We start from the raw sequence: 144,179 nt of genomic DNA on the forward strand, positions 1-144,179 counted from the left end.
TAATATTTAACATCAGCCTGTAAAAACTGGGAAGTCAGAGTCGGGACAGCTGGTACAAGTTTAATTCACATCATCATTTCAAAATGAAAATGCAGAATGGGACAGAATATCACATCTTTGTGTTAGGAATCTGTTTTCTTTAATATCCAGTTTTGTTATTTCTGTGCCTACACCTGCTAACTAGCCATGAAAAATATTTTGCATTTATACAATTTTCTGTTTGCTTTTCCTATCCAGTAGTACTGGTCATGTTTAAAGAAATCAAAATTGGGAAAAAAAAAAAAAAAAAAAAAGGTCAGAGAAAAAAAAAAAAGACAGAATAGTCTAGTTAAAAGAAAAACAAATACAAATACTGTGCTTGTGGACTGTATTTGGGGTTGGCCAGAAGTCTAAGGTCTTGATAGATGGTTCTCAGCGCACAGAGTTTTATTGCTGGTACACAGCACACTTTGTTCCTTTTGTTTCACCGAACCTGCCAACTTTTGAAATTAGTGACACGGGCATTCAAAATGGGTGACAAGCGGTCAGCCTCGGGTATACATATTCATACCCCAGCAGTAAGCGATGGCAGGAGGTTTGAGACGCAGTAAAAATTCAGTCATTGCTCCAGCCCAACTTTAACGTGATGCTGGTTTCGTAAGCACTTCTGCTGTGAAAGCAGGAGCGCCTCTTGGATAGCACACAAGGGACGCATCATTTAGAGAAATGTTTCTCTGCCTGAACCAGAAATCCAGATCTGCTCAGTTCATTTAAAATATATTATTTTTCCCCTAGAATAAATGAATAAGCAGTTCCTTTTGTGGTTTTCCCGGTGCTTGGTGACTTGCCGTTACTCCTCCAGCCGAAAAGGATCAGACGATCCTACGAACAGATGCGTCCCTCCTCCCTTGCCCCACACTCTCCCTCTCCGTCTGCAAAAGAAAGGTGACAGGCCTAGAAGAGGCCGTAAATCTCACGCGGGTACGCGTTTGCACTGAAAAATCATCGAGGAAACGAGTTAAAAAGCGGAGAGTCCTAGCAATAAATAATATCTTTGGCTTGTGAATTTTCTTTCCAAACGAGCTTTCAGCGATGTTTAACGCGCTCCTGGTGCGGCCGGCCCCGCGTTTGGGCGCTGCGGGGGGCGCAGCGTGGGGCCAGCCCCCGCGGCCGCCCCGTCGGGGCTCGCCGCCGCCGCCGCCCGGCCCCGCAGCCCCGGAGCTGCTCGGGGAGGGGGGGGGGGCACGGAGCGGCCCGGGCCCGACGGCAGCACCCGGGGCGGGGGCAGCAGAGGGGAAAGCCGGGCTGCGGGCGGCGGGCGGCAGGTGAGTGCGGGGCTGGGGCAGCTCGGGGGGCGGCTCCGCCCGCGGGGCGGCGGCGGGGTCGGCACGGAGGGGGGCTGCCCCCCTTCCCGGCCGGGGCTCGGCTCCGCACCCGGGGCCGCCCCCTGCCTGCCCCGGCGGCGGCGGCGGCGGCGGTGGGGCGATGGCGGGGCGGCGGCGGCGGCTGCTGGTGCTGCTGCCGCTGCGCTGCCTCCTGCTGGGGCTGCTGGGCGGCGGCGGCGGCGGGCAGCCCGGCGGCGGGGAGTACTGCCACGGCTGGGTGGACGGGCAGGGCGGCTACCACGAGGGTTTCCAGTGCCCCGAGGGCTTCGACACGGCGGCCGCCACCATCTGCTGCGGCTCCTGCGCGCTGCGCTACTGCTGCGCCGCCGCCGAGGCGCGCCTGGAGCAGGGCGGCTGCACCAACGACCGGCAGACCCCGGACCCGGGAGTCACCGCCCGTGAGTGCCCGCACCGAGGGGCTCGGGGCGGACAGGGGATGGACCCCCCGGGGCAACCTGGCCCGGCCCGGCCCGGTCCGGAGGCTCCAGGTGCGGTGGGGCCGGGGGGGCTCCGGGAGCGGCCCCCTCCGGGTGCCCGAGGCTGTGCCTCGACGGGTCCAGCGTGGGACCACGCCTGTGGCCACCTCACGGCGTGTAACAGCACCAGGGGCACCCGAGCCTGGTTAGCACAGGCAGCTACACCGCCAGCCCCAATTTTGGGGTCTGAGGGGGTGGGAGAGGGGTGGGAGTCTGTGAAACCTTAATAGCCGTGTGGCAAACGGAGTCTACTGTCGGTAACTGCTAACACCGTCAACAGAGAGAACTTCTGACTCGTGGCCCTAGGGTATAGACTTTAATTTAGTTCTAATGAGAGTGGTCAGGAGCTCTGCGAGGCTCGGTGTCTAGCGGGACTGAGCCAATGATGTGGGGCTCCATAAGCTCTTATTTCCAAGTAAGAGCATGGTTATTTCCACAGGCTAACACACATGGCTTTTCCTCTTCTTTCTTCTCCCAGAGCCCATCTACGTGCCGTTCCTCATAGTCGGATCAATATTTATCGCCTTCATTATCGTGGGCTCTCTGGTGGCAGTTTATTGCTGCACCTGTTTAAGACCTAAGCAGCCTTCACAGCCAATACGCTTCTCTCTCCGGAGCTACCAGACCGAGACGCTTCCCATGATCCTGGCCTCAACCAGCTTCAGGACGCCGTCGAGGCAGTCGAGCACAGCCACCAGTTCCAGTTCGGCCAGCGGGTCGGTTCGCAGGTTCTCCTTCGCCCGGGCAGAGCCGGGCTGCCTCGTGGCATCGCCACCACCGCCTTACACATCTGGCTGCTTCCAGCCAGCCCACACCACCCACCTGAACCAGCCGCCGGGATTTCTGGTGTCGCCACCATACTTTGGGTACCCGCTGCAGCCAGAGCCTGCCCTAGCTGGGAAGAGCTGCTCTGATTTCGGCCAGAGCTGAAAGGAGTTGCCACGGGGTAACGCAGCCCTAGGGAGCGCAAGGACTGCTGCCATGGGTGTCATATGCTGACGTGCTCTGCGATGCCAGCAGTTAAAACCATTCCCATGGGTGAGTTGCCCTTGAAAAGTGCAAGATTTCAGAAACCCAACCTTCGGTACTTTCCTGAGCTTGGATCGCAGTGACAAATGAATTATAAAATGTTCCAGCCTTAGTTCGACTGCTCTGATAGTTCAGTCTAATGCGTGCAGAATATATTCAGAGACATGGAAAAAAAAATCGGGATAAAGTTACTCATTTCATGGAACTATAAATGATGCTTTAACCCTAAATGATATTAACCTAGTTAACAAACTGGCTGTATTCCACGGACCCAATAATCAGAATAGTGCTATAAAGCAGCAGTCAGGCTGAGAAGTAACAGAGAAGTAACATGTACTAAACCGAAGAGTTTGTGGATCCTGAAACAGCTGACTGCTTCCACTTCCACGAGCAATGAAAGTAAGAGGAGGTATTTTACTATAGATACGGAAGCGCGTGGGATTTTTTAAATACAGATAATATACCTGAACTTACACTGCATATTTGTATTAGTTAACTTTAACTAAGATAAAAATAGTATGAATTAGGCTAGTTGAAAACATGCCAATCCCAAGCAGCCGAATAATTATGTATGAGAAAGGCAGAATGTATTCAATAATATTGCTAATAACTTCTCAGCATAAAATTCTAAAATTGGCATTGTATTGAAGCCTTCTTCAGAAGGAAGTATTTATTGTTGGCCTCTTGCTCAGCAACACATCTAAGCTGGACAAACTGATCTTAAAGTCCTATTTGTAAAATTAGCCATGTATAAAATGTAAAGACAGGCTTGTAATTTAAAATGGATTTACGACATTGACAACACTAATTATTTAGTAGTCACATCAAAAAAATGTATCAATAAACTGTGGTTGGAATCGAGTGTCACCTGTATGTCTTTGTGGAGATGCTGTTCAATGAGCAAATTTTCACTTTTCTGGTGTAACTATACTGCATTGTTTCCTGTTAAAAACAGTAAATTTTGCTTTTGTAAATGATTTACATCTTTAACTGTGCACCTGCTGTGCGGATTTAATATAATGTAAATTTCTCTATATAGCTAGCTAATAAATTAATTAATATCTTTTTATATGTAACTTGAAACTTAATGTGGTTAAAACCACACTAATTAGTTGGGAATTTTAATCTAAAACATCCTGCCGTAGGAACAAATTTTGTTTGCCCTTCTACATTCCTTCATCCAAATAAGCCAACAGACCAAATGGAAGAAGAAAAAAGGCATCTAAAACAAACACATGCAGCAAGCAAATGGAAAATACACAAGAAAAACATGCAGTCATTAAAGGGCTTCCCTTTAGACTTATTGTTGTGAATAAATGCAGTCATTTTGTGTGGCAGATTCTGTGATATCAGAGGATCAATTTTCCTATTTTATGAGCCCCAAACACCCTGCGTATAGGATTTATTGAAGTATGTTATAGCTGGCCTATTTTACAAGTATTAGCATATCAATGAGTATTAAAATTATAGCACTTCTAGTCTGAATTATGACGTATTTCACTTTGTATTTTAGAAAAAATTAGTTCTTAAGAGTAATTTCTTTTTTTCGTAGCAAATATGTAGCAATCTGTATCTTACCATTTATGGAAAAACATTTTGAAAAAAATGATTGTGTTTTTTATTGCATAATTAATGTTACAATCCAATAGACATTATTGCTGGAGATGCTAAGGAAAAGACAACTTAATTTCCATATAATGATGCTTTAAGTAATAGGTTTTGACTTGTTTATTGTAACTGCTAATTGTAAACTAAAACAACAATACACAATAGTGTATATGTTTTATGACATATAACAACAACAACATAATAATCTGTAAGTAGCTGTCAGATACTTGACAAACTACTTGAAAAGTGCTTGCCATTCTTTTTAGAAGCAATCTTCAAGAAAGGGAGCAGGTAAAGTTTTGCCCATCTTTTTAGATGTTTTGTAGGGATCTGTTCTGGTTCCACTGTGCATTTGAAGTACTATGAGTCTGTTCAAGAAATACCTTTCTGGAAAACTTACCCCTGGAATCCAATATTGCAGTAGGTGTCATCTCTGTTGTTTGGAATCATCCTGCGTGATATACTGGTCATTCACATACACAGCAGAAATAGATATTAAACTATGCTAATTAAAGTATAGTTTACAAATGTATAATAAATCCTTAGTGGAAATATTTTTCAAGGCAAAACAGACACTACAGCTGGAAGCATAAACTTGATCGATTTTGGCTAGGAAGGAACAATTTTATTTCCCTTTAAGCACTAATTTGTCATCAGTACCATTGACATGGGTAATGGATAGCTGAAATTCAGTGTTTTCCTCAAAGATGCACTGTACACACTGAGAAATGATGAGTTTGACAGTCATTGACTACTACAGTTTATTAGCGTACACTAAAGATGCAAGGTTTCATAATAGTTGCAGCAGGCTCTAAAAAAGTCAAATTTCTTAATGTATTAACATAGGGAATGATTTTTGCTGCACTTGAATTCAGTCTTACAAATTTTAGGGATTATTCAGCCCAAGTAAAGGCTGTAAAGTTTGCTGTGTGTTGTGGAATTCAACCTAGCAGCAAAGACCTGTCTGAGCTACTTACCTCCCTTCCTCCTCTCATGCCGCATAATGTCTTTGACCTCATAAAAACGCTTGAAAAACTTGACACACAGGAATAATTCCTCCAAACCAGACTTAAAAGTTTATGGAGTGCTAAGGACTTTACAGATTGGTGGCCAGAGTGCAACAAATCTTGTAGACAGGGGGTTGAGACTGTGGGAGCGATCAGCTGAAGTTGAAATAGCTGTACTGGATCACCTGTATGCCAGGTGAGGTGGGGATTGTGCTGTGCAAATAGATTGGCCTTGAAGAATTGTAAATTACTGTTAATGGAGCTAGTGACAGTGACTTATAGCTGAAGGGACAGGAAAGGAATTGGCAAGAATACAGACCCAAGACTGAAATGGTCGTTGCCCAGGCTCATCGTTTCCAGCACGGATTTAGGCTCCAGCTTAAAGTCTGAACTTCTTTCCTAATAAAAAGGACCTTATGGCATGGATGCTCCTATGATTTACAGAAAAAAATAAACATTTTTAAAAAACTTTCAGACAGAACACAGATGACATTCTGATACACAATTTTAATGACTAATGAAACAGTTTGAAGGGTTCATATATGCTTGAACTGGAAAGAACATTTATACAGTACTCGCTGAACTGCTATGCCTTTTTTTTTTTTTTAAACAGAGCAGGTTTAATTATTTCATTTGTAATCGTGGAGCTATTTCATATTCTACTAGAGTGACAGCAATCTAAGATATATCAAAATGAAAGAAGAATCACACTCAGGAAACTGATTATTGTCATTCACACACATTATGCACAAAGTGCTTTGATTGCGATTAGCTGGTAATTGCATGTATAAAAACCACACCTTCTATGGGCAAAGAATAATGAATAGTGACATGAATTAGATCAGCCCTTCATTTTGTTTTCCTATACTAAGGGTTTCTTAACCACATATCTCCAAAATGTATCAAAACCCTTTGGTGCCAAGGAAAACATGACGTGTGCTGGCAGGAATTTCTGAAGGATTTATCTGAAGCTAGGTAAGCAGTATAGCAAAAATGGCTAGGTAAACTAACAGACTGTTTGTAACACTAGTCCCCCAGGAATTTAATAAGATGATATGACAATTTAAAAATGATTTCATTGCTGCTATTAAAGCTTGACAGTAAAGATACGGAATCAATCCTTGGCACTGTTTTGCCGTGTATTGTGATGTGTTGTGCAGGCTAAACAGAATGACGCAGAACAGACACACTTTTGAGCGGGCTGCAACGTTCATACAAAGTTTTTGATTTGCAATTACATTGAGGCTGCAATTCCACAATACGCTGTCTTCACTCATGGAGCTAGAAAGAAATGCCTTTCTCTTTTCATTCTCTCCAACTTGTGAATTCAGGGGACTGTAGTGCAAGTCAGGTTGGTGAAATGATTTTGCTTACAACTAACATTTTCCATAAGAAAAGAGAGTAGGGATTTGAAAGGATAGCTGTATCATTATAAGGATTATAACCTGATTAATTTTAATGGCTTTATGACTGTCAGCATAGTAGAGAAGTTGACATACCGTGAGGTGGAATCTCCTTAAGCCAGCTCCAGCATTTAAGACTGGCATCATGAAACAGCTTAAAAGATGCATCCTTTATTGAGCCTCGGAACACAAAATCTACAAGAAATTAATTGCCTAGTGTATAAAAAGAATCAGTCATCTATCTACAACCAAAACACAATTTAGGGTTGGCTATATTGGTATTTATTGAGTGGGTAGGCACTGTTAGGGAAAAGAAGTATCTGCTACTATTGTAGCCATGGGATACAGTGTCCATCACTGTCATCTGAAAAATGAGATGACGTTCCCTTATTCCCACTCTACCACTTTTGTACTGCATAATTCTCTTTCAAAATACAGCATCACCACCAGAAGTATCTTAGGGCTCTGCTGCAAATCACTAAATTGCAGGCTCCCATACTCCTTTTTTGCTTGTTTGCTTTAACGCCTCTCTGGACTTCACGAGAACTGAACAAGACATTTGAAAATAACTATAAAAAAATCAAAACATTTTTCTATTTTACTTTTTGGCTTACCAAAGTAACATAAGTAGTCTCTGATACATAATGCTATTTCTGAAATGTCCTATTTTAGAAAAATTAAAAACAAGAATAATGGCATATGTGTTTTCTTCTTTGAAAGCAATCCCTAGCATTTGCAACCAATCACTTCAGCTACCAGTTTTCATTTAATGGCAAAGTTTATTCATTTTTTTTTTTACAATTAAAAGACAAAACATTTAAAATTTGCAGTTCAAAACATGCACATTCACCAAATGCCAAGTGACATGTAACACTGCATAGAACTGAATGTGTTACTAAAAGAGAATAACTATTTATAAAACACAGTGCATTTAACATCCAGTTAAAACTAAACCTGAGAAACTACCATAAACACCGACTCAAAAAGTCTTCATTCATGCAGCTTCATAAGTTCCACAACAGTTTCAGCAGTAATGGCTTAGTGGGGCTGTAAAACCTCACTTTACCTTGAATGCAAATTTTGCTTGTACATAGTGACTGCTTTCTGCAGCGGTTCATACATATCAAACACTGAAAATCTTAATGAAAAATTAAGTTGAAGTAGAAAAACAACATTAGTGCATTTATGGCTTCTATTCTACAATAAAGAAACACCATAAAATATGATTAAAAAAAAATTATTCTGGTTGCAGCTTTGCAGTTACAAATCACTCAATATACGGAAATGCTTTTATTTAAGCAACCTTCCAAAAGTCCCAGCCCTCCAAAGTGCCCGGCTTTGCACATCGTTACTCAGCTGAGCAGTCCTTATACTTACAAACAGTCCAATTGAAGCCTATGTGAGTAACGGTTTGCATAAGCAGGAACCAGGTTTGGAATGCTAAAATATTCCTTTGTTTAATGAAGATCTATTGGTTAACAGCGAACAAACTGGGGGAGCGAGGGCAGAGGGGGGAAGGAGAAACTCATTTGTTGAGTTTTGCTACCAATGAAAACATCCAGTACCAAGAAAGTTGAATTGACAAAAACTCATTTGCTTACAGAGCGCTAGCTTCTGGCTATATTATGAGGAGACTTTTAACAAAGGCATTAAAAAACAGGAAGAGCAACAACCATGCATTGCCTCCGAACACTGAAAAATATCACCTCATGCAGACAGAATGATAAATTCATCAGAACTACAAGTGCTTTTACGCAACATGGAAGAAAAAAGGGAAACAACATCTCTCCTTAAATTTAACACATACTCCAAGTTACTAATCATTCAAGATGGAGTTAAACATAATGAAAATGTCCTAAGACACTTTATACGCATCCTTGTAACATAGGGAATTTTATGGATGTATGTTGACATATAGGAATCTTCAGCTATCTCTCAGTGTTTCAAAATACTTTATTTATTTTATACAAATAGAATGATGTTCAAGTATAAATCTGTTGAAACTGCCTTGCAAAAATAAGTGTAAAATTAGGAATTGGCAAGAAAATTTTCCAAATACAAATTATCAATAGGTTTGTTAAAATTGTTTCCTGTTACTCTTTTGAATCACTCATACACACACATATATATATATATTTAAAAATAATTAAGCAACAGTATTTATAGAAGATATCTGATTTCTAAGTGGCACTGCTTCAACTTTTTGATGTTTAATTTTTAATACTAACTTGTAATTACACAGTGCACATGAAACAGATGGAAAATTCCATGTGAATTCTGTATTTAATACAAATTTGAATTTTTAAACAATAAGAACAAATGCATTCTTATAAGTATTTTTGCCTAAACTGTTTTTTCTTTCAATAAACATCTGCACAATCCCCTTACTTTAACAAAGATATGATGTATGAACCAGATGATAATAGATTATATTACTGTGTACTTAACAAGAAAATAAAGTGCATATTGTATACCTGAACTGATTTTAAAAATGTGCACACATAGCTAGGATGATCTTATATTTTAAAATTAAGTTGCTTACAAAAATAAAAAAATTAAGTTGTTTACAAAATCAAAAAACACGGTTAGAATTGCCACATTGTCTTTTTACTATTTCCATGAAGCGGTATCTTCCTATCACTAATCACCAGACAATAAATAACATATGGCTTGTGGAAAAAGTATAGAGACAAGGGGAAAAAAAAATAAATGAAAAATGTACTTTGTGAAATACTACTTTCAGTTCTATAAAGACGTAAGGATGAAACATTGTGATAAATTTACACTACCTTAAAAAAATAATCACCATCTAAATTAGAACTGTTTTCATTTTTAATATATATAGCGTCATTTTCAACAAACTTTTACAACTGGGAGATGCTTTTTTTTTTTTAAATAATGTGCGTTCCTGTAATTTTAACACAATACATTACAATGGATTTCTAGTCCTCATGTAATTTTTGTAAAATCAGTAAATAAATCATTTAGAACAGAAAAATAATATAAAAAATAGCCAGAAAGAGTATGTATGGATTGGACCATTTTATGAGTTAAGTACACTGAAGGATTACAAAAGAACAACAGTGTCATGGTTAATTTCAGAAATGTTTTGAAGTTGGTCATTGTCCCTTCGATGACAGAAAATAGGGAACCCCATTTTAGGAAAGGGCCATGCCCCCAAATTTTTTCTTGCCTTAGGTCAAGTGATTTGCCCCTCCCATATTGATCCATCTATTTATCTATGCCTGAAATGGCTTTTCTGAAGGCAGTTCTTGTCTGCATGACTGACTGGCAGTACTGTTTCTAGTGGGATACGTCCCCTTTGTCCCTATGTCTTCTGTTTTCTCTTCTGTTTAGAGATCACTCCGGGAAAGCGAGAGGAAGACATTGCATAACATGCATATGAAATGCAGACTGCCTTCCCATTGATACGCCTTCCTAAATATGTACTTTCATATAGTGTCTTTTGTTGGGGTTTTCATGTATATTTGTAAGTTTCTCCAAGAATGGAGCACAAGAAAGTTGGACGGTGCACTAAAATTACATGTCAAGTGTTTAGTTTGTGGAAAGGCAAAGAGCTAAAATCACCTTTAGTAAATGGTTTTATAAAAATTAGTAAGACTGATCAAGGAAGGTTTAAAAAAGATGTGAATGTATGACCTGTTACTTTTAAGTTGAAACTGGATGAGTTGGAGAGCAAAGAGGAAACTCTTAATCTAGCAGATCACTAAGGATGTCATTGTTCTGCTTTTCCATCTAGCTGATCTCCATTCAACGAAAAAACTGTCATTTCCACATAATACACTGAAATTTAATTAAAAATAAAAACATCTGTTACTACAGAATAATGTATTCTGGATGCAATTAGGTGGCTTTTAAAATCAGAATTGAACATGGACTAAAAAGCTAAAAGATTTAACTAACTTCTTAAATTAAAACGTAGCTTTCTCTTATTTGAAACCTGGTCATTGGGTGGTAAGCTGAGAAATACCAACTTTTACTACTTAAGAACATTATCATCACCATTTTCCTAGTAATAGACTTTTAATTTACCCCCCCCCCCCTTTTTAAATAAAAAAACATAAGTATTTTTTTCTGCAGTCACTATCCTTCTCTTTTTAATTAAAGGTGAGTATATAGGTATTCTGCTTGACCATTAAGTCCCAAAGAGGCTGCTGCAATGTAATTCACATCTTTATAGGAAGTGACTTCAGTGCAAATAAAACAGTACATATCACACTACTGAAGGGCATGGTTTGCTCTGTTTCAATGTAAGCATTACTTTAGTATAAAAATGTTGAAAATGTAATTAAACTTAAAAAGTAAATTAAAACAAACTTTCTTTTTAACTTACAGTATAAGCAGATACAATTATCAAATTAAGCATTGCAAAAATAATTCAAGTTTGACGAAGGGAAGTAAGGCAGAGCAATTCTTTAAAATTTGAACAAAAATAACGTGCACTCAATTTTACAAGGTGGTATCCATTTTCAACATATGCACTATTGAATGAAAATAAGGGAAAAGATTCTATAAGGCCAAGGGTGCAATACTTGCAGTTTTGAAAGCAAATGCCATCAAGGCCACACAAATTAGACTCACTGCACAGTAAATCTTTCTTCTTGAGTACAGAGACTCAAGGCATGCAGTTCTGAAATCAGGACTGGAGTTCGTTTCCTTTCAAATTATTTCTGACAACAGAAAACATTTATGGAACTTCTTTGGCAAACGTTTGTAGGCTAGTTTGACACAAATATCTATAAACATCTTGACTCAAAATCTTTCGTAAAGAAGGTGAGTGAACACCATTAAGATATATTTTTTCAGCACTTGTTGAAATCAAAGGCTTGTTATCAACTGTATTTAAATGTATCACCACTTGAAAACCTCCACAGATTATAATGGTCTGTCAATGTAAAGCATGTTTAGCAATCTGACCATTACCTTCCAAGTATATGACCAGTATTGATTCAACTTCATTGTAAAATAAGCAAGCTGGCAAGATACAAGGTAAATTCCAATCTGCTTACAAAGGCTAAGCAAATACTTGTTAAAAAATTTAGAGATGGTGTGTTACAGTATAGTTGCACAGTGCTTATGTCTACTGAATACACAAATCCAAACTTTATGGAATAAGATCATCATAGATCTTAAAATCTCTGATAACTGGGCCATGGTTGTAGCTCCCAGCAAAGATCTAGTAGTCTGTCTCACAAAAGTAACTTATGAGGCCTAAATCTTGAGCTGTGTTCCTTCACCATTCCTCAGGCCTTTGTTTTGTGGTATCATATGCTCTTATTACTTCGGACTGGGAAACTATTCCATTTTCATCTTGAGAGAAAGCGTAGCCATCTGCAGATACAAACCAAAATAAAAGTTTTAATTGGATTTCACATAATCTTCAATATTTTGAAGCTTTAACGAAAGGAACTTAACAAAGTTCAATATAGATGAGTAAGTCTCTTTTTAGTTTTCAGTAGGTAGAAAACCTACACTCTTTCTTACATAATTTTGCAATTGTAAAATAGCAAAGTATCTTAGGAATTAATAGAATCCTAACCACAGGCAAAGAACATAGTCTATCTGGGTTTACATTCAAATACGAACATGATCACACACAATGTCACTTTCACAAACACAGTATCTAATACTTACACTCCAAACACATCTTCCTTTTTTTCAAGGCAGACTGAATTAAAACAACTTAAAGATGCTTAAAGTTTGAAAAATTAACTGAAAAAAACTATAAAATTTAACAAAAATTATTGACTTATATCATTTGTGAAAGATAATGCTAAGATATTAAAAAAGTCCTATCCAAAGCTGTGATACAAAATAAAAAGAGAAATTTTAAAAGGTGCATTCCAGAAAGATGTACTGAAAGCCACTGTGACAAATATTAGGATACTGAATCTTTACTATACACAAATGCAGTGAAAGGTAGTGTTTTACCTCCATACTATTAAAATATACTACTTTTTCTTTGTAAGTGAACACTTACGAAGCAAATTTTGCTGCAGAGAATCAGAGCGATACAAGTTCACATGGTTCTTCTTAAAAACATTCTTCAGTAGTTGGGCTCTTTCAGTTAAGCTAGAAAGAAAGCAGATACATGTGAAAAAATTACTAATTACAGTATTCCTTTACCTTTGAGTCCGTTAAACAAGAATTAGTTATTAAAAGAGAAATGATCTTTTAAAAATTATTTTTACCTGTGCCTGAATTAATTACTAAATGGATGATTAAAAGCTTGTGCAAGGGGCAGAATAGGATGTCCAGATCCCTTGTATTGTTTTTATTTGTTAAAGTAAATGCAAAACATCTGTCAGAAGTACTGTCGTGCACTGACAAAACAAATAAGTGAATAATATTGTAAATATTTGAGCGTGACTCCTTTGGAAACATGTGGTGTAAAGGGAAGGCATTGGGCTCTTAGCTTCTACTGAAACAGTACCCCAGAGTGTGATAGGAAAGGAAGATGGAGGGAAAGTCACACCTGTTGCTATCAGCTCTGTGTACAGAAACATATTTCATATCAAAACATTTAATATTTTCCATGAAAAGTTATTTAACAAGGTATAGTTTCCATTAAACTCTGGAGTTTGTTTTTCTGGAGGTCATACCTAAATAATGGGCTACTATTACCACTGGAAGTGGGTCACTTCAGCCCATCTCCTTTCTAGAGCAGTACCGACTCTACCAACTCTGCTATTTTATGTGTTTATTATGCTCTGATATGATCCAAAAGGATTTCCATTTCAGCCTACATAGAAAACACAAGAAGTATTACACTGGTTTTAGACCAACTGAGGCTCAAGGGACAGCTGAATCCTGTGAACTGTAGTGAATGTGTCAGGTTTCATTGCAGTTCATCTCTCTTACATTTAAAGTTCTTTCAAATAGGATTCTACATTACTAAAGAAGTAACAGATGGACTAGCCATAGCAAAGAAAGTTCACAATTTTGGTAATGTATGGAAGATGCATAGGGACTATATTAAAAAAAACAACAAACAACAATACAAAAAAAAACCAACAAAACAACACAACAACAAAAGCACTTTAATTTCTTGCTCTAAATTTGATATTCAATGTGAATTAGAGCTTGTGTTTCAGAAAAACACAAACCTGTCATTTAACCATTTCCAATGCTGGAAAATCCAGTCACTCCCTATGTAAACTGGTCTAAAACTGATTTAATTTACTTATTCATTCTGAGTGTATAGTGATTTGATTTTGTGAGTTCTGCTAGATTATCCAAGTTGTCTTTGTGTAAGGACGTGGCATGTATAATGGATTTCACATGCCTAACTTCAGTGAGTTATGACCAGTCAAATTAATCCTTTAATATTACCGCCAATTAGCTAAATAGACGATCTTCCCTAACTACCTGCCAGACTAAATGGTAGGAATGGAACTTGATTCCTTCCCTTCCTAGAGTAGCATTCAAACCATTATATTAGAAATGCTTGTTTTTCGTTCATTGAACACTTAATTTTTCTAGATAAAATTGAACCATTGGCTTAAACTGGAGAGACTGGTGGTCTGTTTCCCCTTTCTGTTTCCCTCCAATCTGATGTTTAAAGAATATGCCAGAAGGTCAGAGCCTGGCTCTTCTATGTTGGAAGAGGGAAATAAACTTACATCCCCACAAGAATAGAGGAAGGCTAACTGTAAAATCTACAGGGTAAGAGGATGTGTGTGGTAAACTGTTTCTTTGGCCATGTTTTGAATAGAATGGGACTTGTAAAAAGGAATTAGGTACCAATTGCAGGAAAGCAGTCAGCATCTGCTGAGCCAAAGTCCCAAGAATGGAGAGGTCAGAGTATTGAGATACATCTTACTCTCCATGTTTTCATAAGCTTTTTTTTTTTTTTTTTTAAAGTAATGTTTTCCTCTTCACTGCTCCACTAAGTAGTGTAGGTTTTTAGTTCACTGCTACAACTACTAAAGTGACTAGATTACTAAAAAACAAATTAAGGACTGAAGTTTAAACCAAAAGGACTCACAAGGTAAATAAATAAATAAATAAATACCTTTACGTAAATGGGAGGGCAAAGAGGTGAAAGACCATATGAAAACATTGATAAAGGTGTCAACTGTATCTCCTTTGCAACACATCTGAGAAACCTTTCTTAAAATTAACTGAAAACAGATTTTTTTTTCGTTTCACAAATTCTGTTTTCTAATACAAAGCTATTTTTTGTAGGAACAAAAGCACAGCAGACCTACTGCAGCATTTTGGTATCATCACCACATAACCCTGATTTCAGACTGAAATATTCAGATTGCCTAAATGCTAAGCACTGAAAATACTGCCTTAAGTTTTACATGAATATAAAGTATGCACATTTGTTAGTTTATGTATAATGAAGTTTCCATTGCATAGATCCAATTGCTGGTACAGAAAATACAAATAAAGTAGGAAATATATTTTGGAAAACAAAAGTGCTCCCAGCTATTCAGGCGTCAAATTCTGATCTGTTTTTATACTTGAGGAAATAGTGAAAGCCCTTTATTATGAATCGCCTTGTTGCTATCCTAAACTTTTAAAAATCTTCATGTGAAGTCAAGAAAACGTTTTCATAATTAACCAATGATAAATCAGCAACTAAATGACTATGTTCATTATGTGTACCTATAAGGAAAATCTGAATATTAATTATATTTGAACATGCCATATACACTTACAGGAAAAAAAAATTACTACTTCATATATTCCTGATCAACCATTTGGCTGGTTTAAAAAAAAAAATTCAAAGTGGCTTGAATGAAAAACAATTACTGTATGAAGCAGCATTTGTGGTATCTCCAAAGACACAAGTTAGGGCCGTTACTTGTGTTATTTTTAGTCTATTATGTTACTTTTAGTCTATAAAATATAAAAATATTTCTATAAGTATTAATATTGTTGTTTCTACTTGGACATTATATACTAGGTATCAGAAAAGCTTTTTTTTTTGAACTATGGTTTGTACACAAAAAATATGCTCTTATTTTAGTCATTTCAATTTAAAGTCTAAATAGCTTTGTCACATCTGTTACTATGTCTTTAATTATAGAAATCATACTTTTTGTAACATAAATTTGCTACTTCACTGAAGCAGGTCTGTTCTTTAAGCTCAAGTAAATGTTATTCCTACATAAAGTTTACTTTCTATTAGAAAAGCTAGTGTCCTGGCTTTGGCTGTGATAGTGTTAATTTTCTTCCTACTAGCTGTTACGTTGCCATGTTCTCGATTTAGGATGAGAATAATGTTGATAACACACTGATGCTTAGTTGCTGCAGAACGGTGTTTACACAGAGCCAAGGGCTTTTCAGCTTCTCATGCTGCCCTGCCACCCAGGAGTCTGGGGATGCACAAGGAGCTGGGACAGGACAGAAGCAGAAGAGCTGACTCAGACCAGCCAAAGGGATATTTTATGCCACATGGAGTGATGCTGGACAATAAAGCTGGTGGGGGCTGGCCAGGGGTGGGGTGCTGCTGCTCAGGGACTGGCTGGTCATCAGTCATCAGGTGGTAAGAAATTGCATTATGCATCACTTGTTTCGTATATTCTTTTATCAGCATTTTATTATTATTAGTTTCCCTTCCTTTTCTGTCCTATTATTTTTTTTTTTTATCCTAACCCATGAGTTTTACCTTTTTCTAATTCTTTCCCCCATCCTTCTGGCAGGGGAGTGAGCAAATGTGTGGTACTTTAGTCTGCCAGGCTAAACTACAACATCATGTAAAACCTACACCTTCTTACTCAAGATATGTTCTTACATAATGGCTAAATATATGTGACAAAAAACATTTCAATGTGTTACCTACATAAGGATAGAATAAATTATTTGTGGCTATTTATTGGGAAAAAATCTGATCACATGTTCTTTACCAAACAGGAAACAACAGGGATGCTCTTACTGAGTCTTCAGTGGTAATGGCTAAAATACCTTTTCAAATCAGCACTGGTAAAATATGAAGGATGACAGATCTTAAGATTGCATCAGCCTGTCCTACTTATAAAACATATGCTAAAATACAATCAGGATCCTTAAAGAACAATACTTTAAACTATTTCAATCTAAATGACATTTTTATTCTAGTTTTAAGAAAACAGATGAAGGTGCAAATTTGGAATTTAAATAGAAAATTCCCATCCCAAGACTGGCAGGAAAACATCAAAAGGTTAAAGCTTTACCATCTTAGTTATAGAATCACACAATCATAGAATATCCTGAGTTGGAAGGGACCCACAAGAATCATTGAGTGTAATCCCACTGGCTCCACGTATTTAAATGTGTGCCATATCAGGTCAACAGAGTTCTAAAAATTTTGAAACAAAAATATTCTAGCTGAAAAAAAAGCAATTAAAATTAACACTTATATATTTCACTAATAACATGAAAATTAACACTAATATTCAAATGCCATCTAATTGTAGCATCTAGCCAATGAAAGAATCCTGGCCAGTTCTTTGTGGAAGCTGACCCTCTAATTTTGTGTTGTAGTATTTTTAAGATGGGAATGGACAAGGTGAAACATTTCCTGAATTATCTTTCTCACTATTTCAGTTTTGTCTTAATCAAAGTGTTTCGTATCTTCTGAGAGCCTGCATTTTAGGCTACTTGGCATTTCATGAAAACAAATCTTTTTCTATTACAATATAGAATGGTATTTCCAGAATTATGCACACTAGAAAAATATTAGTTGGTGTGGAAGAATATACAATAAGATTGTCAAAGATGATTAACTGGACTCACACAACAAGTGCTACCACTCAAGAATATAAAGTCCAATGTGCATATTTAGAACTGAAGCTGAGGACATTCCTTGCCAATTTAGTTAATTACTCTGCATTGTTAACTAATTAACCCAGGTTTCTGCAACGTAGATGCTAAAACAAAAAAGTTAGAATAGTTCAATCAAGTTTCTGAAGGTATTTCAGTCCATGAGACCATTGCCTTAACAAAGGAAACATTCTCCTTAAAGAAGGAAATTTTGGCTCTATTACCTGAATTCCTGAATTAATAAGAATAATAGAAAACATTGATGAAATAAATCCCTAGCAGATACTAAGATGTTTAACATCCATTGATTTTGCACGAGAGGTAGATGCTTATATACTTCAAAGAATACAGGTTCAGAAAATGACTTAGTGGAGAATGAATGGATCTAAGGAAGATATTCGGGCAGGTAGCTAAAGCAATCTTCATGAAGCCCTCCTAGCTATTTAATTGTGAGATTAAGAAATAATTACAAAACCATTGGTGAAAACACCAAGTTCCTATGGCCTAAATAACAAAGATGTGGAAGGAATTCTGTGGGATGAAGGAATAGCATACTGCCTACACAATAGAAATAGCTGAGTTTGAGAACATGGGAGAAGTCTTGGGAATGCAAGTTCAGAACATTGAAAAGGTACAATACCCTAGTTTCTTTTACATCTATAAGATGGTCCCCTTTCAGTACTTTCTAGTACTAATATCTGCTTTCTTTTTTTGTTATTCTTTTACAACTTTTCTCTTTGCAAAAGAGAACAAAGCATATATTGCTTTCTGGCTCGGAGCTCAATAAGAGAATTCTTGTGGGGTGTCAAGTTGAAGTTATTTCTTACCTCGTATAAATTAGTCAAACTAGTTTGCTCTTGATTGGCATTAGATACAATGCCAGCTTGTTCTATTTAATTTCAGCAGATTCTGGACGGATTTTGCTGGTTTTCAATATGCTACCAGGCAGGTAGTTTTTATCTATTTATTTAATTATTTATATATATATATATATATATTTATATGCTTAGGCCCGATTTATAACTGTATTAGTAAATGATGCAGGTTTAAACTCCCTTTGCCTTGGCTGTTAATACAAAGTGACAGAATTAAAATTTTATCATCTAAGCATATGAAAAATCACGTAGGCTGAGTAGACCTGAAACCTTTTTACAGATACCTACACTGAATTTGTTTATCTCTATTTACTTGAAAATTCTACTTGATTTTGGAAAATAACCTTTTGCCATTGATACGTGTATGAGCCTGATGATATTTAGCATTATTATTATTATTTTTAAATGAAAGACAATGACCTACAGATTTTTACAGTACCTCTTGCCATGCACAACTGCCCCAGGGTCCTCAGACTTCGCTTCCAACTCCTGAACTTCATCTACCAGTGTCTTAAAAGTAGCTCTTTTTACCCTGTAATACAAAATACTGCCAGATTTACTTTTTGAAAGTAAAAGATCACATTGTTTTAGCACTTATCTAAGCATTCAGTATAAAAATCCTTTTTTCCAGGTAACTGAATTACACTTTAAAAGAAGAAATATAATAAAGCAAGTCTAAATAATATATTTATCAGCTGCTCTTGCAAAGCAGACACAAATATTTTATTTTTAAAACACATTACAATTACTGAAGGATTTAAAATTAATAGCATTTGTAACCAGGTTTGTCTAAAACAAGGTGAAAAACAGTTTTATATAATTACCAGAGCTGATCTTTATTTGCTTTTGTTATAGTAGTAATTAGAACACACGCTTAAAGTCAGTATTTTTTCCCATAAACATCAGCATTTCTGTACTCACACTTTGTATACTACATCAAAAAGTAAAGCTGTCATAGGAATACATAAAAGTCCCATCCAAAATACTCCAGAGCTGAACATCATAGCTGCCTGGAAAGAAAAAGCACAAAATGTGTTGAGGTGATGATGAGAACTAGAAAAAAATAACAACACACAAATAACCATAGAAATATTAATGACTTGATTGAGGGCATCAAAATCAAGTTTAAATGAACCTCTGATGTAAAATACAGCTTTAACACCTTTCTAAAATCCCTTGACATGATACAGAAATCCAGCAGACTGTAAGAACTAATTCATGTTAAGAAGCTGGTAGAAAGATCATGCTGCTTAGCAATTTGAGAGAGGGAGAACCTACCCCTCCACAACACTGTTCTATACCACTATGCTGATTGTAGACATTTCAGATTTATTGACCCCCTTGCTCCCGTTCCCCAATCTTTGTCAATACATCATGAGTACCATCTCTCATTTGCAATCAGCCCTAGCAGGTATAATGAATACTGAACCTTGCTATGGATACTGGACACTGTTACAATCATTTCACATTATAATTCAGATTGAAGTTGAGCTATCTCCATTGTTCCAACACTGCTACAGGTTCCTGTGCAACAAACTACTTAATAATGAGATGTAACAACTAATTATAAATTAAGGCAGTATGCAACTTCTTAACTTAGTGTTAAATGAAGATCTAACATGCTAATGCATGGTGAAATACTTGCAAAACATGTTACTGTTCTATGTAGTTGTATGCTTCCACTTTTATACCCTGTCCTACATGTATATTACTACATAAATATTTCTTTTTATAACTTGTCTGTTAACATACTAAAAACTAAAAACAAAACAAATATCGTAACACATGTACATTAAAAGAAAAAAGCATTAATCGACCCTTGTAATACAAGTATGGCTGCAAGGAATTAACAAAGCATATTAATGACAGATTGTTCTGTAGACAATATTCAAAATAATTTTGTAATGGAATTAATGCACAGAGATTGGAAGTAACATTGCTACAACAGTGATACCCTTTGAAATCTTTGTTTCATTACTGTGCGACTAACTCCTTTTAAGGAAATTTAAACCTTAGTACCTGAGTAAACAATCTGAAATTTTACTAATATCAATGAGCAGAAAAATGAAGGTAGCTTGTGGCAGCTGAAGTCTGACTTCTGAATGCACATCCCTGAATATTTTAGAATTATACTTGGTACGTTATGTGTGTAAAAACAAAAATGAATTATTTTCAGAATAAAAATCTCTTTCGCATACAGGCAAAAACTCTTATTCGTTTTGTTTTTGTATTCAAACTCCTAGTGATTCTTTGTATTGTATCTGTAAAGTATTAGTATGTATTTGAACTTAAAGTCTGGTAAACTTCTGACAGCTATAGGACATAGATACTGCCCTGAGATTTTAGCAATTATTTTTGCCAACAGCTGTCAGCAAAGGTATAAATACTGAGCAGTGACAGGTTCAAAAAAACCCAATTCACAGCTTCAAGGCAAAGGGGGGGGCGGAGAGAGAAGGATATTTTTCTGTCAGGATGTGAAGAAAATGTATTTACACAGTCCTTTTATAAGCAAAACAAGACTTATGACATACATGATTAAATACTAATTTCCTAAAACAACAGCTAAACAGCTAATAGGAAATGTCTATCACAACTACGTTTTGCAATATCTTTTCTAATTAAGTAATAATTCAGAGAGACTAACAGTTTCCGAAACAAAACCAAAATGCAAAAAAAAAATGCAACTTGAATGAATTAGAACTGTTACTTCCTATTATTAATAACATTTTGGTAATTTCTAGGAACACAGCTAAGAGCTGTTCTAGCATTAGCCTCCCTGTATTAAATGTTTGCTGGTGAAACAGCAAAAGTGATAATGTAGGTCTTAGGATGTTAATTCTGACCATTGTAATGCTAACTATGAATGAAGGAACAACTGGCGCCTACTATTCAGTCCATCCAGCCTTTGGCTTTACAAATGAACAACATGAATTGAGGAAAAAAAAAGTTTTTCTGTGTCATATTTGAAAGCCTGTCAGATTTTTTTTCTTTTACAGAGTTAATCCAAACCTAAAAGATTTAAAGCCGACATTCGCATTAAAGACAGAGGGCCTCTTTGTATTTTTTGGACGAAGAGGGGAAAAATAAAATCCCACAGAGGTATTTCCTTCCTTTCTGTACAAGAAAGCTCCCCCCTCACTCTGTAGAAAACATTTTTGTCTCTAACTTTTCACATCTCTCTACACATAGGCAGGTCATCTGGGAAATGGCAAACCAATCCTTTTCAGACAATGGCACTAACAGGAGCAGCCTGTTCTGGGGCCGGACTCTGGCTGCCTCTGTTCGTGGTTTACAAATTGTTCCTAATGTGAGAGATTTGTGGTCTATGCCAAGTTTTAGGCCTTGTGAAACCAAATGGAATCTGCCACAAAAGTGGCTCCCAGGGGAATTCAGAAGTAATCCAAAATGAGAGCTGGAAAGCCTAGGTTATTGTAGGACTAACAAATCCTGCAGGGAGGATAAATAATTTGTTGTCTGCATAGCTCATATTCAATATTAGGACTTTCTAAAAATGAAAGAAATTTGCCTGTTCAGATTTTTATACTGGTTCTCTCTCTCTCTCTCTCTTTTTTTTTTTTTTTTTTTTTTTTTTTAAGTACTGAAAATTATCCACTTTCGTGATTTAGCGGCAGATTAGAAATCGTGGATGTAAAATATTTTTAATTCACAGATGTATATGTACTATTAGAAAATTACATGCCAAAACGAACAGAAAATATTTCCTTTCTCTTCACTATGAAATGTTGTGCTGAAATAGCTATCTCAGATTTTAGAAACGATAGTCTTCTAAAAGCAAAGAGAGAGATGAAAAGAACAGTTGCAGTTTATTTCAGGTACCATCTAAGTACATACCCTCTCCCTATAAACCAGAGACTATTAAAATAATACCTCCTCAACATCATCAGACCAACTGTTTCTGTCCTCAACAACCTACAGAGACTACTTCACTAGTTTTAGTTATCTGCACGTGTTTGTCTTCATACATGTCAAAATACTTACTGTTGTAATACTAAAACAGATTTGCATTTAACTCCCAGGGCAGTGAACTCCCTACAAGGAGTTATAGTCATGCCTGTAGTGTTTCTTTGCTCTTTAGAGTTTAAAAAACATCTCACAGGTCCCATTCAGTAGAAACTTTGCTCATTAGGTATATTAAAAAGGCAGTCATCCCATATTCTGAAAATGCATTCAAAGGCAAAACAGAAAGTAGCACACAGTTAAGAAGCGGGTAACTGGATATTTGCAGGCAGAATCTCTAAGTTTTTACTTAAACAAATCCCCTGTGAAACAACAACAACAACAAAAGTACAGTACATGCCTTCATTTTTTCCCTAGCTCCTCGTATTTTCTTCAGCTACGGATACAACTAGCCCATTAGCGAGACCACTGATTTTCCTCACTGCAGATGGGTAATAAAGGGTGAAATGTATCCCTCAGAGGGATGAATTATGGTCCCAATTACATAAACACAAATAACATTATGAATAATAAGTACATATATAATAAAGCTCAAGGACACATGCTATAACTCCTGAAGCTTAAAGAAGCATCACTGTGGTGACACAGAGTGTATAAACATAAATGAAAACAGACAGAGCAATACAGAGACTAAACTGAGACTTAGGTCTGTCATCTACAGAAGTGTCCTTAGTGCAGCCACTTTCAATTAATATTTTAATATTCTAAGTATCTCTTGGAACACATCCTGCCTTTTCCTAGAGAGTACCTTCGTCACTCAGAGCAAAAGCCAGCATCGTTTCTTCTAGTCCAAAAAATATTGGATTACTCCACAGAAAGTGGAACAGCAGAAGACATCTATTTCAGTTTTCTATTCTATCATCCTTTCAGCAAAAATAAACATTACCCTGAAAGCACAGAGAAACTTAAACCTGGCTCTTGGGTAACGTTTATTTTGAGTGAGTGTTCTTGTCATTTAACTGTTATATAAATGGATGCTTTAAAAAAAAAAAAAGTGATATAAGGGTCTAACTGTATGAGGTAGTTGAGGTTTGTGGATCATCAGATTTGCATTCATCTCTAACCCCAGTAAAGCACTTGAGTCCAGAAAGAGATTAAATAAAAGACTGAACCATTTTAGATGTTCTTGTGACTAGCTTCGGAGTGTTTGTTCTTTTTTTTCCTTTGTGAATTCATTGATACTTAATTCTGTCCTTGCATTTTATGAAAGCCTAGGTTATATGAAAAAGTATTTATCCTTTGAGAAAGGATCTCAAACCCATAATGGTAAATTTTGGTGCCAGGAATAACTGTTATGAAGAGACGTTATCAGTTATTATTTCTGTTGACTTCAGACAGAAATTGGGATGAAAGTGCTTTCAAATGCAGAAAGCAAGAAAAGAATAAAGAAAAAAAAAGCCTTATAAGAAATATTAATACTTGGAAATTTTTCCCAAAAATCTAAGAGAAAAAAGAAGTTTCCCAGAATTTAGGAAGAGAAGCAAGTTTTTTTTTAGCAAAAGTTTGACAAAGAAGGTTGTGCTGCAGTGTGAACTAAAAGCTCTGAAAAAAAAAATCAGAAAATTAAAGAAAATTAGCCACCTGGTTTTGATGCTAGACATGGTAGAAAATTTTTGCAAGTTGCGATTTGTTACATTACTTTTAATGGTGCTTGTAAGCAGAGAGTGTAAATTATTTGCAAAGAAAAGGCTAGATTTTCCTTTCGCCTCAGTTGAAAAGTTTCTATAGGGGACCCATCTGAGTTGCTTGAAAGACAACATATAATATCTAGCAAGGGGGATGTAGAGCAACAATGAACAGATGAATTCTGGTGGTTCTACAGCTTTGTTACCAGGATGTGGGCTATCCAAATTGTAACAGGAATAAGGAGTAGGGAAAAAAACAAACAACTGGCTAACTCAATATAACTACACCAGGTATTAGACATTTTTCATAAATCTGGAAATAAATTTTCCAGAGATCTGAGAATGAAGTGACTTCAGTATTTGTTTACCTTATGGGGTTCAAGACAACTTTTAGAAATACAGATTGTCAACTGAATTATCTCCAAAGACACCTTAAAAGCAAGGCAGAGTGCTTCTCTTTTTTCATTAAATAATTTCAAGGGAATCATTACTTTCTGAATGCTGGGGTCATTATTTATAGTTCCCCCTGTTAACACTGAGGAAAAAGCACTATCAAAATTTCCTTAAAAAAGTCATTCCAGCTTATTTACTATGCTGAATTCCACAGAAGTTATTAAACTAATACTCATCTGTTTTTAAAGATGCAAGTGACAAGAAATATCCATTAATAGCATCTCTGACTGCTGAAGCAAGAACACAGCAAAGCACAATCACTAGGTTCCTGGAGCTCATCAGCGACAATGTCCTGACCCAAGAGAAACAGAAGCCAATGAACAGAAGTGGACTGTCCAGCCTAGAGAACACAAGACTCAGGAGGTATTTACTAAAGTAGACAAATGTCCGAAAGGAGGGTGCAAAGAGGACTGCACCAGGCTATTTCCAGTGCTGCCCAGTGACAGGACAAGAGATAAAGGGCACAAACTGGAATACAAGAGGATTCACCCAAACATCAGGAAGCACTTCTTTACTGAGCACATGAGGGAGCACTGGCACAGATTGCCCAGAGAGGCTGTGCAATCTCCGTCCTTTGAGATCTCCAGAAGCCACCTGGACATGGCGCTGGGCACCCTGCTGTGGGTGTCCCTGCTGGAGCAGGTGCCTCCAGAGGGCCCTGCCAGCCTCTGATTCAAAGATACTAGAATACTAGCTTGAATACTGACTTTGCTCTCCATTAGACTAAAATAAATTCCTCTGTCAAATCAGATTTTAGACAAACTTCTCCTTTGAATACCTGAACGAAGAGCTGTTCATGAGAGTTTGAAATATTTAGAGTTACATTTATTTTTTTAACATACAAACACACACACACAAACCAACAAAACTTCTGTAAGGGATTAAAAGCTGAATATTTAATATTTTAACAAGTATAAATCCATGTAAGTTTGCCATGTTCAATAATAAAGACAGAAGCAAAATTTAAAGAACTAATACTGTTAAAGTAGTATATTCTAATTTATCTTTTCTACAGCTAAATCACCCAACAAGGGGTTTTATTGTTTTTCACAAAGATTCTGCAAGACTCAATCAAATAAGCTGAAATTCTGTACAATACATGTTTTGTTCCTTAACTTCGATTTCTGTTAATTTTATATAATCCCCTGGGTCAGACAGAGCAGAAAAAGATGGGGCTCTGGAGAATTTTAAAGTGCACTTCTACAGTATCACAATAAAATTAAGAAGTTCTGCAGATACTGAACTTTTGATTTTAATCTCAGTGTCATACTTCTTCTTTCAATATATAATTTTAAGCTATTGTATTAATCAGACAGGTGTATAAAAAAGGCACATGTTATCAAACCCAAAAGAGTCAGGAGTTACTAGTGTGAATCTCACAAGTTGTTTTTTTCTCCCCTCCGCAATTAAAAGTTTTCAACTCAAAACACACCCACATTTGTTTAAGCAAGATAACTTCACCACCTTATAAACTTATCATTTTTAATGCAATTAGTTATTGCAAGAGGACGACACAGACAAAAATACAAATCCACTGGATCATAGATTTGAAATGCATGTTGTTCAGCATCACAGATCAGTTTTCTGTGTATTGGAGAGTCTCAAAGGAAAATACCTCATAAAATATGAAGAGATTTCCATTTACTTTTACATATTTATGCAAACTATGTGTGGTTTCAAAGTGAGAAAATACTGCAAATGTGTTTAAAATACTGAACATACAATCCACTTCTTCTCCTTGCTAATATTATATGTGAAAGAAAATTATATCATCATAGAAGAGATTCATATAGTTACTTATTTGGGTCTACAATGAAAATGTTCTTTTTGTAGTCTGTAGTGGCAATTTTTTCCAACTTAAATGGCATTCCAATTTCAGACCAGGTAAATCACAGTACTGTGAAATTAAAGAATGAATTTGAACCCATGTCATTGTCAACAGTTTGCACCACTAAGTTAGTATTACATGAAATAAGCAGTTTCTATGTATAATGCTACAATTTGTAGAAAACAAACAAACAACACAGAAATTCCCTTCAGCATGTTTTATCTGATCAGGCCAAAGCAAAATACACAAAAAGCTACAGAAATACAGGTGAGCTTGTTATCTTAAGTTCTACCAGATGTACTTGGATAGTTCACTTCAAGTGTGAGTCATAACTTGAAGAAATTTGACAAACAGCATTTCAGTTTGAATACTTATGAGAGGCATGGATTTGCTTCAGTGAAACACAGTGAATTCTGCCCTGCCTGTGAGGAAGCTTTCAGGATAGCACAAAAAAATCAAAAAAAGGGGTTCCTTCCTGAGCCACAGTATTTGTCAACAGGACTGTCTTTGGCCACACAGAATACAGCTCAAAAAGACAGATAAGATTTTAAAATGAGTGCTTAGGAGACATCATTCTGATGTTAAAGACTTCTTTCTTAGAAAGAAAAAAACACAACCAGAAAGCGACACCTCAAACAACTGTGTGCATGTACACGCATCTAAAGCTACTATATATGCATATATGCATAACCAAGCACACAAACTCTTACTAACTAAATAATTAGATCCATTTCAAGTATGGATACAGTTTTATCACAGCAAATAAAGGAATTTGGATAGATCAGATTACTTTGGTGTTACATTGAATCCAAAATGTAAGAGTATTTATTTTTTGTTGGTAGAAAACTCACTTTAAGAGCAACAATTTTTCAAAGTTTGTAGGAAAGGCATTCCTTTCAACACCATCTTTTATTCGCAATTCCAGAGATGGCACCCGTTAAGTAAAATATTCACCTATTTGAACAATGAAGTAGCCACATTTATGTCCTACCAAGCATAACACATTCTGTTGTTCCCACTGTGCTACAAAGGTTATTCTGTCTTAAAGAACAACCAGACAACACACAAACAGTTTTGACAAATATCTCTTAAAAACAACAACAAAAAAAAACACAAACTCCAGAAACATTCTAAGATACTTCTTCTAAAAAATACAGTTTATAAATACGAAGAAAAATGCTTAAGTATGATAACTTTAATTACTTTAATTTAGAATAATGTACATAATTTTTTTTGGAGTAATGGAGGCAACAAGATAACATAAAATTCACCTTTACATAGAGGGGTAGAGGTTATAATAGACAGGAAAACCAGCATGAAATTATATAATTTCAAATTCATTTTTTCCATAGGTGTCCTAGTACTTAAGTCAGTTCCTTGTGTTTTCCATTATAATGTAGCAGTCACGTAAATGACTACATGTTATTTTTCCAATAACTACTTATGTGGGAGGTGAGAATAGTGGCTCTGATTTACATCCAAGCAAGGAAAGGATATTCATTTAAGTTTCCCACATCCTGCACGTTATTTTGAATTGCTGAGTTAAAGGCATCCACTCTTCTACTTGGTGTATGGCTTAATTTACTTGATAAGCTTTGAGAAGAGAACCCCTGAGAAGAGTATTGTTCTGAAACAAGCAGGTATTCTCAATTTCTGATTCCCAATAAGACTGCACACCTAACTTTTCAGCTCAGGAAATACTGGCCATTCCCAGAAGCAGACATGAGTGTCTGGGAAATTTATACTAAGTGTCAGATGATTCTGGAACTGAATGGATTTGAGAATTTTAAAGTTCCATTGGATTCTGACAGGAAATTGTGCATCTTTTGTGGATTCAGTCCTATTTGCAATAGTCAGAGTATTTTACTCTGTATTTTACAGAGTATTTTACAGACTATCGCAAATAGTCAGTCAGTATTTTACATAAATAGGATAATAAATGAAAGAGAAACCAATAATTACTGTCAAAAGATTAAAGATACATTACAATAATAATGCAGTGAAAGAAGCACATTAATTGAAAAGTAAACATATGCATGATGATCAGCTGCTCATGCAACGTTGTGGCAACTCAAATTTCTGAGATATTCTAGTTTCAAAAAGTTAACAAATTTGCAAAACTGAAGATGTAAGGACAGCCTTAACTGATGTACTACCAATGTACTAACCAATTAACTACATGTACTACCTCATAAAAAATCTCCCACCGACTACGTGCTGTAATTCTGAATTTGGATTCTCTATAGAAAATTAAAACTTACTAAAAATATGTAAAGCAGCTTACTTGTCTAGTCTTCCTTGCTAGACCACATAAACCCAACCTGTTACAGAAGAGTAAAAACTTACTGTACTTTAAATAAACATGACAACCACACTGAAGGTATATAAAAAGCAAACATCTTATATAGCGCTTAGCTAGGAGAAGGATCCAATAAAGATGAGGCCTGTACTAAAAACTGAGACAATATTCTATGCACACATTCGGAGATTAGTTAAAATATACTTTACCTCTCCTGACATATCAGGTGCCATAGGAATGACTGGCCACAAAGAAGAGTAGATTCCAAAAAACACTATCCAAAGTGCTATGCTGCCCCAGATAGCTATATGGCTAAACTGTTAAAAGAAACAAGGAAAGAAAGAAAACAACAAAATCATCACAGATATATCATGATACAAAGATCTTTGCTACTTGGTACTTACAATGTGTTTCTGATATACTGGGTGAAATTTCCATGCCTAGTATTTTAATTCTGTTACTTCAGTTCAGTACTTCAGCTGTTTCTTAAAGCAAGATGATACCTTCAGCAGTAACGTCACTGAATTTTAAACCAATTTAAGCTCAATTACAACCAGTTTATAGTCACTTAATTTTTCTAGTTTAAGGATTATTTTAAGCCTTATCCCAAAGTCCTCATTTTCAGTAGTCAGCATTATTATTTGTATATGTATATTCTGTCTTTCCATGCAGTCACCACAATTTAATTTGATAATGTGGGGAAGACCAGCAAATTATAAGGACATAATATAATAAGTTAGAAGAAAACACAATTATTCATCCATCATGTTTTATTGCACATTTGAGAATATGATAAAGACATTTGCTTACCAAAGTCCAATATGAGGTCTCTAATCCCGCCTTCAAACACACAGTGAGAACCACAAACTTTAAAAAAAAAAAAAAAAAGGAAAGAGAAAGAGAAGAGGGATTCTTACTTAATGGCAATCTTACATAACACATACAAAATTGATTTGTTTGGTCATCTTTCAGGAGAACACAGAATAAAAGGTTTCATTATTTTCGTACTTTATGCGCATTTACTTGCATAAATGAAATAAGAGAAAGAATGATCAATGTCTTCAATTTAAATGGGATTTCCTTAATAATATTCAACAAAGTACTGTGTGTGTCAATGCACCTATGCAATAGGTTTGAATGCACCAATGCATTAGGATCCAAACCCAGGTTAGTAAAGCCAAGTGAAATCATTTCTATGGACCTGCAGAAATTATGGAATGGCCCCTCTGATTTAATAGAACCTGCTCCAAAAATGTAGAACTCTCAGCAGCCTGAATGCAAAATTTTTTTAGACCATAGATAACTGTTTTTTTGCTCTTTTTGGTACACATGTTAAGTTTAGATCTGAGGTTTAAATACCCATTTGAAATTACCACAGTAAAATGCCAGTATAAGATTTAAAAGTACATCCAAGTAATGAGCTAGTAATACAGTACTGACAATTAGCTTCCACTAATAAACTTCATTCATTTTATTTGGAAAACTCTTCATTTATATTAAGAATTTTAAATATTTCCCTTGCCTCCTAGAACTCTGGGAGTCTGCCTTTAACTGAGTTGATAATTGCTGATTCTATGTTATTTTGGTTACACAGAAAGGTTTGTGAAAGCTGTAGTCCACTTAATCAGAGATGACAGCTACACTATAGCTATTGAGGAGATGACTACAACTGTCTACACAAAGACAGGTTTGGAAGATCTAGATGCAGATTCCCTTGAATCTTGCAGAATCACTCTATACAGTTAATTCCTTATGGTTTTCTTGCTCCCTACTCCCCTTGATGCAAACTAACAATAGCTCACTGAATCCTACCAGGAAACAATATATTAAATTGGTATTTTGTACAAAACATTGAGTTACAAAGACCTCTCAAGCATATTTGTGCATGTATTTTCATGTTACACTACTCCTATTTGAAATTTATGTTTTAAGAAGTAGTTCCAAGACAAGATATGAATCTGTGTGTGTTCTGGACTTTGTTTGTGGATCCAAAGAACCTGTATTAATTGCTGAATCCCTTTCCTACTGATTTTTGCACAAGTGATGAATGTAGACTTCTTAAAAATCTATTAAAAGCAGTAAGAAGAATGAAGGGTAACTTAGCCTTATTATTTTGATTTCCCAAAACAATGAGTGACAACTATCAGTGTACATACAACTTCACATTGCAAATTTTTTTCCCCCCTCAAAATTTGAAAGTCTCTCAAATCTTCATGTGTGCTCCAGACCTCCTTGAATTCCGTCCTGTGCAAGGACAGGAATATGTCAATTGCAGTGATCATCCCTCCCAGAACTTTCAATGTGAAGGGAAGGAAAGTGCAGAACCTAGAAAGCAATTGAAAAAGAAGGTTGTTCTGGACTTATAACGGTGAAATAATGGTTTCTTGGGAATTCTTGGCCATTCTGTAGGTAAATAACAAGCCATTAGATTCTTAAGATGGTGAAATTTCAGCTCTCCAGGTTGAAAACCAGTTATAGAAAGCGACAGAAGAATTGCACTGCCAGTTGTGATCTCTGATTCAGCATTTATGGATACAGCTTGACAAAGAGTACTGTGCAGGTCCATGTTACTATATTGAAACTATTGGAAGTTAACTGATTTCCAAGGCAGTGGAAATGTTACTATAAATCTGAAAAAGAAAGCTTTACTGTTTATGAGTCACCCAACATCACAGATGACACTCAGATGTTCTCCACTACCCTAAGATTTCAAGACTCAGCCATTAGTTGATGGGCAACAGTCCAAATGACAGCACTTTTTGGATGTTCAGTTCCATAGCATCTAGTGTAATCCACTAAACTCTCAGTACAGCATACGCAACTTGTTTTCTCCTGGTGCCAAGCCTTGCTTTCAGAAGGAAAAACAGCAGAATTACTATTTAGGATAAATTTCTGAGATCATTTCAGGACATAACTTCACCTGTGGTTGCAGCGCTATGTTGAGTAATTGGGTTTAACAACAAGTGTACAGTGTTAATCCACTACATATGAAGGCCACTATAAAGGATGCTTTAAGGGTGAAAGTGGATGCCGGCTGTCAGAAAACTTGGCTCAGGTCCTAGGATAGGTGTAATTATGCAAGTCATGTATACATACGTAAAACTCACAAAATAAACTAGCTGAACTGAGCCAGGTTGCAGCTATTAGGTAAAGTAAACAATGAAACATCCATAGGGTCCAAACCTGGTGCAGAGAATCTCTCTCCCCAAGAAAAAAACATTTCACTTTGAATAATAGGTTGTTCTGGTAGATACTCTTTTGAAGTATTTCCCAATATTGGAGAAAGCAGTGGCAGACAAATAGATAAATGACTGACTTGTAAACTCTCTGGTGTTACAAGATCATAATACAAATAGGTGATTTACATCAGTTGAGCTACAACTGCCTGGACTGAGCTATGACAATGACTGTGACCTTACATCTTAATAAAATAAGACTTGCACAGGAAACACACAGGATATTCAATCCATCCCTAATGGAGATCAGTTCATCATATGATAGACTACATGATCAAACATGACTACCGCTGACAAAATGTGCTATGCTTGCCTTTTGGGACAGGAAAAGTATAGAGTGGGTGAACTTCTAGCAGAATGTGTTAACAAAGAGTTCTTCAATGTGGCCTGAAACAAACAGTTTAAAGTCCTTGTACAGCCTGACAGAAGAAACATTTTATTTTAACTGCCACACCAGTACAGAATACACAGATTGGGCTCTGGTTATTTTCTTTATGTTCTCACATGGAAGTAAAAGGAACAGGATTGCATGTGCCCTTGCTAAGAAGGATGATGGTACTCTTGGATGTATTACACAAAGTATTGCCAACAGTTCAAGAGAGGTGATCCTTCTCTACTCAGCATCGGTGAGGCTGCACCTGGAGTACTATGTTCAGTTCTGGCCTGCTTGGTGTAAGAGAGACCTGGACATATGGAAAAAAAGTCCATGGAGGGCCACCAAGATGTCCAAAGGACTGGAGCGCCTCTCCTAGGATAAGAGGCTGAGAGAGCTGGGGCTGTTCAGGCTGGAGAAGAGGAGGTTCAGAAGAGTGGGGGGACCTTATCAATGTGTATAAAAACCTGAAGGGAGAGTGCAAAGAAGATGGAGTCAGGTCATTTTCAGTGGTGCCCAGTGACAGGATAAGAGGCAATGGGCACAAACTGGAGCACAGGACGTTCTGTCTAAACATCAGGAAGCACTTCTTTACTGGGAGGATGAAGAGCCCTGGCACAGGCTTCCCAGAGAGGCTGTGGAGTTTCCTCCTTGGAGATGTTCAAAAGCCACCTGGACATGGTCCTGGGCACCCTGTTGTGGGCGTCCCTGCTTGAGCAGAGGGGTTGGACCAGATACCCTCCAGAGGTCCCTGCCAATCTCAACCAGTCTGCACTTCTGTGAAAAATTAATTACATTCAACTTTGAAGAACAGAGGAGAGTGAGCACAAGTTTAATTCTGCTTCTCAGAGAGTTTATGGAAAACCCTCACCTGTTGGTTAAGACTGATATCTAATAACTGAGAAACAGGTATTTAGCTTCACCAATTTATTCAATGATATATAAAGATTAAAAGAAAAAGCAATAATGACTAATAAGTACAAGTGTAAAAGAGGATTGCTGTTAGGTGTGAGTCAAGTGTAATTAACTTTGGTACTTTGGTTGCCTTGAAAGAAAGATCCTATGTCCTAGTTTATTTCCATGCAGCTATACCTTTCTTTCAAGTTCCTATTATTAATAACAGAAGAAATACAGAACTTCATCTTCTTAAGTCCACAAACCAGCTCCACATCCAGTAAACCAGGATTTCTCCAATGAGGAAACTTACCTTAAATTAAGCAGTGTATTAATTGGGGAATTACAGTTCCTGCTATTTCAAAAATAGACAGTTTCCAGTAACAGATAGACACATGTTCTGCATCTTTATTTTATTAAACTACTCTGTTTTGGAATCCGGAATTAGAATGCAAAAGACACTTCAAGGTTTTTCAAAAAGTCACCCAAGTATTATTTCTTATTCTTAAGGTACTACAGTGATTCAAGTCTTCCATAGAGAGGATTACAAAAACAAAAACAAAACAAAACACCACAAACACAACAAAACATCTCAGTAAGAGTTAAAGATAGAGCCAATAAAGATAGTCAGCTGATAGAGCATTGTATAACTGTAGCAATACTTACAGTATAAACAGTTTATACTTACAGTATAAACAGTGTTTCCCAAAAGCAGATAATCTGAAGTTTTACCATTGCCAAATACAGTACCTGGGAAAATGAAACAGACACTTAGGTATCCACAACAGCATTAAATATATATGAACTCTTAGGTATCCACAACAGCATTAAATATATATTAACTCTTATTTTTGGTACAAAAGAGGCAGCAGCAGCTTCCACGGGGTAATAGCAGGGGATGTCTCTTTGAACTGTAGTAAACAGTAGGGGATATACAAGTTTTACAATTTTTAGTACTTTAAAACTTTCAGTGATTTCTGGAATTACCCTAGAAATGGGAGCTTTTCATAACATAATATACCAGTATGAGTGATATCATACCCAGTAATAATTTGAGTGAATTTTAAGTTTAGAGATACAGTATTTTACCTTCAGAAAGGTATGAAATGCAACAGCGTACTTTGTACCATATGAATAAACAGAAGATTTAAAGAATTGGATTTTCACTGGTTCTGGATATTTTGGTATAGAAACTCATCTTTGCTCTTTCTGCAAATCAGGATTTCTGAAATTAAGACTAAAACCAAATATATATTTGGTTTAATATATAATATATATAATATATATTTTAATATATATATTTAAAACAAATATATATTTGGTTTTAATTTTTGAGGTGCTTGTTGTTTGGAACATTTTCAAAATCTACCTTTAAGCTTCAAACAGAACTTATAATGACTGATAAGAGCGTGAGCTGTTCTGATCTCAGTTCAGTGACAGTTCCTAATAGATATGGGACACTATATTACTAAACTATCTACTGGGAATTCCTCTTTCTGATTTAAAAGTATTAGTCTTGCTAAACTTGTGTGTTCAGTTCAGAAATGCTTTTAGCACTCAAGATTGCTCCTATACTGCAACCAAACCAGAACATTTTCTCTGCTGTAGAGGTCCTAATCACGTAGATATTGCTTTTTTACTTCCATCGTATAAAAATATAACAAATACTCTTTATGCAGGAAGGAACAAATGTTGTGATAATGCTGAGAGAAAAAGGAGGGATGTTTTTAATACATCTGTTTCGTGCAAAAGATGAATAAAGTGGTGTTTTTTTTTTTAAATCACTGGATTGGATAGGCCAGAGGAAGGCGCCAAGCTGATAAAAGTGGTCTATAGCTGAAAACATTTGTTTTTCCCCACCATCCTTACCCTGCATATGGTGTATTAAAGGTTGCTAATTAAGTGTGTTTTCATATTTGTGTTGTGTATTTTGTCAGCCTTGATATCATCTTAGCAGATGCTTGAAATGAAATTTACTTTAGTTATGTATGAAGAAAGCTCCTTTCTAATAGCATTTCTGTGATGCTAGTTTACCACAAAAGAAAGTTCTCCGATTTATTGAAGAATAAATTAAAATAAACTCAACTCTGGTGGTACTCATTGCCTTCCTGGCACTTTACCTATTTAACACCTCTCTTTGTATAGACCTGCACACCATGAGGAACAAAAGGAGTTCTGGAAGCCTGAAAACAAGGCTGAAAACATGGCTAATATTACAGCAGTTAGAGGGGCTACTTTTACGTATAAATTTGGCTTCTACCATTTACTGCTATGTTGACAAAATTGCATCAGAATTTTCCGTTAAGATTTATGTCCTTGTTGCTTTTCATATCCAGCTGATACTACATGGAGTCCAAAGACTCTAGTTTTATGTAGTGTCCAGTGCCTAGGTCCAATGGAGCAAATCATGACAAACAATTCTTACAAATCCATAGCTATTCTCTGATCATGTATTTCTTTGTAGATGTTACCACAATGCACACAGTTTGAAATTTTCCACTTAGTCTCACTTGTCCCTATCCTTCTTGTCTCTAAAGAGTAAACAGAAGAAAACACAAGAAGGAAAAGGCTGTGAGCTCTGGAGGATTTTCGTGATCTTCTAGATTTTCAATGTTCTAACAATATCTGCTCAAATTTGTCCTCTGTTGCTTAGCAATATATACCTAGCAGTAAAGAGCAGAATGAAATAAAGCAGAGAAATAGGCAGGCAGCTGAGTCTGTTTCCATAGGTGGGACTACTAGAGCTCAGCACTCATGGACTCAACACACGAAGCTGTGCTATTCCCCATTCTTCCTCCATTTCTTCCTTTTCTCTCAGAATTGTCCTGCACTTCACTAAAAAAAGGTAGAAGCTAATTAACTGTTGGCAGTAATCCCCTTCCCTGGTGAATCTCTGATGCTTGTAAACTCTTCCTTTGAGAACTAACAGTATTCTTTGTTTCTTCTTTATATACGCAGTTCTGTCTCTGATGACTATCAGCAGCTTCTACCCTGTGTTCCTCTCTCTGCCATGCAGAACTTGTGCACCAGCTGGTCCCACAGTGTACACTTATAGCACACACCACGTACACAATCCAAGGTCTCATTTCTGCTCCTCTTGCTCACCCAGCCCTTCCCTAGGAAGGGAAGAGGAAGGCAAGGCATTTTTTTCAGACTTTAGGAGAGCCAGTTGTTGACTGTCAGCAGGTCATGGGCTGCAAGCCTGAGGGGCCTGCATGGGAGTGCTCTCAGGAACCCCACAGCCTTATCCAAATATCGCAGCTTTGCTGTTCACATATCAACTCCATTCTGCATCACTGCATACACTGAAACATTTCTGCATTATGTAATGCATCAATCTCTAATGAGGGTTGGCTACAGCTTTGAATTTGGATTGTAGTTTGGATTTGAGGCTGTGGTTTTAGCATATAAATTAACATTTTGGGACCTCCTTTTTCTTGGGCTGTCTATGACCCTCTTCATGGCAATCAGCTGCCACTAAACATGCATCCAAATGGCTTTTTAGAGAAAACAGGCTGCTACCTACTTTCTGGTACCTATCAGAAGTCATTATAGAATACTGAAAGAAGTTTTTCCTTTAACATTTTTGGGCATAAGCAGCTGTGACCGTCTCATTCTTTAAGGTCAACCACGTACAGTCCCTACAGTTCCTAATGCCATTCCTACAGTTCCAAAATGTCCATGAAAACATTTCTGTCACCTGTACCAGAGCAGACTGCCTGGTGGTTATCAGGGAAACTGAGACAACTACTAGATGTACAGAAAAGTTGCTGCATACACACTATTGTTATTATTTAAATTGAAATTTTTCTACAGTGTGGAAGCAAAACCAGCCCACCCCTATTGGAGCTCCCATACCGACAAGTATTCCCAGAAACTGGAAAGAGTGCTTTCAGTCAGCTCTAACAAATATGATACATCTCCCAACTGTCCCATTTCCTTCTGCATTTCAGGTGCACGTATGGCAGCTGAGTGACAGCACCGAGCCATCATAGATGTCCCCCTTGCACCTGTCACAATCCTACTGATACAGATGTTAACTAATGGGTTGTTATGCCCCTGAAGTAGCAGGAGAGATGGTTTACATAGGCAATAAAGGCTTAGAAAATACAAGAGACAATGCAAAGGACTGTAGTATTTTATGATTTTTTAAGTACTTAACACAGATTATTACATAAAAATCACAGAATCACAGAATTGTCTAGGTTGGAAGAGTCCAACCTCTTACATAATTAAATAACACAACAATAACATAATTAAAACATAATTTTCTCCATATTGTTTCAATTTACTTCAAACATATTCATATAGTTTTATGTACATGATTACATGTACGTAATATTACTCCTACTTTTAAACTTATTTTAAGTAAAACATTTTAAATAGACCACATCTGCTTGAGTTCTAGAAATGGTATCTTGACACTTGACCATACAAAACTGTTAGTATTAATAAAGCATTACTAAGAAAAAAGGTATTTAGAAATGTAGTACCTTTGAAGATTTATATTTTTATTTTTTCATAACACTTACCATGCTGGAGGGCTTTTAGTGGAAACCAAAATAGAATGAATGAGTGGAAGAGGCCATTTAAACAATGAACCCAGAAAACCTAAGGGAAAAGAGAAATCCATGAGAACCATTTGCAATAAACTAGCTCTGTGAACCCTGACCTTTCTTTTTATCTGTGTGTTAGATTCACAAAATGTGTTTCTGTCAGGCCACCACTGTGAAGTAATATAACTGACAGGCACTTTCTGCCTCTTAGCTCTTCATGGGTCATTTGTTTATTTTTTATGTTTTGAAAAAAAGTGTGTATTATCTCCTCCTTTTAATTTCAAATCAGAAGGGAAATTAAAATGTATGCATATGGGAATACCATCAGAAAAAATAAGCTAAACCAGACAACTGGAACTATTGCTGCATTCTAATTAGGGAACTAAAATTACTTCAGTTTTTATAATTTACATCTTGTGTAATAAGAAATAACAGAACAATAACCCCAAGTTCTGTGTCTACCTGTCTACATATTTCCACATGCAAAGAAATCAGAAAAGGACAAATAATTATATCTTCCTAGGATTTCTCCTTACAAGCTCCATTCTTGAAGTGCATAGCTTCATCATATTGAATTCTGTTTAATGTGTTTGCTAAATAATTTGAATTTCACTTTCAAGCATATTTTATGTTTTATAAAAAGATCTTTCAATAAGAACTGTATTAAGTTTAAGCAGAAACAATCTACTGATGCTTTCTACAATATATATCGTACAAAGATATAAAAAGACTCAAAAATATGTAACCTGTGTTCTTCAGGATAGCAATCGTTTTTTCATTAGCAATGCATTTGACAGTCATAGGCTTTGTTGTAACTAACTAATGTGTATTATGAGTTAAGGTGTTCAAACAATTGAAATTAAGTTGCCTGCCTCACAACATTTTCCACAACATCTCAGCCCTTTGTTAGACTATACAACTACACTAGGCTGAATGATCCAATTTACACTCCAACACTTTGCACATTTGAACTTGTGCTACTCATTAACCTTTGTCTCTCCCTCTTGCTATGTCATTACCAGAAGTTTTTATTTGACAGAAAGCACAGGTGGATGCAAGAAAAATTAGTTCTACTTTTCCATTTTCCTGACCAATTCTTATTGTCACATGCTAATCCTTTAACCTCTGTCATGACCTCGTAACCTTTGATCCCTTTTACCATAACAAACATCTGCATCAACATTCAAGGCAGTCATGTTTCCAAATCTTTAACACCAACTATTCAACTTATATAGCTGGGAATTTTGTAGACATTTACTCCTAATGAGCATTGTATGGGAACAGCCTCAGAATTTCCAATGAAGTCAACAATACATCTGTGCAATAATAAAAATTGTATTAGAGTTATAATTTAAAAACAGAAAATCCAACAACTGTATCTCATGACATACATTATTGTATTTAAACTATCACAACACAGAAGTGGCTGTAGCAATGGACTATGAAAAGTCTTATATTTGTAAGTCTTATGTCACTGTGAAGTGACAGAAACTATTCCCTGGTTTCCTTACAATTTTCAGGTTTGGTTTTGTGGGAGAAAGGAAAGAGGAAGCGAGGAAGAAGAAGAATCTAACATGCTTCTGTGAGTGGGGATAGTTTAGATTAATAATTCTCTCCAATTTCATAATACGTTTGGCACAGACATGAATCTCAGAACGCTGCATCAGCTCTCCACATCTACTACAAATCATCACTTATAGGCATTCAGTTTAATAAGTTTAATTCAGTGACAAACTAAAAATGTCTCCCAAGTACATTATATAATGACATTACTTCGAATGTCCTAATTATATGTAGAAAAATCAAATTAAATCAAATTAGAATGAGCTCATACAAACATCACAGTATTCATGAAATTGCAGATTCAGGAAAAAGTTTAATTCTTTTAATACAGATTATTTATGGAAAGGTCTAGAGAAACTATGCATATTTTATATATAACTCCTACATTCTTGTCCAATTTCATATCCAAGATGAATGTTGACTATTTTCCACCCAAAGTGGCCTGATTTTTTTTGATCCACGGTGATGCATTTTTAACTGCCCCAAGTTTTTTTTCCAAATCTCAAAATTAAACCGTAAAATCACAACTCCAAATTGACAAAGAATAGTACGAAGTCCCTCCCTTTACAAATCTAATGACAGTTTTTATTGTCCTCTGCAACACTTCTCCACAGGCTTCAGCAATCCATTTCCATATAACAGTACAAATACATACACACCAATGACAGAGAGGTCTAATCACTTCTGCCTGTAGAAGACAGCTTTATTGCCAGCAGAGGAAAAAAAAATCAGAGCTGAAAAAAATGCTTGCTGTCTCTTTCTAAAATTGGATAAATACAATTTGTATTATTTATAGACAAGTCTACATCTGGAAACAGTAGCAATAAAAATCCTCTCAATTTTTAGACTATGAGAAATAAAACAGATAATTATACTGAATTGCCATTAACTTCTGCTTTAATTACATTTGATTTTTTTTTATCTACCTTGGTATTAAAGTCCAGTGCATTTTGGGAAGTCTTATATAACTCGGGATATTTCAGCATGTTTTCTTTCCGGCAGGATCTCTCAAATATTCCAAGAGTTAGCGGTGGCATTGCTGTAAACATCTAGAATACAGATTAAAAAAACAAACAAACAAACATATAAAACTTTAGAGGTGAGGACTTGCTTAAGGATCACTTGATAGTTGCTTACTCAAGAAACTTTTTTCATAATTATGGTCCAAAATGAAAACACAAAAATTATCTTACCACATTGTAAAGACCTATACACCATCTTTCAAAAAGAATTTGTCCAGAAAAGCCATTGACAAAAGCAAACCAGATCTGAAAAAGAGGAGAACCGTATTACTCAAATGTCTTACAAGGTCTGATAAGCAGATTTTTCTTTAGCTTCACAAAAAGGGGTATTTCTAGAACACATTTACAACACAGTTGAGAATGTTTTGGTTTAAACCTATATGAAAAAAGTAGTACAAAAATGACTTGCTTTCAGAACAGATGATGGGCAATCTAGTCCAGATGAGCAATTCTAAATTTCTAAATATGAAAACATTTCATGGAGGTAGCTATTTTCAGATGGAATTTTCTATACTTTAAGCAGTTAACAGTAATTTAGCTCACTGCATTTGTATTATATTATAAGTCTTAATGAGTTCTGAGAAACACAGAGAAAATAAAAGAGAGGAAACACCTACAGAAGCACTCATCTTCTAATCATTAACAAACCTCCTAACTTACAGAATTCTTAGCAAGCTGTAGTTTGGAAATGAAAACTATTACCAATACTCCTTTTTCATAGAAGCAACTCATGAGATCATGAGGCTTTACCAGAGCACTAAATCAACTAAAATGTAACAAGCACTGACTCAGTTACAGAATATTGTAGAAGCAGTTGGAAATCTCTTCTGTTTCATAAGCTTTATCACTTTTTGCTTAATGAATAAAAAATTTAATTTGAAAAGAATGCTGACACACTTTCTCATGTTTTTCAGCACCAGCATACAGCATGACTGCCTTCTTATACTTCTTACTTCATATTTATATTAGTTCAATGACAGAGTGGAGAAGAAGCATGTCACTGTGCAGAGACTGTGCTACACTGCACATTTCAATTGACTTCATTATGAAAGTATGAATTACTAAAAATTAACTGTTTATCAATATATACACAGGCTGGCATCCAGATAACCAGATCCTATGAACAAACTCATATTCTCTTATCACACGGAGGAATGTCTGGACATTTTTGTAAATACTTTGAGATAGAAAAAGTATGGAAGTTAGCAACTATTAGCACTAAAAAGGAGAATAATAATCCAGTTAAAACTGCTGTTTGTATAACCAATAAAAAGTATATATATTTATGTCCAATTATTGGAACATGACATTGTACAAAATTACAATCATTAGAGCCTACAATACAAATATATAAAATACAGTTAAGTTTTAGAAGTCTTCTTAATGCTAAGTAACTTCTGTTGCAACAAGCATTCTTCTTTATTATGTTACAGTGTATTCATGGAAAAAGCAATATTATTTTACAGAATTGCTTTATAGCAGTTGATGAATCAGATTTTTATTAAACCCTGTGTATTTTGATTTTGGATTTTTGAAACAGGAGTTATGATTCCACTGTGGTAAATGTAGAAGACATTTACTAGCAGCATTTTCTCAGCAGTTGAGTAGGAGGGAATGAGTGTTCCTTACTAAACATCAGCAGAAGTTTTTTGGTATTTTACATTAAGCTAAAAGCTTGAATCTAATCCAGAACCTCATCACTACTGTTAGATACAAGTTGTGTTCCTCAATTGCCTTCTCTCTTTTCAACCTTCTGATTACAAGTAGTTCCTACATTATTTTACTCCCAATAGGAAGATGGCTCTTGAGAGGGGAATAAAGGACAGACACCATTACACGATTTACTCCTTTTTAAGATTCTTAATTTGAAAGGGTTTAGAGTGATGGAAAAAGACTGTATTAATAAAGAATACATGACTCAGTAACCAGGCATAAACATATACGCCTCTTTGCTGGTAATTTCTGACAGTTTAACAGAAGTACAACACTAGAAATAAAATAAAATACAACAAGTTGACATATATTTGAGCTGTCATAACCAAGGAGTATCTGTAAAACAAAAACAAAGACAAAAACCACCATGAACTTTCTGTTGTGATTTCGCTATGCCTAAATACATATAGTGAATCTATTCCACATACTCTCTATTACTAAATGTAAGTGATGCTAAGTGACAGTTTTAAAGAAAGACAAGTATTTTAATTCACCACAAAATGCCATATATTAAGTTGCTAACAAGGCTCTTTGAAATGTTATATAGCACTTCATTCCTCAAATACCCTGTTGCTTTCAGTTTTATTTTGTACATAATTTAAATTAAAATGTTCAAGCTATTAGAACTCTGAAAACTGCAGTTTTACTGTAGAGTTGTAAAGAAATCCTGTAACGAATAACATTAGCTTCCTGAAAGCTTAGCATTTACTTTCTTCCAAAGAAAGCACATAAGTTACAGGCATTTCAGTTAAAACTTTCAGTGTAAGGAACTGGCACAACTCTTGGTCAGAATTCCAGATACAGTCCAGGAAGAAATGAAGTTTGGGTTCTAAAGTTCATGTTGAATCTATCAACAAAACGTTCAAATGTAGCTAAAAATCGATTAGTGCCCTCCAGTAGAAATCCTACTATTTAGTGGAATACCAGATAGGCTACTATAAGAGTGAGTATTTTTAATATCTAAGAAGAAACATGGGTTTACTTCTGCTCCAAAATAATTAGCAGCTCCATACAGGGTAGAGGTTAAGGGGAAGTAGGAGCAAGGGTAACTACAGCCCTCATCTCAACCTGCAAGAGGGGAGGAAAGTAAGTCAGATACTTACCCTAACTTCTGAACCTTTGACCCTAGCAAATGACACCCTTAACCTTACATGGCAAACAAACTCTACAGAGATGAGTACAGTATTAATAGTGACAAAAAACAGTTCCTTGGTTCCCAGTTGGAAATTTAATTATGGACAAGTGTATTTCATCCTGATTATGATGGAGAACGAAGGCAGCTGTATCAGAAAAATATGAGTTTTTATGACATATTGTACATCATGGTAATTTGGGGGCAGATGCAGATACTTAGGGCATATCAAATTACTAATCAAGCACCCCTATAACAGAAGGAAAGGAGACATGTGTCTGAGAAGCAATTCAGACTGTATGTTGGGAAGAAGTAGAGGTTCAGATCATTTTGTAGTTCAATGGTACAGACCTTCTTTGGATAGGAAAGACTTAGCTTTGCAGCATATGCAAAATGAGATGGACCTCAATGCAGGTCTTTACATTGCTAAGTTTTCAATGCATGTAATTCATGAAAGTGGGCACAAACACTACAGGTTGCATGCATATATAACTTCTGCATTCAGTATATAACTTCTAATGTTATGTGGACTACTTCCATACTAAAGATAAGGTACATATTTAAATATCTATTGAGTTGTAAGGGAGTGGAAGGAAAGTTATTACTGACCACTTCTAATTTCTTATCAATAGGAGTTTAAATGTTGATGTTGCACATGAAGTACTACTTCAGACCCTTAGCATTTTCTAAACCAAGAAACTAATGGCACTCAGTTCATATAACCCCATAATTGCTTAGGAAAAAGGTTGTATTTTAGACTACATGGAATCTATTATATCACTCCTTTGATTAGTACTGTGCAGATGTTTAAAAATATAACACATATATTAAGTAAAGGTAGATAGTATGAATTATTGTTAGCTAACAAAAAGAAACCTTAAACAAACAAAAACTTCCAGACATGTCTTTCATAGTACTATTTTCTAAATTCCAAGACAGAAGAGGCGTGGTCACAAAAGCTTCACAGACGTTTTCCTGATGTAGCATTTCTGCATATTAAGCAGAAGCTTACAAATACTCATTGAGCTCTCTGCTCCCACGCCTGATCTGTACAAAAAACTGAAAAGAGAGATTCAAGACTGGCAGTTGTCCCTTCCAGAGACATTCAATGATGAATTTCTGCCCATTCACTCACGGTATTGACATGAGCTATTAACATCTGTGAAAGATTTTGAACTGACAAATGTTGGGTACATAGGAATTGAAGTAGAAGTCTTCTCGTCTTCCAGAAAAGGAGTATATGATAAAATGTTTGTATGCATTATATATAAAGGGTCATAATCCACATTAAAATGATCTCTTTGCCTTTCCATCTGTTCAGCAAGTAGAGATTACTTTTTCTAGTATTTTGTATTTTTACTCTGTGATGCCTGTACCTTGCATTTAAGTTTATCAGAAAGAATACAAGTGGTGAGATATTTAAATTTATAACTTAAATAAGATATAAATGTTTGTGGGTGACAATGACATTTAGACAAATTAAGAAAAATAAGGAATATTTTCTAAAGCCCAGTTTAGTAAGTTTTTCTATAAACGCAAAATATACATTAATAGCACTTTGACTAAAAAGTTGAACAATTTGAAAAAAATAAATATTGATATAAGAACTACTGCTTACTTTTAGAAGTAAGATCATTTAATTAGATATTTGTAAGTTTTTCTAAAGAGTCTATAAACTTGTTGCTACTTGCATTTAAATTTATTTACATTAATAACATGATAAAGAAGAAAGGGAAATTTAGAAAAATTTAAAAACATGTTAAGAAAAATGCATACTTTTTGGTTACACTTACACAGAATATATTTATTATAAGCATAATAAAATACCAAATTTTAAGTATTTTCAGATATTGCAACAGTATAAGATCACCTGCATAAATATCAAAATCAATAGTATTAACCTAATGTTTAGATCGTGTCTAACAAATATTTTTGCATTTTTAACCCATAGCATCATTGTTAATTTAAACTTTCAATCAAATATAAATATTGTTATTAGACATATTTGGTTATAAGAAAGCAAGGAAGAAGAAAGGAAGAGACTGTTGAAAGAACAGTAAATGAAGGGGGAAAAACATTTTAATAAAACTGTTAAATGGTATATTGAAAATTGTAAGGTTGCAATGTGGTCATGAAAACTACAGCTGTACATGCTGTCTTAACTATACAAACCAATAGGCATACGTTTATCACAGTACAGTCCTCTCGTACTACAGGATTTTTCAGAAGATCCCATTCTGCTTAAAATCTCAGGTGAGAAAACTAGGCCAGCTACCTTAAGTAAAGTATTCAATTCATAAAATAGAGTCTAAAGAGGCATGGTTACCACAACAACAAGTAAAAAGTATGCCTCTGTGTAATTAAGCATGTATATAAGAACCCTAAGGATTGTTCCGAACAGCATCGTGAAGTTCAATGGTGACCTGAAAAAGGTCTTCAGTTTGCAAATTAGACTGTTAATGACACCTGCTCTATAAAGAGCTTAAGAGTACAAACCTCTTGGTAAATTTAAGGCTACTTAGGTACTGAAATGATGTGAAAGGCACAGAATTTTAATAAGTATGTTGCAGCACAAATATTCAGTACTAATACTATATATTTAGTACTTAGTAATAAGACTACTGTTGGGATTTTTTAAAATTAAAAAAAATAATTCTAATATTCATCAGTTTATTGAAGATTCAGTATTAGTGTTTTACTGATATTTAAATGCTTCTTAAAAATCATATAAAATAACCAGAAGCTCAAAATAAGATTTTAATTTTATAAAGTAAAATTTACTTTACTGTAAAATTACCTCGATAATATAAAGGACTATGTTCTTGTAGAAACAATACAAGATGCATTTAGCTACTCTGTTATAATTCCAGGCACCATGAACCAACAACAAGTTCTTCAAATACTTGAACTGCAAAAAATGGGAAACAAACATACATTTAGAACACACATAGATTGATATTAATCCAATATTAAACTTTATTGTAGTATTTTACAGTGTAATGACTTACCTGAGCAATTGAGTAGTCTGAAGAATTAGCAGCCTGTAGACCCTCATTTCCACTAATACCAACACCAACATGTGCTGTTTGTATCATACTAACATCATTTGCTCCATCACCAATTGCAAGAGTTACTACCTTAACTTGTTTTTTGACCATTTCTACAACTTCAGATTTTTGAAGTGGAGATACCCTAAAGTATAACAGGGGAAAAAAATAACATAGAACTTTCAAATGAATGCACTTGCTAAACATACATATTTCTCAAAAAGGCAATAAAAACAGGTTAACTAACATCGCAGTCAGTGACATCATCTTGTTGTTGGCCTTTAGGCTATATGCTAAAAGCACATTTCCTAAAAAATTCACAGAAATCTTGGATTTGTGGCAGCAAGCTATTAATAGGACTAGAGAAACACAAATCAAACAGCAATAGGCCCCTAAAATGCAGTACTGGAAGAAACCCCAACACTGCCACTAACAGTATTAACTTTGCATAACTGTAGATTGTTTCATATTTAACTTTTATGCTTTTTATTTCCCTCTGTTAGAATATTTATTTTATAAATAAACAATCAGATTTTTAAGAAAGAGATGTCAGAACAAACAGGAACAAATGACAAGTGTGTCTATGCTTGCCTTTGCTCACACACAGTATTCTAATCCCCATTGGGTTTCAGTAATGTCCTTGTAGTAATTCTAGTTCTCCTCTCCATCTACCAGAGAACACCTCCTCAAAAATCAATGTGGGTTATGCCCCATCAGCTGAAAAGAAACCCAATTCCTATTCTGTGCTAATTAAATAAAATTTCTTAATCTTTAAGTGCAGTAAGTCAGAAAGAGGTTTCATAAAATTTAATTGTAAAAAAAATAAAATAAAATAAAATAAGTGAAAAATAATACTGACTTTGTATAGAAGGTAGCTATTTAGTTACTTTATTCATCAGCTTATGTAACACATGCTATTAGATTTTTGAGAAGGGTACTTGGGATGAGTACAACCTTGTGGTGAGCTTGGGATGAAAGCTTCTGGACAACAATCCTTCAAAAGAATTTTCATGGTCTAACCATATCAAGAGGTATTTCTAAGATTTTTTTTAAATTTTATTTGAACACTGCTGATGAGTCTCAAGACCAGCCCTAGCCAGCTTCTGCAGAAGAGTCTTTAACTGAGAACTTTTTAATCTTTTCAACTTTCCAGGAACAGTGGCTTATTTCCCTTTCAGAAAACACTACAGAGGCAGCTGGAGGATGGCACTTTCATTGCCAGGTGAAAGCAAAAGTGTTCACTGGATACACCTGAATTTATGAAACCAATAAAAAATACCTTCTGTTCAATTTGTTTACTCTTAGCTGTACATTTTTTTACTACAGAATAATCAATTCAACATTCTTGTTGCACACATTAGTTAGAAGCCAATACAGAGTTGGAATTTAGTTTGTCTAAGTCTTTAAGCCAAACATCTGCTTGGAATTAATAACATACGCAGTTTTTTGAAGTGAAATGTCTACTGAGTATTTGTCAGCTTCATCTATGTTATGGCTACTCTTATTAAGAATTCATTGGTAATAAATGCCTCTGAACAAGTGAACACAGTCTGAAAACTTCAAAGAAAGTGATGTAATTTGTACTTTTAAAACCGACTGCTTAAAATTTTCAGTGCTTTTACATGGATGGAAAAGAGGCCTATGCTTTAATTTAGTCAGGATGCCATATTTAGGTGATTTAGATTAACTTAAAATGTTTTTTAACATTTAACATTTAAAAATCAGTATTTTTAATACTGATTTGTTTTCATGCTCAGAAACAAGGAGAGGCAATTTTATTTATGGAAGAGCATGAACAAAAAAAAAATGATAGAATTTTGATTTTTCTGAAACATGTGATATTAAAAATGCACATACTGGAACAGTGAGTGCTACAAGCAAATATTTTAGTTTGAAACCTGCAGCCAATTTTTAAACAACCACAAAGTATGTCAGAGCATATACCTAGACATGCATTGAAACCAGATGATCTAAATGTATTATGGAAATACAGAAGTGGTAAGGAAAATGCTACTAGAACAGAAACCTTCCTTTTGTTGTTTTATCACAGAAAAGTTAGCAGTGAAAGGCAACAATACGTACAAAATACCCTACAATGGTTTCATAGTTCGATAAAAACAACAATAATGTCTCTTCAAACAGCACAAAAGGTAGTTTCAAATCGAGGAAAGAAAAAGAAGGAACAGTGTTGAAATAGCAGTTCTACACCCATCTACTGCTTGTTATTTGTTATAATGAGCAAAACTGGAAACAACAAAACAAGCACAAAACTCCAACTTTCCCTCATTGCCATGACAAGCATGTTTATACACAGGATAAACTGTGATCAGTGTAAGACCTTAGTTTGAAGAAGTGCTTGAATCTTGGAGCTTGACTACAAAGCTAAGGCTTAAAAAAACAAACAAACAAAACAAAAAAAAAACCACTAAAAAATCACAAGCAGAACACACTACTTGACAGAAAGGTTAGGAAGATCGTATGATCCAGGTATTTATTTGGATGCTACAAACCCATTTACTTTTCCTTTTTGCAAGGCAGAAAAATAGGTCTACTTTGAACACAGCAATTTTGAGATGAATGTTTTATTTTAATGAATATCATTAAACTCTGTACCTGAACACAAGCACCTTCTACTTACTTATTAATCAAAAGACAGCCTACTAAGGTGTATTTACAACAGTTTTTACTTTTATGCACTCCTTCCTTTATTATCTTTCTTTAGATAGATAATAAATAGGTAGATAATAGGCAAGAAACTTAATTTATTGAAGGAAGATCTGAATTTTGGAAGAAATGATGCTGAATTCCAAGAATTACTTTATTCTTGTACAAAATCCAGGCTTTCTTTTCCATAGATTCTTTTTCTAAAGCAATTATTATCAGAGTACCCTACATAAAACAAAATGGAACTGCATGTAACAAACACACAGACATCTCTAAAACTTTCAGAAGTACATGGACTCTAAGAACCCACATTTATGGTACTTTTATATTGAGAAACAGCAGAATATTGGGCTTGTAGATGAGCCTGAATACTTTGTTTCTGAATTCACTGCTCCTGTTTTAATATACCCACCAGCTTTTTCCATACTACTACAGAGGTTAAAACAGTGAAAAATGTTCTGAGAGCATTAACTGGTTATCCTTCTAATAGTTACCTCAGACACTGATGAAAATAACAGCTATTTCCACAGTTCTGGATTTTTTTTAATTGCATTTCTAATAAAAATATCCTATCTGTGTTGCCAATGATCTTGTAAATAAAAGTCCTCGCTTCTGCTTTCTGATAGATAAATCACTTGGGCTAAGCCAAGTTCTTTGAAAGTCAACAGGAGCAGTTCGTATTTATCTAGCTACTAATCACCCAACTTCCCTTTTAGTTCAGTCATTTGAATGTAGAAGAGGTGATGTACTGCTCAGGAGATGTTTGTGGTTTTTGTGTTTAAAGCCATAAAAATGCAAGTAGGTCCCAAAACGCACAAGCTATCAATTATACAGTCCTTAATCTAAATACAAGAATGTTAAAAGGCAAGCCAAACTGCTTTTATATTGTTTATGTTTGAAAAATGTATATATTTCTCTTTAATCACAAAAAACTTCCCTTGTTAAGGTAAGCGTAGAGCTCCAATAGTAGATGTTTACAGGAAAAGATTAAATGCTTGATTGCATTACAAGAACTCCAAAACAATCAGGAATAATAATGATAATAATAAAAAGGTGTTTCCATCAACTTCAGGAAATACAAATCACTCAACATAGTACCTTTAACATTTTTGTGCACTTTCTGTGCAGTGTAATCTGTGGCTTAGAGAAAAGGCAGGGTTATAAAATCTTGCCTATGGAGAAAACTCTACAAAAGAAACCAGATGTATTGAAACCTGCAGTTAACTGCAGTAACAATTTAAGGTTAAGATCAGTGTCTTAATCTTGCTGAGACTATTCTTTATGGATAACATGATTTTCCTGCATATATGCAACCTCAGTAACTTGGTTTGGCAGGTATACTCCTGTTTCAGGCTTCACTGCAGAAGTACTTTGCTTGAATGATTGTATTTGAGAATGTTAGCAACTACATTTTTTTTTTTTTTATTCCATGGTTAGAAGACCTGGATATAGATATTTGCTCTGACACAGAAACAGTGTTTTAATTATTATTTTTCAATAAATATATTGTAGTGAAAGAATAATGTAAACCTTACCTGCAACAAATAACAGCTTTGCATGACAAAGCCAAATCCAGGAAATACTGTCGCACTCCAAATGTCAAAGCATATTTCAGGGATTTACCGTCAATGATGAGAGCAAAATCATTTTCCTTCCTTAAAGCATCTCCAAGAGTACTGCAATGATGGCTAAGCGTCTCTCTTGTTCCCTATTGCACAAAAAATGTGTTGATTATTTTTAATTCCTACTATTTGTAGGTCTAATAATTCCTTCAGCAATCAGAAATACTGGCATACACTTGAGGAAATTTTCTTTTGATTATGCTATCAAATAGATGGTATCCATTAAAAAACAATTTGCAAATTTGCAACAGTCGTGCCATTAGAAACCACAGTACAAAAGGTATGTAGGATTGTTCTCACACTGCCAGAAATATCTAAATTGCTGTGGAACCTTTAATGCTCTTTGAATGGCAATAACAGTTGCATAAATGACTGCGAAAAGATATTACTAAAATGCGTTTTCTTTATACCTATGGGAAGGAAAACTCACATACATAGATAGATACTGCAAGAAAAAAAAAAGTTCACAAATACAAAAAAAACAGTCCTAAACATATAGAAAAAAAGTAAAAGAAATTTCAAAGATAGTTCACAATACAAGTACATGCATTATAACCAAAAGCTCTACCCATCAGATTAAATTTCCGTTTTAAGGTAAGGCAGCGTCAACTACATGTCATATTTTGCATTTTTTCAATTGCTAAAGGAAGGTTTGACTCGCACCTGCTCACGTCACTGTTGTGTGAGCCAGTACAAAGAACTTCAGATTATATTCAGTATTCATCTGTATTCATACAGCAGTATTTTGTATTTAGCCTTTGGGTAGGTCTAGATAGTTACAATACAGTTCTATATTGATTGTCATGAAGAAAAAATAAATAAAGTTGCTTGTTTTATGTTTTTCAATGTATGGCCATCATAGAGATACAACATATGCTTCAAGAACAATGAAAATTTGTGCTTATAAAAAATTCAATCTGACAAATTGTCACATCCTATGACAACAACATAACAACCAAACAATTGTGCTACTCCTGTGATATCAGGCATATGTAAATAGAATTTGGTGTAACCATCTAAAAAGAAAACATCAAGGAGAATTACAAATCTCAAGCATTCTGCATGATACTGCTTTCCCACCCAACTCACTCCCATAATCTCGACATGCTGTTGTCTATGGTCTTGACCTAATTAGCTTCTACTGGCCTTCTAAAGATTCATTGGTTTATCTAAAAGAAGATAAGACTGATGGGAAATTCTACACTTCAAGTTCCCTTGATAATAATAAAAACTTCAAGTTTTTAATAAAATCAAGTTTTTTTTTTTTAATAAAAACTTGAAGTTTTTATTATTATCAAGTTTCTGTAGAAACTTCAAGGGAAAGGAGGTGCCACTGTGACACTTTTTTTTTTTTTAGTAACACATTAACATGTGTTAAAAATGGACAGCTTCTGTAACTGTTTTGCAGAGTGCCTTCTTAAATTAAGAAATATTGCAATGTACAAAAAAGTATCAATTTTTCTTTATCTTCAGGGCTTACTTAGCTTCTGACAACGCTTAAACAATGCAATGGCCTGTACCTTCATATTCTTATCTATTGTTTCTCCATCATACATGCACTATAAACTCTCCTGTTTAAATTGCTTTTATTTTATTTTTTCTTTTTTAATCACAAACAGACGAGATGTCAGGCAGCTCCTGGCATGCTACAAGTTAAAAAAACAGCCACCTCCAAACAATACAAATCACTTACCCCAACTGTAAAATTCCTTTGTGGGCTCTATGCTCTCTGTCAGATCTATGCTGAAATTTAATTCCTTCAATTAAAAGCATTACCAAAACCTCCATTCATTTACTTCTACACCACTCCCATGAAGTGTTTCTCAGTGAAACTGAAGGGTAATCAAACTATTTTCTAGTTTCAGTTTGAAGCTCACAATTAAAAGAATAAAACTGTTTTCTGTCCATGACTAACAGTAGTATACTGACATTTAGCAGCAAATGAAGTTAATGTGCAAAAATCAATTCCAGTGTTCTTTTCTATAAGAACTGACTACCGAAACCACATTTTGTTTGTGAAGCTAAGATGATGTTCCTGGGAGCAGAGTCTCAAAACAAATGTTGCAAAAAAATAGAAATATTTAAATGTTTTCTGGAAGTGATTCCAGTTCTAATTCACCTAAGGGATGATAAAATGGGTGGATGAACTTATTTTTCTTTTAATTCCATAAATGAGGCTGTTTCTTCATATAAAAAAATTTCTCCTGTTGGAAGAGATCTTTGTTTTTTTTTTTTATTTTTTTTTTATTTTATTTTTGGAGACAGCTCATGAAGCTGGGACAAAAATAAACAAACTTTTTTTTTAAAACTCTGATTTCCTGTGTTTTGCACGTTAGGTTGGAATAATGACCAAATTGAGGATACATTTGTTCTGTTAACTGTTTTACATGTCTTAGGGACAGGGGACTCTGCCTGTCCCTGAAGGATCAGCATTGAGCTAGTTCATTTTTAGAAGACACCACTGGTACATAACAGCAAAGGCAAGAAGAATCCACTATCACTGCAATGCCATAAAACAGTTCTCTAAGGCTGTAACCACACAGGTTACACTGTGGGGCAGGGAAGTTCTGGGCAGTCCATGATTCTTACAACATGATACCATTTGTTCTCCAAGGTTTCATGGCTGCTCGGTTCCCCCTGTTCTGAGGGAGCTGGGATGTCCAGCAGTCATATGGAATTACAGGTCCACTGCACAGTAGGGCAGAGTCTCAGTATTAAGGGTGGTTCTATGCTGCTAAAAAGACAAAGTTTTGGCCAATATCCCTTAACACACAATATTACAACTAATCATTATTGTCTCTTGACAGCTGTTTTGGCATGCAGAAAAGAAATAGAAATTGTATCCACCCTTTCAGCTGCATTGACTGAAGGCTCTGTGATCACAGCACCTCTCTCACCATCTTCTGAAGCCCACTTTGCTCCCACAGAGATTTCAAGGCAAATTTTGACTCAACTAGTCACACTAAAAATAGAGACTGACATCCAATCCCAACCATACCAGCAAGGGAAAACCCACAGGTAGGACACAAGTTATATATTAACCAAATGGTAAAACAAACACCATCAAACAAGGAAGAAAACTTTTAACACAGTTACTTCCTAAAATATTGGCACAAAAGTACTTTATTATTATTATTATTTTAAATAAACCTCACCTCTTGCCCTGAAACTGATTACCACATTTACTTATTCCTGAAAAAACATGACATATATCTTCAGCACAGATGGATTTGCAAGTGAGCAGTTTGCAAATGCAATTTCAGTTGCCATGACATCTCCATTTCCATGTAATGGGAACTTACTTCATGCATGTAGAGAAAGATCTCTACACAATCTAGATACTTCAGTTTGAATACAATTATTCAGTATTCAAATTCAGTTTGAGTACCATTATCATATTAGATAATTCAGTTTAAGGATAAAAAAAAGTAATACATTGCTTAAAATATATTCATTTGATTTTTTTAGTCATCACACTACAAATAGTTAACATGCAATGCTTGGTTTCTGAGTTTTTATTGGACTCCTTTTAACAGTTAAATAAAACTACTTCACTTTATTTCATGCCATATGAAGACGCATACAAAATAGTCAATTCTTTGTATTTCAAATCCATTGATTAAGTATTGCAGTAGTTCTGAAATCCATTCGTCAATGTATTATTAATTCTTATAGATTGGCTGAGGAGTGAAAAACTCAAAAATTAAGGGTTTGAATCAAAAATATAATATATTTTTCATACCAACAAACAGTGATCACAATCCTTCATAAGATATTCAAATAAGTAAACTAAGAAAAGAAGAAAATCACCTCTCACAAGCTATTAGTGTCAAAAGTTACTTACTGTATCAGACTGGTTCCAAACATTAATCAATAGCTGCTGCCTGTTCTATGTTAGGGGGTTTATTTTCAATTTTTTTTCAGGAAAAATATATTGCTTAACATAAGTTGTATTTAAAATAAAGTCACTGTGATTAAGTTCACACTTCAAAGTTGAAAACATGTTATTTTAAGTTGCTCAAAATATTTAAATAAATACTTATTAATTAAAAAAAAAAGTACAAAGTATTTTTAATTCACTTTATAGTCTACTTTTACATGCCAGCACTGAATGGTACAGTTAAGGCATTCCCCTCTTGCTGATTCCCATACTTCCCTTTCACTTTTCTCTCCCTTTCTTTCCCTAAGTCCAGTCTTAAGCAACCCAAATAACATAGAGTAAGGCAAGCTTAGTATAATGGTTTCTCCTGAAGCCTTTTCAACAGTAAGTTTTCCTGATGAGGGAATTCTTCCACTTTTAGACTCATTTAATGCTCCCTTAGAGGTAGCAACAAGAGTTATATTTCCCCCTCCCACTCATGGGATTTTTCACTTAATCTTGCATTCTTACCTTATCGAAAGAATCTCTTCTCTATGAAGCACTGTTGGTGGTTTTAACCCTTACCTGTACTTCAAGATCTGATTACAATTCCAGCTGTTAAACCACACAAGTACTTTTGCCAGATACTAGGTATGTAAGGACCAGGAAACAAACTCAGGATTAGTTTGTTTGAGTACTACTACAAGCACCTAGCTTTGTGCCTGGATGGATAAAGTCATTACACTGTATGGAATTAGCTCGGTAATCATTCTGAAGTCCATTTGTTTATTAGCTACACTTTGTTTCTGTCAGCCATAGCAAAGTTTTGCAGTTATTCATCAACATTTTGTAACAGAGAACATGGTGTCTTCCAGTTGAGCAATCCAAAACAGAGAAGTTTAAAAAACACCCCCTCCCCACCCTGAACAAACAAATAAAAGTCCTCCTTCCCCCCTCCCACCCCGACTGGTTTAGCAGAATTTTCTGTATTTGTCCAGATAAATGAATGCTCCAAGTTATTTTTCAAACCACTTCAAACATGGTATCTTGATATTTTAAGCAGTAAAAAACCCACAGTGTTTCATTAACTGAAAATTTCATGTTTTACTTACGTCAAGAGAGCCTTCATTTATAACAATTAGTCCCATGTTCTTTCTCAAGAGTTTACAGGAGTGACCTGTTAAAAACATTTTGTTTTTAACAATTTGTTTAACTAAGTCCATTAAAATGTAACAAAGCATTTTTTTTTTATTTATTTTTCCTCTGTGGGGGACAGAATGCGGCCCCATCTGAAATGACTGGTAAAAAAAATACTTTGCATTCTATAAGAACTAGACATGCAGGTAGTATACCAGAATGGTCAGAACTTTCCTTGTTGCAGTTTGTGACTGTTGTTTCTTGTCTTTGTGCTGAGCACATCTGACTAAGGCACATATTTTCTGTAAATTCCTTTCAGGTAGTTGAAAACAGCAAATAGATCTCCCTTAACTTTGGAAATCTCTGGAATGCAAACAGCATTCCCATTCTTTTCTGTTATCTTTGATGCTTTAAGCAGAATTTGTACTATGAGCTAGTGATGCAGGCTGCCCAGACAAATAAATATATGCTATTATTCATAAAAAAATGACAATATCGGTATGACATGTATTTCCTCAAACCTCAAAGTACTAATGAAAATAACCACAGAGTAACTGTATCATGGGCACATAAAAAGTTATTTAAGTTTAAAGATAATTATACTAATAAAAAGAAACCATATAATCAAAATTACATTTTAGGGCACGCTTAGGCTACTTATTACTGAAATACTGATATGCTCACATGCAAAAAGTATTAGCTCTTAAATGCAGCTTTCATGTATTACTATATAAAAACAAAGCTTTATCACTGTTTGACTTAGTTAATTCATTATTTCCTTCTCCCCCTCCCCCCCCCCATTTAAAATAAAAAGAAACTACAAAAGGAAACCTCTGATTGATGGTAAAGATTATAGTATTTCGGTGAACTAACTATATCCTTTAACTTAGTTAAGATCGTGGTCATCACTAGCTTTCCTTGAAAGAACAAGAAATATAGGAAGGAAACTACATTTTCTTAACATTATTCCCCTTTCATTGGCAAAAAAACCCAAACCATATATTCTTCATCATTTTAGATGCTACAAAAAGCACAAATGCCCATTTTTTCCTCCTCTTTAGGATAACATGAGTTTTTCTTGTTGTTACTGTTGTAATGGAGGAAGAATCTACCGTTCCCCACTCTCTCCCTACTGGAAGACTGAAAAATAAAATAGTATTTAAATTCTGGAAAGCCATATAATAGCATTATTTTTACAAGATACCTTTCCATTCTGAAAGCAGTTTCACTCCAGCAACTTCTAAAATTTCTAAATCTATCAACAAAGTCATTAAGTAAAAGCGTATATAATACCTATGTTAATGGCAGTCTCTTGTTTGTCCCCAGTAAGTATCCAAATTTTTATGTCAGCTTTCATGAGTGTCTCTATGGTCTCAGGCACTTTGTCTTGTAGTTTATCTTCAATTGCTGTTGCTCCGAGTAGCTGAAGATTCTGTGGATAAAAAATATTCGGTACATGAAGTTTTTCCAGTTTAAATTCAGTTTAAATCTTTCAGTTTCCTTTGTTTAGCTTTTTATGTTTATGAAATGATTAATGTTCTTAAAATTCATGAATCAGATTAGGTAACCACTAATAAAGTTCTTCAAGTATATTCTTATGAACTTTATGTTAAATATCTATGTGTTGTGATAAACTGTGAACTATATAGCATGAACACTACAAATTCACCCAATTATAGGTGAATACCTTGTTCAGCAAAAGCTGTCCCAGTGCAGGGACACAAAAGTAAAGCTAACAGGGTGATTCAAATTCTGTCTTCTGCTAACTGAAGAGGGCTTACAGAAAAGCCATTTTTTTCCCATGATGTAAACAGTGAAAGAACAAGTGTAAATAGTCCCTTTCTGCAACAAAAGAAAAATAAATTCCTGAAAAGGGGAAGAAAAACAGTTCAGCACTAAAAATAAAAATTGTCTACTGTAGCTGGGAAGACACCCTCCTTGGAGACACTCAGAATTTCATTAAAGTGCTGGACAGCTTTAGAATTAGCCCTCTTTTAAGCAGTGGGTTATGACTTGATGATCTAACCTTAACTTTTCTCATTCACTATACTTTACATTATACAACATTATACAACAAAGCAGATGTTATTTCTCTGTTAACCATTTTATTCAACAAAACAGCAACCTTTAAAAAAATAATTAACAGTAGCTCAAAATCAGTACTTTCTGGGAAGCAAGCTACTTGCTGCAAAAACTTTATTAAATTAATCTTTCCTTCATTTCAACCATCTCAACTGCTAGGACTACATGATGTATCTGTCAGTATACTGCTAAAGCTTTTTCTGTCAAAGCGTTTTTTCTCAATGACTTGGATTTCATGGTACATGTAAGGACAAATTCAGAAAAAAAACATCAAACACAAAAAACATAACAAGCTACTCCCCCTGAAAACAAAAACCCAGAGAAATGCACGTACTTTTTCAATTAGTTCATAGCTCTCCTCAAGTTTGAGTGCTCTGTTCTGTATAGCTGTAGAAGCCCGGTGATAGACATCTAACCATTCTTGATAATCACTTTCTGAAATCTCAGCTACAGCAAAACACAGGGTTCTTAAGCCTAAAGAGAGAGCAGATAGTATGATTCAATATTTTTTAGTTCCTTCCCTGATATGCCTATGAGTAACTATTAGAACTATTAGTTTTTTTCTCCTGTATTTGATGTTTGTTTGTGTCTGATTTTCAACATATTGCTGCACATCTTGAAGAAGTTTATTTCATGTACCTAAAATACAAAATGTGATAGAAAGAGAAATTTATGCAGGAGAGTAACTCTTCCAAAGAAGCTGAATTTAATACAGGTGTTACTCTTCAGGAAAAGATGAAAATTTTGCAAAACGTTCAACTTATCTTAAACTGTAGAAGAAACATGAGGCCAATTACACTTGCTGAACAGATAATATACATTAGATGTTTAGGAACATCATAACTGTAAGATTGAATTATACTTCTGAGCAAAAATATTATAAACTTTAATTTTGCTATGATGGGAAGTAATAACTCTATAATGAGTGTTAAAATATATCACCACAATGTTACAAATTCCCCCTCCTTCACCTCTTCCCTAATGTCCTTATGAAATTATCCGTTGAAGTCAGAAATTTGCCATCTAGAAACCAATTGTGAATCCCATCACATTTATTTTCCCATATCACATATTATTCCAGCTTTCCAAATTCTTAAAATAAAATCTTTGTATATGGGCAACGTTTAATCTAGTAAATACTACATACATGTAAATATATATACATATATATACACAGACACATATATGTACTACTTATACTTCGTAACAGATTTTTTCCTTCACCATAAACCTATTATTGAACACTACAGTGATAATCTGAGACTCTAAAATAAAAATAAATAAATCTCTTTTCTGACAATACAGACTTAAATTCCATTTAAAGAGACAGGTGTCAAAGTCCTAATTTTGTTTTCATGTATCATGAGATTCTTATGTTTCTAGCACATGAAGTTGTATTAACTCTTTATATATGGAGAAGAGCATTGCTCCAGCCAAATGAAATCTCTTGAAGCCACAATTTGCAGGCAGAGAGATTGAGGAGGGGGATTGGCAGGACTATTGGAGTGTCCTTGGTTATTTACCCACTATTCCCAGGAGATGAAGAGCATCTTAACTAGGGATGGCTAAACACAATCTTTATTTGTTCACAGGCTTCTGCTGTGCACAGATCAGCATCAGCAGCAATTCTGAAATAATCCAAGAGGCTGGGCATTACATAATACATGTCTGAAATTTAAGATAATAACATAATATTGTCAGGACATAAATCACTTGTAATTCTAATATGTTAATAACTGAGCAGTATTAGGAACACTGCTTTTTACCAGATAGACCTACAGAACAAAAAAATCAACTGATTTTTTATTTTTTTGTTTAATATGAATATGTTAGCAAGATTCAAAGAAATGAATATGAAGTGAGAGATGATGTGAGGGAGAATTATGACTAATAGCAATTTGGTTTCCACGATTCTTTCAAAATATTTTAGGCAGGTGATAAAACAAAGAGAAGAAATCATCATGTATACAATATCAGCAAACATGTCACTCAACACATTTTTCCTTTTAAATCAGAGCCTTTTTTTCTATTTTAATTAAAAAAAAAAAGTTTATTTTCATTTTAATTTAAAGGAATCTTTCAAATAAAAATTGGAAAACAGAATATCATTAAGTCTGCTTCTTAACAGACTGGAACAACAACACAGAAAAATTATACACTTTCTCTATTTATCCAAGCAGGCATTAACACTCAAGCCTAATAAATGCTTAAATATAAATGCCAGCCATGCTAACCACTTCATTTTTGAACAACACACCAAGAGTATGCAGCAAATGCCAAGGACATACTGTACTGCCACATGAAAGGATACACATGAGAAACTTTGCAACGTCATTGGCTGTAATTTAAATCTGATGCAAAAATAAATACCAATTTCATTAATCAATTCCAGAGAGAGGTGTACTTTTTTTTTTTTTAAATATTAAGTTTAGTGTTTTTGAAAGGTTAGCAATTCACTTCTGAACAGTAAATCTTTTCATCTCTTTAAAAGAAGTGTAAAAAAGCATTTGAACAAATCTCTTAACACTAATAGATATGAGCACTGGTTTTAAAGAAGGGCAGAATTTTTCACTTTTTATTTTTATTTCATTCAGTCCAATCTGACTGCCAAAGAAAAATGGTATCATTTGTATCACTGATTTAATGAAAACAGTAGTTAAGAATTGCATTTAAATTCTCATATCAGTTCACACATGATAACAGTTCCTGATATATTTTTATTTTTTCTGTAACCAAACATACAGTCTTATGACCCAAACTAACTGATTGTGGTTTGACTGTTAAGAAACTGTCCCAAATTTGACACTTAGCTTACATAACTAGATTCATAAGGTCAAAGTATACATCTGAGGCTTCATGTTGTATTATCAGTCAAATTTATTTGGTTTTAGTTGTGTTTTCAACTTTCTTGCAAAGAAGGAAATTTATTCTTCTAAAGAAATAAATTTATTTTAAGTTTGAAACTCTCTAAGATTGTTTAAGGTTAACCAAGTGTTTCCTGTAGAGATCTTGACACAGAAAACAAGCAAAAGAAAGATCTCTGGCTTGTTTTTGCTGTCACCAACAAACTCAAGAGCCTGAAGATGGTGACTACAACACTAAAAAGGCGTAATTCCACAATAAACCACAAGAGAAAAAAATCAGAAAAGCCATATACATAACAAACAGAAAAAGGATCTCTCCTGATATAACAACATTTGTTCAGACATCAGTTATGAAAAGGTAAGGAAAATATTTTAAGTAAAGAAAATATTTTAAAGTTTGTTTTCAACTATCAACTTATTTCTTAAAACACAATAAAACACTTTTAATGTTCCATTAACGGTGTATTAGAAAAAAAATGAGATAAAAAAAAAATTGAATTTCAGATTACCATAACTCTCTCCCAACTCATAAATAAATGAAAACATTATGATACTTCACAGCACAACTCTATAATTCATGCCCTCCCTCTTCTCCTCCCCTTTCTGCTATCTTTGTAAAAAGGAAGAACTAGGAGCATTGATGGAAAAACTAATACCAAAACAGAAAATTTTCCACAGTCTGCTTTCCTTCTCATCTATACCATGGAATTCACTTTTATTTAATAATTGGCTGTTTGTATCAATAGTCCTAATTTCATAGTCTTTTACATTTTACTTACTACTCCTACTTCACGAGCCCTAATGGAGCAAGTGCTTTGAAAGACTGGTTGCTAAAAAGTAGCATATGGAAAACTAGTGATTACAATTCCTCTTACCATGACAGAAAAAATATATTGTAAAGCTGCCTTAGAAACACTGTGCTAGTCATATGCAAGTATATTCAATTTGGCTGCTGTTTCATATGCTACAGCATTCATTGTGTGAGGGAGACTAAAATGATCATGGAAGATGAAACATTCACTAAGACAAAATAATTGTACAATATGTTTTCTGCTCTTTGGAAAAATATATTTTGTTTAAAAGCCTCTGAAGTGTTGTTTTCTTTCTTTTAAAGTTACTACTGAAGCTTTTTCAGAAGAAGATTATCTTTTAAGGAGGTATTAGTAAAATTTAATTTTCTAACTTCATGTGAAGAAAACATTACAGCATCAGAAAATTGAAAAACTGAATAGTTGAACAGTAACCACAGTTGCATTTAGTTTTAAATTGAATAGTATCACCCACCTTCTGTAGCAAACTGCTCTAGATGTTTTAAGGTGATTTCTTTGTATTTTGAACTTTCAGCAAGGCGGTCATAAATTACAGTATCCTACAACATAAATAAAATGAACACAAAACAATTTAATAGAAAAATGTGTTTTGTAGACAATAAAAACACATAGGAAGAAGTGGCAGAAAAATATGCAGAATTAGATTACTTCAGTACAAATATATAAATTAATAAATTTATTTCAGTGGGAGAAAAAAAGGACACTCTAAACCCTCTGAATCTCTAAAATTAAAAATTATATCACAGCAGAATTTGTCTCTCCTACACGTTTTGCTATTATTTCCCTTCATTTTGAAAGGTACAGTATCTTCTTTTGTCTTGCCACGTGGATGATTTTGATCTTTTAAAATACCGTCTTTGTTTCAATATTAAGCTCAAAATGTAAAATTAGTTTTGCATAACTGTCATTCATAGCCTTTTGTAACCGTCTTGATATACAGAATGCTAACGAAAGCTTTTTGTCTTCTCTTGAGAAGATGCAGAATGGACATTTATATTCCATCAACTTTAGCTTTTTAAACCATTCAGGAATTAGATTTGCATCACCATCCCTCCTCCCGCTATCAAACATGAATTTAGATATGGTCCAAGAACTAATGAGAAACCCCACCATTCCTATATGTAAGTGTGATTAGGCTATCTTCTGATCTTCAGGAGTTACTTCTGGCATAACACTGATGATAGGATAAAATTCCTATCTAGTTATTTATACTGGATTACTATTCCCACCTACTGATTCATGCTCAACAACCCCAGCAAGTAAATGATATGAAACCATACCTTTACCTATTTTCTTGGAGTACAGAAAGAAACAATTAATAGGAAGTATAAAGGCATTAGTCAAAGTACAAAGAACACATAAGTACAGAATGAACAGGTCTCTTACCTTCTTACGCAGTTAGTAAGGAAAAAAATAAACTAGTTCATCACATTAAACAACTACATAACAAAAGCATGTAAACTGAAAAAGGCATCATCCTCTCCCACCCCTCACCATTTTCAATGTTTTGAAATTCTACCATTCTAACAACTTTTTGCTTTTTTACGTGTAAGTGCGTGTTCTTTGATAAAGTGAAAATACAGTAAAACTCACAGCTCCTTTGCAGTAGAGTCTTAACTTTCCTGTTGGCGTGCGAACTATCACTGACATTCTCTTCCTAGAGCTGAAAGAGAAATAGATGCCCAGTAAGTGGGTAGTTCATAAATATATTTAACAACATTTTACCTACGAATATTAATATATGTCACATAAGTTACATTTTCGCGAGGGAGGTAAACGAGGTGAGAAGGACGTGGAGGAGGAGCCAGCAGCGCCCCACCCTGGGCCGTTCAAAAGCTGCCCCTAGGGAGCGCAAGAGACCAGGAGTGCGGCGAACAGGGCGGGCAAACAGGGTGTGGCGCGTAAGAAGGGCATGGCACAGCAGTTAACAGGATGGGGAAACAGGGCGCGGCAGTTAGCACGGCAGTTCACACAGGCAGAGTGAGCAGGAAGGGCTGAATGTTCCCTCCTGCCCATACGAACACCTCCTCTAACAGTGGTCTACTGCTAGCTAAACTGCAATGGTCTCCACCAGGCACGGTGCACTCTCCAGGAAGTCTGTACACACACAGACCGACTGCCCGCTCAGAACTGCGGCAGTTCAGCTCTCTGGGTGCAGGGAGTGCCTGAGCCTGTTGCTACCACCTGCAGGGGCAAAGAGACTGTGTGTGAGGTGCGAGCAGGTGGACGACCTGGTCGGTCTCGTGGCAGAACTCAAGGAGGAGGTCGAGAGATTGAGGGATATCAGGGAGTGTGAGCGGGAGATAGACTTGTGGAGCAACTCCCTGAGCGGCCTGAAGGACAGGTGCTGGGATGAGACACACCAAATGGGGGTGGACCCCCTGCACCGTTGCTGTCGGGCAGAGGCAGGGGACCTAGGAGTTGAGGAGGAATGGAGACAGGTCCCTGCTCGACATCACAGGCGATGCCCTTCCCCACTGGCCCCACCTTCCCAGGTGCCCTTACACAACAGGTTTGAGGCCCTGCAGCTTGAGAGACCGGTAGCTGAGGAAGAGGTAGAAATTCTACCCAGGAGGATGCCAAGGGTGAGGAAGTCGACTCCACGCCTCAGGACTGCCTCCACCAGGACAGAAAGAAGGGTGATTGTTGTGGGGGACTCCCTTCTCAGGGGAACAGAGGGACCTATTTGTCTGCCTGACCCCACCTGTAGGGAAGTCTGCTGCCTCCCTGGGGCCAGGGTCAAAGACATTGCCAGAAAGCTTCCCAACCTGGTTCGCCCCTCTGACTATTATCCTCTTTTAATAGTTCAGGCTGGCAGTGATGACACTGAAGAGAGAAGCCTGAAGACCATCAAACGGGACTTTAGGGGACTGGGACGGTTAGTGGATGGAGCAGGAGGGGAGTACAGGTGGTGTTTTCGTCCATCCCTATGGTGGCAGGGAGGGGAAGGCCAACAAGTCAAGCATCCTGGTGGGGGTCTGTTATAGACCACCGAACCAGAATGAGGAGACTGATGAGGAGTTCTACAGGCAGCTGACAAAAGTTGTGAAATTGTCAGCGCTTGTTCTTGTGGGGGACTTCAACTTCTCAGATATATCCTGGAAGCACAACACAGCCCAGAGAAAGCAGTCTAGGAGGTTTCTGGAGAGCGTGGAAGATAGCTTCCTGACGCAGCTGGTTAGTGAGCCTACCAGGGGGGGTGCCCCGCTAGACCTTCTCTTCACAAACAGAGAAGGACTGGTGGGAGATGTGGTGGTTGGAAACTGTCTTGGGCAGAGTGACCATGAAATGGTAGAGTTCTCCATTCTTGGAGAAGCCAGGAACGGGACCAGTAAAACCGCTGTATTGGACTTCTGGAGGGCTGACTTTGAACTGCTCAGGACACTGGTTGGTAGAGTCCCTTGGGAGGCGGTTCTGAAGGGCAGAGGAGTCCAGGAAGGCTGGGAGCTCTTCAAGAAGGAAATCTTAATGGCACAGGAGCAGTCTGTCCCCATGTGCCCAAATACAAGCCGGTGGGGAAGAAGACCGGCCTGGCTGAACAGAGAACTGTGGCTTGAGCTTAGCAGGAAAAAGAGGGTTTATAATCTTTGGAAAAGAGGGCGAGCCACTTGGGAGGACTATAAGGATGTTGCGAGGCAGTGCAGGGACAAAATTAGAAAGGCCAAAGCTCATCTGGAGCTCAATCTGGCTACTGCCATCAAAGACAACAAAAAATGTTTTTACAAATACATTAATGCAAAATGGAGGACTAAGGAGAATCTCCAGCCTTTACGGGATGCAGGGGGCAACTTAGTCATGAGAGATGAGGAAAAGGCGGAGGTGCTTAATGCCTTCTTTGCCTCAGTCTTTAGCGGCAAAACCAGTTGCTCTCTGGATACCCAGTACACTGAACTGGTGGAAGGGGATGGGGAGCAGAATGTGGCCCTCACTATTCATTAGGAAATGGCTGGCAACCTGCTATAGCACTTGGATGTACGCAAGTCGATGGGGCCAGATGGGATCCACCCGAGGATACTGAGAGAACTGGCAGAGGAGCTGGCCAAGCTGCTTACCATCATTTATCAGCAGTCCTGGCTATGGGGGGAGGTCCCAGTCAACTGGCGGCTAGCAAACATGACGCCCATCTACAAGAAGGGCCGGAGGTCAGACCCAGGAAACTATAGGCCTGTCAGTTTGACCTCAGTGCCAGGGAAGCTCATGGAGCAGATTATCTCGAGTGTCATCACACGGCACTTATGGGGCAACCAGGTGATCAGGCCCAGTCAGCATGGGTTTATGAAAGGCAGGTCCTACTTGAGGAACCTGATCTCCTTCTATGACAAAGTGATACGCTTGGTGGATGAGAGAAAGGCTGTGGATGTAGTCTACCTTGACTTCAGAAAGGCTTTTGACACCGTTTCCCACAGCATTCTCCTCAAGAAACTGTCTGCTTGTGGCTTGGACTGGCGTATACTTTGTTGGGTTAAAAACTGGCTGGATAGCCAGTCCCAAAGAGTCATTGTGAATGGAATCAAATCCAGCTGGAGGCCGGTCACTAATGGCATTCCCCAGGGCTTGGTACTGGGGCTGGCCCTCTTTAATATCTTTATTGATGATCTGGATGAGGGGATCGAGAGCACCCTCAGTAAGTTTGCAGATGACACCAAGTTAGGTGTGTGTGTCGATCTGCTCGAGGGTAGGAAGGCTCTGCAGGAGGATCTGGATAGGCTGGACCAATGGGCTGAGGTCAACTGTATGAAGCTCAACACGCCAAGTGCTGGGTCCTGCACCTGGGGCGCAGTAACCCCAAGCAGAGCTACAGGCTGGGAGATGAGTGGTTGGAGAGCTGCCAGGCAGAGAAGGACCTGGGAGTGATGGTGGACAGTCGGCTGAATATGAGCCAGCAGTGTGCTCAGGTGGCCAAGAACGCCAGCGCCATCCTGGCTTGTATCAGAAACAGTGTGACCAGCAGGGCTAGGGAGGTGATCGTCCCCCTGTACTCGGCTCTGGTGAGGCCGCACCTCGAGTACTGTGTTCAATTTTGGGCCCCTCGCTACAAGAAGGACATCGAGGTGCTTGAGCAGGTCCAGAGGAGGGCGACGAAGCTGGTGAGGGGACTGGAGAACAAGTCCTACGAGGAGCGGCTGAGGGAGCTGGGCTTGTTCAGCCTGGAGAAGAGGAGGCTCAGGGGTGACCTTATCGCTCTCTACAGATACCTTAAAGGAGGCTGTAGTGAGGTGGGGGTTGGCCTGTTCTCCCACGTGCCTGGTGACAGGACGAGGGGGAATGGGCTTAAGTTGCGCCAGGGGAGTTTTAGGTTAGATGTTAGGAAGAACTTCTTTACTGAAAGGGTTGTTAGGCACTGGAACAGGCTGCCCAGGGAGGTGGTGGAGTCACCATCCCTGGAAGTCTTCAAAAGACGTTTAGATGTAGAGCTTAGGGATATGGTTTAGTGGGGACTGTTAGCGTTAGGTTAGAGGTTGGACTCGATGATCTTGAGGTCTCTTCCAACCTAGAAATTCTGTGATTCTGTGATTCTGTGATCTCATGGCATAAAGCATATGTGACGAAGATAATAAAGACCACTTCAGCATTTTCTTCCTTCCCAGCCAAACAGAAAGCGTCCCAGGTATACTGTGCCACATTACTGTCATCAAATACTTCAGAGTTCTACTCCTCACACATTATTTTAAGTATGATGAGATTTAGAAGGTGCCTTGCCTCATGTTAACTACTCTCTGACTCTCAGTTGTTAATGAGATCTATGTTTTTTTTCTTTCAGTCCTAATGACTGAAGTCAAGGTTGGAATGGGAAGAAAAGATGGATAAGATGGTCACGTTTGCTTTGTCTTCCCTTTGAGGGCCTCCAACAAACCTACTTTAGATTCAATATCATATCCAGTCAAAATGTGTACTTATACCATAATTCTTTCAAACTTGTTTTTTTTTTTTAATATCTCCACAGGAACTATTTAGGGAACAAAAATAATTTGTCATGCACAGAGCTCACAGTAAAATACACAAAAGAGATTGAAGTAAATGGTCCTTTTATAAGTTCAGTTCCTGTTGGGAACTGGATCCCATTTATAGATCATCAAATAGCATTGTATGAATGGTTTCTGAAGTTCAGACTGCCAAGGAAAACATCCCATAAGTGGAATATATGGAGATAGGTTAAGGAAAGAATTTTAAAATTACTCGTGAAGTAACTGCCTGAATATTATCTTCACGAAAATATTTTCCTATTCCACCTATGTGTGCACTTTACTTCAAGCAGCGATCTGAGCAGCAATATTTAATTACATTTCTACTGTGACTATTGCATAAGACAGCATAAAAAGACAGCTGCTGCAACTCTTTCTCTACTTGATCTCTAATCTAAAAAATCTCAGATAAAACCCTTAGACAGTGTCCAGTTAGGGATTCACTAAGATAACCATTGAGAAATTCAGATAATCTAAACTGCAATTATGTTGCTTAAACTTTCTTTAAAATCCTGAGATTCAATTGATTCCTGGTATAATTGTTTAGCTTATAGCTATCTTAATTCATTACATCAGCCTGAATGTTCAGCTAAGGAACAGAGGAGGAACCTGCTATTTATTTATTTATTTATTTCTAAACATATGTGCATATATATGTATATATATATATATATTTACTGTTTATACAGACACAAACACACATGCACACTTCACAACTAAAAACTAAGCAGTTTTTTACTTGACTTGTAATACAAGAAAATTGCAATCCTGAAGTTCTGCATCCAGCTGCATGCCTATCAATCTACTGAAGATGCACCAGAGAATAATCAATGCTTTCCTGTAGCTTTCCAAAACTTGAGCTGTGAAGACAGACATTGAATCTTGACTGACATACACTCTTCTTAACAAAACTGCAATAAAGCTTATCAGTGGGACTTACTGTCAAGGACTTCTTTTTATGAGCCTTTTCACTGCAGTGATAGTCTTATGTCTGGTTTGTGGTAAAATAAGAAATCATAAAATTGCGCTATTACATGAAACTCAATGCAATACCATTTTTTTGTTTTACTTTCTTCACATAGGAGAGACAATAGCTGGTAATTCCCATGGAATTGTCATGGGACTACAGCTCAGCTGAATCATTGTGAGGGGACAAAAACAGTCTTGCAGTCTTGATGGGCCCTTTGTTATTTTGCAAGACCTATCTACAGCTTAAGATGAAATTTTCATCAGAGTTTATCCACACAAACACAAAAAACAAATATTGCTACCAAGGTTTTGGTACCTCTTCTGTCAGCCACTTTTTTTGTGTTTGTTTGCTTTTCCTTACATTTACAAGTATCAGTCTTCAGTCAGAAGTCAGAACAGGATCAGTACATTCTGTCCCTCTTTCAATGATGGAGAGGAGATAAGATCTGAAATGCTTTGGAAGGTGGCCTTCTGTCTGCACAGTACAACGGCCAAGGCAATATACATTATTCATAAAACTGATTGGGTCTAAGACTTGTCAAGCTATTGATGCATTTCAGACAAATTACAGTGTTATTCTACATCAAAAATGTTTTTCTCTAGACAAGGAGCTTTACCCTATAGCTACCACAGAAGACTTATGCTAGAATATGGAGATGTGCTTCTGGGATGCAGAGGAAGATCAGTCATTAAATCAATACATGATGCATACTCCAGATATTGAAATACAATTACTAGGTCTATAGTCATCAGTGAAATTAATTCTGGTGCTAAAAATTCAATTCATTCATCTAACAAAACAGATACAATCAAAACCTCCATCAGTAGAACTGTGTGCATAATGACACATTCCTGCACTGATGTGCAATTTCTACATTGTTAATGGACATAGCTTATGCTTGCTGAAACAAGGAATCACATACTGAAATTCACACTACCTAGCCCAGGTGAAAAGACAGTGCATGTACTCAGCACAGGAATGACAGTAAGCATAAGATTTTCTCTGCTTTTGGATCCTTAACTGACACGACAGACTTGATTTTGACTTGTTTTTGGCTCCCAAGAGATAGCTGCAGTTTTTCTATTTTTATAATTTCAGGTGACAGAATATGAGAATGCGCACAGCGTTTCCTTTTACAATTCCTTCTCCTGACAGCATGGGGAGCCCTGAACAGCACAAGGTTAGAAGGGTTTTGAAAAACTCTTCGCTTCCTTAAACTTGGAGTACCACAGCAGTTGTGGCATCTGAGCAAAGTATCTGTTGGAGACAAGCGAAACTGAATATAACTCATAAGGACACTGATTACTCCAAAGACATTAGCACTACATTTCGGGAATAATTGCCAGTTGCTTTAGAATTATCAGCTGTTTTCAGTATGCTCACAAGCCTGACTAAAAGCTACTGCCTTACGAAGGATAATTAGCATTTTGTATACTTCTGTTTTCACAGGTACACCTATGATCACTGCAAAGACGGAGTACCATAAAACAAATCTATCAAGCATTCCTGCAAGTTTTACTTCTGTAACTTACTTCTCTGAAGGACTACTCTATCAAATATCGACACTGTTGCACTCTTGCTGAAGAGTCTTATCTGGTTTGTACTGGAAGGCAATAAGAAATTAGTTTGCATTTCTTGGGGAAAAAAACACCTTAGAACACCTGAAAACTCTTAACTCAGGAGGAGACTTAATTGTCAGATTACTACTCTGAAGGTAGATGCTGCTACCCATACATATGATTGGTTTTTTAGTCAAAATTTCTCCTGCTATGGAGCAAGGGTGACCTCTAGTGCTTCCAACAAGTTAGTTCCAAACAAAGCTAAATCTGGAATAAACAGAAACAGCTATAAAAACAGAATGCATGGTAAAGTTTTGGTGATTGGTATCCACTGAAAAGCTCAGTCCTCCAGAGGCTAAGCTTCAAAAGCAATTCTCCATTATCCATGAAGTATCACTGTTTAAAATATGGTTTTAGACTGACACAGAATTTTAAGATCTATGAAATCAAGATAAAGAGCAAAAGTAGGAACAAAATAGGAATCATTTACTGCTACCCCATGAATAAAGTATGAACTTACACAAATGTCAAACTACCAATAAACAAGCAGATGTGCAACATGCTTGCTAAATTTCCAGAACAGAAAGTGAAAAAAGTGCCTACAGGAAAATGAAACAATGGCGGAAGTCTGAAAAATGTCAAGTATGTCCTCTATAATATAGAAATTGTTAATGTTAATTGCAAGAAGTCATTAAAATACATTCAGAACTAAAAGCAAGTCTGTTGCTTTTTTTTTCCCCACTCTGCTGTTTCTTCTGTTATGCTATGCATTATTATTACTATTATAATTATTACATTATTATTACAACTATAGGCAACTACTTCTCTCATTTCACACAACCTATCCATCTACTGCTCCTTTTCTATTGCTTTGGATTTTTATTTATTATTTGATCTTTTAGAATCTTCAACGTAAACTCAAGGGAAATGTAAGGGGACAAGGAAAGGCAAACAATGATCACTTTCTGCAAGCAAAATTAGAAGGAAGTATTCTAATAAAAGAAGAGCTTCCTCTACGTACAATTCTCTTCCTCATCCTGTGCCAAAGTAAGCAATAGAACTACGTGAATACTTAAAACACAGACTGCATTCATAGATATAATTTAGAAAGATTTATACAACAAATGAAATGGCATCTTATGCAGGCCTTTATAATTCCAGTAGCTTGGACAGGAAATTTTTACTGAGAGTAAAATATATGTTAATCTCATTTCCCAAGAGAATCCACTAGCCAGTGCTCTAGTGGTGCTGCTCAGAAAGGACTGGTCTTTAGTCTAGATTATTTAAAGAAGTAATAAACAAGTACATTCAAGGTCAAATGCAAAATTACACTCTATCAGTCAAGTCAAACACAAGTTCTCTCTAACATTTTAAGCTTTCCCCTGCTCGCAAATATAAATTATTTTTCTATTTCAGATGGTGCTAGAGCTTTCAAAAATATATTTAAAAGTTCAAATATTTTACTATACTGCCTTTTCACATCAGTTTTTGAGGTTTTGAGAGCAAATGTTTTTGAAACTGAGCAAACGCAAAAGTGGAAAATACTAGACAGAAAGGAGATGACGAAAAATATATGACTCTGGAAATATCTTGGAAGAAAACCAGAAGCGCGATCTTAATCAAGTGCACTATTTTGCCTATGGTATGATCACATGCTGTATGTTTCATTACAGAAATAAAAGCCAAGCCTGCACACATTGCTTGTACAAGTATCAAAAATGCAAATGTTTACCCATAAGGTAAATTCATAACGAATTTTCACAAAAAGACATTAAGTGCTCAACAAGCTGCTTACCTTGTAAATTCTAGCACGTTTAGCAGTTCATATCTCTCTTCTTGTCCCAGCTGAAAAATAAAAAAGGTGAAAATTAATGCAAAAAAACCTAAAGCAGAACAAACAAAAAGAAGCAAAGAACTTCTCAATAGATACGTACTATGATGCAGTTATTCAGAAATTATTTAATATGGCAATAGTAAATACAGCAAATTATAATGGTACCCCAAAATACTTACAGACTCTATGATTACTGAGTCAGGAGTCCTTCCAGTGAATACAAAATGAAGATGCCTGGCTGCTCTGACCAATGCTCCTTCATCTGCAACAAGTCAATCAGTAGTACTTATTTTACAAGATGTACAAGAAAACTGTTAGCTTACCCCATGATTTAATGGATTAATTTAATGGATGTTTTCAATTTCTTTTTTCCTTTAAAGATTTGTAAGACTAGACTTGATGCTGGTAAGTACTCTGTTTCTCTTGTTAAAACTGTGATGAAATTAATTTACAGTTCACAGAAAATAAGCCCCCAAAAGAACACATCTCTGTGCTCAAAAAGAGCACGCTCTCCAAAATTTTAACTTGCAAACTAATAAATTATGCATTCCAGTAGATGCAATGACACTGCTTCACTGCAAAACAAGATGGAGACAGCCTTCTTTCTACCCCTAAGCATACCTTCAGGGACTCAGTTGTTTGGATGCTGACTAAACATTGCTTAGAGAACAAACCTCACAATTTCTAAGTGCCGTATTCACTAGGGAGCTGCACAAGGTACTTTCCCTTTTATGTAAGTCGTGATTTAGAAGAAAAGAGTGATAAATCATTCCGGTAAATAATAATAACTTCAGTACCTTCAGGAACCCAGTCTCCAATAGGCATTGGTTCTCTCCAAATGGTTTATGACATCGGAACAGAACTAGTTCAATGTTGCTAAAAAAAATGCTGCCATGGCCCAGTTAGTTTTATTTATGGCCCTACCACTGTTCATGTCTTTCAATTTTTGAAGGATAGAATTTCCAGATGGATGGCCATCTAGGAGTCGGGGCAGACAGGGATGACGAAGACTGAAGAATATTTACTTCAAGTCATATATTTCAAAGATTTTGCCTTGCTGCGTTGTGTCCCAAATTCAAAAGCTGTCTATAAACCAAGGTAGCCTTCAACTACATCTTTGTGCTGTAATCTTTTCTCAGTCTCTAGTAGACTTGATCACTACTTTTATCCTATTAAAACCATTTCTTGTTCATTTTTGATTACAAACAGTCTTTGTGATAATTACCATGGTTACAGCATAGGTTCACAAGCAAGGACAGTTTATCTCCTGGTTTGCATTTGAGCACTTCCTTTGGACTTCCCCACCAACCTGATGACAGCACATGAATGCTATATTGTTAATTACCCTTTGTCCTCATATAATTCACAGGACATCTGTATATATATTCTAAAGCAAATCAGAAAAATCTACATTCATATTTTTAGACAAAACTGATTCTAGCTGACACTTTTTTTTTGAGGGATATGTTTTCTTTTTTAATTTCAGATGATGAATCAAAATAAACAATACATTTTAAATAAAATTTGCTTGTTGAATAAATAGTTTTTATTATTTTTAAAACTTTACTATATGTTCACTCTGTTATTTGACTCTCACCTGGAGATGCTGCTTGATATACAATTTTATCACCTTCTCTTTCTGGAACTGCTGTATGACACACTGCCATCATTGTCAAAAACTCACATATTATAGGTGCAGTTGGCTAAAAGAAGAAGTCAGGAAATGATTAATAATTTAACAAATAAGTAATTAAAATGTAATAATATGGATAAACAGTAACCAAGAGAATGTTAATGAAAGATATCTCTCCCCTTTAAACTATCAACAATTAAATAAAACAGACATTATCTATCTGTACACCAATTTCAACATGCAAAATAATTTCTTGCTTCTGTACTTCAATACAGGCAATGTAGATAGAGTTTAGTGGCATTCACTATCATACAATCAAAAGCAAATAACCAGAAACAGAATAATTTAAATAAGCATTTTATAGGGAAGGTAAATCTGAATGCTGTATTGAAAATGTAAAGTGATTCCATAGATAATTTTTATTATTTACTGAAGTCTCTTTGAATGTTGTTCTTATTCAAAACTATTCCTTCTAACATTACTTTTGCCTAACACCTTATTTCTTAACATACTTTCTTAACAAAGGTTCTTAAAACCTTTGGAAAGATGTAGCAACCAAACCTGAAAGCCATTTGGAAAATACCACAAGGTCAGGCAGACAGTTTTTAAAGGAAGATAATAAGATGACTATCTCAGGCACTTCAAAATCTACAAAGTTGAAAGAATTTCACATGATTTAACCAAGAGAAGGGAAAAGAATGTATCTAAGCAGAAATAGTTGACTGTTTTTGACAAAAAAGAACTAATACCCCTTATTAGTACAGCTAAGTTTGCAAAATGAAATAAACTGACCCCTGAACGATTGCTGAAAAGAAACAACAGCATTCTACCACAACCAAGATTTCTCATAGTGTATTAGCATATTTGTAGTGTGTCTTTATATTACTTTATAAAATATAATAATCTCTGAAAACCTAACCTAATTCTACAGTACAAAAAAACTAATGGGTGACTTGTAATACTCAGATGAATCCAAAGATTTTCATAATCAAACATGGGAGTTGATTTCCTGTCCTCATCCACTGAGGGCCCTCAGATGCTCTGAAGATGCATGTAAAAGGCTGAACTACAGATTCTTTTCCAAAACACTTACAAACACATTCGACATATATTGGTGAAACCTCTTTGAATTCTTTTAATTTGTGCCTGAATTTTAAAGATATACATTTTTTCTCTTATTAAAAAAAAGGCAAATAGCTCATTAGATCTTGCTCAATATTATACAGACCTAATACTATATATCTACCAGAAAACTCTAAAGATTCAATAACCTGTGCATCAAGGACTTTCTGGACAACAGCACCAAAAGGATGATGTGTCTTCAACACAGTCCACATAACTAGCACTGAAACTGGCCTCTGCAGGTAAATAAAAGAACCCCCTCTGCTTTGGATACGCTTGAGAGTTGCACTAGCGTACCAGGCATTTAAGGCTGCCCCATTTGTACGAATACAATGCTTGATTGCCTACCAGTTACCCTGAAATTACCCTCAGGGAAAGATAAAACTTAAGGAAAAAATAGTAATTTATTTACACTCTTCAAATATAGTACAAGAACACCTACATTAATAGTGTAAATGTAAAGTGTGAAAAAAAAACATCTCTTGTACAAATGAAAAAATAAATAGTAATGGTGGTACTGCTTCTTATACTTTTGAACTTAAAGTTCATAAGTTATTAGTTTATAAGTTATGAACTTATAAAGTTCATAAACTTTATATCATAAACCTACTAACTTTCTGTTATATGTATTTCCTCTTTGGCACAAAGATTGGTCTCTAGAAACATGTCACAGAATGACAGAATGGCCAAGGTTGAAAGGAACCTCTGAAGATCTTCTAGTCCAATCCCCCCCTGCCAAGCAGGATCAGCTAGGCCACACTGAACAGGATGGCATCCAGACAGGTTTTGAATATTTCCAGAGAAGGCAACTCCACAACCTTTTGGGGTAACCTATTCCAGTGCTCTGTCATCCTCACACTAAAGAAGTGATCACTCATATTCAGCCATCTGTTTCATCTCATCATCTGAGCTGATGATCTAACCTTATGTAAGCGTGTACATAAAAACAATGTATATAGTTAATTCCTGATTCTTGTCAGAGCCTGGGCACTGAAATAATTAGTCATGTCATGCGAGAAACTTAATTGACTGATCCTGAAAGCTTTGATTGAGATCATGACGTTGTATGCACAGCATGACTTAAGATAAAACACCCATAGAATGAAGAGTGTAAGACTGTTATATTTCAGGCTTAGAAAATTCTAAATGAATTCTACAGAAGATAAGATTAGATGTTATTTCCAAGTGGATATAATTAACGTATATCAACAATGAATAATATAAAAGTATGCATGAGGGCATGCTGATTTTGTGTAAGTACATTATTTATTTTCCTACAGAGGACATAATGTTTAGACTTAGTGAGAGCAATGATCTAATTTCATAAAACAACACTAACTGTTTCTATATCACTTACATGATTGTTCTGAAGATTCTCCAATAGTGATGAGTCACTAAATGTCTTTTCTTCTCCATTTTGTGAGCCCTGCCTAGAAATAATAAAGTAGAAAAAAGATCACCATTAGCATATTCTTACATGATTTGCATATGAATTGTTATGTTACTATGCTAGGGTCAAAACACAAATTTTAGTTTGTAGATGTCACAATAAAAGGATGCAGTCACACATGCTGAGAAAATGAAGTGAAAAGGAATTTGTTTCATATCCCCAAACTTTATCTAATTTTAATAAAACTTGATTTATATAAGTACAATCAAATCAAGGGAAGTTTTTCTGCTCACTTTAAATAATGCAGGATCAAGTAAAAATCAATCTACACTATAAGACTGGCTCCTGATCTCCATAGGAATAGATTATTGGAACAATTCAGAACAACGTACACCTGGATAGGTTATACTTCTTTGAGAAATTAGCAGCTTTGGAATAGGTTTGCAAGTGTCTGTAGAAAAGAAAGTCAGGTACCTGAAAGGGGTAAGCAAACTGAGTTCAGACATTATGGAAGCCTGGGCAGGGATGGTTTGTTTCCTACTGCTTATGACCAAAAAGGAACCTATTAAACTGATGTATGAAGACACAGCAACAATGGTGAAGTAGCAAAGGATTGAAGAGACACAAGGTGGAGACAGTTCTTGAGAAATGAAGTCACACATTAACTTTCATATTGCACAAGTCTTGTGGCTGAAGCTGAGAGCTCAAAAGAAGTTACTTCTAGCAAGATCTGTTACTACAGCTGATTGTTGAGTATCAAGACAATCCAGTTGAGTTTGGAATCTCAGTGAAAGAAAACAGTACTGAAAAGTGAACCCACTTAGAGGAAAGTGTTCATTATTTTTCATTTACTTTGGATTTTGCCTTGAATCTTAGAAGAAACTGAATATATTCAGTGATTTTAAGTATAAGAAACACTTGTCTCAACATCAGTCTAAAGATCTACGAAAAACGAAGTGAGCTGTTCTAGTCCTGCATTATCACAAAGGAATACAAAATGACAGCACTCTGCATAACTACTCAAGGACTGCTTTTTCCAAAAGCCTATTATGAAAGTGAGAAATTCAAAGCATCCTCAATCACCAAGATTTTCTTTTCTATTTTTTTTTTTTTTTTATGCAAAGCAGCTGGATATTGTAGTGCTAGAAGTTAAAGATTTCAGATACATTAAATTTATTTAGAGCTTAAGGCAAGCTTTGACTGTTTAAAGCTTTCTGACAGATAGACTTCAGGACATTTTTCAGATTCTCAGTACCAAAAACACTGAAAAATATTTGCAGATATTGCTGTTTTCCAGTAGGACAGAATGTATTTCTAGTACTAAAAATAAATATTCAAAAGCTTTGGAATTTGGTACATTATTCATCTTAAGTCTAGAAATGTTAGTCAGATTTATTTAATTATAATATATTTATATAAAAAAATAATTTTCTTAAGTAATTTATTTTGTAAATATTTACACAAATTTAACAGCTTACAAAAGGGTTATTTTTAACTAGTATTCAGGCATAGGTTCATTTTCCTATTTTAGATGTGCTTATTGAAATTTTGATGTGTATTAATCGAAAATAGCCTTATTGCATAAATATCTTATACAAAAACGTGCTTTATTTCACCTTAATATTGCATTAATGAAACCACTCATTTGTGCACAGTTAAGGACACTTTTGCTTGTAATAAACAGTAATATGATATTATTAAATTATAAAATAAAATATTAAAAAGTAATTACAAATAAGAATGTTTGTAATGATCATGTCATAACATCAAATAAGGATCATCAGATCAGGTAAGATTTTAGGGTGTGTATACATACAATTTTTCAGAAATGTGGAGGGATTTTCAAAAAAAAATCTAAAGAAAAAATTGTTAGTTTTAAGCTATCAAATCAAGCTATTTATTGCAAATCTTTTAAATATAAGGAGACAACATATTACAGAGTTTTGGATGATGTATCTTGCAAATGACTTTCAAAAAATACAGTGAAGATTATTTAAAAACTGTAAATAAAATTTTGTCCTGGGTTTATCTCACTTTGTTTTGATTGTAAATATTTAGTTTAAGAAAGAATAAGAGGGAAGTGTAAGCCATCATGCAGATGGCAGCAGAAAGGATGCCTGTACTTAGCATTTCCTGAAGTCCCTGTTAAGAGACTAATGTTGGCCTCAAGTGTAATTGTGTATTTTAATTACAGTTTCATATAAAAATTAGGCAGTGCTAATACTCTAAAACTACCAGCAGGAAGCAAAACATTAATTATTATTTTTTTCCACTTTCAAACACAGATTATTTTTCAAACACATTAGAGATTATTACTGAACTATTGCTAGATAACAGTAGAAAATTGTGATTAAAGCTACCATAATACCAACTACCTTTATAAATGACAAAAGTCTCTCCCACAAACAATTCTGACTTGCACAGGATAGGAGTAGTAGTAGTAGCTCAACAGCCCTACTAACAAATCTTCTCCAGAGTACACAACCTAACACCATAGAATTCTTATGTCATAAATTTGTGTAATACTTGGTTGGCCTGCATCGACTTGAAACATAACTTCTGAGTAACATACTTCGCATTTAGCTGTGTTTCTAAAAATCTATCTCATCAGCTTTAAGCTTGAATTTTAAACACCACATACTAAATGACTTTTAGAGCTTACCAATCATCTGAAGGAACACTATAGTCCTCAGGCTCAGGGCAATGGCTGCACAAGAAGCAAAGGAAGAATAGAAACAGGGAGAGAAAAAGAATCACAAAGGCTAAAAAATTTGATCACGTATAATAGGGAAGTTAGTTAATGAAACTGAATGACCAAGAGAAGTTTTAAAAGCATGTCAACTATTTTGATAATGCCTAAAAAGAATAAAATATGCAAAAATATTATGTTTCTCTTTAGACTATAAAATGTAAATGACCATTTTTGTTTGATTGGGAGCATGTCTATTTACTAACTTATACCACCTCATATAAAAGCATTAGCCCACTTTACAATTCTAGCTTTATATTTCAGTATACATTTTAATAATGTTTTTGTTTGTAAGCAAAAGGTATGTATTTTTTTTTCCCTATTATCCAAAGCTACAGTAATGCAGCTTATCTGCTGAGTTCATAAAATGTTTAAAAACACAGCTAGCCATTGCACATTGGGATTCTGCCCTGTGATGACACAGTTTTGAATATATCACAATTTAGAATATATTAGAAAGAAGAGGCATAGGAGACCCAACCACTTCTATCCTTTTCCATTTTCCAGTCTCTCATCTGCATCAATTCAGGTATGATACTGCAGTGGATACTTATTGTAAAAAGAAACTCAGCTTTTCAAACAGTGATGCTGATCTGACAAGCATCTGATACCTATATATTTTCAAAAAGATGTGGATAGGAGCTATGAAGTACAGGAAAAGAATCAGACCAAATTATTATTATTATTTTTAAAGTACAGTCATATCCAGGTTTTGTAAAGGAGAAATTTCAGAATTTGTGCTATACTTACTGCAGATGAAGATATAAAACAAACCAAATATTGATTTTAAGTGCCATTACCATTAGTGTATTTTTTTCATCTTAGCTCACATGGTTGAATTTGAGCCATATATATAGGTGTGTGTATGGAACATCAGGGTTGGAAATTTATTTTATTACAGCTGTTAATTAAAAATATCTATGGTTAATGCATTAAGGATCTAAGCTTTTAAAAACAGAAAGCTTACATTAGACTCTGCAAAATTAGTTTAGTATTTTCAAAGGGATCCAAATGATAAAAAGCCCAAACATCACTTTTAGCACAAGTCCAAAACTTAATTTCACAACCTCTGCCTGGTTTCTGCCCAGCTCTACAGGTGTCTAATTATCTGCTTACTGATCAGCCTAGGTCCAGCATCTCATGTACTAGTAAGGCATGTTGACATTTACAATGTAGGTGCTAGAGCTCTATTCATTGCTCTAATGAATTTCTTTGAAGTAAAAAGCCTTAGAAGTTTGAGGCCTTTACAAACTCAGTTGAAGAAGTTGGCTGCAACTGTTGACAAGTAAGTAATAAAACACTTTGTTTGCATTTAGTTCAAGAGGTTTCTTAATAGCAGCATTGATACTAGGAATTATAACACAAACACTATTCATAAAAGCCATCTGGATTACATGCTAGAGCATTGTAATTCAAGTTCTTGTTCATCCTGTGTTTTGTCTAGTGCAAAAGCATGTGCCTACATAAAACACGAAGCATGGACTACTAAAGTAGCTTTTTTTCAAATATGAGGAAAAACCTTTTTTAAAGAAAAAAACATCAACAGTTACCAGACACAGCAACAGAAAAAAAAAAATAGGCATACTGAAGTTGTGTTACAGCAGTAAGCCTATCTAAACTTCATTTTTGCTCCTGTTTACAAAAAGATGTGCCATGACTGAAATGTTCATACTTCCTCTAAGTACCATCTGATAGTCACAAATTGACTCCTATTTGTATCTACTGCCAGGCATAAGTTTATTTTAACTGTGGTGTTAATTTAGTGTATACACATATGCGTAGGCAAAAAAAGGAATACAGATAAAGCAATAAGTATATATTAAAATACCTACCCATAAGCAACTCCTGCCACAGTACATTTTTTAAACTGCATGACATTGCATGTCAGGGTACCCGTTTTGTCAGAAAATATGTATTTGACCTAAATGAATGATAAATTCATTATATGTTAATATTCAACAGTTATTTACATATCTAGTATAATTCAAGGCTATTAACATACTATATATATATATATATATTTTAAAACAGTACCACAATCTTCACAGAATGGTTTGGGTTGAAAGAGACTGAAAGATCATCTATTTCCAACCCACCTGCCATGGGCAAGAACACCTTCCACTAGATCAGGTTGCCCAAAGTCACATCCAACCTGGCCTTCAGCCCTTCCAAGGAATGGGGCATCCACAGCTTCTCTGGGCAACCTGTTCCAGTGCCTTACCACCCTCATAGTAAAGAATTTATTCCAAATATCTAATCTAAATCTACCTTTTAGTTTAAAGACACTATGCCTTGTCCTATCATTATAGGCCCTTGTAAAAGTCCCTCTCCAGCTTTTTTGTAGGCCTTCTTTAGGTACTGGAAGGCTGCAATAAGGTATCCCTGAAGCCTTCTTTTCTCCAGGCTGAACAACCCCACCTCTTTCAGCCTGTCTTCATAGGAGTGGTATTCCAGTCCTCTGATCATCTTCAGATGGTGACCCTCCTCTGGACCTGCTTTAACAGGTCCAAATCTTTCTTGTGCTGGGCGCACCAGGTCTGAATGCAGTACTCCAGGTTGGGGTTCTCATGAGAGCAGAGCAGAGGGAAAGAACCATCACCTTTGGTGGTTCACATTTCTGGTTATGTAACTTTTGATGCAGTCCCATATACTTTGCCACTAAAGTTGGCTTTCTGGACTGCAAGTGCACATTACCAGTTCATGTAGAACTTTTCATCAGCCAACACCCTCAGATCTTTCTCATCAGAGCTGCTCTCAAACCATTCTCTGCCCAGCCTGTATTTGTGCTTGGGATTGCACTGAGCCAGATGCAGGACCTTCTGCCTGGCCTTGTTGAACTGCATGAGGTTTGCACAGGCCCACCTCTCAAGCCTTTCTAGGTTACTCTGGATGGCATCCCTTCCCTCCAGCATGCCAACCACACAGCTTAGTGTTGTCGTTAAACTTACTTAGGGTGCTCTCAACCTCACTGTCACTGTCACTGACAAAGACCTTAAATAGTGCTGGTCCCAGAGTACTGACCTCTGAGGAATACCACTGGTCACTGGTCTCCACTTGGACATTGAGCCATTGACCGAAACACTTTGAGTGTGACCACCCAGCTAATTCCTTATACACTGAGTGGTCCACTGGTCAAATAAATTAATATTTACAGAAGTTTTTCTTTCTGTCCTTGACATTCCTGGCTAGATTTAATTCTAACAGGGCTTTGGCTTTCCTAACCTGACCCCTGACTGCTTGGACAGTTTCTCTGCATTCATCCCTTGCTTCTGCCCTTTGTGTCTTTGTTGAATTTATAGGAAATGAAAATATACAGTATGTAAATGTGGTAGATGCACGGTCTTGATACTAATTTCCAAAAATGGCAATCAGTTGACATGACTTGAAACTTATGCTAACTTCAATACATGGTGGTAGGCTTAACTATTTCCCATTCTACATACTTTTGAAATACAAGAAACTAGCAAAGACCAACAACCTTTCTACTTGCTCTAGGTCTCCTATTTCCCTAACATCATAAAGCTTTCCTCTCTTGAAGTATTAGTACTCCATAAATATTAGGTGAAGTATTTGAATACTTGAAGCTAAAAGCACTGGATCTGTGTATTTTAAAATGTAATTCAAATGCAATAGAAAGAAAAAAGTTTATATATGAAGAAACAAAATGGTCTATGATGAAACAAAAGGCTCATAAATTCTCAATGGAGGCTCAGTGAAGGCTATTAAAATCAAAGACAAACTTCAGTTTTAATTCATTAAAAGTTATTTTCATGAAAAATCTCTGTATTTTTGATTAAGAATTAACTGCAATATACAATATATAGATGGAACTAGTAATGGTATGTATTACTAGATTAAAAACTAGATCTAGTACTAGATTACTGGTAAATTAAAAATTACTAAAATATGCTCAGCGTCTCCAATTTAAAGATTCTATTTCTGAGGGATTATGATTTAGCCAAATCAGCAGTTGAGAGAAATCTTCCATGCCAAGTTTACACCTCAAAATGCACCTTCTCTTTGTGGGCACAATGGGGGAAAAAAGGCAGGAACGGCAGCTAAAAACTCTCAACTTTTTTTCAAAACTAAACTTTTGCCTTTCTTAAAACCTTGAGATCTCTTGTGGAGAATCTTCTCTTCATTATGTGAAGCTGACATGTACTTCAGAGAAGCTGACATGTACTTAGAGAAAAAATTGTCCTTTGGTAGATTTCCCTACAGAAATTTATGAAGTTTGATGAAAAAAGAATCTGTCGAAAAAGTGAAAACAGAGATCCAAAGAAATCTGACTAGACCTTGATAAAGAAGGAAATTCTGATGAGAAACTTAAAAAAAGAAGACAAGAACTGCTGAGGTGGAAAAGTGGGGATATGAATGACAACCAAACCACAAAGAGAAAAAAAAAAAAAAAAAACACTTTAAAATGAATATGAGAAAAAAAAAAAAAAGCTAAGATTTGAAGTCTCTTCACCACTAAAGGAGACTGTACTCTCCTTTAAGGTCAGGAACAGAACCAAGTTTTTTGCTATCTGTACACATTTCATAAATCCAGTAAGCAAAGGTCTTGTCCTCCACTCTTTGTAGTCTAATGTCAGAACATGTTAACCTACAACTGTTGTTTTCCAAAAGAGGCAGATCTCTTAACCTTTAGTCCCTGAGACTTGTTCACTAAACAGTTATAATTCTGTTTGTAGCTTTACTAGAACAATAAATAACTTCTAAATCCCGAAACAATAAATTAAAGACTTAATTAGTTACAAACACATGTAGGATATGAAATGCAAGAACGTGTATACCTATGCTTATATATGCTTTATAATAAAGCTCAGTTATATGAGCACATAATATTTTTTCCACACAATCTGTATACCAGCACCACTGAGTGTAGCAGAAAACAAAACGTTTAGCATGCTTTTGAAGCAAGACTGAAAATACAATTGGCTGAAAAAGCAAATGTAACATGCAGTTCTTTTAGAAATGTGCCGTGGACCCTAGACAGTTCTACAGAAGTCAAACTTTCATAAAGTGTAGACCACATGAGTGAACTCTTGCAAAATTGATTTTACAGTATTTAAAGGGAACTCTAATGCAAAATAAAGAATTAATCTGACAAAATTAGTAGAAAAGAAATAAGTAAACATGTAAAAATGGAAGAATATAATTCTTGTTTGTTTGTTGAAATAAGTCCTCACATTATCTTAATAATTTGGATTGTTAAACCCACTGAGTTAGAACCAGTAACTTTTTCTACCTGTCCAAGTTCTTCATTGAGATTGGAAGTGCGAGCCATTGCAGCAGTGTCTGTAGGTTCATAGTGCATGTCTATGTCCTAAAGAAAAAAAAAAAGTATATATATATATTATATAGTGTATATACATGTATATAGTATATATTCTATATATTATATAGAATATAATTCTATATAATATAAATAAAATATAAATATAATTCTATTATATAGAATATATAGTGTATATATATATATATTTTAAAATTAGTCTTCCATAACTTGTTACAAAAAAAAATAAATCTAGTATGTAAATAGAAAGATATACAACAGCAGACTGAACATAAAAATAAGGTATCTACTTTGTGACTGCCATGTTGAAATAAACAGAGACACAAGAAGATCACTTCTAAGAATGCCTCAAAGAAATCAGATTTCCTCTTTAAAACAAGAATCTATATGACTAAGATTTACAGGTAATAAAGAAGTAATCTGAGTATTAACAAAAAACTGTTAAACCCATGTATCTAAAATAGATTTGGCAATAAGCAGAAATACTTCATTGTAATACTTAGTGGGAAGTCAGTCTTAAATAATTTTTAATGTATTTGCAACCAATCCTTTCTAAATAATATGATAAATATTCCTTGAGATAAATTTAATAGTACACAATGGTACTATTTACGGTACACTGTAAGTTTTCTTTCTTTTATTCCCCGTTTTCAAAAACAAAACAACAACAACAACAAAAAACACAAAAAACACCAGAGTTTATTTTTAAATAAAATAAAAAATATTAAAACATTGCAAGAGTATGGCAGCGTAGTGCTACAAATTGTGGCAGACCAAATTCCCTATACCAACACCATATGCACGCACACATAAAGATGATGTCTAAAATAGTAGAAGTCTATAGTCCTGGATTAAGATTAAATTGGTTTAAAGACAACTGATCCCTTTTTTTTAGTGGGGGAAAAGATGACACCAAAATGATTTGTATCTATTTTTTAAAAGATAATAGATAATACTAATAGTCATTGGTTTTGTACAAAAACCAACAAATTACAGTGGTACAAAAAAAAAAAAAAAAAGAGGGAAAAACACGAGCTAACTCAGAAGAAAGAAATGAAACTGGACAAAAATTCCACTTCCACTGGACTGTACTTTCTTCTGGTCATTCTGATTGAAGGTCTGAGAACCTCAGTATTAATGAGAAAGTACAAAGCACTGGAAAAAGTTCTCCAAAAATCTATACCGTATTTATATAAAAACACTAAATAAAGCTATATACCATGACCTTCTGTGATCCTAGTTATAATAAACTGCACACTTAAGTATTTACATTAAGAAATGTATACATAAACAACATCATTTAACTTACTTGTAAATCATTTGGTTCTAGAAATCAATGTATATTTAAAAAATATTTACCCAATTTATGAAATATGCTTGGATAAATTTAACAACTTCAAGTGTAACCAACAAACTGATTGGAATAAGATTATTGAAGAGAATGATAAAAGTCAAGAAATTCAATCCAAAGTTGCTCGCACCACCATCTGTCAAAAGACAAAGCAAATAAAAAAAAACAAAACACAACATTTCAGACCATCCTTAAAAGCATGCGTATATAGTACATTCAGTGTACTGTCTTAACTGCTAATTTTTATAATGTTTTATGTCTAAAAAGACACTTGAGAATGAATTATAATATCACTTGCTTATAAATACAACCTTGATAACAGTTAAGGGTTTCTATTAAGATAAAGTGGAGTTCTAATTTGGAGATTTTTGCTATCTTCCCCACTTTTTGAAAAGCAGACTTTCCAGCCTTTCCTAAATTTTTAGATAATAATCGAGGAATATCTATAGAAAGGAACCAAATTTTTTAAACTCTTTTTTTTTTTTTTTTTTTTTTTAAGTGGGAAACAAACAGAATGAAATTATTCTCCATCTATCCTCACACCTTCCTACTTCCTCCCCCAATAAAAACAACAAAGCTTTATGAAAAAGGTAAATCCAAACCACAGGAAAAGGAGAGATGAGATTAGAGATTAATGAAACATTTTGAAGAATCAGAAATAAAAAAGCAGTTTTATGCTCCTTCTCCCTTTTAAAGTTTTAAGTAACACTAGTAGCTTGGAATTTAAAATTTATTTCCTAAAACTTATTGGAATACACAATATTCTTTCTAGCTATTCTGGTGCTCTAACAGTGTCCAGAATACCAGACACTGTTAAGAATACTACAATAATCAGCAGTGTACTTAAAATACTTAAGTTTATAACAATGCCAACAACACTAAACTGATGATGCAAAACAAGACAAAAAAATAAATTGTATTTATAACTAATAAAAAGCAACCTGCTTTGATTCCTTTAAAAGTAAGTCCAGCAGAATTCAGATGTCTTGACATGAAATGACAATTATAAAAAAGCAGTAGAGGAAAATAGCAATTTTCTGTGTAAGAATTTTAACAGCTTAAATGACATCTGTTTCTGACCAAGTTAGATGAGGCCCTGAGCAACCTGATCTAGTGAGTGGCCTTCCTGCCTAGGGCAGGGGGATTGGAACTGGATGGTTGATGAGGTCCATTCCAATCCAGGCCATTCTGTGATTCTATGCATCCACTGTGAGTAGTGCTGTCCGTATATTATGTTAGATGAGACTGTTTTCTCTTTTAAGTTAGATGTGCCTGTTTTCTCTTTTTTTTAGGAGCAGCCTGCTAGGATCTGACTTTGGCAGCCAATACTTAGTTAGATTCTCATATAGTAAAACGTTATAAAGTCACAACATCATTTCCCAGGATAAAGGAATTTAAAAGTCACTGCAGCTTTAATACAGACATCAGTAATAGTTGAAAACTGCTTCAGTCTAGGAAGTTGACTGTGTTAGTGGAATGCTGATACAGAACTTGCTGAGCTGCAGAGATGTAGAGGCTTGAACAACGAAGCTTTCCTTCCTGAGTTTAGCAGCAACTTACATTGCACAATCAGGTAAATTTAATATGTGCTGTGATATGACTACTAATGACTTTAGTAAACAATCAAAAAAGAAAAACTGATTAAAAAGAACAACACTACATAAAGGATGGTAATCATCCACCTTTCCAAATATGAAAGATTTCAGGAAAACTAAACAGTAAAACATTAATACATTATTTTACAGCTTACAATTTAGATCAAGATACCAGTCTCTTTCAGTATGCCTTCGATTCCATATAGCTGAACCAATAGAGCAGACCAAAGACATAGCGATGAGGATGCAGAACAGAATCAAAATCTGAATATTTGTAATTCGTTCCACATTAGACATTTTAAGAGGTGGACTTGTTGAATTCTGCAAGAGACAAAAAACAACAGTGGCTATTGAAATTAAAAGATGTACATACACACAGTTCTCATTCTCCAAATTTAGTGTTATTGCACTTATTTCTAAGCATTCTCCCAAATATATTATCATCATAAATGGCATAACTGTTTCACTCAAAGAAAGAAAGAAAGAAAGCTTATAAACCCAGGAATTTGAGGTTTAGATTTGTGTCACAAGCACTTTAAACAATCACACAGAACACTCATAACACCAACAGCTAACAGTAAACATTTAAAATATATGTGCATACGTACATCCTATCAGAGCTATAGAAAACCATTGTTAATTAATACAATCAAACTTTCAAATTACTGCTTTACAAATCAGAAAAGCAATGAAACATGCGTGACCAAACTGAAAGCATTCTTTTTGCTCAACCAATTTTGATATTTCAAACATCACTAGGAAAAGTAACTTCATAATTCAAAAATGTTTCTCTTCCCTTCTTATTTTGCAAATACAGCTTCACTTTATTTTCTAACAAGAATGCTTACCTTTGTACTTGAAAGAAAGCTCCACAAGGGGACAGTTTAGGAGCAGTCAAAAATAAAAAAAGATGAACAGGCAAACTATAATGATCCAATTTGCTAATAGAATAGTTTTCAAAAACATAAGTAACAAAAGAAAATCAACAAATATGCTTACTGGTGGAAAAACTACTCTGTGACTAAGCAACTGGTAACTGTAACAGCTCTAACAAGTAACTGCTTTGTTTTTATTGGTTCTACTTCATAAGAAAGATGCACTGTTACCGACATCTAATATATTAATTCTAGCTATGTTTTCTTAAAGAATTTTTTGTTCTATGAAACAGCAGTCTAAAAAGGTAACAAAACAGGTAATCAAAATAGGACCAAGTGACAAACCTGCATGAGTTTTGTGTCATGTCCTGTATAGACAACGATCCCATGAACCCACTGAGTATTTCTCAACTGAGCTCCTCGTAGAAGAATCTGATCAGATCCCAATGGAACAGTACTAGAAAGAAGCAGTTTTGTATTTTAGCATCAAAGCTATCAATGTCAATTAACAAATACAAAGAACAGTTGTTAAAAATTGATAGCTCATTTCTCAAAATTTCAATGATTGTTGTAAATACAACATCATTTGTAAATAGAACATCATTTTCAGAGTTAACTTTTTTGGTATGCTGACTTAGAGAAAATCTGAGACTTTAGGGCAAGTTGTAGTAATATTACTTACCATTTAATTTTGACTATGGATGATAAAGATATGGTACCACTTAGAAAGCACACTGAAACTACAAAGGTTATTTTCCCTCGGATTTAAGATTACAAAGTCTTTTCTAACTGTATGCCAAAACAAAACTACTCTTATAAAATTGTTTTTTCCAAAGTAGTTCTCAAATTAGTTTTCTCTGAATTCTCATCTTAATCCATTCTTCTAGTCAAACACATTCTCTTTGTCAACATGATTAACTATGTAAAATTTCCAGCAACATTTTCTGCATATTCTTTAAACTGCAATTTTCCTGTGCTCTTCTTTTAGAACTGCACTAACTAAATGAGGAATAAAAAAAAATCATAAGATGTTGGAAATGTCCCACGGTCTTAAATGTAGACAACTGACTTTATTCATATACTGTAGGTCAGGTTTTCTTAAAATAAAGAAGTTTTAGATAATTATCAGTCTTTTCCTGGGATAATACATTTCCTGTTTTTGCACTTTTCTTTCTGTAAAAACTAGCTAGCAGTTCAGACCTGTCAATAGTGCTTTAGTGTTTGCCATTCTCACTTAGATCCACCATCTTTAGAGTTGTTTGAAACCAACATGTTATTAGGAGAGCATATAAGCTGCTTAGAGACAGCAGCTATACCTCTGATATATAAGATATAAATTGGAGAAGCCATGAGATTTGGTAACACTTCTGGTAGCACAGAGAGCATAAGGTCAGTCTCAGCAAGTTTCAGATAGTAATTTCTTCTGGACCCTAATGTCCCTTCTCTCTTTTCATACACAAGCTTTAAAAATGCAAAGACTGCAAGTAAAGAAAAAACAACACATTCTTCCTCTGCTAAAATTAACAGTGTCAATGATTAACAGTGTAAAGTTTTTTTTTGTAATAAGTTCTTGCAGAAATTAGGAAAGAACTTGTTCCAGAAAAAAAAAACAAAAAACACAAAAAACAAACACATTTGAATGCTTTCCCGTATAAAGCAAACAAAGAACAAATTCTACCCCACCACAACTTACTGTCTAGGACATTACTGTGGAACATACTGAATGTTTAAGGAATCATTTGCCCCTCCCACTGAAGTGTTGAATGACATAACCACCAAAAACAGGGGATACTTCAAGGTGCATGTACGCCATCATAAAAAGAATCAGGGAAAAAATACAAAATATACAACATACTGAAATTGACTTGCTATCTAAATTTGAACTGTGTTCTTTTTGTATTTGTGGTGTATTCGTATCATGGTAAAATTAAAAGAAAATAAATTTCCTTTCAGGTATGAAAGGAACTGCTGGGGTCTGAATTAACCAATAATCATGAAGAGAGACTCCTGTTCTCATCAAAAATTGCTCTGCTCTTGTTTTTGTTCATCCCTTGGTCTGATTCAGAGTCTTTTAGATCACCCATCAGCACAAAATCTAGACATTTAAATAATGGATTACATGTCATTCCAAAAATAACCAGATTTTTCAGTCTATTAAGACTAACAAGAATTGAACAGATAAAAGATGAAAGGCATATAACCAAAAAAGTTATTACTAAGTTAACTACTGATAAATTGGAAACCTTTTCAAATATGGACCTTCTCTGAAATGCCAAAAGACTGTCTTTCCTTAAAGAGTTTGATGAGTTCTAAGATTCCTCCTGAGTTCTAAGATTGCTCTAAGTAAGACTCATGTGAGTTCTAAGACTGCCTTCAAATGGGTACCTCTTGTGACAGGAATTTATTCTCAAGGATCTGTTATTAGGAATACAATCAAAACAGAATGATAACTGCAGCCAGTTGTTTCCAGTAGAACTGGTGTACAGACCAAGATGATGAAGATTGACAGCACGACAACCAGGAACATAGAAAGCCCTGATCTGCCAGGTGTCATGCTACTGACCATCATTGTGACTTTACTCTGCTATGGCTTGCTGCTATGACTTGTCAGAGCTGTGCTATTTATGTTGCTACAACTTGACAGAGCTCTCAGATCTGTATTTCATGGCTTCAGCCTTCTCAAAGCTGCTCCAATTTATCTGATTCTTCTATTATACTCTGTAACTAATGGTCCCTCTGCAACACACTTTGCTTATATTTAGTAAGGGATGTTCTCAGTCTCTTCAGCACACTATCCAGCCATATCAAGAGCTACTAAGACAGTTTGAAAGCCTATATACCAAAGTGATTTTGTTATGCATACTGTGTTTTGTTATACATGCATACAATTTCCTTAAAATAGCTTTCAAGAAAATGTTTATTTTAGATCAGTCCACATTTTTAACTTGTTCACTCCTCCTGCTCTGGGTCATTTGTTTAATCATAATTTCAAATTCATCCAGACTAAAGAACTTTTCTCCGTTCTCCCAATAACAGTCTTCATCTCCTAAAACCAGCTGACATGATTCTATATGTTTATGAGCATAACAAAGAGCTGCACCCTTTGCAGAAAGTTAACACACTAAAAAAAAAAAAAAAGATACCAGGAAAACTATTTTGGCCTCTTTTAGTCTACAGATCAAGCCAAGAAGCCAAAAATTGTAGTAAGAGTTATAGAATCAGAGAATCACTTAGGTTGAAAAAGAAATCCAAGACCATCAAATCCAACTGTGAACTTAGCACTGCCAAGTCTATTACTAAATTACGCCTCTAAGACATCTACATGTCTTCTGAACACCTCCAGGGACAGTGACTCAGTCAATATAGGGAGAAAGAGAACTCATCCCTGACTTGTCAGTTTGGAAATAAAGTCAGTGTCCAAAAAGAGTTACTTACCTGCAATTCTTTTTCACTGAAGGTAAGTATTATATTAGAACCACACTTCTGGAACTATTCTACTGCACAGGAACTATATTCTAAACTGAATTTCTCAAATGACAAATTGCTTGACCAGCAGATGGCATGCTCCTACACATTCTTGAGGCATAATAGCCATGAGCACATTTAATGTTTCTTTTTACTCAAATTTAAAATTAAATAATTCAATTAAAAATAAAAGCATGTTTTCTCCCTTGCCAGGGAGGAAGGACAGATGTGTGGATCTATTATAACTATTACCTTCAGAGAAGAATTACAGGTAAATGTTTTTCTCTTCTTAACGACAAGTACAGTGGAATTATAATAGATCCACACTCTTGCGACTGACAACTCCCGGAATGCATCTGTAAGAAATCAGTAAATAAAAAATGGAATATAAAAAAAAAAGGTATTTAACAAATAGTTAGTAGTATATATATCAGTCTAGAAACAGAAACATGGATAATATTACATATGGAGAAATAGGAAAACCTATTAAACTAGAAAAGTCTGAAGCACATACTACTTCAGTTCCCCTCCAAAAACGTATTTTATATACACACGCAAATAAAAGAACAACAAAAACCCTACAGCAACAACAAAAAATAGGTAAGAAACTACCTATATTCAGCTTCAATAATAGAGACAGTCAAGAAATGAGATCCTTACAAAGTGAGTTACTACCTATAAATCCCCAAACTATTAGAATTTGATTCATACTCCTCTATTATTAATATCTATTGGTTTCTGAAGGTCACCTAGTATAAAAAGTCAAATTGCAGACATCTGATTTTACCCCTGTAATCTTGTGAAGAATGAAGACTAGCACAGAATACATCAGAAATATTTTTTTTAACCTCTCTAGTCTTAACAGAATAAAGACTTCATAATTTATTTTTTAACTTTAGTAGTTTAACAACATTTACGTATCTAGTGATAGATTGAATCTATTAAGATCTTTTCCCTTGCATTTACATACCCATGCCCATCCAGTCTGATGTTTCCAACAAAGTCATAGAGATGTCGGTTTGGGCTTTCACATTCAATTCTGCCTGAAAGTCTCATCAAGCTTTCTATATCCTTTATATCTGATGTTAGAGGCAAACCCTGTAAACAAAATTTGTTTGTCATAACATTAAAAATCACTTTCCAATATAAAATTCTATGTATTATAAATCTGATATGGCAGCATTCCTACATGAATAGAATAGGACCACTACATTTTGCTGTCATATTGCTGGATGCTAGAGAGAGTAAAAGAAGTCACCTTGGTATCTTAAAATATCATGAAGATGACAGGATCACAACCAATCATATAACGCAGCAAGAATGTCCCTGCACAGTCACTGCACACTCAGCCAAAAACTACCATCCTCTACCTGCTCCTCAAATGCAATACTGGCACTAGCAGCTTCTTTCTGCAGTGCTTTTCACTTTTTTATCCTCTAAAAACAAAGCAACAACTCAGACTACAAACCCACCTCTTCTCCCAAAGGAAATCCCCTGAAGTCCAAGAAATTACTTAGAAATAAGTATTCATTCCTTCTATTTAATGCATTGAACGAAAACATTTATGAGATAGCAATAACCAATAACTTTTTTAACTTCATCTATTAAAATCTCAAAGCCTTCTAAAATGAACATCAATGTCTTAAAGTGTTTTATAAGCAATAATAACTTAAAATATTGGTAATATTCTCAAAAATGAAATTCCTACCTGTCGAATTTTTAAGTTTGTCTCACCATCTAAATTAGATGTTTCGATGTAGCACATAGCTTGTGGTTCGCTATTAAGAGAAAAAAATCCTTAAATTTATATTATAATGCCAAAATCCATGAACTTTCTTTAATCTTTTAATATCTATTTAGGCAATGAGCATTTTTTTTCCCCTTATCAAATCTTCAGAACTAGAATAATGTATAGTCAAATCTGTAAAACTACTACTAATACTTCACATTGTCAGAAAAGTTTGCCAAAAGTTATCATCTTATATCATAAAAATGCTGTATAAATTGTATTTATTTGTTCACTTTTAAGTTTTTACATGAGATTATACAAAGGTACAAATGAAGTGCAATCACAGTGCCTACTACTGCATGCAGCAGTAGGATAGATATGAACATTTTCTTGTAAAGGGTTTTCTTAAATAAAAGTTCATATTATGGGCTTTTTTTTTTTTTTTTTGGTCCAGTTTTGAAATATATCCATTATTTCCATGCAATTTGAAAACTTTTTTTTTGGTGTGTAACACACAGAAGTGATCTCATGTGTTGCATGACACTAACAGATTTGAAAACATGTAACCATTATAGAGGTGATAACTAGGAAAAGAAAAAGAAGGACAAAATGACTTTTCTGCAAGTAGATGGTAAACAAGATCAGATCCATTAATTACTCCACTCAGCTTCCATCTTCTGGGCATAAGAACAGAGCACTTAATATTTATATTTGTGATATAAATTAAGATCCTGCAAAGGACCAGTTATCATGAAAAACCTTTACAACTTAGAAGAATTAATATTTACTCTCTATACCACTTTAAAGATAATATTTTTTTTTCCTTCTTTCTAGCAAGGAATTCAAGAATCAAGAGTTTTTTTGAGTTTGTTAATGCAACAGTGGCTACTGGTAAGTGACTTAACTTTATCCTCGAATCATTCTAAAATGGTGTCGGTTATTCAAACATAGTATTTTTGCAAAACGAAACCACTAAAATGTGCAAAATCATTATCATAAATTCCTCTTAGAAAGTATTTTCTTCTTGGCAAACTTTTCTAAAAATGTAAATAGCTTCTGTCTAGATTGTTTGGCTGGCATCACCTGTGTAAAACACTACTACAATTCTAACATTTTAATTGGTAGTAAACACGATATTTTTGTGGAGCACTTAAGAAAGACTAAAGCAGCAAAAACGTCTCAAGTGATACACATGCTTAATTATAATTACTTTAGCAGATAGCGGTGACCTCCAAAGTAAACAAATTGCAGTTAGATCAAGGCAGGCCCATTGATTTGTTAGGAAAAAAACAAAGTCCAGCAACAGCGTAGATGATAGCATAAAGCTGACATGTCTAAGAAACATGCATTTTGACACAGTACACAAGAACAATGCTGCTTTTGCCATTGCATGCGGCAGAGATTGTGCAACATTCATGTTTGTGCAGAGGGTCCTCTACCAGTCCTATCAATAATGAACTATATTCTTTTCTGAAAATAAGTTGGTATGAATGTGACTGTTTTTAATTTGCTTTAATGAATTAGACATACTTATCCCAGTGTTTTACTGTGTATTTACTTAATGACAGCTTGTCTGATAAAATTTCATGGGGATAGTGTAAAAGCTTAAAAATAAGGTCTGAAACAAGTTCTCATTTCTTGGAATCTTACCATGTATTTACACTTTAAAGGATCTGCACTTTTATCAACTGAACCTTTTCTCATTTTATAAATGTGTGGGTTTTGTCCAAGAAAGATGGACAGTAAAGCAAAGATTATCAACATATTAGTGTTCTTCATATTTGGTATACGAGGACCCACATACACGTATCCTGTGCAACTAGTTTATTCTAACCTTGATGACAGGCTGATGAGATCAGCTGGGAGATGTTCCCCATTGGTCACTTTCACTACTTCCCCTACTGCCACCTACACATCCCAGTTTGAAAATGATTAGAACAGAAAAATAAGTGATAGGGGAAAACAAAACAAAACAAAAACAAATGGACAAAGACAAAAAGACAGAGTTTGAAATTATTATACAAACAATACATGTTAATTAAAACATCTGATGACAATTTTTTCAAAATCTATTTTAATCAGGTCAAAAAAGCAAAACAACTAAAATATTTCCATTTCTATTCTAGTGGATTGTTTTACTTTAAGGTACTAACTTTAAGCTGCAGAAAACACTGACATTTAACAGTACAAACAAAAAGCTGTTATACTTATTTCTGAACTGACAGAGTTTCTAGCCACACCATATGCTATCAAAAATAAGTACATAAAAACCATTACAGTTTACACCAACATTTCCGAAGAGTCAGGTGACAAGAACCCTTCTAGTCAGCTTGCAGAAAATGATTTTGTATTTGGTTTCAGTTTTGTTATTTTCGATCTTCAGTGAACTTGCAAGAACAAAACAGAATTAAGTCTCAGAGGTTTGTGCCTTTCCACTGTAAAAAATAGCAGGATCTTAATTATCTTCGGCAACTGTAATTCTCCAGAAACTGCTATTATTGGTAAAAAGAACCAAATAATATTAGTTTGATATAAAACCAGGCCCACAGACTTGCATTGCTGCTGAAGCCTAAAATGCAAATGACTATCAATAACCACCTGCAAAGCAAAACTGATGAGACTGTCTGCTTGCAGAATGCAGGGCCGTGGGGAGATGAGAGCTGGAAAAGAACAGCATGTGTTGGTACACACACAGAATTGCAGGTAATAGTAGCACAAGGTCGTCTCTTGGCAGGAGAGCTTCCACAGACCCCCAGTTACATAACTAAGGAAGATGTTTCAGCTGGAACAAAATGCCAGAACTGGACCCACAAAAGCAATCAGTATTCAAGAAATCACCTTTGCAAACTGGATCCTAGAAGAAAAGCTGACCGGAAAATTCAAGGTGAACAAGACATGGTTGGGATTGTTTGTTCTGACAGCAGTGGGGCAAAGCGAGGTGAAGCGAAGAGGTAACATTCCCAGTCAGCCCAGTAGTAGCTAAGTATTATTTCAACTTATCAACGCAAGATACAGCATTCCCATCGAGGGATAAGGCTTGGAAAGGCAGCTTTGCAGATAGGTGGATTTTTCTATGTCTACAACTACAGCTGGAGAACATTGTAATGCAAATACCCTACAAATTAGAAAGGGCAAAACTTTGAAGAAATCTAGGCAAAGACACAAATGTAGGAGTTTACTCAGAAGGATTATAAAGAATGTGCTCTGAGAGGATGTAATCTGTTTTGCATGCAAGACACTAGAGTTAGGATGAAAGAAGCTGTTATTAGGCCAAAATGTTCTTGCTGCATGGTATATGGTCTGTGAAGATCTTGGTGGAGTAGCATCACCAAAACTTATAAATGCTTCTTAAAATGCAGAAGTCAAAGCTTCATAGAGGCTATTGAATAGAAAAACATCTGAAGTTATGGTAAACATTAATACTGAACAAAGACAGACTGGGGGAGAATTTACAGAATTATCTGGCAATTGTTTAACATGATAATAATAGAAATGTTTCAAAACTACTACACTTAATTTTGAGATATTATGGAACATGGCATAAATAATGTAGTATACACCACAATTTTTCACAGAAATGTGTAGGATTCTAACTTCATTAATTGTATGTATGAGTAGATTCATTAACTTCTGTGGTAGACGGTTTACAACTAAGTCATAATTATACATATTACAATAATGCTTCCACTCATACCAGAAAAAGATAGCTGTCATTGCATAGTAAACATTGAGTACTAAATCAAAATACAATTGATTCTATTTAGATAATCTTAAAGCAAATAAAATAAATAAATAAATAAATTCTTAGAATATATTAATTGACCTGATCAAATAGATGTTGAAAAATGTTCATCTTCCACATAGTAAGATGTGGATTTCTTAAATAAAACTGTCCAAGGAAATGATGATAAACAACCTCTGATTATCCATGTAAAAACAGTTATATTACACACTATACATTAAGTCTTGCTTTCAGTGCTGAAATTATTCAAAAAATATCTTAATGAATAAAGTGATTGTTCAGCTCAAAGACAAAGCCAGTTTGATGATTCATTTTTTATGTTCATGTTTTGTTTTTTTCCCCTCTGATTCAACTACCAAACGGGTGACTGTATCTATTAAACAAATTTCTGTTGTCTGCAATATATTCATTTCAATTTAAATATAAGATACAATTTGTTATGTACATATCAAAAACCCAGCCCGGTAAAATACAGCAGTTGATGTCCAAGTTTTAGACAAATCAACCTTTTTTGCACTACACTCAGTAACAAAATAACATACTTTTTTTTTTTTTTGTAGAAAAAAATGAATGGTAAACAGAATGGCAGTGTAGTTTTAGAATTGCAATTGACACAACTTAATGAAATACTGCCTGAAATGATAAATTCCCAAATGAAAGATTATACTCAAAAGAAGCAGGATTTTTGTTTATTCCTTATTTCCTTGGAGCAATCACAAACAAATAAATAAATAAATAAATGCAGGGTAGAGAAACCAGCCTCTACACTATAAGCATCAGTGGGCATCTCTACCTTGATGAGAGCAGTACAGTGTCAGCAGGTATATACTCTTTGCCTTTTATTATAACTATATCTCCAACATCTACCTGAAAGAAAACTGGGAATTGGTTAATGGTCTCAAACAAAATATGTTATCCCTTTGTTTTAAGCATAGCAAATATTTACCTTGCTGAATTGCTAGAAAGACTGTTAGAAGTTTAAAACACTTCCAGAGAAGCCTATAGGCATCAGGCACTCAAAGCCTTTGAATTACTTGGAAATCTCTTCAATAGGCCTTATCTTGCTGTTGCCTATTCATTTTTTTATTTTGTTAGTTATTGTAATAAATATATCTAATATTTAGAATACTTAAGTTGAGTTAAAGATCAAATTAATCTAAAGTGCTAATGCTATAGCCCTTACCCTGGTTTCTGAAAAGGTTTCATCAGAATTTTCACCTGAATCTTATCTCCAAATTATTGTGGATCAAATTTTTGTTCAATTTTTCAGGTGTGGAAACCAACAAAACCAAGAGACTAGATGGAAAGCTTAATATTTACTCCCTGAAAGTTACCTTAAACAGTCCCCTCCTCTAATTACTACTTAACAGCCTTTCTTATGCTTTAAGCTGAAGTAATTAAGTAATTCTGAAAATACACCAAGTAACTAGCTTCTAGAAAGAAGCTTATTCCTTGGAACTCCAAGTAATACTAAGGAACTGTACAGCTTTGCCATATATGAATAATCCTACACCAGTCATACTACTCAGGTGATTTTTCACTGAATTTAAAGGCTGCCTTTAAATGGTAGTTCTGCCTGACTCATGACGTCAAAACTAACTTAATTTAAAAGTACATTTTAAGAGACAAATATTAACAAACACAAAAAAATAAAGTACAAAAGATGATATATTTCCTTTCATAACAGTTAATTCTTCTCAATGATACACATTTGGAGAAATAAAGCAAACATTAGATCTGTATTCTGCTCCAAAAGTCACCTTGAAAATGTAAATACACACCTTTTCCCAGTGGACAATCTCCCATGCACCATTTCGTAGTACTGAAACAAAAAACAGTATAAAAGAAAGAATTCTCCAGTTGTAAAATCTAATTGCAGTATGCATCAGATTCCTTACGGAAAGCGATGAAAACATACCACATTTACTGAAAAATTTACAGCATGCTTTGTTTCTGTAAGTTCAGGTCAAGCATCCAAATTATATAACACTTTCTTTATATGATAGATTTTGTACCACAGAAACTTATTACGAGGTGAATCAGAACAGTTTACAGCGTTTAATTATCCGTTAAATCTGGTATCGATTGTACCATAATGTGGTGTTACGAAATTAGTAATCGGAATAAAAAGTTTCAAAGTAAAAAAGCTCTTAACCATAATTAACATGCATGACATTAAATTAAATCTGTTTTCTTATGAGGAAAAAAAATAGAGTGGTGTTGCTGTGAGATTTTTATATTATAGAATACTTGCCCCATAAAGTCTTCTGAGCCTGGCTTTCACATTCATGTCTCCCATTTTTCTCTTTTGTCTCTAACAAATATCTTTCAAAAGCATGTTCCATCTGCCCTATGCAAAATTACTTCACCACATTGCAGAATGTATGCTTCATCACATCAGAGTGCATGACAGTGTGTAGTGTCTATATGTGCAGCTTGGGAAAGCAAAGTTGTCCCTAATGCAGCCTAGCACATCAAAATCCTCTAAGTTTTTTTCTTTTTTTCAAATAGTAACAACAATTTAGAATTAATAAAGAAATTAGGATTAGTTAATAACCTAATGTTAACTGAGGTACAGTCTTTTATGAACACACATATGAAGGAAAACCCATATACAGAATCCATACAGGCATGTGTCATTTCATTAACAATTTTGTGCGTTTAAAACACAACTGAAGGTAGAACTGAATATATAACACACTACTGACATTTCTATTTTTCAGGGTTACAGAATTGCTGAATAGATGAAAGCAAAATTATGGATTACTATACTGATTAACTTCTTAATTATTGTTTTGACACTATATTTGACAATTCACTCAAATATTGCTTTGAGAATACACTGATATCAGTGTTATGTTTATGTGAATCCTGCATTAGCTTAAACTAGTTTCTCAGTGCTAGCAATACTTTTGTGCCCAATTTTGACGAAATCTGCACAATCAATTTCCAGCTCATTTACCCGTGTACTCAAAAGTTAGGATTACATTATTAACGTTCACAAAAACATCAAGATCACCCCCCTACACAACCACAATCAATAAGCTTTAAAAAATTTCCTACCTTGAGTTTGTTTCTTGTTCACCGCATTATCAGCTTTATGCCTTTTCTGAATTAAAAATGCACAGTAGTTAAAGGCTTCTGCTGAAATAAAACTTTCACATTTAAGATGAAAAACACATTTATTACTCCCTCCTATATATCAATTTAATACACAGATTTTAAAGCATTTTAAATAGAACTATGGATTATTTGCATAGTCTTGATCACCAAGAAAGTCATACTCAGTTCTAGGCTAATAGTGTTCTAGTAATAGTAATAGTTCTAGTAATAGTTCTAGTAATAGCGGTCTGTCTGAGCGGGAGTCACCTTTTCCCTGCAGCAGCCTGCACAGTGCTGTGCTCTGCACTCGTAGCTGGAACAGCACTGATATCACTCCAGTGTTGTGTCTATTGCTGCGTAGTGCTGGCACAGCATCAGGACTCCTAAGCCCCCAAGAGCCAGCAGGCTGGGGGTGGGCAAGTGATGGGGAGGGGATATTGCCGGGGCAGCTGACCTAAACCAACCAAAGGGATATTCCATAACACCTGATGTCACACTCAGCAATAAAAGGGGGGGCTCTCGTGGGGGAGGGGGCTGTTCCTCCTGAACAACCACTACGCGTTTGAGGCCCTGCTTCCCAGGACGTGGCCGAACACCGCTCGCTGATGGGAAGTAGAGAATAATTTTTCTCTCTCTCTGTGCTTCCGCGCGGACTGATTGTTTCTTTTGCATCTGTTTCTCCTGCCCATTCCCTTTCCCTTTAATTAAACCTTTCTCATCTCAAACCTCGAGTTCTCTGTGTTGTATTTTCTCCCCCTCCTTCTGAGGAGAGGGGGAGTGAGAGAGCGGTTGTGGTGGAGCTTGGCTGCCCACCTGAGTAAAACCACCACACTCTCACATACACAATCACTATTTGAACAAATTCCTTGATCAAGAATGTGGTGTATTTATGTTCTGTAACTTTGCCCTTCCTTGCAACGGGGAGACAACTCTAACAGAGCAAGGATCGTGAAAGAATTCTTCAGGTAAGCATCAGATACAGTCAAGCTATGACTGAGTAAATTAACTTTACTTCTATATAACTACCTGCAGACTTCAGCAAAAAAGACATAAAAAACAAACAAAATCAACTCAACCCCTTACCCCAATGTCTCTCAGTTTTCATATAGGTATTAGAAGCTTTTTGATAAAAATCTTTTGATGCGGCTACTAACAGCAGTATTTTCATGATATAATCAAACTCATATTAGCTACAAAATGCTTAGGAGACTACTAAAACAGATTTTTCAATAGAGGTACAGAATTCAATCCTCTTCAACAGAAAAAAAAATCAGAAGCAACATTGTAAATGAAAATGAAAATAAGCTGACCTACTTAAGAGCCATATTTCTAATAAAATGCTGGTATAAATCTGAGTTGCCAGGTCTTAAAAGGGCACCTTATCACTTTACAAAGACTAAGGTAAGGTATCATTTTTGAAAAGTTTGTCACAGATTATCATCAGACTCTTTGCAAAAAGATGGCTGATTTTTCAGATAAACAGCCTTTGATTGACAAGAAGGCACAGTAAGTTGACCAAAGCAGGTAGTTATTTGCCCAGAGGGAGAATCTCCTCCAGCTTGAAAAGTAACAGTTTAATTTTAGTTGCTTTCTGAGCTATGCTGGGTGAAAATCATTGGAAACTGTCAATAATTTTGCACTGCACATCACAAGTTTTGCTACTGCTTCTGAACCATACATGGAAAACACATGCTGTTAGTGAATAATGTCTTCTGCTTATATCTTCTACTTCTTGGGATTACACTTTAGAAAAGGAAACATTTGGTTCTTGAGTTGAAAGTATAAATAAATCCACTTATCAAAATAATATCAATATATAAAGTTTGTCATCTAAAAGCAGATTAATCCTGCTTTAGTATCAGATGAAGATAACCATTCCTGAAGATCTGAGATACCTCACTGTGTAAAGAAAGTAAAATGTAATTAAGGATGGAAGGAAAACATACTGAACGTTTTTTACTATGGAGTAAGTGGTAAGCTTTCCCAGGAAAAAAAAAAGTACAGCTGTCACAGCTGAATATTCCTGCATGATATAACCAGGAGGCAATGTTACATTTTATATCTATTTCACTAGAAAAAAATAAGATTTCTTTTTCAGACAATGGTCTGTAAAACTCAGCTGTGTATGTGAGAAATTCCCGTTATCATCAGCTACACACACACACAAAGCCTGTTGATTAGCAGCTCAGTTCTCCCCGTCAGCTACTTCAACTCAATCGGTTTCAACTAAGCACTCTAGGAATTAACTACATGCTGAGGCAATGTAAACTTAACAAAAGGAAAAATAATATGTGAATTGTCTTTAGGTAATTCTGTAGTAACTAGTAATAAGAACTTTCATTGTTTAAGCTGATACATGGCAAAAACAACCAAATAAAAGACCCAACCCACAACATGTTCCTGGCTTCTGCTCCATGCCTAACTATACAATTAATGTTGTAAAGCGCAATGATAGAAAGAAACAAAATGACATAAAAGAGGAGGAAGATGAGATAATTTTAAAAAGGACACTCTGTACAGTAGCAGGAGCCTCAGTTTTATATTTGCCTAGACACTGACAGATGGTGTAAGTCTGTAAGCATGAACAGCAGAATTGTTAAAAATATCTGAAAGAGCATGAATTGATTTTATGTCTTTTTAAAAGGGATTTTGTTTATGTAAATGGAAAGCAACAAAGACATTTAAGGGGAAGCTGACTATAGGGAGGCAAACACTGTAAATGCAAAACAGAACGAACACATTAATGGACACAACATTGTCTCTTGTTGGACCTCTCAACTCTTTGGCCCAAGAACTTCAGAAAACCCAGGGGGGCAATGTATCTTGCCTACCATCTATTCTCAAAGTTAACTGAGTAGACTAAGTGGAGTGTCAGCAGAAAAGGCTGCTGAGTGCCCAGCCACTCTCCACTTCAGAACTTCTTTGTAGCTCATCACTCCTCTTCCTGAACATGTTTCTACACATACACTGTAATTCTGTTCAAACACAATACACCTGATGTTCCCAGGAAGCTTACTTTTCTTGTGCTTAGGAAAATAGCACTACCTGCAACGCTTTACAAAAATCATGAGTAGCAGCCCACAATACCAAGAATGAGGAACCTTGTCCTCCACATGACAAGGCACTCTCTGATATATTACATCTAAAATCTTGTCCTCCATATAATTTATCTGCAGAACTAATACAGAACCAAAAAGGATGAAGAAACTCTTGATATCTGAAGAATGATTTGGTAAATCAAGACTAATTCCTTAGATACAAATGATGCAGTCTAAAGCTAACTCATTTGTATTACCTGAATTAGAGAGACACATTCTGTGATATGTTTTCAAAAAAGAACGGGCAAGAAGGTACTGAGAAAACCTCAACAACCTTTGTTGGAAGTGAAACAAAGATTGACATTCCTTTCCCTACCCACAAAATAAGAGAAATTAGAATGGATGCTGCCAAGCCATGACAATATCCTGGCTCTTTTAAAATTTTCATTCAATAGAACAAGAAAGCAAAACAACCACTACTGCATACAGTGACTCCAGGAAAGCTTGGCATAGGTAGACACCTGCCTTACAAAGATAAGCATTCCATTTATTTTCCTGGCCATGAAACATCAACGTATCACATTTATCAACAAGATACTAAAGACTAACAATAAATTGCACTGGGCCAGGACAACAGAAAAAACTGAAAAGCCTATTCCCCTTGCTTGTCTACAAAACTGCAAAATTGTAACAGTGAAACCACAGATTTTATGCATCTGACCTTAAAAAAGGACTCATCAGATGCACTGACCTGGATTTCACAGCTGCGGAAAAGCTGTTTTTAAAACTTTAAAAGTGGCGGAATATTATTCAACAGGTTTTCTGCAATATGATCTATGAAAACAAAACAAAACAAAACAAAACAAAACAACAAATTATTTAGAAAATATTGCTATTAAATACTTACAATATCTTCTATTATCTCCTTCACTGCAGCTACAGCTAAAATAAATAAAAGAGGGACCAATGTTGTGTAACGGCCTGTTGGTGATACATCTGGAATTTGCTATTAAAAAGAGAAAAAAAAAATGTTTGAATTCCTGGCTGAAAACATGCTTTAATACAAGAAGCAGAACTTTCTGTGCAAACACAGATGAAAACTGGTTTCATTATTTGGCCAGGGTGATGATTATTTCCAAGTAAGGTATTGCCTTTTAATCAAACAAAGCTGATACAACAAAACAATGTTTACATTTTAGATAGAACAATGTTCAGCAGTTACTTTCAGAGGGTTTAGTATCTGCAGGAGATTCACCTTCATTTTTTTTTGTATTTCATATTAAATTTAAATGCTTATTCGTAACATACAACTATTTTTCTTTTCAGTTTAGATTTTTGTTAAAGTGGACACAACTCCAAGGTATTTTTAATTCCTTCGGTTTTCAATCTCTAAAAGATTTTGTGCTTTACCATATGTGTTATATGACAAAAATGTGTTATATGACAAATTTCAAACAGCTAAGACTAGAAGAAATTAGCTTTTGCTAAGCAGGTATAGGCATAGATAATGCAAGTGCATGTGTGCATAAAATGAATACAGAGAAGATGTTAGTTATGCAATATATATTGATAGCTATTCATAATTATCTTTATATTGACTAGAGTTGTTAAAGGCTACACTGATAGGGTAGAGTATTCCCGCCTTAATAGGTTTAGAACAGGCAATGCAGCCCATATGACTATAAGATTTTGCAAAAGAAGAGTAGAGTAATAAGTAGTCCTTGATGTGGTTAGAACACATCTTCAATTAATCATAAATGGTTTTGAAAAACCAACAGTATTATTTATGAATTATATAAATTTCTTTTTGCTATGACCACAATGGGCATCTGAAAGAAACCACAATGTTATATGCATGTATGCTATTTTTCTTGGAATAAGACAAATATATATGTTTTCAAAGTTACTCTAGATTACATTTTCAAGCATTTATATGGAAACCAGGCAGAAAGTTAATAATTGTCTGTAAGTCAGCTGCAGGTCAAAGCGATCTATCACTTCTCCAGTTATTTCTGCCCTTTCATTCCTCCATACACGTATACCCAAACATCCCCATTCCAATTACACATTATTTTACAGGCAAAATATGAAAGCAAAGGGGCACCAGCTCATACCTCAGTTCCATTACCCTGTATTTGTTACTCCTGTTTCTGTGATGTTACTGATGGTTTGATAGCAGATGATGGTCTTGTAATTCCATCATTGCTTCCTATCATTCCTCTTCCTACACCCAAATCACCCACCTGCCAGGTTCTCATCCAGTAAGTCTCAAACAGTTTCAGCCTCACGTTCTACATCTACTAGCTTGAAGTACAGTGGCACCACAAGCAATGCTGCTGGACCACTGGACTAGCTGAGATGCCAGGTGGGGTCAAGAGATTGTACATGTATGTTTAGAAACCACAGGTTTCCAGATGGAGAAAGCTAATGAAACCCTGAACTTCTGATTTTTTTCTTTTTTTCCCTCTAGAAAATAGTGCGAGCTTCCTGTGCAGAAGCATCCTACAAAGCTGTTCCAAGCACTTAGAGCAACAGCAAAGAAGTCTGTATGAGATGTTTCATTTGCTGAAACATATAAAGCAAAGGAGGAAAAAAATACACATTGCAGTGTATGTACTTTTATTTTAGTAATTTTTGTTTCGTTAATGCTCTCTCAGTAAGTTTCAAACATTAGCATCTTGTTGTTGATCTTACCTGAAGTAATGCAATAAAAAGAAAAAATGCATTAGCAGCTCTTCTGAATTGGGAATAAAGGAACCTTGGCAGGAATGTGATTATGTTGTACTTTGCAGTGCTAAAAGACAAAGAGAAAACCAAGTACAATTATAATAGTAAGAAAAATTTCAAATGTATTCCTTTCCTCTCAGTTATACAAGCTTTCCAATACAGCAGGATCTTTTGTGATTTCTGTGTAAGCAAACAGATTCATTTTTGACTAAAAAAGAAATCTGAAGACTTCCATAGACATTTCCACACACTTCTATGATCTAGCTAACCAAGTAAAGCACCCATCATCCACAAAAAATGTTGTGAGTTTTAATTTTGAAGTAAGAAACTTCCTTGTCACCTCTGTGTGTTTTGTGGACAGCAGTCAAGCTCTGCTGCAACTCCGTTACAGGCAACAAGGAGAGGGAAAAAATGAAGAGGAAGAGGCAAGTGGTTGCACTCAGGAAGCAGGTAATACAAGACTTAAGCTCACAGCTCTGACGCCTCAGAGGAGTACCTTACCCAGCAATCTATGGCAGGCACTTGGTGAGCAATTCTGCACCATGACTCAAGTGCAGACAAAATTCTTGAGCAAGAGTTATCAGTCAAGCCAGCATAATGAGAAGGGTGCTAAATCAAAACTGAGGAGCTGTGGGGCTTCTGTGCTGCATATGAATTTTCATGATCTTGAAGACTAAAAAAAAAATAATAGGATCAACTGTATTTAAATGATGCAATATATTTGAGAAAGTAATAAAAATCAAAATATTAAATATAAAACCCTGTATCTTTCACTGAACTGAAATTTTACCTCTTAAAAAAAATGAAAATATTGGATATTGTGTAATTTTGAAGCCTGGAGGAGCAGAATATAGCTTATCCTTGTGTAACTATCTTGGCTAAGCCATCAACACAAAATATTTGAACACCCATCCTTTCATCTGCCTTACACTCATTTAAGAGCAGACTGTTAACATCCTAAAAAAATAACAGTTAAAACAATGATACCAAAAAATGACAGACAAAAAATAAGAGTATTTTGGACTCCTTTTAAAGTTAATAACATTTACTTTAACTTTGCATAAAATACTCAATTTAAAGGTGGAATTGATATATCGTATACAGAGCTAAACACTGTCAAGAAACAAAGAAAAAGGCAGAAAAGGTAAGTGACTCAGTCAAGAGTGACTTAATCAAGATAAGTCACACAAACAAAAAGCTTTATAAAGTATCTCAAGTCCATGACAAAAAACCACCACATTATTCTTAACATCTATAAATTTTCTGCATGTATCAAATGTACCTTCGGAAAACACACCTGCCTGAGACAGCAATATCTTTGCCATTCAATTACTTTGAATTTTAACAACAGAACTGAAGGACATTATCAGATCTAGATATATGTTACTTATGAGCATTCAGTATATTTCGTAAAATTAAATTTAAAAATAAAAAAAAAATAAAATCAGCAGAGCCCTAAAGACTAACCTGGAAATTTATAACTAGTTTCATAAGCAGCAACAGCATCTTTGTAGTTGGTTGACTGATAAAAAGCAGAGTTTCCAAAGCACAGAATTACATGTTCAAGCAAAGCACACCTACACTGGCATCCAGTTACCAGAAATATGTTTGAAAATCAAAGATAAACTGAACTTCAACTATCCCATACCCTTAGGGATATGCCAATGGTGCAGCTGTAAAGGTCCCATGCAGAACTTTCCCCACTCAGTTCTTAAAAATTCTGAAGATCAGGTTTGTATATTAAACAGGTTGGATATTATAGTCATTGAACTTCATTCCTCCCTCCAGAGTCAGTAACTGCTACTAGTGGCTGGAGGAAATGGCAGAGGTGGAATAAACAGAATCTTTTCTTAAATTTTGCTAAGCAGTATGCAACATTCTGGAAAAAAAAAAAAAAAAGTATAACAAAAACACGAGTTAATACCTGACATGGTTATTGCAGAATTTGGTTAACTGGGGCTGATTGATGAATATAGTTCTCAGTTCTTCTTGATCAGCTAGAGAAGTTTTCTCTGAAACATCATCTGTCTTCTCATAGCCTGTGAACATGGAAGGATTTTTAATATAGAGAGATAAATGGACAGGAATACATACACACAGAAGACTCAAAGCACTTCATAATAACAAAAATACATCTATCATGACTGTGAACTCTATCTGTTTCTTACAATAAAAGCAATGTTAATTAAACAAATAAAGTTTTAGCCACGTAAACTTTAGATGTGATTAAGAAAGGAAGGCAAAAGGTATGTAGTGAAGAAGCTTTGTAAAGCTATGATAATGAACAATAACTGTAACTTCTGCTCAATTAATGATTACCCTCAAATAGCTTGTGCCATTTTATAGCAATATGAAATTAACTATGGTCTGTTGATGCATTTCAATCCAGAAGAGAGCATACAAAATAATAACAATATAAATAAATCTTTCCTCTTTCTCAGCTGAGTGATCTTACTTGCAGTACTGGGGCAAGTAATTATTTAAAAAGGTAGACGTTAAAAGAAATACACAAACAGCAACATAAGGAAAGAGCAGGGCTAAACTGCTTTTTTGTTACTGGTATTATTGGTAATTTGACAAGTATGCAATATAAACTCAGAAAATCTTCATATTGTAAATAGATCATTCAGCATATTAGTTTCTAGTTTTGCATGTAAGCTTTTTCTGCATTGCTTGTTGCTGAATGTAAAAGAAAATCAAATACATAAAGGGACATTTACTATAGGTTTTACATGACTCATTCCATACTTCTTGATCTATTTTCCTGCTTTGCCACATATACATATAACACACTTTCCTCTTCATGCTTCTTTTAAACTAAATTGTTACACACACAACTATTGTAGTGTAACAATTAAGAGTTTGCATAAGAATAGAGGTAAATTTCCTACAAAAACCTTGCAAAAGTTTAACTATTAGTCTCAATGTTAGAAAAATAGTTCCCTGTGAGGATGTCTGAACAATGAAATTCAATACAAAAAGTATATGTCTAGTATAGCTATCAAATCAAAATGACTCACTAATTCTATTTATTTGCCTAATTCACCTGTTCTGAGAAATACTCATAGAAAATTCTTTGTCAGAACTAAAGCTAAATAAGTGCAAAAAAACAATGCAACCTAAACTACAATTTGATCAACTGTACTCTTCCAGTCCTCAGAAACCTCCCCAGACCACCATGAGCTTTCAAAGACAACTCAGAGTAGCCTGACAGTGAGATCAGCACTCACAGATACAGCCCAGGAGAGCCCACAGCCTTCTGTATTTCCCATTTGTGATCCCTAACCCAATTCTGTCCCAACTAGGTAAGTCTCTTGCTGCAGACTTTTACACCAGTAACATGAACCTGTGGTTCCTGGTATTACTACACTGGAAATCCTTCCAGTTCCCCCAAGGAAGAGCACACATCTGACATTTCTAGGCAAGCTTCAGGATCCATCTCAAGAATTCCCCCCAAGAGGACGAGCAGCCAGCCTAACAGACTTGACTCCCCAAAAAGGTGCCCACACACTACTTTTTGACTTAATGAACTACGCAAAAGCACTTGGCAGGCTAAGCCAGACATTTCCTATTCCTGTCATTACCCACCCTTTGAAAGGCACCTCCTGTGCGTGACCTCCAGTACACGATTCCATGAGCACACACAGGTGTAACACCACTGGACACAGGCACATCACCATGAAGGTGAGGTTGTCAGTCATCACAGAGGCACAACCAGTCACACCAAGTCTGAATCCATCACGTGGTGAGTGCGATGGATTTCATCCCAGATATACAACACCTTCCAGTTGAAGGAACGAACACATCAAATAGATCCTGGAGAGCTTTGGTGGATCAGTTGGAAACTATTCTCTCAGTACCAACCTAGCCTGACTAACTTCAGGAAATAAGGGAAGAGTTTACACATTCTTAGAATACTATTTCGATTTTGTGGCATTAGTTTTAAAGCTTCTGGAAGTACAAACCTTGAGTACTAACAGCGATAGAGTTAAAGCAAATGTTAGCAGGCATTAAACATGTATTACCTGTTTGTTTAAAAGACAAAGGAACTATAGACATTTATTTTTGTATGTTAGTAATAATGTATTTATTTGTTCTTCTTAAAACAAAAGGTCATCAACAAGGTGCTTAGGAGCTTCATAAACATTTACTGACTTCCTTTCTATTACCTTGAATTCACGTTCTTCAATCCTTACTTAAAAATATATCTTTGGAATAAGTTCTGAGGCTCACATGCAGCCCTTTGTAGCCTAGCAAAGGGTGTGTTAGACGATCTTCAAAGCTTTAAAGGTTACACATCTCTCCCACTTTGCCTAAACTTTGAAATATATCCACTAGAGTACAGGCTACACTCCCACACAAAACTCAGTATCAAGAAGTTACAATTTTTCTTCCTTGGTTGTATCTGTATGTGTACACACATATAAAGACTCTTAAGAGTCCATATATTACTGAACTTATTATGTTGACTAAGATGGCAAATATGCTTAATTTAAGTGACTGAAATGTTTTCCAAGCAAAAGACACAGAAATCTTTTTGAACCACTCTACTTTCAGATGTGATTATCAGAAAGAGTGTACAGAGAAAACAGAAGTGTTGAAATTTTAATTCAGCATTTGATAAAGAGCTGCTACATCCCACCCTCCCACAATGCCATTTCTTTACAATATACCACTCTTGGGAATAGTATCACTACGTCTTGCTTCCACTACCTACCCAAAATCTTCTGTCAAGAGTCAGCACACCCAGGTTTCAGTTACTCTGCTGTGTGTTTTTCCCGGTTAGTACCAGATGTCATACGCCTGGTCAGAAATCGGACACGCTCTTCTTGCTGTGAAGCTGCTCATTTTCACAACTGCCCGAGGTCAAAGAAAATTCTTTGCTGCACAGCTGTACAGCAAACAAAGCCTCAGGCACTGTTTCTGGGCTCTCTGCATGCCAAACATCTTCGGGGACACCCTACCACCCTATCCTACATGTGAGGCAGACCTAGCCTAGAACTTTTTTTTTTTTCTTTTTTTTTTTCTTTTTTTCTGAAGCCTACACATTATGTTATGTAGGTGAAGTTTCCCACTAGTTTCACAAGACAAAGGACCAAGTATTTAATAGCTACCACCTTGAGTGTGAATGGGAGTTTCTCTATGATGCATCCACTAGAATTACAATTAAATATCTGTCTCATTTCCAGGGTTTGTTTGTTTTCTTCAGAAAACCATCACAAAGCATTTCCAGTTTCTGCAGTCTCACCCACACTCATCTAGTATAAACAGATTAAGTCACCAAAAGCTTTCCTTAATTACAGTAATTTATTCAAATACGACCTGCATGGAAATCTTCAGGACACTTTATTTACAGTAGGTGAATAAAGAATTTGACAACAAGTTGTTTTTGAAATTGACAAAAAATGCCCCAAAATAGTGTCAGGCACTAAAATTAAAAAGGAAGGGTATTACACACCATGGTAGTACATACATTAAATTGAAATGCCTGCCAACCTACAGTCAAGGTGACAGAAACCAAGTCCACAAATTTGTTCTACAATTACAATGCCTCATTCAGTCTAGCACCTTGTGGGAAATCACGTCTGATGTGCATTATTTAAACTACTCACATTCAAATATGAAGTAGGACATTATCAAAGTACGCTCACAAACTCGACTCTAACTGTATTATATCACACCCAGACTTTTAAGAGCTACATCTCTATGAAATTTTTAAAAATAGGCTAGAGCTCAACTGCTGACTGCCTTTCAGTGCAGCAGGTTACACAAAAGCTGACCACATTGCAAAAAGGAAGCTACTAAGTGCTGTATTTCTTCCTCAAGGAGAGCAAGACTCCACTGGCATCAAACCAATCTGCATGAACTCAGCCTACTAATGAAATAAGCAGATGACTGTCTCTAAAATGTTGCATACAAGTAATAGTCACAAGAACAAGTGAAAGGACATCCATGCTTGAGAACGGAAGGAAAATTTCACCAGATCACCTCTTGGTGAAAGTAGCTACATTTTTAGCAAAGGGAGTGTAAAAAGATGCATTTAACACACAGTAAGAACAAATAAATAATCAAGTTCTCTACCATTCTGTAATCCATTAGAAAGCTTCAAGAACACTGACCCAAATATTCAGACAGTTGACAATGAAAAAAATAGAAAATCGTGAAGTACAAAACCCAGACAGGAAAGGTAAAAACCACAACGCATGCAGAGTCAATAGCAAAGCATCAGCTGTTGCATATATCTGATTATGAAAAAAATACTGTGAAGTTTGTGAGTAAGCACATACAATGAAGCAATCATTTTAACCTCCTTTTGAAAAAGGACATGATTATTGCTGTGCTACAGATGTTAAACTGGAGCCCACCTAACTTGTTTCTTGTCTGTTCATCACACCAAGTGATCAGAAAGGCATTGTTCGAGGGCTTAGCATTAACAGTAGCGTCACTCCATAGTGGTTCTTATCTAAGGTAACAGCAAATCCTAAAGTACCACTCAGCAATAATTTTGAAGTCTTCTCGCCAGCAGGAGTAAAACTGCAATTATCACAAACCAGTCAGGAACCATGGTGTTGCTCTAAGCAAGACCTGTCATTTGGGAAGAATAAATACATTGCGAGATCCTTCTTCCTCTTTTGCAGTCTGTAGCACTGCTGATATTGAACCAGAGCTGAATTATCATACAGGTTCTATGGCATACGCTCTTATCTGTCCCACTGCCAGAAAAGCATCTGACTTGAAAAAAGTTGCAAGTCAGCACTTTAAAAAGAATAATTGGAAAATATGGAAGAATTGGAACAAGTCACACTACTCTGACAATTTATTATGCAGAACTGGCAAGTTTTAAAGCTAATTTCCACTTCGGAATCATGTCTGATTATATATATAAATTTTAGTTATGCTGCAACAGGGACAAAACAAAAATAACCAATAAAACAACAACAAGCCAAGCAACTGACTTGAGCTTTCTCCAATAAGAGAACCCATTAAAGACCATACTTTGCTTCCAAGATGAAAAATCCAGAAGAGGCAACTATATTCCATCATACGGTATTTGCGGGGACTCTTTCTAAATCAGTTTTGATATTGACGTTTCTAAACCAATAGATAAAACAACAAGTTCTAAACAGTAAACACTGTACAAAAATTTTTCATATTTCCAATTTTTCCTTGACCATAAATACAGATAGATCATACCATGGAGAGAAAGTGGAGGGAGAAAAAACTCACTCAAATCACCAAAAAGATTTTAATACACTTCTCTTAATCATTTATTTTATAATCATTTTATTCTCAAAGTATGGTATTCAAAAGCTTTGAAAGCTGGTTCTGTAGCCAAGAAATTCTTAGACTAGCAAGTCTGCTAGCTCATGTTCCTGTAGAATACAGCACAGTTTAAAGATGGTATCACTATGAGAAAAGTGTGCCTTCAGAGCTATTAGTCCCAATGCCATGATAAAACTTTGATAACACAACCGGCACTGAGAAGCTGCCCTCTGTACCTCTGAGGAGTCAAAGTACAGGAGGGGAATTGCAATCAGCTGCTCTAACCTGCCAGCACCGCTGAGGCTGACAAGCCTGTATGATAACTAGACACAATTTTTCCAGTCGTGAAGCACTGGGAATCTCAACATGGTCTGCAAAACAAAATTGTTAAGAAAAAGAACAGACTCAAGAGACAATAATGAGCACTACCCTGGTAAAATGTTACATAGTCCAACAGTCCAGTAGTATAAATGCTTGAGGATATATTAGGAATTACAAAACTGGACAGTCTGCTGAAAATAATCTGATGATTACTACAGAATTTCAGATCACACTCTTCTTATGAAAGTCATCGCAACTTGCACAAGTTCAGCCTCACCTACCTTTCACACAGGCATTTTCCTCCAACAATACAAAGAATTTGTTATTAATATTGTTGGCAGACAGCACAACAGCAACTCAAATTTCTCTACAATCTAATATCGTTCACTGAATTCTATCAATACTTGAAGGAAAGGATTAATGCTTCTATTTTCAGAAGATTAGAGAACCCTAATAAAAGCTGTCAACCCCAATTCCACTCTCCCAGAATACAGCAAAAGAAAAAAAATATCTTTGAATAATTCAACTTCCTATTATTTAATAGATGCATATATTAATCATGTAGCTATAAATAGTTAAAACAAGCATAGTTAATTACTGTATTAACTAACTCTGTACGTCTACAGGCTATACTACTCAAAGATTTCCTCATGGGTTTTGCAACTGCAGAATACATGACATGGATGCTATGTCTATAGCACCAAACATCCGAAGCCTGGGACAGATTCAGAATTAAGGTTACTGGTGATGGGAACACATTGTAGAGATTTCCTAAATCAGTTTAGGAGGGCCAGACCTTCCATGCCTTGGGCAAGACTTCTTTGGTACAAACACCAATTGTGTAGAACTGCAGTGTTTCCTAAGGTGAACTGCAAGTGTTCTTTACAACAGGAAAAATAGACAAAAATCATTAAAAAGGATCATAGGCATGCCTGGTTATCTTTTATCAGCCACGAAGAGTAAAAGATCCTGCAGAGGTTTGGGAGAATACCGCCAAAACAGTAGCTGTTTTTTAACCAAGCTCTTTTTTTGATGCAGGTAATGTGTTGTCTTACAGACGTTAACACACCTACAATTTTTATTTTGCGATAATTTACAGACTATAGTATTGCATCCTCTGTGACTGCCAACCAATTCTTGGGAATGATACATGTGTGCATCATTCTGACAGGTCTTGGTTTATTCTATCTGATCACAGCAGCCTATTTTCTCTAATAACAGTATTACTATCTCTTTATGCCGGAGAGGGCTTAGTTCTGAGATGATGTCAAGGCAGTCCAGACTGATAAGGTAACTCATGATCCATGGAAAAGGTCTCTGAGGCAGAAATTAGCTGCTGCAGTGCTGGAAGAGAAAAATGAGGTTTTAACCCCATACAACACAGAAATTCTAGAACAAAGAAGGTAATATTAGGTTTTCTATCAGATCCCCTCCTGTTTCAGGCTACTCTAAGGAATGGCCCATGCTATTACAACGCTTATGAACATTGCTCTTTGTGATTACAGTATTAACAGTGGCTTCCAAAGAATGTACAATGACCTTGCCATTAACAAAGAGTTTCCTACTCTACGCCATAGATAAGACTTCGGTGGAGGTCCCAGGAGGCTGCGCTATCATCACTTTGCACAGTGCTTATCTAAGAGACTCTTATTATGGCCAGAGCCAGGGTCTTACAGATACTTTTTGTCAATTTCAAGTGCTGGGGATATCACTCACATTGCAGAACTCTCAAGCCTCTTAGAAAATTGTGACATTTACTTATGAAGCACTGTTTAGAACCACAAGCCACACTGTCCACACAGAATAAATTTGGAAGCTATTTATGCCAAAAAGAACCAAAAAAAAAAAAAAAAAGGTAAAAAACTCATGGAAATCGATTCCATTGTGAATGAACTGAATGGAAACGAAACAAACGAGGAAGGTTCACATTGATCTATGAGTGGAGACACAGTAACAGTTTTTAAATGTCTTCTCTTTGAGTAATGGCTAGTACAGCATGATACAATGTAGCAGCTCTATTGTTATGGTGAAAAGCTATCACATCATTTCCCAAAAGTTGTATTTCTTAAAAGAAATTTCATACCTATTTTCAGTCCTAACAAAGGTGTTTTGGAGAAACCTATTAATCCCTGTATTCAGCTGTTCTATAGTCATCCAACCTTGAACATTGTTCATATAAACTAGATTTTTTTTTTCCCTTTTCAGTACATCTGTACTTCTTTAGAAAGACACTCGCATTTATGGAACGTCATGTTTGCTCATTTAATAATCCTCAAGATTCCTGTAATTATATGATTAAAAAAAAAAAAAAAGCACAAATAAATTGGGAAAATCAATGCTAAGTTTTCAGTGAAAACCAACTGACTTGGAAAGAATGACTGGGAAAGAACTGAAATTAAGCAGTGTTTGGACCTCTAGCCAGTGCCATTATATGCCTCTGCTAATGACAGTGGGTACTGCATCACAGCTGCTCTGGCCGTAAGCACATTTCAAAAGCATCCCTGGAAGCATGCATCTTCCTTATTGCTTTTCAGAAAGATGTATTCCTCCACTTTCTTGGCCAGCTAACCTTGCCTAGGAAGTAATAGGTAGTGCCAGAAATCTTGCAAACCTACTTTTGGGGAAGAAAGGCACATAAGATGGTATAAACAGGAAAGAAGGTCAAGATAACATCTTATTTCCAATTTTTTTCTTCACTCTCTTGCTAGCATAGGGAAAAAAAAGCAAATATATATATAAAAAATAATCTGTTTGGAAGAAGGTTGAAAGACGCAAGGAGAAAGTTTTTACTTCCTACATGACCAAACAAAGACAAAGGCTATTCTACGCAGCGCAATGGCCTGATTTATGTGCAAAACCTTCAACATAGCCAAAGGGATAAAGGCTGCATGCCCACCTCGCCGAGCGCGTGTCATTATGGTGACATGACTGTCATGATGTACAGCAGCACAGCACAATAAGCTATCCCAATGCGCTGCTGCGTTTATATTTGTGATTTTCACGCTTTATTTCGGCATGCAATAATCGTTATATTGTAATAATTCACTGCAGCAATTCTCTCCGCAAGGCAGTTACGGGCACGCTGCTGCTGCCTCAAGGCTTAAACCCCGACCCTCGGCCGGGCATTACAGACACCGGCACAGCCCGGTCCCTTCAGGTAGGGTCTCCCCGTGCTGGGATCGCCGCCGGAGGACAACGACAAGCCGACAAGGCGGAAAGAAGCGGCAGCAGCCGGCCGCCACCGCAGAGGCCCGGCGGGAGCCCCCCTCACCGCCACCCCGCCGCACAGCCGCCCCCCTCAGCCCGGCTCCCCGCGGCGCTGCGGTACCGGCCCGGCCGGGAGGCGGCTGCCGGGCGGCGGCGCTTACCCTCGGCGCGGGAGCGGATCTCCGACACCGTTTTCTGCACCGCCGGCATGGCCGCGGGGCGGTGGCGGCCGTGTGGTGATGATGGTGGCGGTGGTGAGGCGGCCGCCCTGCACCTGCTGCCCTGCGATCGTGGCCGGCGGCGGCGGGGGCTCCCCTCAGAGCGGCGGCGGCTGCCTCACGCCTCAGGCGCCGCCGCTCCCAACCGACCGCCGCGGCGCCAGCGCTCCCCGCTCGGCCCCTCCGGAGCCTACCAACTCCGCCCCGTTCCCCCCCCAAACGCTTCCCTCACGCCGCCTCCCCGCTCCGCCGCCTGCCCGCCGCCATCTCACGCCCCCCACCCGGCGGCTCGGCTTCAGCAGCGGGCAGGAGCCGAAGGAGAGGCGTGCGGGACCTGGAGGGTTTCTGAAATCGCCCCCTCCCCGTGACGGGAGGGGAATGGAACGTGCCAAGCCTTGGGCCGCTGCCCGGTGCTGGGAGAGCTGGGCGGGCGGGGGATGGCCGCCCCCGTCCCTGTCACCGCCTCCGTCCCTGTCCCTGTCACAGCCCCGCGGGGGGCTGAGGGGCAGCAGTGGGCTGCAGAGCCCCGGTCAGGCTGCGGAGGGAGGGCTGGTGCTGCCCTGCTTCACGGGAGGCTTCCGAACTGTCGCCCAGCTTTTTTATTTATTATATTTTTTGTATGTTTTCAGCCTCGTAATTCCCAGTGTCGCAGTCTGCCAGCCCTGAGCCGCTGTGACTCCGAGCTGCCCTGCCGGGTGGGCTGGTGGAAAGGAGGTCCCAGCTGCAGGTGCCTCGGGCTGTGGCAGCAGTGGTGGTTTTCCTTCGAGGCTGTTGGCGTGACACTTGTTCTGTGCAGCTGCAACAGGCTGAGGAGCGTGGCCCCGGCGTGCTGTGCCTGCGCCTCAGTGAAAACAGCCACCCTCGCTGTGTGAAGATGGAGAAGAAAACAGGAGAGGGGGGTAGTATCTGGAGCTGCAGGTCTTCTTGGCGTGTTTGTGGTTTGCATCCATTGCAGTCTGCCAAAAAGCACAGTCCTGCATAGAGGAAGATGGAAGTTATGAAATAGAAAAACACTACAGTTGGCCTAGGGGTCTTGAGGGGTTTTGAGTCTGACATGACCCCTAAAGGTCAACACTGTGTCCTCCAAAAAATAGACAATACAGACAGATTGCAGAGGAGGGATTTCTGCATCTTTACAGAGTGTGCACACATGCTATGAAAAGATACATGTAGTCTTTCTAAACAACAACAAAGTCTTCTTTCTAAACAACAACAAAGTCTTCTGTTTGATAAAGTTGGTAAATATCTTTGTAAATTGATTAAGCAGGTAGCGCTTCACGGAGAAAAGTGAACCAAGAAATTGTTTTTATTCAATGGCTAGCTCAGATACAAGGAAAGGGGAATATTTAGCTTCACAGAAAACTGCATTGGGAAATGCAGCTCTTTTTCAAAAGGCCAGCAAACCTGCTGGAGGCTCCTCTTTACAAGATAATGCTCTTCTGCATCACCCTCTGCAGCAATCTGTGTGTGTGTTCTTTGCTGAACAAAGACTGTAGAAATATTTCTATTTGTGTTTTACTACTGGAAAAACAAAACACACGAAGAGAACATGCTCATCCAGTTTGAAGAAATACTTCCTATAGGTCATGTTTACAGCCATGGATAGAGGCTTGGCCAAGCAAGTTTTTCTCTGTAAGAAGAAACAGCATTATTTTTCTGTTGAAATTCCATAGAAACCTGACTGAATTGGTCATTTAGGATTCTCAACGTATATATATAACTCTCCCAGCATAAATAGGGCCTGACAAAGGACATTGTGTTTTTTTTTTTTGTATGTTTGTTTTGCAATTCATAAGAGATACATCATTGTTAAAAGGCTGCAAGCAGACGGAAACTCACTATAAATTCATATACATGCCAGTGAACGTGTGATTTTTCCTCAAAATCACTGTAGTGCTGGTGATAAATAAGATTGTCAGATTGTCAGTGAAATCCACTTTTAAATCCAATTTTATGTCTAAACTTTTCTTTCTGTAAGACCCCTGGCAAGAAAAGCTTTTACTGATACCTCTGTACAACTGGAAACTTACCCACTTGATTACATAACATATTAAGACAATGCTGCCAAGTGCTTGTTCGTATTTGTGAATACAGTCTCTATCCACATTGCAAAAAAAGCAGCCCAGCAACAAAATTGGTAACTTTATTCTTAATATATGTTATTTTTTTTTACTCTGACTTTTGAATGATCAATGTCCTTTAAATATACATATATATATATATATATGTAAGTCTTTTTTGAATTTATAGTAAGAATAATACTTGGAAAAAAAGATGAGAAATAAAGTTCTATTAAATTTTTCTGTCACTTGAAGGAATTTTCCATTTTTCCAGCTTTTATTCTACAAAGTCTCAATGGTAAGCTAAACTTGATTAACCATATAGTTATGCAACGGTCACTTCATCCAGATGTCTCCAAAGTGCAGGAAATTCAAAACTCCTTTATTTTGTAACAGTCACCATCACCTGCAAGATTAGTCCAGGAGAAGCCTACTAGCCTCTACCCTTTGTCTCTTCACCCCACAAGACCTGCAGGCAGAGTAACCTGGCCCTTTTCTGTCTTTCTTTCCTTTGGAAAATGAGGATGTGAGCTCCATCCATTCACCTCATCTAGGGTAAATATATTCTGTGTCACTAATGCAGTTTCCATCTCCACATGCCACCATTCTTGTTTTGATAGAAACAGGTCAGAAAAGGCTTCTGCAGCTTTTAAAGCTGAGAATATGCTCTATATTTAAGGAATCCACTATTTTTTTCTGGATCATCACTTGCTTGTAATGTGCACGACAGGGATGAAAAAGGAAGCAAGCCAGTCAGCTTCCCAGCTAGGGTGTAAAATAAACAGTATGCCTATACCATACTTTAAAGATTGGATGATACTCCACAATGAGTTCCATTTTGATTTCAATGTGTATTTTGAAACACATTGAAGTTCTGATGGAATCAATAACAATTTATTATTACTTTAATGTAAGACTACCTTTTGGCACAAGAGAAGGCAGAACTTCATTTCTAAAATATAGCAGAAAAGCATATCCACGAAGAACAAGTTGTTTCAGATGGTGAAAAAGCCTTGCAATGACAGCTGAAGTGTTTATCTAGTAAAAGAAATTTGTGACAGATTACAAGTCATAGGGCAAAAATATATAGTGCTTTATAGTTAATGGATTAAACAGCTATGATGAGCCAAACTTATCTGACCAATTCATGTCTGATGGCCTTTAAAGGTAAAGACTGTTAAACCCAACTGAAATCTGTTCTTGCAAATGGTGTAAATGTTCTTTTTATTCGGACTTTAAAGATATATGTTTCCATTATTTAAGATAAACCAATCCTACTTTGTAGCAGTGTCCCAGCATAAGAACTATTCCCTTTAAAATGAATGCATGTGTAAATGTATAAACATGGAAAATGAGGGCCGTAGGCTTGATGAATGCATTTCTAGTAAGGGAAAACGAGGTCTGTAGGTTTGAAGTTGTCACAAACTTGACACATATAAAAAATGTAATCCAAAGTTTTTTTTTTGTGTAATGCTATTAGTGTATATGAAGTAGTGCAATTTTCCTTTGTGATATGCTGTCAGAAAACAGGTGGCCAGTTTTCATACAATAGTGGAAGTGAATATTAATACTGTAACTGCTGCTTCTTTTCCAGCATTGTCTAGAAAGAAATTACTTTCCATTGCTGATTTCCATCATGAGTCTTTTTCTGTTTAAAAGATATTGCAGCAACTGGGGGCTGTACAATTGATCTCAAACTCTCGTAATATTTTAATCAATATATTTTTAGTTTAATATATAAAATACTCTCATGGTATGGGAAGTTTTTAATGAAATTTTATGAATAGGTAATCTGAAATTTAAAGGTACAGGGAAGGAACCATTTTAGCTCAGATGAGCTAACGAGTTTTTTCTCTGCCTAAATGTAACATCAAATTCAGAGATATAGATTCTAAAAGACAGAATGTGTTATGTTTCTATGGACTTTTACATAAGGAAAGGCATAATTATTATAGCAAGATTTTTACTCAGCTGAGTGACAGCAAATGTTTTAGAGATCCCCAGCTCATGGACTGCTATATCAGCTCATCCAAAATGGACTAACATACATGCAGTAAGCCAGCGAAGTTATTCAATATAAATATGTACTTACTAATGTCTGACTGCAAGATATAAAGAAGTATTTAGCTGCTATTTGCTGATGTTTTGTCATTATGTGTTCTGTACCCCCATTATTCTAGCTTAAAATGTCACCTGTGGAAATAGACTTGAGGTTTTCATTACAAAGTGTGTTTGACCTGTACAAGTAAATTTATGTTGTATGTATCCATTATCATTGTGAAAGACAAAACTTCTGCTTTCCTGGGGGAAGACATTTTAGTAAAAGAAACCTCAGAATCCTGAAGTGGATATTTAAACACACAGAACACGCCACAGAACACATCAGATAAATTCAGCCTTTGGGGTGCTTTACAGAAGCCTGTGAAGGCATTCCTGTGGGTTACCACCTCAGTTGCTGTATCAGAGTTGGCTGTTCTGAGTGTGTAAACAAAGCACTGGAAAGCGAAATGTAACCAAATAGAAACAAACCAGACACAAAGACAGCATCAATTTCCTTTGCCTAAATTTCCTTTATACATTGTTAGATTCACATTCACAGCACCGGAGGGAAAAGACTTAGGGATACGTTATCCCATAGCATAGACCCAGACTCACATTTGCTTGCAGTAGAAATCTGCAAGGATAAGATTTCTGGTATGCCTCCTATATCATCGAATAGATAGCATCGAATGGTCAACATCAGACAACATCGGTAGCATCGAATGGTCAACATCAGACATGCTAGTTCCCAAAAATGATCTCATCTGCAAGAAGGAACTGTGCTAGTTGGAAGCATCCAAACTATAGATGTCCACAATAGTGCAATGCATGTATGGTCAACTTTTCACCATTTCATATCTTGGCCTTGGAAATCAGTGCCACTTGGAAATCAAGTGTGTTGGTAGGAACATTCATTCTGGTAAATGACAGTGAATGTATCAGTACTTCTTAAAATCTACCCCATTATCCTTTTCTGAGAATCAGGTAGGCATTATATATATATATATATATATATATATATATATGTATATATATATATATATATATATTTTTAAATGTGAAGGGAGGGGATGTTATTTCGTATCCTTTCCCAAAATAGGCTTCGTATAATTTGATTTAGACATAATACTAATGGAATAAATATAGGCAGAGAGAGAGGCTATGTGAGAAGAAAACCTTGGAGACCACTGCCATTACTGATTATTGTCTCCTTCTGATTGTGTCATATGCTTCTATAGCTGTCAACCTGGCTTCCAAATTCTCAAATATAGAAGCTTTCTTTTACCTTTTTAACTGATTTTAGGGTAACTTTATGATTTAGAAAGATATGCATTTAAGGATTACATATTTATTTGTACTACTACCTCTACAGGAATGTTAACACGTGACACACTTTTATTGTCTTCCTGAACCTGCCAAGGGAATTGTTTTGTGACCTTACATAAGCAGCACTTGCTGGCTGCTTTAATGCCTTTTATTTGCAATTTGAGCTATTTGCAGCAAAGCTTCTCTCCTGATATTCATCTAGGTAATGCCAGCCCCCCTGCAATGGGATCCTGACATCACTAATAGTGCTAACAACAGTGCTCAGCCTTTTACAGGAGGTGTTCAACACTGCAAGAGTGGGCCAAGATGTCTCTCATCTTGTAGACCATTTCTTACAGGATTGCCAGTACCTAACTGCTGTACCCACAGGACCTTGTGTGCAAGATATACAAGAGCAAAGCAATACAAAAGCAGACAGCTAAAGGAGGACATGAAAGTTCAGGTCTGTGTGTGCCTTTCTTGACAGTTACTCACAGCTGTGGAAACTATGAGGAAAAAGAACATCATGCCTGAAATAAATTCTCTGCTAGAAAACAAGGCAAAGATCCAATCTCTTGCCAGGCTACTTGGCATTCACACTGGGTTCACTGCAGCCGTAAGGTTCTGCAGGCATCCTTTGATGTTTGTGAAGCTGCAACAAACACACAGGCACCCATTGCTCAGCAGACAGAAAGTGAAAGAGCTGTGCTGGTGGTTTCAGTATGGTATTCTGGCAAGCAGATTTGTCACAGAAGGGAAAAAGCATAGGAGCAAAAACACTGTTGGCACATAAATAAAATGGATCAGGAAGAGCTTGGCCAACCAGATCTCCTCTTTGTGGCTAATCACAAGCTTATGCAAATATTTGATTAAAACCACAAAAAAAAAAAAAAAAAAAAAAAAAAAAAAAAAGAGGAAGAACAATATGGAGATGTTTACATTAGGTTGGTTTCTTCTGTGAGTACAAACCATGAAAGAAAATGTGAAAAGGGTCATGACAAATGAATTACATGGGTCTTTAAAATATAAAGCGTGACCATTTAATCCTGCTAGTCAGTGATTGTTTTCACTTTCAAGAAGTAAGTGCAAATGTAAGTTACATGGCTTTACACTGATGACAATAGTATAATTGATTGCTACATTCCTCTGTTTTATGCTGGTTTTAACATTTTTGATTTTAAAGATGTTATGACAGTGTAAACATGGAATAGCTGGATGGTGAACTAGGCCCCTGAAGTTTAGATTTAAAACAGCTGCAGATATTTTCCTGATAGCATCTGTAAAATGTTGATATCCAGTTAAATCTTAGTCTCTAAGAGAATGGAAAGGGAGAATAGGGAGAGCCTCTGTCAAGATAAATACTTTCAGGCAGCCAGCTACAAAAAGCACTTGTAATAGATTTAAATTTCCATATGGATAGCACCAGGAGCTAGGGTGGCAGGAATATTCAAATGTTAGTAAAGAGAAAAAATCCTAAAGTGAAAATGCATCATCATTTTGAAATCCACCCAAAGCAGGCTAGACTCTGTCAGACAAAGCAATAACCTGCTCGAGTCAGCTCTGTGTTTAGGCAAGCAAGCAGGTGTCACTCTCTGTAGTATCATGGCAGTACAGCATGTACTGCAGTGTGGTAGGCTGCAGCCTGGAAACAGATCTGCATGCCTTCTTGTCTCTCCCTGTTTTCACTGCACCCGAATACAAGCAGAAAGCCACGTGAGAAAGAGAAAATAGTGCATGGTAGGGGAATTCTTGTGTCAAACATGCTAAATAATCATTTAGTTGAGAAACTGCAGAGCCTTTGCAGAGAAGCAGGAGATTTACCTGATCATCAGAGAAATGCTTTATGACATTTCTCAGGAAAAAATAAAATAAAATTAAAAAAAAAAACAGGTGAAACTGGGCAAATCATGACATTGAAAATCTGGCCTCATGCATTTTCAGTACGGTCAGAGTTTGATAGCTCAGTGTCTGAAGATTACACATTTTGACAGATAGCCTGACCCAGGACCACAGGAAGAGAGCAGGATTCTCCTCTGTGCTAGACCTTTACCATGTCTCCCCAGGCATTAGAAGGGCAATCACTGAGTTAATATTCAACCAAGAAAAAAAAAATTCCTATGTTTTTGAAGTAAATTTGGTGACAATTTTATGCAAGGAATAGGTGTGTACACTGTACAAGTCAAAAGAAAAGGGGCTACTAGTTAAAAACAATCCATAAAGTGTCTTTAGCTACCAAAGTACACATCATTCAGTATATGAGGAAGCTCATGCTTTCAAGAGACTCATGGGAAAATGTTCTGGTTGGCACTGGTACAGGTGCTTGTCCAAATCTTGTTTTGGAGTCTCAGTTCTTAGACTGTTAGGGCAATAACCAAATGTCCAACGCCTCTGGCAACTGTTAGGTGTTGAAACTCGTGATCTATATAATAGTTTTCATGAAAAATGAAAATAACCTGTACAGTGGAATTTTTTGATTTTGGCTCTTGAAAGCCTTTAAAACTATAGGCAGTTTCACTGTAAAGGTTACACAGGCAGTGTCACGAGTGGGAAGTCACAGAACTGGCCTGTTGAATTGCATAGGCTCCAGTGTACACGTGACACAACGCCCATCTCAGATGTTTATCACACACCCACCACTTTTTGTGAGCTTCCAAATAAGTAATTTTCATGATGCTATTGTGAAAACTTTCTTTTGACATCTTCCACACCTCAGTAAAAAGAAAAACTCAGAAAGAAATCCTAGATAAATCCTAGACATTTTTGCTGTTGAAATTAGGAGTACAATAATACTACCCAGATTTTTTTTCAGTAGTTTTAAATCTGTCATATGAGTATGTAGTCAGTAAAATACAAACCAAGAACCCACTTCTGACAAAACAAAACACAGTCCCAAATAATGTTATGCTGTAAGTCAGTATTTTTGTGCAATGACCTGGCCTATTGAATTACCTGCTTTCTTTCTGCTCTCTCTAAAGCATGGTAGTTTGGAACAATTAAAAAAAAAAAAAAAAAAAAAGATGAAGGGCAGAGGGGCATTCTCATTTCTAAAATGATGTAATTAGTAAATGAGTAATATGATTATGTATAGTCTATGTTGCATGTACAGGACATGGTATTTTATTTTCTAATGTAATAAAAAGTCTGTCTCGATCATTTATTTAGCTCTGCAGAATCACAGGGAAGAGAGCTACAGGACTAGCTAGATAGAAAGGCAGCCATAATGCATTTAAAAGAGAAGATTCAGACATATTTTGTTTCAGGAGCTTATGAACAATTGATGTAACAAACTAAAACATCCTGCATTCAGTTTAAAAGTACCCATTTGTTTGAACACATTTATGGCATATACATAGTTGCCCAGAGCTAATATTTACTGCTATAGAACAGCATTATTTTGGATAGATTGATCTGTCATGCTGATATAATTGTGAGCATTTACAACGCATACGTGCTTTTATGTAGGTAATAAATACATACAAGTCAGAGGAATGAGGTCATTGGCTGTGTACTCAGACCCTTGTAACACTAGCTGCTTATGAAATATTCTAACCATGTACATTTATGAAATAGTTTTCTTGAAGAGTGTACTCAGCTAATGTTTTGCATGACCTTTAAACTAAATAATGTCCTTGTACTGGGTTCATTACAGAATGAAAAAATGCTCCATGGTAGGAGCCTCTGAAAGTCTTTGAAAGGCTCTTATGTAGATAGAGGGAATGTAACATGACAGATGCCCATTCTTCTGTGTTAGGGAGGTGAGAATTCATGTTTTATTTTTGAGATGTTTGACGTGCCAAAAAATCTCTATCAGTCTGGGTAATCAACAGTGTAACAAATGATTTGGCTCATTCTCCTTTGCTCCCTTTTTATTTTTGTATCTTTGCACTATAACAATTACATGCTATTTCTGGGTTTCAGAAACATAACTTGTTACACGATTAGTCTGTTAAATCTCTGTGTGTCCTTTATTGCTTTGTTTATATCTAAACAGGCCAAATTCATTTCAGATATACTCTGATGAAGGCAGTGGAATGAAATCAGATGAAATGAGCATTGGCTGACCAGTGGGTATTTAGAAAGGTGTGCGAAGAGCCAGCTATATGTCTTCCATTAGTCTAAAATAATGCCTGCTGTCTTACTGGATGACTTGGCAGAAACAAGATGATCACAGCTCATACTCACCAAGCACTTCAGACAAGTGGCTGTGCTTATGTATCTATCCCCAGGGGTAGCAGTCTATCTGCTCTAAATCTGAATTTAGCTGAGTGTGTCAGTTTAACGTATGAGAGCTCAGGGGTAAAGATGGGCTAACTGTTTCTGTACAGATGGCATCAGTCAAGGGTGGAAGCTTGGTAGAGTTCTTGGCACTGGAGCTGAAACGGCCAAGCATTATCTGTGCCTATGCATGTGATAACTCTTCCCCAGAACTCAGAAAGTGTAGCTTTTAAATAGTGTTGGAAATATATAAGATGCTTTCTGATCCTCTGCAGATTAAACTGGCTGAAATTTTGGTATCACATTCAATCTACTTTATCCTGGGACCTCTAAATGTTCTCATGGACATTAATGGTCCTGAGTGGGTCTACAAGGCTGATTTATTTATTCATTTTTTAATCATGAGTGAGGAAGTGTTTCTTTTCTATTTTATGAGTGTTTTATTTGTGTTTGTTTATTTGTTTGTTTTACTATGACCGAGGAATAGAATCTTTTTTTTGACAGGAAGCAGTTACAGACTTCTGAAAACAGGATTTCCTCATTTTCTACAATGGTTTTCCACAAAACTGCTGCAAAGGTCACAAACTTGTGAAGTGCATATTGTGTGCATTATGTGTTCAGGATATACTCTGCATCAAAATTGCACTGATGCTTTCCCATCACCTACAGTAAGTGACTTCCCTGTTGTAGAGATCACCAGGACTACAGCCACAGTGCTCCAGTGCAACATCTCTCTGTGAGTCACAGCTTAATGGCATTACAAGGTCTGCAACAGCTGCTGCAGAGATATATCTGTGAGTCATCTGAAATCCTACTATGAATAAAGCTCTAATCCAGCATCATAGCTTGTTCTGCTGGCCAAATAAAAATGCTAAATATAAATAAATCAGTAACAGAATGCAAATAGAGTGGAAGGTTGGTAAGATTTTGGAGAAGTAAAAACACTCCATTACCCCAGAAAAGGAAAAATGGAGGGGAAATGAAAAAAACATCTTTCTCTAAGTATTGCTTTTCAATTTTTTTTTAATTTTTTTTTCAGTTCTCTAGAGGTACCAACATCCATTTAGACACCATGAGACTAATCTCATGTTTAAATGAGAGAAAAGAAACAGAAAATGTAGATTACCAATTGAAATGACTTACTATTGCGTTAGATGTTTAGATATTAAAAGCAGATTATTCTGATTTTTAAATACAATATTCATCATGGGTGAAGTTTAACTAGTCCATCTATTGCCAGCTGCAAAATTCCATCAGGTTCAGTAATGACAGCTTTCATTTTTACCAAGTTGCTTTGACACAGATATATCTGTGTATATATACAGATATAATGACTAACTTCCAATAATCCAAAAACATACTGCTTTATACATTTTCTTTTTATATCTCAAACATTAGCCTGCTGAAAAGTAGGCTCTTCTCAGGGGAATACTTGCTGTGAGCTGAAGTCCATCAAGATCACTTTCACTATCGTTTCATTTTCCCTGCAGTGTTCTGTGATGAACCAAATTCAGCGTTAGTGAACATAAAGATCAGAATTAATAAATTGAATGAGGTTTGTTCAATGTCTCAATTTTAATAAGCTTTGTTGTTGCTTTAAAACCTGCTGAGATAGTAATCTGTTTATGTTTCAGCAACACTAGGCACGGCTGCAGTCTGCTTAGGACCCAGAAAACAAAGAGGTCTTGAAGAAAATGGAAGTCTGCAGAGCTGATTTTAGGGCAAACCGTACATTTTTTCCAGATAAATGCAAGAAAAACAGGAAGGAAAATGGTTTTCAGGTAAACTGAATGCTTTTCTAGGAAGGGAGAGTTGGAAAAGTAAAGGCTTTGCACCTCCAGTATAGAAGAACAGTATGCACTCCATTGACAGCGTCCCCTTTTTATTGACTTGTTTTCTTCATTAAACTGAAAGCAGACATTAATTTAGCTCCAGATAATTCCTCTCATTTCCTCTAGTGATTTCCAAAATTGTCGCTTTACCAGTAAAATATAGCTGATAATAGTTTTTGGTAGCATTTAAAAAATTCTTAGTTTAGAACAGATAAAAAGTACTACACATTTTCCATTCTTCTCTAGTAAAGGGCAAATAAAAAAAGCTAACTAAAACAAGTGTTTAAAATAACAGTTTACAAAAATGAATATTATTTTAGACTCATGCTCAGCACTCATATATTTATGGAGAACCATGCTAGCTGTGGAGTTCGGTTTACTCTAACGACTGGTAACATTTCATCATTACTCAATATGCAGTGATGAAACAGCAACAGCCTCATAAATCAAAGCAATGACTCAGCATCCAGCACAGGATCCCTCCCTTACTTTCCTTTCCCAAATAAAATGTGGCAGTGAAAAAAATGGATTCCTTTGTCCCATAGAGGAGGAAGAAGGAGGAACAGAAACCTGTTCATGCTGCTGCAGGCTTGTTCCCCTTGTCTCGGTTCTCTGTCTGAGAGTGGCTGGTAGCTTTGCTTCCGTCACTTTTGCTCTGTCTTCCTCCTGACAGGAGCTCTGTGTTGCTGCCTGGGAGAAAACTGTATCCCCTGCTGCAATTGGCATTTTGAGGTGTCAGATGCATTTGGGCACAGGCCACCCATGGACAGCAAAGTCTAAAAGGGGAAGCTGCAGAGTCATGCAAATGCACTGTGTGGTACAAGTATATCAACTGTGTCAGTCAGTGCTAAGCACCACTGCTTCATGAAATGTTTGCTTGCACAGAGGCTGACACAGTGGCTCCAAAAGCTGGAGCCCTTTTTTTCATGCGTGAAGAGTCAAGATAAAACCAAGAAGACATACACAGTGATTGGATTCTCGCTGAGTGAATGACAATATTTTCTTCACTTGGCTTTGTGATTAAATAATTCTGGGGATGGTGATGTTGTCAATGAAAAGCACCTATTATAAACCTCATTTGACAGGTAATAAAATTCATATTAACTGTTGAAGTCCCTGCCTTTGTTCACGTAGTTGAGAATAAAGGAAGTGGTCATAAGTTTATCCTCACAATCTCTGATCCAAACAGTGATTTTAGTATGCTTTTTATTCTGTAAAATGAGAATTAGGTTTTAATTCTGTGCAGGAAAACCTCAGTTTCTATGGATGACAAATGACTGATTGTAATACCACACCATTTCTGAAAAAAAATCTAAAATGCAAGACAAAAGGAAAAAAACAAACAAAAACTTATCAGGGCACAATCATCTCATTATAATACATAATAATGGGACAGAAAGAAAACAAAAATCATGAGTGGTCATTTATGAAACTAAATTAGGACATTCATACATAGCATAACAGAGAATAGTGGGAACCCCATGAGATACTGGTAATCTCTTTTACAAGAATTAGTATAGGACACTCATTCATTCCCCATTCTGCAGTTTTATGAATTATTCACTTAATCCTGTCTGGGGAGATAAATGTTGTATGCTATAAGAGCTCATGCCATGGTGTTTATTAATTTAGCTCAATATTTGACAGCCTTCAAGTTTGCTTTTCCAGAATGCCAAACATTATTGTTTTAGTTCCCATGTTTTGCTTCTTATCAGAGTTTACAAGAACCACCCCCATCTGTGTTTCTACTTGACAAGTTTTCTGAAATGAATCAATTAAAAATGTTCAATGTTGTAAAAATGTATTATAGACATTCTGTCTTAGATGTTAACTGTGTCTGTCAGTGACCAAGTAAGCACAGCTTATCTGGGCTCTTCTCATGCCTTTGAAGACTTTGATTGCGGTTTAAACTTTAGTTTTGGTCCAAGTCTTATGTTGATATTGGTGCAAAATTCAAACTGTTAGATGTCCGTGAACTGATATAAATCAATACATTTGATGGAATCAATACAGTTGTCTGGAAAAGTATTGAACGAATCCTCATTATCCATTTTGGTGAAAAAAGTTTGGCTGATTTTAAAGTGCTTGCTGGAGTACCATGCGATGCCTTCTGGCACAGATTGCTGCTACCCTGTGCTTTTCTCAGGGCTGCAGTCCTTGCAGCCCTGTGCTTCTGCAGGCTTTGGAAGAATGTGTCTTGCATTCTTTTTAAAATGGCCCATGGCTTTTATAGATGATCCATTCCTGCTCATATTTCAGCATTGGTATATTGGTTCAAAACCAGTATTTACATGGTTAAAGTGAAAATGGCACTGCTCTGGTGAGTGCCTTTCTTAACTGAAATCGTGACTTGATTACAATGGGAGCAAAAGGGATGCAATGAAGAACTTCCTTCTGTATCATGCAGTGAAATGGGACATGACCCCTACCTGATGCAACTGTTAATTTTGCAACCATTTATACCCACAGCAGAGAGAAAAGTGGCCAAAGAGCAACTTTGCTCTGTTGGGAACTCCACCATTTCACTGCAGCCTTGCAATTGCACTGCCTGCCTGAAGCTGCAGTGGGCTGAACAGACACCCTTGTCAGCACACTGACAAAACACTGGTGGTTTTCCTAGGCACTCACTTTCTAGGAAAAAAAGCTGTCCTTTTCATCCTCCCTGCTCCTTCCCGAAATGTCTCTCATTCTCTGTGTGTGCTTAATCTGCCGTTGCACTTGTGCTGAAAGACCTGAGGTTTTGCTCAATCTGACATGAAGCCTGTCTCCGGGAAAACATGGCGAGCTGCCTGTCAGAAATAATTTCCTGGCAGCATCATGATGTGAATGCAACCAATTGTTCTGAAAATATATGGACATACATACTGGCTGATAATGCTGCTACAGATGTAACCATGTAAAAGTATTCAGCATCTAACTGATGATCCCCCTGAAAACAGGCTAGAATCAGCAAAACAATAGGATATATTCAAGAACCTGTTTCAGTGACAAGAGATGACTATTGCATTAATAGAAGATAAACACAGTTTCTCCACAGGCCTTGTGCATAGGCAAGGTTAGCTGCCACCCTAGTGAACATTGTATGTGTACGGATACAGGCCCTGTCAGGCCTCCACATCCCTACTTCTAGGCTAAAACCTTTCTGAAAGCTTTGTCCGTCTCAGTATGATAAAAAGAGCAAATGCTCAACCTTCAAAAAATGTCTGAAATGGATTGTGTATATGTATATGTGTGCATGGGGAGGGACTGGAGATAGGCCTATATTTCTGATGAAAACAGAGAAGGAAGAATTCAGGTGTTGATCATTAGTGGTAAAAGACAAAAGAAACACAGCTTCAAATAAAATGTAGTTTATCAGAGGTACACCTTGTAAGAATTACGAACAATTTTCTGAATTGAACATGTATATAAAACTGCAGTACTAGAATTGTACATTATTATCTGTAAATTCTCATTTCTGTGGAGGAAAGAAGGGGAGTGATCAATGCTTTAATATAATGATAGTTTTCCCTTCATGTTTATGAGTAGGTCTTGAATTCTCCTCCTGGGTTTTACATCATTATATTTCCACTTGACCTGAATCTTCCTTGTGCACTTCGGTTTTATGACACCATTAAGTTCATTTGGCAATGGAGCTACAGAGTTATTTTCATCCTGATTACTTCTGTTGTATGTATTTGTTATTTTCACAGTGTGAAATAGAGACTGGAAAGAAAACAAAATTAAATCAGCCATAGAAGCCCTAATATTTGCCTAATGTTTAACTTTGTTTAGCCTAGCAACTTTCCACGGTAAGATATTCTGGTGGTCAGCGCTGGACCTGCTTGGAAAAGTCTGAGCTACCTGTTAGGTGACATATTAACAAAACTACCTTAAGAATGCAACAGTGTAAGAATACGTAAGATCAGGCTTCATTTAGCTTAGGATTTAGGATTTTTTGGTCAAACTTTACTTTCTATAGAAGGACTGAAATATTCTTAGGCTTTTTCCCACTTGATTACTTTTCCCTACCAGAACACCAGCACTGTTCTGAATGTGTTTGCTGCACAACTGCATTGCTTCCGTTACCGCTCATTGTCTTTCCCTTCCGTCCTTGAGGGATATTGAGTGCACTCCCTGCATTAAACATTTTTAAGAGGAAGTTAATCATGCATTTTCCAACCTTGCCAAATTTTTATTTGTCCATGTTTTCTCTTTTTATCCATTGTTGTTGGTTGGTTAAGTTTAATTAACTCACCTTATGGAATAGTTCTCAAATTATTTCTGCTGGCAGGCATAATAATTCACCCAGATAAGCTTGCTGCTGTGAATTTGAAGAGCTTAAAGACATTTATTTCACCTTTAATAGTAGAAGTTTCTTTCTTTGCCATTATAGGCCACATGTTCCAACACAATGAGAACTCTTGTATTCTGTTTTTAGGAATAAATAAATAATAATAATAATATATATATATATATTTCCCCCCCCCCCAACCCTTCACAATTGAATGACCTAGAACACCAGAAGAAAACCTGGTCAAATATGTCAGAATTTTTGCTTGGACAGCTGATTCTATTTTATTTTCTATTTATTTATTTATTTATTTTTTGGAGGGACACTTAAAGTTTTAAGTTTTAAAAATGCTGCATCTTTCTTTTCTCATTTCCTATTGCTATTTTATATTGTAACTTTTCTTTCCTCCATTTTTTTTTCTACTTTTCACAAGTTCTTTCTTGAGATATACTGTGCAATATTACATAATATGCCCTATACCAGATAAAGGAAAAAAAAAGGTAAGTGAAAAATGAAAGTCTCAGTCTAGAAATTCAAGAACTGAACTTCCAGGGTAGTGATTTTGCCTCATCATGGCTTTTATGTTGCTTTTTTATGCCTTGAGAATCTAAGATAATGGGATAACATTTGAGCTTGTCTCCCAAACATAATGGCAGTAGCCATAACACTGAAATTCTGTTCTACTTCAAGCATTTATTTTTATTTTTTATTTTTCTTTTAAGCTAACTGCCGAGTGACCTTCGTAAAGCAATATCATGAAAGGAGTGGGGATCTGGTTGCATCAAGATTGACTGCGCAAGCTCTGCACTCACACTTCCTGTCTGAAACATTTGCTGGTTCTCCTCTCCTTGGAACCCATCCTGATTTCCCCCTCTTGCTCTGATCTTAGCATTTCAAAACCTTGTAGATCTTTGAGAATCCAACATAAACAATTTTGGATAGAGAAAATAAAAGCTAAATCTGAGGTTTTCTCCTCCTCTCCCATTTTTGAAAAAAAATTCTCTTTTCCTCTCCTGTACTTGAAAGTGTCTAGCAGATGATTATTTCACTGCCTTGAATTTTGAAAGGGAATAGCATATAATTTAAATTCTATTGTACATTGTTCTATCAAAAGATAGAACAATCTGCAGTTTAATTTGGCAATTGTCAGTATAAAATAAAAGAAGAAAAATATCTTTAGACAGTATATATTTTTTTTCTTTTAAATAATAGCTTATATGTCATGAAAGAAGAGTAATATTAGACTTACTCTTCTATTTTTGGCTGGCTAGTTTCTAAAAACATGGAAAACTCTCCTGACAATATGATCAAGAATTATAGTTATATTTTAATGTCACCACTGAAAATATGCAGGGGTTTCTTCTGCGTGAGGAAACCTACCTTGTAGGTATGGGTTGTGCTGCAAAAAACAGCTTCCATGGATAAATGGTAAGCATGTGTGAGAGCAGAAGATATTCTCAGTGTTGTTGAGGTCCAGAAGAGGAATAAAGTAGTAGCAGACATGGATCACACAGGCTTCTCTGAGATTAGAAGGGAACATTTTCACTTGGCTGCTAACCAGGCCAACTTCCTGCTAAGCCATCATAGAAGTGCCGAGACTTCTTTCTTTATTTTGTTTGCTGGGGGAGTGGTAGAATTTATCTTTGGTCTCCTAAATTTCCCCAGATTTTGTGTGTTGCATGCTGCACAGGACACATTGCCCCACTTCAGAGTTAATTTGAATGAATCTGTCTTCTCAGATTAAATCAGCAAAGGTGAGAATGTCTACAAAGAATGTGGTTTTTGAGCCATTGTATCCACCTTAGTGATTGAGTGGCTACTACAGATGTTACAAGCTCTGGGGACCAGCCTGCACTGCAGTCTCTTTCTCTGTTGGGTCCTGCATAGGGAACAGGGGAAAAAAAAACTTTAAATGTTTTGGCTGTACACTCATTCTTTCACTTCCTTTAAGTCTTTTCTCTTCAGTATCTCACATTTGGTAGCATGTTTGGGGATTTTTACTATTGTTAATTTTCATCCAGAGTAATTTTAATAGCTCTGGTTTTCTGACATACAATATGGCATTACATCCTTTCAGGCAGAACAGAAAGTTGTACCTTTGTCTCCTTCTTCCAGAGTAAGTGACTCAGAGTTATGTTGGTAGGTACTCCTCCCTCACAGCCTCTTTCATTGTTCTAAGAGAAAGTAGCTACCACCACTTTTTTTTTTTTTTTTTTTTTGGTTTAGAAAGCCTTATCCTGGTGAAAATTAGATGTGCTATGAGACTAAATCTTTTTGTGACTCTGCTTTCTCAAGGGTCTTGGTAAGAGGATGTACAGTTTTGTGCTTACTCACATTTAGGACAGATACAAACACAGAATTGCTCCGCTGTCAAAATCAAGTTGTGTCTGTATGCTTGCAGAAGTAGGACTGACAAGTGCCTCAGGATATCTGATGCCCTGTACTACAATCCCTGTTGTGTCTAGTATGTCCGAGGTGAGACTGCATCCAAGTGGAGGATCTGGATGAGACTTTAGGCTTCACTTCAGAAGTGTAGTTGGAAAATAGAAAGTTACATCTTTTTCCTGGGCAGTTAGGCTCTAGATTGGCTTAGTCATTGGTTCATGACCTAGCCTGCAGTTTGGATGTCGCAGCTCTGTTGTAGGCCCATGTAAACACTTTCAGCTTAAAATAATTAGAACCCGTTTTATTTATAGAATAGATATTATTAAGAAATAGGTTTACTGAATATTTTAGCTAAGGATGAACATATCTTTTCTTAATACCTACAGAGTGGAAGAACTGAAATTTCTATAACTCCAGGTGGAAAGAAAGAAAATATTTTCTATTTCTCATGGTATTTCCACGGTTGTAGTGCAGAGAAGAATTTGTAATCAAATAATGCATTCCTTTCCTAGAGATTTGGTCCATCCTGAGATATTTAACTATCTACTCATGGGTAGAATGTTTATTTTGTTACAGACTATGCTGACTTACTCTCCTGTTCAATGTCTGCTCAATTGGCAGTGACCACCACAATTCATCCTGATTTTGCAGTCGTTATGCATTCCAAACCCCTGTTATGTGAATTAGCTAAAAGCAAATTAGGATTATATGGGTTGAGGCCACAGTGACACCACCCTTACCTTCTGAGCCAGCACTAACTTCTATCACATTTGATTTAACAGTCAACTTTCAAGACAGTGGAGTAATCTGTGCAATTTGCTTCCAGTATAATCAATAAGCACAGTTGCCAGAAGTTCAGTTTTATGTATTGCTTTAACTTTCTACATTAGCTGTTTCATTTTAATCACACAGTTGTCCTTTCTTGGCATCACGCTCACACTTCCTCCTCCTCCCTTTCCCTGAAGAGAGCTATATTTAAGTATTAAATTAGCATTAAGTGAAGAATAATTTGAAATGTCTAGGAAATTAAATTTTAAGCACTGATCTAAGATGTTCTCTCTGTGTCAGGTATTAAATACTTTATCTGAAACAATTCTGTGCCATCTTGTGTCATGTGCCACCCTGGATTACTGGGTTGAATGTATGGTCATTAAAGACATGAAGATGGGAGAGAGAATAGTACTTCTTAATGTTTGTTGTTGTTGTTTTTTCTCTCTTTTTTTTTTTTTTTTTTTCTTTTTCTTCTGTCAGGTCCATGATCAAAATGATGATATAGGAACTGCAGCCTTCTCTGCAGAAGAACATAGGTTACTTTGGGTCTGTTGTCAGCCTTCCGTTGTCATTGCATTATTGTTTTTATGTATATATCTCTTTTCTCATTATCCACAACCAATGTGGAACTTTAGGTCTAACATTGTTAGTTTTAATGTACTTACTTTCCTTGTTTCTCCTTCTGTTATTTACTGGGGAGGAGAATTTATACTTGCAAGTGGGTATGTTGTAGGAAGAAGGTCTGAGCCAGCCAAAGGGCAGTGAAAAGCGTTAACATTAAGCTGACTTAGATCTGAAGTATGGCATTTCCCACAACTTGTCAGAAAGATCTGAGCAAAAGAGTTGACATGTTTTCCTTCAGTTTAGACTACTTTTCTAGTCTAGCTGTTCAGGATAGCTATTTTTATGTGTTTAGCAGCACAATGCCACAGCTAGGTCTTTACCCGAGGAAAACATAGAGCCTTGAACAGCAGGTGCTAAAAAGTTGTACCACTCAGTGAGATTCACTGACAAGGAACATGCCACCTGGCTAAGTTACTGTACAGTATGATCCACCTGTAGTTTGAGATTATTGTTTTTTTCAAGCTAAAGTTCACCTAGCTTCAAGCTAAAGGTCATTCAAGCTAAAGGTTGTCAAACAAAAATTTCAGGACTTTCAACATAGCTGTGTCCTGAGTGTGATCGTCTGATTAGTTTATAAGACAAAATAAAGCTTTTGCACCAGTTTTCTTCCATACCTCTACTATGATCACACCGAGGCAACTGGTGCTTTCAGGGGTCCACAGTGAGACCTGGATCTGGGCACTGTTGTAACTGCAGAGGGGGAAAAGTATAAATATATATTAGATAGAAGTTGAAACCAGTGACAGAAGGTCATTGCTCTAGGTGATCCTGCCTGGCAGGGGATTTGGACTGGATGATCTTCAGAGGTCCCTTCCAACCTCAGTCATTCTGTCATTCTCTGAAGGGTTACTACTTTGAATTTTAATGCTTTTTCTTTTCTTTTCTTTTCTTTTCTTTTCTTTTCTTTTCTTTTCTTTTCTTTTCTTTTCTTTTCTTTTCTTTTCTTTTCTTTTCTTTTCTTTTCTTTTCTTTTCTTTTCTTTTCTTTTCTTTTCTTTTCTTTTCTTTTCTTTTCTTTTCTTTTCTTTTCTTTTCTTTTCTTTTCTTTTCTTTTCTTTTCTTTTTCTTTCCTTCTGTTTTTTAATATATATACATATATTTTGAATAGGCTACTTTTACCAGGCCAGCAGAAGGAATCAAGAGCTATTACAAGGTGTGAACATTTCCAAGATTTTCTAAAGAGTCAGCAGAAGTTCATATTTGCCATATACTATTAAAATCTAAGACCAAGAGGTTTGGTCAAACATTCTACTAGTTTGCAGCAGATTAAACAACTGCATTAATGTGAAATATATATATATATATATATATATATCAGCAATTCACATTTTGCAGTTTCTAGCTATATCTGTTTACAATAGAGGCTCTCTGGGGCAGGCTCCTTTTTCTCTGTTGGTGGCCAGAAACATGCACTGTGAGATAGTTTAGAAGTTCTAACTGTAACTCTTAGTTACAGTCCGATGGTACCTTCCAAACAAACTCTATGCCTGACTGGGAGCAATTTACTTTCAAAACATGAGGAACAGAACTTCTACTCAGATTGCATCCTAAAGAAATGGGTTTCACCCTCAGGCAGAAGCTTCCTGGCACATCTCTGAAACAAAAGGACACACTGAGTTTTACAAAACCTGCATCCCTGAGTACTGCATTTCTTCAAAATTCACAATGCATTTTGTAAACTTCCTGATGGACAAAGTCTAAGAGTAGCCTGATGTATTCAATAAAAGCCTTACAGCAAACAGTGACAATGATGATGACATTAAATTGTAATATTCAAATGTTAGTAAAAGTGTCAAACAAAACTTTAATTATTTGGTGTACACTGGTTAGGAAAGAATTGAAAGATCTTTTATTTCCGCTCTCATTTTTTTTTTCTCATATGCCAAAAAAATAGGAGAGAAAAAGCAATATGTTGTGATTCATTATGTTATTCTTTTTGAGCAGCTGCAGAGAAAATAATCTGGTCACCAACTTTCAGAGCAAATCTATGGTGTAGCCCACTGTAATTAATATGGGTACCACTAAATCAGTACTGACAAAGATTATTCATTACATTATGTAGCATAAAGTTCTGGATTTTCAAAGTGTGGACCACATTCAGAGAAATGCTTCTATTTCCAGTTTCCAGTGAATGGTTTTCCTCTTATGCATAATTCAGAGTATCTCCTTGATAACCACAAGAAAAGATTAGATGTAATAACATTAGAAAAGAATGTATTTTTCTTTTAAAACTCTTATTGGGTAAAAAAGAAAAAGTATGCTGTTTACTACCACAAACACACATGTTTATTTAATTTCCTTCCCTGTTTTCATCTGCTGTATCCTCTTATGCTTAACAGCAAAACAAAGAAGGAATGAAGACATAGTTAACCATCTCTCTCTGCAACTTGGAAATATCTGTTGAAAGGAACTTCACTCACAAAAAAATAATATCTTGATTGTGCTTGTTAATTAGTGTACTAAGTGTGCTTAAGAAAAAAATAATGGTTATTTTTTTGTGGTTAAACTTGATGATCTTGATTTTTTTTTTTTTTTAAACCTGATTCAGTGATTCTATGATTCTATGAAAGACTGCTACAGGTAGTCTCATTGTCAATTTAAATCATTACAATATTGTGCTTACTTGAATTTCAGCAGGTTCGTTTGGGCCTCTCACCATGTTTGTCATTTGCGTGGTTGAGAAACACAAGCCTTGGGTGTTCTGCTGCATGGTAAAACACTTTGCCACTTTGGATAAACACACAATAGTGCACTTAAGATCAGTGCCGTGCCTTGCTACTGCTGTTTCTTGCCTCTTAGAGGACTGTTTTTCACTGTGGGCTTGGAGAATATGGAAAACACTTGTGCACATCATAGCAATTACATTGCTTTATACAAAAATACCTTTCTCACTTCAGTTCACCATTCCTTTCTGAGAGGTTTCTAGGTCAGATATTGCTATTTAAGAGCAAAATCTCTCTGTCACCCATGGCTCAAGCAACTGATTTTTTTTTTTTTTTTTCCAGGGAATCTGCTGGAAATTGCAGTGGAGGAATTAATCTTCCTATAAAACTACAAAACAACTGCAGTCCCAGAATAGCAATGAGCTCCAGGAAGCGCTTTCTCTGTTACCAGAATTACTTGCATTCCTGCATGAGTTTATTGCCATGTGCCATCTCACGCCCCAGAGATGCTGCCTATGTAGCACGGAGAGTCCTACATAGGAGCCTAGCCAGGGATGGCTAGGCTTCAACCTAAAATAATAAAGTAAGTTTTTTTTTTTTTTTTTTTTAAAAAAAAAAAAAAAAAAGCATTCCATTCATTAACTATCCATCATAAGGATAGATCCGCAAAATCCTATCTGCAGCTTATCATGGCTGTGTGGTTTCTGGTGGAAAAATAAATACTTCATTTAAATGGAATAAAGTGCTTTTCTCCAGTTATCATTCCACTCCAGGCTTTTGTGTCACAGATTGTCTGGCAGACTCTTACTATTGTCTCCTCCTGCAGCTTCTGGAAATGATCTTCTCTTCTCTTCATTAAAGAGAAATATGCCCAATGTAGAGATGGATTCTATTTGTAGTATTCCATTGTATTTCTCCATTTTACCGTTAGCTGATTTTTAGCTCTCACGCTATTTCACTTGTATGAACATCATTTATGTCAAGACTTGTGCAGTGCTCCAGGTGACTGTTGATATGCCCTGAAATGGGTGTCCTCCTAATGTATTTGTATTGTTAAATCTTTGATAAGCTCACTAGGTCTGAGTCACACCCCTGACTGCACATTTCAATAGTGCAGACCTGGCTGCACATGGAGCTAAAGGAGTATAGACAGCAAGTCTTGGAGAGGTAGGTCTGACATGAAGGATGCACAAAAAGCCAATACTAATACTCCCTAAATGGCCTTGCCTGTCTTCTTTGTTAGAATTCATTTGTTCAGGCTGTCCTGAAATCCACTGTTTGATTAGGGAAGAAAAATATCCAAGAAAACTGCTTTTGACTTTAAGTCTGATCATCCATCTGATGAAAGGGAACAGCAGGCATTTAGATATGAACTGGCTGGCTAGTCAATGCTTTTTCCCCTCCTCCCGTCCTTCATCCTAGTATCTGAAAAAGCAGTGGCTCCCTTCCTCCGAGGCTGCTCTCCTAGTGCCAGATGGCTCGTTCCTCCTCTCTGGCTAACATGCCACCTTGGAGATGTGGCATCTCCACCTGCCCAGGGCCTAGGTCCTGGACACAAGCCTGTGAATTGCGGGAGATTTGACTATGGTTCAAATGGTTATCACTAAAAATAAACCCCTTCTTTCTTTTTCTCTTTTTTTCTTTTTTTTTTTTTTTTTTCCTTTTCTTTTTCCTTTGTTCTCTATTTTTATTTTTCCTTTCTCTCTCTCTCTTCTCTCTCTCTCTCTCTCTCTTTTTTTTTTTTTTTTTTCTATCCTATATGACTGCAGAACACATTTCCTTTAGAGCTGGGGAAGAACACATTGAACCTGAAGTCTGATGAAGTGGCTAGCCTTTGCCTAGCATCCTTTATTTGATGAAAGATTTCACCTATGGAGGTACCATTGCTGCTTGTTTTCCTCCCAACACTTGAAATACCTCAGTGTGAGCTTGAAACAGTTTCAGAAATTAGAGTTTCCTGCCTCTCCATCACTTCCCACCCCAACACAGAAATGTTTATTTTTTTCAGTTACTTTCTTCAGGGGTTGTGATTTTAGTTGCTTCCTGTGCACACAGTAATATGTCTTGTGATTCATTACCTTGCTTACGGGTGTTTAGAGCCTGGAAGCCTCCTGTAAAATGTGATTTGTAAATATATCCTCCATGTCAGATGGTGAGTAAGAGAAGGCTCTAGCGCTCCACTGCCTGCTGCTCTGAAAAATTGTAAAGGTAGGAAATAAAACATCTGTCCAAAGAAATCTGTTTCTGTTGGAAGAGCTTAAAAGGGAAGATTAAAATTAATAGCAATGGTAAAACATATATACACACATACACTTAACAGTAAGGTTGCCAACTGCTTAGTCTTAAACAGCAGATGCCAGACCAAATCTCCCCTTACTTTTGAGGAAGCAGAAAGGGCTGACAATGCTCGATGCTAGGAGGGTGGCTCAGGCCATTCCTCTCAGTTCCTCTGCCCATTCGAGACCATCACTTGAGGTTTCTCTCTACTCAAAGCATGTAAGCAGAATTTGGCAGCTAAAAGCTGAGAGAAGTGTAATGGAGCCATCCCATGTGAGATGTAGTAGGAAATAAAGTAATTTTTTAATCTAATTTTCTATAACTTTGATGTCATTGACTCTGCAACTATTTGTATGATTTTTTCCCCCCTACATATTTCCTAGATTTAATTTCTCCGAGAACTGAGGCAACCAACACTGCCATAGAAAAATCATGTTGAATCTATGTATTGAACATTTTAGATCAAACACACAAATCTCTTGACTGTCGCTGGGTGAGACAACAGCTTGTCACTTTGCTTGCTGAGCAGCCATTCGAAGAGAACAAGATGAGCTTCTGCTAACAGATGAAGGCTGGGGAATCTGGTGATCTCTGGCTCCAACAGGCTCTAAAAAGGAAGTGCTGCCTTGTGCAAGCCCAGGAGTTTGCTCCTCTCTGCCCCTTTGCCCTCTCTCCCCATCAAGTGTAGGTTCTTTCTGTCTTATCCCCATACTCTCTCCTCCTCTGTTTTGAGACATCAGTTTCTCTCATCCTCCTCTTTTAGCTGGGGATAGTCATCCCGAAACCAAAACAGAAATCTGAACCTTGCTTTATTTAAGCACTGCTAACCACTGTATCTTCCAGCACCTTTTTTTTTTTTCTTTTTTTTTTTTTTTTCCCATTCTCACTCAGATCCAACCCCTTGATCAGCTGCAGCACTTCTCAATGGCTGCAAAAAACAATGGCAAGCAGATTCCTGTCTAGTTAATTGAACTGCTTCATTAATGTGGAAAAAGCTGTGCATTCCCTCCTCCACCAGCTCTATTCTCAGACACAGTAGAGCATTTTTCCCCTGCGTTGCTTCCAATAAAACTCAGCCTGAGGCAGACAACCTGACATAGAAAATTTTAGTCCAAATAGTTAAGAGAGAGATACAAGCAACCAAAATAAGATCTTGCAATGGAAACTGCCATGTGCCTGACAATGGATGATGTTACCAGCTCTGTCTGCTCTGCATATATTCAGATTTCCTGTCCATGCTGTGTGCACTGTGACATGCTCAGAGGAAAGGAATCCTTTAACAAGTGGGTTTTCTCCATAACTTGCCCACAGCTGTTCAGATGTTTCATCAGCATCTATGGCAGAATGTAGCACAATTTATGCCTGATTATTATTGAAGAATTAGCAACAGAAGCTAGCCAAGTGGCATTTTTAAATTTTATACTACCATCTAGTAAATGTGTAACACTCATACATTAGTAACTGATTAAGTATTCTGCTGGATCCCAGACCTTAAGTAATTATGTACCATTATGTACCATGCAAAGAGAGCAAAGGAGCAATGAAAATTGGTTAAATGAAAAAGGGAAAAAGTAGACAAAGGCAATTCTCAAGAAGACAAGAAAAAAAACAATACCCATGATCTGCACTAGCTTATACTTAGAAGGTACTGATGTAGCATAATGCACTTAAAATCACAGCAGCATCAATACATGATAGGAAACATAATTACCCTCTTAGCTCAACCTGGGAAGAAAACTCAGTATGTTTTTACTGAAATAAAAATCCTTCCAAAGGTTTTATACCTTCAGAGGTTAATTACATAAGTATCTCTACGTCATGGCCAAGCATTAAGTAAAGCTGGCCTTTTCTACAGACCATGTGGCAAACAGCCTCTCCCAGCTTCTAGTCAATCCAGTTTGTCATCCCCTCCACAGTCCCATCTTCCAGTGCAGCCAGTGGGTTGCATGTTCCTGAGAACACCCTGTAAAGTGACTGGGACTGCCTAAAGATGATTTGGGGGGGTCCAGCATTCTTTTCTGGTGATGTAAGGCTGGCTGCCCCCAAAATTTCTCAGAGAGGCCAGGTACCTACCAGAAGCCCCACAATCTTATAAATTTCATCCAGCAGCTGGACTGGTGCTGGAGCCTTAATGGTAGAGTAGGAACTGCCTGCTGAAGATTGGGGAAGGTGCTGCTTTGCAGCTCTCTCTTTTCACCTCTTCTGGGATGCCTGGACACTGATGACTCTGCCTTGCACAGCTGTACAAAGGGAGTGAATGGTCCCAAACTACTTTCAACCAATACCTGGGAGAGCTTCACAGAGACTTCAAGGTAGAGGGTTTTTAACCATGGTAGCAGGAGGCTCTGTGTGATTGATGTCTACAGTAGAATGAGCCTTTGGAACATTTCAATATGGAGACAATATTAAACTGGATTTTTTTTTTTTTTTTCTTCAGTACTGCTGGTCTAAGGAAGATTGGCATTTGCTTTGCTCTTCTTGCTATATGTGTCCCTTGCCACCTGTGAACTGCTTGAGGTAATATTTAAAGCCAAACCAATCCCGTGTCCTAGAAACCAGCCCTTGAAGGACGATGTGTTTGAATGATGGATTCTTGTGTCTCTTTTGGGAGTAGAGGCACCTTAGCTGTTCCTCCTTCACGTATTTTACAACTAGAAGTAACAATAAAGGAAAGAAAGAATGATGTTGAAAACTATTCACATTTTTCCTATTGCTATGGAAACTATTTTTTTTTTCCCCAAACATCAGTACATTCCATTATGCTTTATTATGAAACTCTGGTAAGACTTATCTTCTTATAATGAAGAGCTTTATATAACTTGTGTTACCTCTCTTGAATTGGTGCAAAAGTGGTGAGTCTAGACTGTGAAATAATGCTGTGTGGTGTGATTTTGAGATCTTTTACATACCAGCTTTTGTGGTCACAATGACAAAGGCATCTCTGCCTGCCTGAGAGAAGCAGGGACGGGTTTTTCTAAGGTGCTAGAAGGAATGTTAAAAGTGATTTCTCCAGGTAGACACTGAAGGTTAAAAAAAAAAAAAGAAAGAAAAAAAAAGAAAGAAAAAAGGCATTGTGGGTAAAGAAAATGCTACGAATATCTTCTTTATCTTCTTAGATGCAGACAACTCTCTAGACATTCTGTTACATGCTGTTGGTCTCACTTTAACAACCACTGTGTAAACCTCTTTTATGCTATGCTGGGGGAACCTGTTAATTCATTTCCTAAGACTCTCTGTCTCTGCTTGTCAATGTGTGTACCCAGACCAG

The 144,179-nt window shown here is 36.2% G+C and overlaps 2 protein-coding genes across 8 annotated transcripts; one reads left to right on the plus strand and one right to left on the minus strand.

The window, feature by feature from the left end:
• The first annotated feature begins 1,388 nt into the window (after positions 1-1,388).
• Positions 1,389-3,730, plus strand: SHISA3 (shisa family member 3). Its single transcript, XM_068680239.1, has 2 exons — positions 1,389-1,762; positions 2,319-3,730. Exons 1-2 carry the CDS (start codon positions 1,465-1,467, stop codon positions 2,768-2,770), a joined length of 750 nt encoding a protein of 249 aa, XP_068536340.1. The 5' UTR covers positions 1,389-1,464; the 3' UTR covers positions 2,771-3,730.
• A 3,916-nt stretch (positions 3,731-7,646) lies between these two features.
• ATP8A1 (ATPase phospholipid transporting 8A1) lies at positions 7,647-116,873 on the minus strand. Of its 7 annotated transcripts, none has more exons than XM_068680233.1 (37): positions 116,411-116,873; positions 107,383-107,497; positions 105,426-105,525; positions 103,639-103,737; positions 99,655-99,700; positions 98,373-98,413; positions 94,684-94,757; positions 92,829-92,898; positions 92,091-92,218; positions 88,001-88,112; positions 86,936-87,101; positions 85,194-85,321; positions 83,787-83,864; positions 80,368-80,456; positions 78,449-78,493; positions 75,754-75,826; positions 73,239-73,344; positions 71,821-71,903; positions 71,603-71,652; positions 62,909-62,978; positions 61,770-61,854; positions 57,956-58,095; positions 56,833-56,971; positions 55,515-55,579; positions 50,457-50,629; positions 46,219-46,402; positions 46,008-46,118; positions 40,537-40,611; positions 40,270-40,392; positions 37,757-37,835; positions 33,913-33,974; positions 29,532-29,588; positions 28,931-29,038; positions 19,460-19,548; positions 18,978-19,070; positions 12,889-12,980; positions 7,647-12,239 (listed from the first exon to the last, which is right to left on the minus strand). In XM_068680233.1, exons 1-37 carry the CDS (start codon positions 116,457-116,459, stop codon positions 12,142-12,144), a joined length of 3,495 nt encoding a protein of 1,164 aa, XP_068536334.1. In that variant the 5' UTR covers positions 116,460-116,873; the 3' UTR covers positions 7,647-12,141. The 7 variants fall into 7 exon arrangements, with proteins under 7 accessions (XP_068536334.1, XP_068536333.1, XP_068536336.1 ...); XM_068680232.1 differs by lacking the exon at positions 94,684-94,757 and adding an exon at positions 97,385-97,458; XM_068680235.1 differs by lacking the exon at positions 78,449-78,493 and having other exon boundaries at positions 116,411-116,872.
• Between the last annotated feature and the right edge of the window lie 27,306 nt (positions 116,874-144,179).

This window comes from Anas acuta, chromosome 4 (genome assembly GCF_963932015.1).
Source record: "Anas acuta chromosome 4, bAnaAcu1.1, whole genome shotgun sequence".
NCBI classification, from domain to species: Eukaryota; Metazoa; Chordata; class Aves; order Anseriformes; family Anatidae; genus Anas; species Anas acuta.

Bases quoted from the DNA above. Each gene is read 5' to 3' on its own strand.
- SHISA3 (XM_068680239.1), top strand. From the start codon at position 1,465: ATGGCGGGGCGGCGGCGGCGGCTGCTGGTGCTGCTGCCGCTGCGCTGC. The intron at 1,763-2,318 runs GTGAGTGCCCGC...TTCTTCTCCCAG, and splicing joins GGACCCGGGAGTCACCGCCC to AGCCCATCTACGTGCCGTTC.
- ATP8A1 (XM_068680233.1), bottom strand. From the start codon at position 116,459: ATGCCGGCGGTGCAGAAAACGGTGTCGGAGATCCGCTCCCGCGCCGAG. The intron at 99,701-103,638 runs GTAAGTATTTAA...TTTTTAATTCAG, and splicing joins AGGAGATAATAGAAGATATT to AAAAGGCATAAAGCTGATAA. The intron at 80,457-83,786 runs GTAGAAAAAGTT...TCATTCATTTAG, and splicing joins TCAATGAAGAACTTGGACAG to GTCAAATACATATTTTCTGA.